Source organism: Aythya marila (genome assembly GCF_965140915.1).
Source record: "Aythya marila genome assembly, chromosome: Z".
NCBI classification, from domain to species: domain Eukaryota; kingdom Metazoa; phylum Chordata; class Aves; order Anseriformes; family Anatidae; genus Aythya; species Aythya marila.
The window spans coordinates 27,752,627-27,896,805 of NC_139080.1; the positions used below are offsets into that span (position 1 = coordinate 27,752,627).

Consider the following 144,179-nt stretch of genomic DNA (forward strand, 5'->3'; position numbering starts at 1 on the left):
TCAGGGCACTATATGGAGCTGGAAGCCTACTTCAGACTGTGTTTAAAACTGCTTATAAGGAGTTCTAGCCCAGGGAATTAGCACTTGCACAGGCACTCAGATGCGCCTGTAAAAATGCTTCCCTGTAAGGAAGTTAGAAATTTCCAACTTCACTAGCGCTTCTCTGCTCCACTTTTAAGATCAGTAGAGAAACATGTACAATCACTTCAGCAAACACCAAGGAGCCTCATTCTGCAGTGCAGTTTCCTTTTATATTCTGGGCACTCTTTCATGTTTTTTTTTGACCTAATTCCATTCTTCCCTCAGCTGCGTACACAATCCCATGCCCCGTTCTTCAGATTGGTAATAACAATGTAGCTGTTCACATAGAGCACAAGAAAACAACAAGAGAGAAAGGGTCTTGGGGTGCATCAGCATCTATCTGTGCTTACATTCCCTGTTGCCTCAGAATCTGATCAGGAAATGATCTTCTGCTGCTCCTGGCAGGGCAAGATTCTTAAAAACAGGGAGACGCTAATAACAGCCCTTCTGTATCGCAGCTTGTTATGGCAACAGTGGTGTCTCACTGTTCTTTACTACAACATCTGATAAGTATTTCCAATTTTAACATGCACCTGTCTAGCCTTAAAGCTAGAAAACTCATCACACACTTACCGTTAGTCCAGCAAGAACATGCTGCAAATCTGTGAAGTCTACTTGTTTTAAGCGTAAGAAAGCATCTTAACTGTCATCCACCAAATACCTTTCTTATTCCCAGTGAATACACTCACAAAGGGATTGCTGTTTCACATCCAAGAAAATGACAGTAAGGTCCTTCACCCCATATTGGAAACAAGTCCTCTGTTTTCTCCCATGGTACAGTCTCCAGGTAAGGGGATGATTTTGTGACCTGACTAAACCAGCAGTGGCCTTTCCCAGGCAAATTTTCTCTATCAAGTTTCTTGAAGTTTTTTTGTGTTTTTTTTTTTTTTTTCCTCTCTCTTGCCTTCTGATTGTCAGACGGCCTTAAGGGAAAGCAGGAGGCCAAACACACTCGTAAGAACAATTTCATTAAAAGTGTGGCTTCAGAGCCATTTCTAGTCTAGGCACAGTAGACTGAAGTGTCCCTCCCCTGCCTATGTATTTCAGTTTTTCAGTGTCAGAAGAGGGTTTGTACATCCAAATGTTCACAATTGCTGCTACATCCTCCAATTTCTTTTGCCAACTTCTTGCTACAGGCACTGCTACTCCCTTCTGGGATCTCTTCCACACGACCTCAGTTTGAAGACCCTCTGTGCTGCCACATTGCCTCCAGACATCTCAGCTGTTGATCCTGTGCTGATGAGGCACTATTTGGCTAGGGCACAGTGGGCACTGCCACATTTCTCCATTCTCATTAGCATCTGTTTCTTGGCAGCACGAGGAGCATGCTTCTGGCCCCACCTCCGCCCTCCCTCACCCTGCTCAGTGGATATGCCAGACTGCTAATGCTAATTGAGCTACAGCAAGCTGCTGGCTGCTGCATCCCCCGCTCCCTTGCAGAGCATGCTTTGCTTCCCTCACAACTAACCCCCCCTTACCATTTATTTAGATTTAACTGCTATAGCAACAGGAAAAAAAATAAAATACTCCTCCTAAGCTCTGAGTAACCTGGTAATTAATATTACAGGCTGCCTGCTTTTTTCACTCTAAGTGCCCTGTAGGTTTGAATGCTTTCAGCACAGCCTGAAGCCAAGGCTCTTCAACTGTAGATACAGCCTTTCATCCAGGCATGAGCTTTAAACAAATTGGACAGCAACAGTTCTGTGCCACATTGTTCTTCAGGAAAGACCTTTCTGCACTGTGGGTAAACCAGATATTCTGCACTGGAGCTGAATCTGCTCCTGTCTGTGCTCTACCCTTGGGAGAGGGGAGTTTCCTTGCTAAATGCTTTGCCGGCAGCAGAGGAGGAGGTTGCTGCAGCCAGACAAAGGTTGCCAAACCCAAGATCCATGGCAGTGAGTGTAGACCATTTGTAGCTTAAGGAACCAGATGTTTTGCCTCCTCATATCTGTTCCCTCAGTATCACCCCGAGCAAGAAACCACTCCTGACACTTCTACCAGCCTCACACCAGAGCTACATGTATTCTTCCTTCCCCCTGCATTTCTACCCTCCCCAGATATTTCTCTACAGTCCAAAAGTCTCCGTCTTCCCTGCTTCTCCCCATCCCAGGTCTTGCCACCATCTCACCACAAACTAGTTTCTGCCAAATCGATGTTTTCTCACCAAGCAAATCACAGAATCACAGAATTTCTAGGTTGGAAGAGACCTCAAGATCATTGAGTCCAACCTCTGACCTAACACTAACAGTCCCCACTAAACCATATCCCTAACCTCTACATCTAGAGTACATTTAGTTACAAGAGATGAGGAAAAGGCGGAGGTGCTTAATACCTTCTTCGTCTCAGTCTTTAGCGGCAATACCGGATGTTCTCTGGATACCCAGTACCCTGAGCTGGTGGAAGGGGATGGGGAGCAGGATGTGGCCCTCACTATCCACGAAGAACTGGTTGGTGACCTGCTACGGCACTTAGATGTGCACAAGTCGATGGGGCCGGATGGGATCCACCCAAGGGTACTGAGAGAACTGGCAGAGGAGCTGGCCAAGCCACTGTCCATCATTTATCAGCAGTCCTGGCTATCGGGGGAGGTCCCAGTTGACTGGCAGCTAGCAAACGTGACGCCCATCTACAAGGGCCGGAGGGCAGACCCGGGAAGCTACAGGCCTGTCAGTTTGACCTCAGTACCAGGGAAGCTCATGGAGCAGATCCTCTTGAGAGTCATCATGCAGCACTTGCAGGGCAAGTAGACGATCAGGCCCAGTCAGCATGGGTTTATGAAAGGCAGATCCTGCTTGACGAACCTGATCTCCTTCTATGACAAAGTGACGCGCTGGGTGGATGAGGGAAAGGCTGTGGATGTGGTATACCTTGACTTCAGCAAGGCTTTTGACACCGTCTCACACAGCATTCTCCTCAAGAAACTGGCTGCTCTTGGCTTGGACTGGCGCACGCTTCGTTGGGTTAGAAACTGGCTGGATAGCCGGGCCCAAAGAGTCGTGGTGAATGGAGTCAAGTCCAGTTGAAGGCCAGTCACTAGTGGCGTTCCCCAGGGCTCAGTGCTGGGGCCGGTCCTCTTTGATATCTTCATCGATGATCTGGACGAGGGCATTGAGTGCACCCTCAGTAAGTTTGCAGATGACACCAAGCTATGCGCGTGTGTCGATCTGCTTGAGGGAAGGAAGGCTCTGCAGGAGGACGTTTAGATGTAGAGCTTAGGGATATGGTTTAGTGGGGACTGTTAGCGTTAGGTCAGAGGTTGGACTCGATGATCTTGAGGTCTCTTCCAACCTAGAAATTCTGTGATTCTGTGATCTAAACGTCTTTTAAAGACTTCCAGGGATGGTGACTCCACCACTTCCCTGGGCAGCCTGTTCCAATGCCTCACAACCCTTTTGGTAAAGAAGTTCTTCCTAAGATCCAACCTAAAACTCCCCTGGTGCAACTTTAGCCCATTCCCCCTCGTCCTGTCACCAGGCACATGGGAGAAAACACCAACCCCCACCTCGCTACTGCCTCCTTTAAGGTATCTCTAACTAGCAATAAGGTCACCCCTGAGCCTCCTTTTCTCCAGGCTGAACAAGCCCAGCTCCCTCAGCCGCTCCTCGTAGGACTTGTTCTCCAGGCCCCTCACCAGCTTCGTCGCCCTTCTCTGCACCCGCTCAAGCACCTCGATGTCCTTCTTGTAGCGAGGGGCCCAAAACTGAACACAGTACTCGAGGTGCGGCCTCACCAGAGCCGAGTACAGGGGGACGATCACCTCCCTAGCCCCCCTAGTCACACTGTTTCTTATGCAAGCCAGGATGCCGTTGGCCTTCTTGGCCACCTGAGCACACTGCTGGCTCATATTCAGCCGACTATCCACCATCACTCCCAGGTCCTTCTCTGCCTGGCAGCTCTCCAACCATTCCTCTCCCAGCCTGTAGCTCTGCTTGGGGTTATTGCGCCCCAGGTGCAGGACCCGGCACTTGGCCTTGTTGAACTTCATGCAGTTGACCTCAGCCCATCGGTGCAGCCTCTCCAGATCCTCCTGCAGAGCCTTCCTACCCTCGAGCAGATCGACACACGCACCTAACTTGGTGTCATCTGCGAACTTACTGAGGGTGCACTTGATGCCCTCGTCCAGATCATCGATGAAGATATTAAAGAGGACCGGCCCCAGCACCGAGCCCTGGGGAATGCCACTAGTGACTGGCCTCCAACTGGACTTGACTCCATTGACCACGACTCTTTGGGCCCATCTATCCAGCCAGTTTCTAACCCAACGAAGCATGCGTCAGTCCAAGTCAAGAGCAGCCAGTTTCTTGAGGAGAATGCTGTGGGAGGTGGTGTCAAAAGCCTTGCTGAAATCAAGGTAGACCATATCCACAGCCTTTCCCTCATCCACCCAGCACGTTACTTTGTCATAGAAGGAGATCAGGTTCGCCAAGCAGGACCTACCTTTCATAAACCCATGCTGACTGGGCCTGATCGTCTACTTGCCCTGCAAGTGCTGCATGATGACTCTCAAGAGGATCTGCTCCATGAGCTTCCCTGGTACTGAGGTCAAACTGACAGGCCTGTAGTTTCCCGGGTCTGCCCTCTGGCCCTTCTTGTAGATGGGCATCACGTTTGCTAGCCGCCAGTCAACTGGGACCTCCCCTGATAGCCAGGACTGCTGATAAATGATGGAAAGCAGTTTAGCCAGCTCCTCTGCCAGTTCTCTCAGTACCCTTGGGTGGATCCCATCCGGCCCCATTTTCCACATTTTCCACTAACCTACCTTTACTGAATTGAATTTGCCTTTTGCCAGTTTTGTCAGCTTTCCCTGCTTCCCTGCTTCCCTTCTGATCTCGCCCGTGATCCTCTGCATGCTCCTCCCATGCATCATCTCTTGTCTGTTTATTCCCCAGCAGACCTCTTGTTGTCTGCCCTGTCTCAGACAGCACTGCACCCTGGGCTCTGTAGGCTGCAGCCCAGGACACCCAATTCTCAGGCACATTTTTCAGGCCCCTGCTCACACTCGGGAAGCTGGAAACAAAGATTAGCTGATTCTTGGGAGGGGGAGGAACTCCCAGTTTTCATGGTCTCTCTTGCCTGGTAACTTTAAGCCAGGTGAATAGTGAAGCAGGCAAATTGTGAGACAAGGGCACTCAGAGACCATTTGGGATGAGTGCTCTGCAGGCACCTGCTCAGCTTCACAAGGGAGATAACACCACAAATGCAACAGCATGAGAAATGAACAGAATAGCAACTGAGCTTGCCTTGCCTACTTTTCTGCTTCCCACTGCAGGAAAAGTAGTATAGAATTGGCTTCCTCCCCCAGCTCCACTTCATAAATCACATTGCACACACACCTGTTTTTCAGCTGCTTCCTAGGGTAAGCTTAACAAGGAGACTGAATAATTCTGTCCAGTTCTGTCAGAAAAGTGACTCAGGACATTCTGCAATCTCAGATCTCAGTCCGTCTCAGCTCACCCCAAACTGGAAAGTTGCTTTTGTTTTTGTCTGTTTTCATAAACCAGTAGCATTCATCTTTCCTTTTGCCTTTATTCTCAACAACGATTAAGAATTAACAATAGCACTGCTAACAGTAAATGCAGTCTTAACAATATTATGATTAATGTCAAGTGTATTTTATTTATCTTGAACCATCTTTTTTTTTTTTTTTTTTTTTTTTTTTTTTTTAGTCTAATTTTTAACAGATTCTTGATTTCTTCTGTTCTGGCAAGTTTCACATGAGAATGATATATCTAAGTGTTTTGCCCTATTACAAATACTGCAGAAAAGAAAGTTAACAACACCAAAAAGAGCCTTTCCCACCTTGGGCTTAACTGGCTTTTCCTTTCATGTGCTTTCACCTGCATGTAATCTGCTGGTTCACAGAGGTGCATTTTCCCTCCTGACAGCACTGGTTGCTGTAGCTGAGCTTGGTGTTGGGAGGGTTTTATCTTCTTCTGGAGCTCCACCGCACTGAGCTAACCTTTCATCCCCATCCAACAAGCTGGTCTTTGTGGCAGTGTAAGCATTCAGAACCTGCAGATTTCTCCCAAATGATACCTCAGCTGGTGTTAACACTCTCTGGTTTGGCCTCTGTCTTCTGTGCATTGAAGTGACTGGTGAGGCATCTGGCCATATCAGACTGGGTTCTGCACAAATTTTAGACACGGAACGGTTCAGGCCCTGTTTCATTCTTTCAGTTTTTCCTAACAATTACGTGTGGTAGGGTTATGCAGTTGTTGGGTGATAGCTGATGTTTCGTGTAAGCTTTTTGAAACCTGGGCTGTGAAATGGCTGCCCTGCTCGGAGTCGATGTTGTCTGGAGCTCCAGACCCGGTCACCACATCTTTTAATGGGAGCTTGACTGCCTGCCATCTGCACTGCCAGCTGGAAGAGTCTGCTCTTCACTGTGCGCTGCTGGATGCATCACGCTTTTTTGGGAGGTCTTTTCTGGGAGGCTGATAGCTTCTAACAAATCCTTGATCTGCTCAGCATTTGCTCTCCAGCCACTGCTGGAGCTCTGGAGGTCACAAACTGCCCTTGTTTCCACAACTGTCCTGTCCTGTAGCGTGGCGGATGGGTACAAGAGCATACTTCAGGTCCCTGTAGCTATTCACTTTGTTCCCTTGTGCTTCCCTGCAGGCTTCTGCCAGGGCTACCAACTCGGCTGCTGGAGCATCGTGTCTGGGAGAAACAGGCTCTGCCATTAATAAGCACCTTGTGCTGAGTCAGGAGGGCGGCATACCCTGTTACTTCTGATCCCAAGGTGATCGGCCTACAAAAGCCTGGAGTTGGCAGGGCATGTCTGTAAGGTCTGCTCTTACCTCTTCTCAATTTTGGGTGACCTCTGTGCAGTCACAATGTGGTTCCCCATCACCCAGGTTCAAGGTGTTGCTTCTCTGCTGTCAGCAACAGCAATTCGTACTGCTGGAGTCTCTGAAAACTCAACATGTGACGATTTAGTGATCCTCAGTTTGACATCACGTGGGGTGTTTACAGTCAGTGGGTGTGCTAACACAATCTTCCCCTATTTTTCTGCCATCAGTCTTCTGAGGCTATTGTTTATATGTTTATGGAATCAGACAAAAACAAAAGCAACTCTCCAGTTTGGTATTAGCAGAGATGGACTGTAAGAACAAATACAGAATAATGATTGGGTTAGGCAAAAAAAAATTTAAAAAATAAAAAAAAATCCCATCCTATTATTCTGCAATCAAGAGATTAAAAAACACTGTGTAAAAAACTGTTTGAAAAACAAGGAAATAAAGTTTGAAACTGTTCATTAATCAAGCCATTTTTACAAAGCACTACTATAATATCTTTAAGAAATATTCACCCAAAGCCATTGTGATGTTATATTTATCAACACATCCTGTTGTAACTCTGTTAATTTTGTTGAATTTAATGACCCTGCTGTTTCTGTGTGCTGCTTGTTCACACGTGAAAATGCAGCACCCCTTTTCAAAGAAGTGCTCATGCATCAGTATTGAAGAAGATACAGGCCTGGAGCTTCCCCCACAAGAGAAGTGGGGACTGCAGGGAGGAGGCGAACCGCTCTGCTCTGCCCTGCTCTGTGTGAATTGCTCTGCAGGGAAGAGCGGCCTGTTTCACCTGGAGTTTGGCACCGCTTGCTTTGTCTCTGCCAGTGCCACAAATGGAGGTGAGCTGTGGGGCTGGGGCAGTGGTGCGATTGCATGGGCTGTGGGGCGTCAGGATAGGGATCAGACGTAAGGCACCGCAAGTTTTAACTGGGCTGAGGGGGCTCTCCCTCCCGTCTCCCCAATGGAGGAGGGGTGCCATGATCATGGCTAAACCTATTTTTGTGTTCTCTACAAATGCAAAAGCTTCTGAGTTCTTCCAGTCTCTCACCCTGGTACTCATTAGATGCGAGCTTACAAACCAATTAGCACTTCTGCACTGGGAGACATTTTTTTTGAAATGTTGCTGCTCCTTGCTGCAGCACTTCAGGCAGCTGCCTAGACATTTCATGTCTAGACACACATGGATGGGACTGTCAAAATATTCCCTGGAGGAGAGAGACCACAATCTTTCTTGGTAGTAACACTATGTCCTTTGTATCAATCTCCTCTTCTGGAAATGTTCCTTCACATCCTGTTTTCTTTTGTAATTACAGATGTGATTTGAATTAAAGCTATTGAAGTTGCTCCCTTGTAAGTATATTTTAAAATCATTGGAGTACATCTTCCTTTATAAAAGTTTTTGAATAATTTCCCTGCTCATTATCCTGTTTCATTTTATATAACTGAAGGCACAGGAAAAGTTCTCAGTACTGAAAGTAATGCATTTACATGCACAATCACAAAGTTGTGCATGCAAACGTGGTGACTACCAGCCTAAATAACACCTGCCAGCACTGTCACCCATGGTACAGGACTGTCAGGATTGCACATGCTAGGCAGTGCTAACAGCTCCCCCTGCTTCCCCAGGTGTGGGAGAGAGCCTTCTCTCCACAGCAGTAGCCAGAAGAAACAAAACAGTGCAAAAGCAAAGCCTGTTTGATGCGTTGGCATGAATGTATTTGCTATTGGGAGAAACACTAGCACTTTAAAGGTTAAATCTCTCCCTTAGAATCCAAAAAACAGCTTCCCAATTCAAATCCATGGCAGACAGCAAATACGCTGCTGATTAGGTAAGCAAATATGTTTATATGACACTTCCTCCCACAAGTGTCACTGGCAGAGCACTTCCAGCAAAGCACTGAAGGTCATTATGCATTATTCACAAGAGGAAAATTACATATTTATTCCCTTGCAGCTCAAATAAATGTTGCCTGAAGCCTTACACAGATGGGCTCTATTTACAGTAACACCCGATCATGTCAAAATAAGGTTACTAGATGCATGTGGGGCTGGCCACACGCTGCTCTGTGCACAGTGCTGGTACTGACCCCCTCCCTAAAGTTGTGGACCTACTCCCAGCTGCAGAGGAGGGCTGGCTGGTACGAGGCTGGTTTCTGACCCCATCTGTTCATCGCTGTGCCACCGACACAGGCAGAAGACATCCTGAGGCACAGGTTAGCAAATGTCCTGCTTTCCCCCACCTCCTCAGAAAGCTGGAGTCATATTTACAAAAAGAAGTTGCACTGTTGACTTTGGGTGATGCAAGTTCTGGTTTGCAGAATGCCATCTGATCCTGCAAGTGCTGCTGCTGTTTTTTTGCTGGAGGTATTTATGCAGAAACTACAATTTAACTTCACAAAAGGGTCTAGCAAGTGCTTGAGGACATTTGTGGAAAGTAAAGTTAAATTTAACTTCCTAGAAATGTAATCATAGGAAATGTTAATATCAGGACATGTCTGATGGAGATAATCTACTGCTGCAGAAGTGACAAATGACTTTAAGTTGGGACAGTGATTCCTTCAGAACAAAACTTTTGAGAATGAATCGTAGGCCAAGAATTAGTCACAAAACGTCAGTTCAAGAGAACAGGTAGTAAATGTGTTGCTATCTACTCTGGGTCAGTCTCCTTATGGAAATACAGCTTTCAGTAGTTACAAAGCTTGGCTCAGTCAGCAACCACCATAGTACTGACTCTGTTATTGCTCCTAAACTTTTCTGATACATCAAGACCAACTCAATGTAAATTGCAGATATCCCAGGCACAGAAATAGCACTGCAGCCCCATTACACTTTAGATTAGCAGGATAAAATTCAGCTTCCAAAATACCTTGTTTATTGCAAATCCTGACAATTCTTCCCCTAAACGAACTGGGAGAGAAACTATCAAGTCTATCCCACTCTAACACACAATGTAGCTGCTGCTATAATTATATCTGTGGAAACTGCAAACTCTTTCTGGAAATACTGAGTTGCAGTCCAGGGGGTTCACATTAAGTATTGAAGTGGCTCAGTGGTTTAGCTTACTGTAAACTGTTCAAGCTCAGTAATGTGGCTGGGCTGGGATAATGTGAGGTTCACTCAGCAGGGCTTTCTGCACCTTCACAGGTACACAGGATGTAACCACAGTTTATATAGAAACTGCTAGCTTTGCTTATGTCAGGATATACGTTCCACCTACTTTGTTTGTCTTCTCTGTGTAATTCACAACCACGGGTGACAGGCAGAGCAGTGGTGCGATGTGTGAATTGTGGTGTATGCAGCTGTTTTGGCAGTGAAGCTGGCAGCAGATGCACAGTCACACTCTGCCTCCTCCTTGCCAGCTGTTCACACTGGGGACAGTACTGCTGGAGTCGCAAGGGGGAGAAGCAGCTACATCAAGTGGTAAGGGTCTGTGAAAAACAGCGCACCAAGCTCAGGCAGCCTGCAGAGCCTGCTGATTTAGCTCTTTAGTTCTCCTCAACATTTAGGGGAATAAAAATACTTTAATTTCTGGTGGGAAAGGTGCTGAGCATGCAGTCAAAAGCCAGTAAATCCCCTGGTAAGTGCTGGGTAGTTTGGCTTTGCTCTGCCTCTACAGGGTTGGGGCTGAATATGAGGAAAACACACACAGCAGAACAGAGGACAATGCTCTGTGGGAGCATTCATGCTAGCCTGGACTAGTCATATCTGTTGGAGGTGGAGGTAAGGAGCTCAGCAGTGGAAGACTCTTTGCTGGGTGAAGGCCATGTGCAATGCTCATGTAGCAGAATCACCGTGAGACCAGAGACACCCCCTAGGAAGTCAAAGAGCTTCACTGTAACCCTGGGAATGAGCTGGATGTGCCACCATGGATATTACTCAAGGGACCCTTACACACCCTTTTTCATCCCATTCTAGGAACCAGGAATAGCTACAATTTCCTCCCAACCGTAAAGAACTAAAAATTAATATTAAACAGCCTACAGGTCTGGGGTGCCACCAAGCAGATTCTTCATTTTAGAGAGACCCAAGAGACCCGAGGGAGCATCATTTGCCTGTGTCTTCCATAGTACTTCACAAGCTGACTGAATTTGTTCATTAATAACACTAGTGGAAATAAAAAATCTCCTTGTAATCAAGTGCTTTGAAGATGAGTTTTCATGTGGCCCCTTGAACCAGCAAACCAATGCTAGAGACCAAGCTGGTCTATCCTTTTGACAGGTACTAGGGGTGGTCCCACCAGTGTTAAGCCTTACACTGCAAGTATAGATGAATAATTGGGATTGAAACCTGACCTGGCCTATTCTACATGTTCATTCTAATATATTTTAAGGAACATATATAATATTTAATATATCTTAAGGCATTTTTTGAGCACAGCAGCTCAAAAAAACTTGACATAAACATACTTGAGGTATAAGATTCATAGCATTCGTTCCCCTCATCTGGTCTTCATTTTCCTCTGCTTAGCTGCAGTCAGCCCAATTCAAGCCAAGCACAACATTTTTTATTAATATAATTGGAAGTTATAAATGAAACCGTAGAAGTCAGAGACAGAGAGGGGTGCACAAGCAGGACTGCTGTCTGAGGAGGAAGGAAACCACTCTGTGCCACAGCTTCTCTGGGGAGCCAGCACCCCCTGCTCCCCGCCACCCTAGCCTTGACCTGCTGATGGCTATCACCCACTGGCTCGCTGCTCACCAAGGAGAAAAAACGGGAAGGAGCAATTCAGTCTTGTTAAACTGCAACAACTCTCTGGTTTGGAAAAGATCTCTTTTCAAACCAGGGTGGGCTCAGTTTGATGTAGCTTTATTGGGTATCATCTCTGACACAGCCACTTGAATGTGTACTTACTGAAAATGAGGTGTTTTCTCATGCTGCTGGGGAATACAGAAATGAGAACAAAAAGAAGCCACATCATGGTACATCATGGTAATGTTTTACACCACGAGAGATAAAAGTAATCTTCATTTATTTTCAAATTTCTAAATAGAGATTGGTTCTAATCTAATACTTAAATAATCACTGATATTTTGAGCTAAACCCCATATAATAGGCAACCATGATTGAAGGAAAGAGGAAACTTACAAATACGTACACACACAAAGACAAGAAACATGTCAACACCACTTTACCACTTTTGTATTTTATTGTGGAACTGAGTTTGTTTCCTTTACATCAAATATCCTCAATGGAAGAGGGGATATTGCACACAAATATCATAAAAGCACTACATATTACTTTCACTGGAAACTAATTTTCTACATTAGATATGACTGGATAGAATAGAAGTGATGCAGGATTATAAGACATAATACCATACACAGCTGCAGACTGACACAAACACCATTCAGAACAAGAGAGAGGAGGTGTGTGAGGTGCTTCTCAGCCAGCAACAAGACTGTTTCTTTCCATGGTTTGGAAGATAATGGCTGCATGCAAATGCGTGAAAGCATATTTCAGATTTGCTCTTTTACAATTGTGATTACAGCCCAGTCTTGAAGAGGTAGCTCCTGCCATTTGGAGCTCCTAGCAAGTCTAGTGCAGAGAAGCTTTGTATTATTTTTCTCCCTTTTTCTTTTTCTCTCCTTTCAATATTTTTATGCAATTGTTTTATTTAGTTATTTAATTTTCAGATTTTTTTTTGTAAAGTCACAACAAACAGACTATTTTTTCTTTTTTTTTCCTTTTATTTTAAATAGCAAACATTTTTAAACCGGGTGAATAGTATACTTGCATTCTAAGAAATGCTTACCCTTAGTTGGTTTTAGTGTTTTGTTCAATTATTAAGTGAAAAGATGAAAGCTTACAGTTTCTTTCAAGTGTAAGTATTATACTTTTTCCTTTTCTAATAAATCCAGACCAACAAAATTACTATTTCTCTCAAAACATCATTACTGAGCAAGAACCTCTGGCGACAGATGAACAGAGAGAAGCATATGACATAAATGTTCAAAATGCACGGTAAGCGCTCTTTGGAGCTGACTTGCTTGTGGCGGGAGGGATTGAAAATTCAATTAACAAATCAATTAAATCTTACTAAAATGAGTACTGGAACTCTCCTAAATAGTGTAAGCTATTGCAGACAATAAAGAAAAAGAAAAAAAAAAAAAAACATTCATATGTACGGTTAGCTCCATTCACCACAGCGTGTAAGGTAATTAAAAAAAATCAAAAGTGAATTTTTGAAAGATGGGGTGAAAAGTAAAGGTCAATGAAGTCAGGCCCACCACAGGACTTTGAAAAGGCATGCAAGAGAGGCCCTGTCTAAGTTCAGGAGTGGGAGGTGATCTCTAAAGTTAATTCTTCATTGAAATTTTATTAAGCAGTATACTTAGTAGCATAAAGATCATGACTGGGATGCTATTATGGATAACACCATCATTTAAATGGAGTGTCCTTTACACTCAGACACTGAATCTTTATAATTAGAGTAATCAATAACAAACCATGCTCCTAGAAATCTATGCCGATCAACAGCACTCATCATTAATGTACATGGTACATTTTGATGACTGTTCTAAGCTAATTGTGTAGTATTATAACTAGCACAGTTAGATTAGTTCCACAGGCAGGAAAGACATTAAGGGCAAGAGGAGCTAATGGAGGAGGGAGTTCATCGCTGTGTTGCACCCAGGGGTGGTTGCCAGTTAAAAGGGAATGGATGGAACAGGCATTACAAAACCTCGGAAGAGCCAGGCTGGGCTTTTAATATTATTGTAAAAGAAAAAAAATAAAAAATAAAATAAAAAGATGCACGTTTTAAGGTCAGCTGTAACTACATTATTATTTTTTTTTTAAGTAGAACTAATGCTTGAGCCATCACAAACTTGCTTGGGGAGATTTAAGGCTTAATTCTAATTTAATTTACAGTAGGATTGAATGACTGTAACTTCCCTGATTGTAGTGAAATTGATCTTGACTCTCAGTGGTGTGGGATTTATCTCAGGACCACTTCTGTACTTAAAACAGATTTTCTTCCAAAGCAGAGGTACAAACTGTTTCAGATTTTGTCATAAAATCAGAAAATCTGTTAATCTGTTCCCACTCAAAATGTTTGAGATCTTACCTATATAAGAAAGTAGACAAAGCAGAAAGAATTGTAGAAACAATACAACTATTCTGCCAAATATTTTGCCTATAACTTTGAAAACTATGTATTACTAACATAATTTTAAGTAAATGATTATGAGCCCAGCAAACATGCTTGCTTTCACAATACATTTCCACCTGCCTTTTGTGCCATAGTCATTCTGAGTTATTCTTAACAACTTAAAAGGTATAGCAATAAATAAAACAGCATTGCTAGAGATACCTAAAAAAAGAAGACATTAAAAATAAATCAAAAACCCCAACAATTGACAAACAGTAATTCACAGCATTAAATGGGCCTCAGGAGCCCATATTTAAAGGGCCCTAAAGCAGGATTAAAAAAATCATAAAAATTAGGAGTGCAAACTTATACCTAACAAAAATATCCTAACTATGTAAATTTGAAATAAATTAGAAGTAAAGAAAATAAAATGAGGTCATAGTTCACTACATTGTGAAACTTAATATCAGCCATAACAGTGAATCATACAGACCAGCACATATCTCCATTTCGGAGGCCTTTATACCTTCTTTAAATTCTGATTTGCAAACCTTCTACAAAGTATTTTTTTTTTTTCATTGGGGTAAAACTTCTGAGACTAAAAAATCCAAACTGTCTTAAATCATGGAACTGTTCTACATGCTGTTCCTCTGCAGGCAGTCTAGAGAAGGAAAGAAAGGGGAAAAGAAGGGAGAAAGGAAAGGAAAGGAAAGGAAAGGAAAGGAAAGGAAAGGAAAGGAAAGGAAAGGAAAGGAAAGGAAAGGAAAGGAAAGGAAAGGAAAGGAAAGGAAAGGAAAGGAAAGGAAAGGAAAGGAAAGGAAAGGAAAGGAAAGGAAAGGAAAGGAAAGGAAAGGATTTATTTTAGCTTATTGCTTATTCTATCTTTTCTCAAGATCTTGTGAGGGTTGAGAATGTAGACACTTGTAAATATTAGGCAATCAACATTTCAAATTCCATTTTCTTTCATCATCAATAGATTAATTTTATCATTAGGGTGCCCCCTCTGCACCTATCCCCAAAAAAGGTTTTGGCAGTTGACTATTTTCAATAAATTTTAGTTTAATATCCATTCTCACTAGAACCTTAAACAACATTATTCATTTATCTTACAAAACTACTAAAAAAACTGCCTTCACCTGAAAAATTTTTCTTTGCGTTTTCCTGTAAATGAAAACTTTTGTTAAAAATTCATCTATTAAAAGTTCACACATTGCTAAAAAAAGGTTTCTGTACATTTGTTCCCATATTCACTCTTAAATTAAACAAATAAAATAATGTAAGACAAAGGAAGGTTGAATACTGTACAGACTCGCAGGTAACCTTTTTATCATTCTGAAAATTTCACTAAGTTTTGCAACTCTGATACTGGACACCACTTCAATCCTGCTTCCACAGTACAAAAGAAGCTTTCAAAAGAAATGCTCGTCTTGCCTTCTTCAGCTGTCCAGGTGCACCAATGAAGTGTTCACATGACTAAGATATGTAATTCATAGCACCGAGCCATTTGACCAGTCAGATAGGTTTCTAGTACCACACATGCACACTCACACTTCTTTACTGGTGTAACTATGATCCTACACTGGTGTTTATAAATTTGCTGTCTCAACAGTAAAAAATAAGTGCATCGAGTTTCTTTGTACATTCAAGTCACTTTCTAAGGCAAATTGTCTACTGTATGTACTCCCAACTGCTTTGGTATTTTGCTTCAGTCAATCAACAGTTGACATGGGTGTTTAAGCATGTGGACTGGTCAATTCTGAGTGGAGTAAGTGGACTTTTGCTGGGAGTATGCCTTAGACCAATAATTCTGGATGTTAAAAGGAAGGTTTTAGAGTTCTGGATGGGGTTCAGACAATGTGCATATTTGGCCTATGATTGTTATGGTATGTCAGTATGCAGAGTTCAAATTAAAGTGGAAAACTGCTAATGAGAGTTTTAAGTTTTATGTCCTTTCCTAGCCACGTTCTCTTTCTTTGCATTTTCCAGCTAACTTAACTCTGTAAAGTAAGGACCCCCTTTGCGATAGCTCGGATTGATACAAATTTAAAACTTCCTTTTCATATGAGAGCATAAGCAGACTGCAGTAAGCGATACATCTATTGCCGTAAGACTAATGCAGATCTAATTATTTTTTACTTTCTCCTCCTACCCCTCTCTCTCTTTCTCTCTTGTTGTGTTTCTTTAGAGGGCAAATGCCTCTACCTGGCAGAAGTCAGTTATGGTTGCTAGTGCATGGTTTCCAAACGTTCAACGGAGATGAAACTGGATCTGTATTTTTGCAGTAATTTGAACCCTACTATAGGAATACTGTTACTTCCCTTAGCAATCAGCAAAGACTGAAAAATATTAGTGACTTGCATCACCGTGACACAGTATAGCATTTGGCAGGTATATAGTTCAGCAGTTGAAATAGATGGGTTGAATTTTTAGAAAAGGTGTTTTCAAACTGAAGAATTTCTGGAAACAAAGTTTAACGTTGTGGTGCGTGGTCTTGTTCTTACAGTTCAATCTTGCATGCGGGAAAAGATTCATCTTGCATAACAACCGTGCTGCTGCTTGCCAAAACCATGATGTTGAGGTCCTGCTGTTTCTCATGGGTCTCTTGGTACCATTCTCTCATCACTTCTGAGTCATGTGTTGGGATTAAGGTCACCTGCAACATGAAAAAGTAGAGCTTCTCAGGCATGAGCAACAGAAGAAAATCATAAGAAAAATGGGTTTGTTAAAAGTGCCAACCAACAGCTACATTTCCCTTTTGGAAAGATCAGATCTTTATGCAGTAAATAATAAGATAAATTTATGGATAAAAAGAAATTAAAAAACCTGCTTCTGTAAAGTGCTCAAATACAGCTTTTCAGAGAAGGAGCAAGGTATAGTCTGCACTGATATCCCTTCTGATTATGGCCTATTTATTTATTTACTTATCACATTGGAAAGGCACAAGGAGTTTCCAAGTGTACATGGTTGCTGTACAAACCACAGAATGTTATTTTTTTCTTTCCTACATGCAAACTGAAAGGTTAGCAAAACCAGATCATTTATGGTATAATAATAACATGAAACAGCGAAATGGCCCTGTAAATAATGCATTTCCAACCATTGTATTCTACAGGGTCAAGTCAGAAGAGCGAGGAATGGAGGTGCAGCTGACCACAGCTCCGTACTTCACTCATGTACCACAGCTCCGTACTTCACTCATGTGTCCTCTCACTGGTTTCACCACTGATGAAATGAGGTGCCCTAGCTGGGAACCTCCTGTCCAGAGCAGTGGCTGTCCACTCTACAGGTGTACTGGCTACCCATGGTTGCTTCTCAGAAAAGTTTTAATTTCCAGGCAGAAATACTAGCGAAGAGCCTACCTGCATGTTGCTCTCCCACTGGGCCTTGCCCTCCAGCAGGGAGTCCAGAACAGCCCTGCTTGGCTCCTCGGCTGCAGCATCGTTCCCACTCACCACGTAGTAGGATGACCGCACCCTCTTGAAAAACTCAACGTCAACATTCTTACTGTTGCTGTGGTTGGGAATGTACACCAGATCCAAATACACTGGAGGTCCTGGAGGCACAGCTGTAGATTTTGCTGACTTAGTAGTCCCAGGTCCTTTGGAAATCAAACAACAAAAGAATACATCCCGGGGTGGTTAAAAACATGTATTTATTAGTGACCATTAAAATCATTGAGGTGATACTCCTTAAAATAGCTACTGCTGGTTAAGTGTTACAGTTGTACTTCTGTGTCTTCTGAAACAATTATGGCATTACCCTCCTACACCTAATGACACTTTCCAGCTTTGTCAAATCCAAATACTGATTGTACTAGGAAGAAAAAATCTGAACACATGTAACTAACTATATAATACAATAAAAACTCACTGCCACATAACCAACAATTGACTGAACATTTCCCAGTAATATGCTACTATTATCCAACAATTACTACACAAATCTGTGATTACAGAATTACCATTCAATAAATGGCAGCCTTAATTTCTAAGTTAAAAAGCGCAGCTTTTTGAAAGTCTCAGATCTGCATGATGATGAAACATAGGGTCACACAGGGAGCCATGCAGATTTGAAGCTATCTTTATTTATATACAAAAATTGGCCACATCACAAAAAGCAGGGGGAAGAAACTGCAATGCATAGTGCAGTGGCAAAGAAGAGCTTCATTCGAAAGGAAGTCCAAATTTTAAACACTCAGTTACAAAAAATCTGCTTTTGCCATACACTGGATCACAGTGTGAACTGGCAATCAGGGTTCAATCAGTAATCATATTCAGATAATGGCCATTTATTGATTACTAGCCTCCTTGGGATGTTATAGAGGATGAAGTTTGGAAAACTAAATTATCTGAGCAGTATCCTTTATTTAGGGTCACATATTGAAAGGCCAGAAAAGTCCATTAGAATTGTCTAGCTTGATCTGATATTCATCAGAGGACAATATGCCAAACAAGCATCATAATATGAAAATATTTCCAGAATTAGAGCATTTTTAACTATTGGGTATATTACAAAATCTTTTACTATCTTTTATCACAAAAATAAAAATAATAATAATAATAATAATATATCAATAATACATCTTCTGGAATTTTGGACACTAACTTTGCGTACAATATTGGGCATTTTATTTTAAACCTAAATGTCAATATCAAATAAGAGTCTTGTCTTAAGCTCTAGCATAGGCCTGGGAGATATGTTTCAAGGAAAAATAATCTAATATAGAGCTAAAGTTCTAGAGAAATGTACAGCATGAGGAACTAAACTGCTGTTTTGAAAGGCATCTACTAACAGAGACATGCAAACTATGGTTTAAGAAATGAACAGTGGACTACTTCAAATGGGAGAGCTATGGACATGAATGTTGGTTTGCTTGTACTGAATCACAGACCTGCTGGGAGTAAAAAGCTTTCAAGAAATTTCAGTCCTGTTGATAACAGTAAAATCAGAGTATCCTCAAAACTCTGTAATAAGATCTGCTGGAAACAACCTATTAGCACAATGCCTTCTTCAGTAATTTAATTTGTATTTTATTACTACTTAGAAGGCACAACAGTCATTCAAAATGACATTAACTTTCCACATGTTGAGTCATCATTGATGGCATAAGACTTTAACCGGATTATGTGATATACATGCTTAGCTTACTGAAAGTGCTCTCACTACTGTTATAATTTTTTAAAATACACTTTTTAAAAATAATCCAGCAAAGTAATAAAAGCATCCAATGTCCTACAGCACCTCGCCTCTTACAACATTAAACTGTGTTAGTTTATGTTAAGAGCATTGTGCCTACATAATTCTGGAAATTAATAAAGTGGACCACTTCACTGCTAATTTCACTTAACCTACAAGAGCAGTACTTTTAATTCTATTAGTCAGTTAACAATTTAGACAGCTGGTACTAAGCTTTTTTATACTTGAGGTACTTGAACTAATTCTTTACATCTCTGCAAACTGACACATCAAGTTTCTCAGATTAAAAGAATTAAGTCAGAGAATTTCATTCATTTAAATGTGTCATTTACATCCTGTGTTTGTATCTAAAACATGGACTTTCTTTGGGGGTTTGCTGAAAACCACATTCTCAACTGATATAAAGGCAATCTAACTTCACTATCTTAACAACTAGAGAGCTCTTATGTGCTTTTACCTGTGGTTGCGGTCTTTGCTGACTTGGATGCTGTTGTATTTGCTGCATTCTTGGTGTCCTTATCTTTCTCTTCCACTCGGGACTTTACTTCTGGATTAGAGATATTTTTGGTTGCCTTCTCCACAGACTCCTTCTTTTTTGGAGAAGCTGTTTTGGAAGTTTTTTCCAAAGATTCTTTCACAGCTGGCTTTGGTGAAGCCACTTGTTTTGATTTACCATCACTTTTTTTAACAGGAGAAGATGACTTGGTCTTAGTACCTTGTTTTTTTGTTTTCGTCTTTTCCTTGAGGTCCTTCTTTAAAGGTTTACCCAGATTCTGGTCAACAGGCAAAGCCTCTGGATCAACCATGGAGACATCAGGGTGCCTAGGGGAAGGGCTGCGATCCTGCATCGGGACTGGCGGTGGGTCAATGTGTTTGTATGTAATTGTCTTGTCTGTTGGAATGGTTTCCGACTCATCTTCTGAGTCAATGTTAGCATCTGCAGTGATGGAAGGGCATTCCTCAGTCTCAGGGGGAACATCTGAATCCGTCTGAGATGGGGCAGACTCGCTCACTGAAGTGGGAGGTGTTTCATCACACTGCCGTCCCTGCTGCTTTCCCCCGGAGGGTGGCTGGGCTCCCCCAGACTGAGTTAATGGCTTTTCTTGATCTTGAGACTGCTCTTCACTTGCAAACCACTCAAGGGGATTAGGGTTGATAAATGAAGGTGAAAGTTCAGTTTTAGGATGCTTATATTCGCAGGAGGACACAAGGCATAAATCAACATCTTGACGAGATTCTGCTAATGATTTTCCTGGAGTAAAATGTGCACTTGCTTCATAGGAATAGCTGGTAGGTTCAGGTGACCTGGTGGCTTGCTCAGTTGAATCAAATGAATAATCTGTGGCTTCAGGTGAGCTGGTGGATTTTCCAGTTGTCTCGTAGGAGTAAGCTGTAGCCTCTGGTGACCTGGTGGTTCTCCCAGTTGTCTCATAGCAGTAGCCCATGGCTTCTGGTGACTTAGTGGTTTTCCCTGTTGCCTCAAATGAATAATCCATAGCATCAAGTGATTTGGTAGCTTTCCCAATTCTCTCATAGGAATAATCTGTGACATCAAGTGATTTGGTGGTTTTCCCAATTATCTCATAGGAATAATCTGTGGCCTCAGGTGATCTGGTGGTTTTGCCTGTTGTCTCATAGGAATAATCTGTGTCCCCAGGTGACCTGGTGGTTTTTCCTGTCATATCATAGGAATAATCTGTTTCACCAGGTGACCTGGTGGCTTTCCCTGTCATCTCGTAGGAGTAATCTGTGGCCCCTGGTGACCTAGTGGTTTTCCCTGTCATCTCATAGGAGTAATCTGTGGCTTCAGGTGACCTAGAAGTTTTCCCTGTTGTCTCATAGGAATAATCTGTGGCTTCAGGTGATTTAGTAGATTTTCCAACTGCCTCATAGGAGTAGCTAATATCTTCTGGTGATTTAGCAGATTTTTCTGTGGCCTCATAAGAATAACTAAGTTCCTCTGGTGACCTGCTGCTTTTCTCTGAATCTTCTTTTTCTGGGCTGAATAAAGGTTCTGGGCTGTGCTTTTCTAGGGGTTCCTGTAATGTCACAGACTGGTAACCAAAGGCTTTGTCAGAGGACACTTGCAATGACAATGAAGATGCATGACTAGCTGACACTGCTTCTGTGACTGCAGGAGGTGAATCTGGAAAACTAGGAGAGTATAGAGGAGAAGATTCCCTTGGACTTAATGGAGATAGATCAGACTTTGGTGACAGCTTTTCTCCTAGGCTCTGCACCTTTTCTGAGGTAAGAGAAGAATGAAGTGACATATCTCTGGGTGGAACAGCACCTGCAAATGTTTCCTCTGGCAGTGGAGAAGTTACCTGGGAAGGAGTATGAGCTGATGAACTTGAAGATGAAGCTTCAATTTGAGAAACTGAAATAATTTCTGAAATATCCTTCTCTTGAGAGTAAGATGTCTGCTCCACAGGCGAAATCTTCCGTGCAAAAGTAGGCTCCTGTATATCTGAAGGGCTATAATCTACTTCTGTTGGTCCATTTTCAGATATATGGTGTATACTAGCGCCTACAGGAGGATATTCAGGAGATTGCCTGCTGAAATCCATTGCTAAAGACTGCTCAGGGGATTCCTGACCAAATTCTACTGACATAGTTGACTGTTCAGGAGATCTGTGATCATGCACTGGGGTTCTTGATTTTGCAGTTTTAGGTGAGAAATCTGGTGGAGAAATTGACATAGGCCTTGGGCACTCCTCCTTAGATGGAGACATTTCTGTTTCCTGAAATGTTGTTGGTGTTTGTACAACTGACACTGAAAGGGAATCGTCAACTTCTGTTGAGTGGGGAGATCCAACCTCAGCATGCAAAGAGGGGGATACATCATCAGTAGTTGGTTCTGGAAATGAACTAGTAGCAACAGATGCTGTGGAGACAGAAGCTACTCCTTCAATATGGGAATACGTGTCTTCTGCTACGACCTCATCAACAGGAGTTGCAGACTTATCAGAAACAGTGCCTTCAGAAATTGACATTTTTGTGTCCTCTTTTAAGGAACCAAACTGACTGATATCTATTTGAGTAGGTGAGAGATCACCTGTCAACTTCCGCTCATCCAAGACCAGTGAAGACTGGGAGCTGCTGGGTTCTGTATCCTCCATTCTTCTCTCTAGACTGAAGCCTTCCTTAATTACCATAAACTCCATGCTTTTTTCATCTTGTTTTTCTTGGAAAAGCCCCACTGAGCTGGCTTCAGAAGCTGGGCTCATTTGAACTGGTGATTTTTCTTTTTCAGGTTTCCCCTCAGAAGGACTTCCATAATCTCTGGTGGGAGACTTTATATCAGCACTCAAAAATGTATCATAAGTGGTCTCTGAACCTATCAGTGGTGGACTCCGCAGAGGTGAGAGAACCTTTTCAATAGGAGATTCTGAATCTGGCACAGGCTCATCCATTGGGCTTATTCTGGGTTTTGCAGACTCATCTTTGACTTCACTGAATTCAAAGCTAACTGGAGCTTCTGTTGACTTTTCACTTGTTTCAGAGGGAAGCTGACTGGATTTTTCATCAGTGGGAGACTGATAATAAGGTGTGTGGCCAGCACTACCAGCAGCAGACTGTGAGGGAGATGCTACTTCTAATGTTTTATCTTCAGGGCTTGCACAGTGCTCTTCAGCAACTTCTTGACGTACACTGGGCAATGCAGCAATGGGGGCAGGCTCAGCCAAGACCTTGATCTCATTAGGAATGAGTGAAAAGTTGACACTGCGTTCACCCAGTGGTGTTTTGGCAACTGGTGATGGAGGGGACAAACTATCAGCTGGACTCTTGGCTGGACTAAGTTTTCCAGAAACATCTTCTGGACAGGTTTCTTTGATTTCTAATTTGGCAGTGCCTTGGATTTCACTTTCTTTTTGCCGGTACACATCCTGGAACACGGATTTGCAGAATTTGTCTTCCTCTAATGAAGAAGGTGGTGAGATGGTAGAAGCTGAGGCATTATAGTCTTTACCTTCTGTGGCCTCTGTTTTGGATCCTTCTGATAATCCATTAAGAGCATCTGGAAGTGGAGAAAGTTTAGGCCTACCAAACTCTTGAGAGTATAGTGATGTCTCATACTTGGTAATATTCACATACTCCTGAGATGGTGACTCACTTTCCTCATTGTTAGTTTCATCACTCATAACATCCCGGGGTGTAGACATTTCATCCATTGGAGTCGGTTCACTAGATATTTCAATGGTAGACTGTGTATAACCCGAAGTAGCAGTGAATTCCTCAGGTTGATCTTCTCTATTTTCTTCATCAGAAACAGTGGCTTCACTTTCTGAACCACCAGGTAATGTCTCATCATGGATTGAAGAGGCTGGTTCAACTGCTGGAGACTGAGGCTCAGAGCGTTTTGTTGGTGTAATAATGAGTAGGCCATATTTATCTTCAACTTCACCAGCTTCTGCAGCTTTGTCTACCACAGCCATCACATAATCTTCTTCAGCTTCTATTTTTTCAGTCTCCTCTTCATCTCTGATGTCTTCTGCTTTGTCTTCTTCTTCTTCTTCAGTCTCTTCAGTTTCTGCCTTTTCTACTGCTTCTTCCCTGTCCTCCTCAGCCCGTTCATCTGATGCCTCATAATCTGCCTTTTCGATATATTTTTCATCTTTGATATTAGCATCTGTTTCGGCCATTATATCTTCTGCACTCTTACCCACTTTTCTTGCTTCTTCTATGTATGGTTTTGTGGTGTCAAGTGGTGTCTTTTCTTCCTCATCTTCACCTCGTTCTTCAGCTTCTTCTGTCTCTGCCTTCTCCTCATAATCTCCTGCTTCAGATGATTCTTCCAGGCCAGTTCCCTCATCTTCAAACTTTTCATTGTCATCAACCCTGTGCTTTTCCACAGGTTCCAGTTCTTCAGGTGTCTGTCCACACTCACCCTCAGCCTCTGTGGTAGTTATGCCTTCATCAGAGGACTCAGCAGGTCCTTCATTGTCTAATTTTTCCTTTTGGATATCAAAGGCCTCTTTTTGTTCTTTGCCGGAGAGCTTCAATTCATCCTCAATGAGTGCAACCTGAGGTTTTGTTGTTTTTATTGTTTCCACTTCTTCAGCTTTTAATTCTTCAAAATCCTTTGTTAAATCTTCTGGTGAAGACATAAGGGACCTCTCTGCCTCAAGTTCTTTTCCACTAGCTGTAATTTCTGCAGCTGCTACAGCAGCTACTGTTGTAGCAGCAGCTCCAACAGCTGCAAGGGCAGCTTGTGCTCCACTGACTTTGATCTCTTTCTTCACAGTCTTAATTTTTCCCTTTTCCTTTGGTTTTCCAGCAGGTACTGCTTCTTTTTTAGCAGGTTCCTCCTTCTTTTGTGGTTTAGGTTTTGCTGCTGGCTTTTTGGTTTCAGCTGAAGGAGTAGGTGTCTTCTTTGTTTCTTTAGGAACCTTTTTGATGTCCTTTTTGGCTTCTTTTTCTTCCTTCTTAACTTCTTTTTTCTCTTCTTTTTTAGCTTCTTTCTTCACTTCCTTTGGTGGAGCTTCTTTCTTCACTTCCTTCTTAATTTCCTTCTTCTCCTCCTTTTTCACCTCCTTTTTAACTTCTTTCTTGATCTCTTCTTTTTTGGGTTTTTCCTCTTTTTTGATGGGAGTTTTCTCCTCCTTTTTAGCAACCTCTTTCTTTGTTTTTTCTTTTTCCTCTTTCTTTTCTTCAGCTTTTGCTTTGACTTCCTTTTTCACTGGCTTCTCCTTTGTCACTTTTGGTTTTACATCTGTAGCTTGTTTTTCAGGAGTTTCAGATTTTAGTAATTGTTCTTCCTTACTTGTTATATCTTTTTCTGCCACTATAGGTTTGGCTTCTGGTTTTGCTGGTTTCTCTTTTTTAACTGGAACTTTTTCTTTGCTTTCTAATTTCTGAGTCTTTTCTGGTGCTGGACTAGGCTTTGCAGGCTCTGGAGTTTCTTCTTTAGATTCTTTTCTGGCAGTCTTGCTTGGTGGTGTCTTTGCAGCAGGCTTGAGACTCTCCTTGCTGTCAGTTCGCTGTTTCAACTTTGCTTGTTTCACAGCTGGACTAGCAATGTTTCCAGTTAGGTCTTTTTGTGTAACCATTGGTTGTTTAAGGAAGTCCAAGTGTTTGAGCTTTTCTAGTCCTTCTAGAATATTATATTGGGTGCTGTTTCCAGGAAACAGAACTCGAATTATTTTTTCTGCAGGATTAGCTGGATGCCACACAATCAGGGATGAAACAGAAGTGAAATAGGATAATGGAATGTCTAGTTCTTGACCATTTGGTAGCAGAAATTCAGCTTTATCTCTGTTAGTACCACTCCACTGTTGCATAAAATATTGCATCTCTTTGCTACTTTTGACAGGATTAAGCACATACATCTCAAGTTTGCCAACTCCCATTTTCTGAAATAAAATAATGGGGTCAATGGTATTTCCCACATTTCTGTAAAGAGGTTCTGGTTTCATAGACAATTTATTTAAATACTGGAGTGTAAAGCAAGCTTCTTCGACACTTCTTTTAACTCTAATGTTAGGATCCAGATTCTTCAGGTTCTCAGGTACATTAAGGAATACAACTCCTAAATCAGGTGAGATCAGATTTTTCATCCAGTCACTGTTGGTAGTAGACCCTTGAGACTGCTCCTCTTCTAATTCAGCTATTTTTCTCTGAAGCATGCTATTGATTCCTGGCAGGTTATCATCTCCGATGTGAGTGAGTAGAATAGAATCTACCCTGTCCAAATGCCGGATAAGCTTCCAAAAGCAAGATTTTCTTTCAGATCCTCCATTGATAAGCATGTTGAATCCATTCACTGCAAACAATGCAGAGTCTCCTCTTCCACCCGGGAAAATATAACAGCAGGGTTTGGAGAGTTTCAAGAAGCCTCCTGAGGTTGGAGGTTCCAAAATGTCAAAGGGTGATGGCACTTCTACCGATTCTGACAGATACTCTGTAAATTCAGAAAGTCCTTCCATTTCAGGCAATATGGAAGATGAGTTGAGTTTAATGTTAATGAAGTCTTGAAGGTTGTGTCGGTCAAGATTAGAATTTTTCCAGTCCCCTTCCTCAGGGCAGAAAAGAGTTAAGCTGGCTTTGTTGGCAGGGTGTGTGGTGCTCAATAATTCACCAATCTAGGGTTGTGAAACAAAAAGACAAGAAGATAAACATAAATTATTTTTTAATGATAATTAATGACAGAACATGATATTATCTAATCAGATAAGACTTTTGTTAGACCTTCTTCACTGGTGAGTACCCATCCTGGAAGCCAAAGGAACTTATATATACTATTAGTTTACTGCTGTATTATTATTATTACTTTTAAATACAAAGGAACTGCTTACTCCTGATCCCTTCCTCTCTGCCCAAAGGAGGAAATTACCCCAAGGTTCTCCCTTCCTTCCTTCACCCTTTACAGGAGGACGGTAGAAGCTTTTATATTTAGAGGGAATGAGAGCTATGAGTTTAAAACTGTAAGCGCTGCCACTATCTCTGCCACTGGATCATGAGCCTCTGTGCTGCTCCAATCAATCTGGAAGAGCCACGCAAATACCTATGGGAAACGGCACATCCTCTGAACAGGCTGTACTGGGCTCATTTAGCAAGGTTTTGGTAGCAGGGTGCTGCAGGGGTGACCTCCGTAAGCAGAACCCAGCAGCTTCTCCCACGTCAGATCAGAGCCAGCTCGATCTGGTTCCAAGAAGGACCCACCACTGGCCAGAGCTAACACAATGAGTGATGCTGGTTGGGCCTCTGGGAAAGCAGATTGAAGAAAGGGAATAATGGTGTGCTACAGCAGCTGGGAGAGAAAGGAGTGAGACGCAGCCCTGCAGCCCCCAGGTGAATGCAGCAGGAGGGCAGGAGGTGCTGCAGGCAGGCAGCAGCAGTTCCCCTGCAGGCTGTGCAGGGAGAGGCCCCTGGTGGAGCAGGCTGTCCCCCTGCAGCCCATGGGTCCCACATGGAGCAGATCTCCACGCTGCAGCCCCCCCATGGGTGGAGGAGCCCCCGGTGGAGCAGGTGGATGTGGCCTGGAGGAGGCTGCGGCCCATGGGGAGCCCCCACAGGAGCAGGCCCCGGGCCGGAGCTGCAGCCTGTGGAGAGGAGCCCACGCAGGAGCAAGGGGTCTGGGGGGAGCTGCCGCCCACCCGTGGGGGACCTGTGCTGGAGCAGTTTGCTCCTGGGGGATGGATGGACCCTGTGGTACAGAGCCGTGTGGCAGCAGTGCTTGGAGAGCTGCTGCCTGTGGGCAGCCCTCACAGGCTCAGCTTGTGAAGGACGGCGTCCCGTGGGAGGGACCCCACGCTGAAGTTGGGGAAGAGAGTGACCATGAAGGAACAGCAAAGATGAAGAATTATTGTAACCCCATTTCGCTATGCTGCTCAGGGGTAGGAGGTAGAAGAGATGGACGGGGCGAAGGTGTTCTTGGTTTGCTTTTAGTTCTCACTGTGCTAATCTGTTAGCAGTAGGCAATAATATTAATCTCCTTTATGCTGAGTCTGTTTTGCCCTTGACACTAATTGGTGATTGATCTCCCTGTCCTTATCTCAACCCATGAGCGTTTTTCATCATATTTTCTCCACCTGTTCTGTTGAGGAGGGGTAGTGAGAGAGCAGTGCTGAACTACCTATTGGTATTAAACCACCACATGCCATAGTATGAAAGGCTATTTTTCTGTTCCAGTCTGGTCTAAAAAACAACATTTAATTGTTCCAGACCAGTACACAAACAAACATGTAACACATTTTAAAGTATAAATGTATAACATATTTTAAACCTTCTGCCAGTTAGAAAAACACAGCCCATCTCTATCCTATATGCTCTTAACAAAGAAAACACAAAATTATGTAAAACTCTTCTTTAAAGAAGTATTTCAGATATAAAACATCAGTGTAAAATATGCCCACACAGTATCATGGAAAATACCATCATCTTCTTTACAGAGACTCAACTGTCATTTAAGCTATAAGAACAGTTCCTATTATACCACAGCTGAACAATTTGAAAGTTTTGGACCACAAACTCAATCAGCAGAAGAAACAAATATATATAAATTAAAATGATGTTTGATTGCAGTGATCCCTGTGGGTCTCTGTGTGCTTATGTCTAACTTCCTTTCTTTGTGTTACATTATTTATTTTCAGCATTTACCAAAAATAAAACTCATCAAAGATGCAGTAGCTGTTATCCAAACAAAAATAATTCAATCAGTACCTAAATAAAGCAGAAAATAAATATTTTCTATCTTTTTTTCTATCTTTTTTTTGTCAGCCTTACATAGTACCAGAACCATTTGATAGGAGTCTAAAGAAATTTCATTTGTATGTCAGACATGGTTTTGTCTGAAAAAGAACAAAGAAAAAGGCAAAATAAAAGGTGTTAAGGTGGAAGAGGATAAGTGACAAGGAAAATAGGAGATCTATTCCTGCTGTTTAGCACAGAAATAAGAGTGGCAGCAAAGACCACAACTCTGAAATGGATTTAGGATCTTTAGTATAGTCCTTATGCTGTCGCTCTAGTCAGGGTTGAAAACACATTATTAGGGAGAATTAGAAGTAGTAAAAGATCACTTCCTTTGGGCGAATAAATCAAAGCCCATGCACACAAGGTGGTAACTTGTGTACAGACTGTTTCTCATGGAGGGCCAACTTTCTGGATAGACAGAAGATCATGTAGTAAGACAGTGAGCTAATGAATATACTGTCCCAAGGTTTGCAGTTAGTCCTGTCTAGTTTATATAATACCATATTTGGATTTCTGCTTCATACCACTAAATTCAATCTCTGTTTCCTCTTAAAAGCTGGCACACATAATGCACATACTGTTAAGCTATTGGTAGCACAGGCCAATGAAGAGTTGGAAAAAAAAATTCCAGACATAGATCATATCTGTTAGGAACAGCAAGCTCAGGAATGCCCCAGTAAAAGCTTTAATGGATTTATATTTCTAACGATGACACAAAGGGCATTGACATCTTCACTGCTTACATGATTTGATAACACAAAAATGTAAATGCTTTTTCTTTCCTCTGGATTGAAGGTCAGTCTGCAAGCAAAGAAACCTATTTATGAACCTGGCCATCTTTAAAGCACTGGGATACCACTTTTGAAGAATCCTCAAGTTTTAAAGGTGTTGTAGCCATAGAAGGCAGACAGCAAGGTGGCTGCTCAAAGAGCATGCAACATTGCTTAATACCCTGGACCACAAAGGCAATAACAAAATGTTTTTCCTCTGATAGCTGTTGTTGCAGAGGTGGTGCAATAGGACATCTTCAATGCTCTGGCACAGGAGAAATTGAAAACAATGTTTTTAGGCATCGCCTGCAGAGAGGTCTTCAAGCTAGACATGGATTACTGAACTGGACTTCAAAAGAGTATCACCCTGGTGAAGGGAAATACTTCTTTATGTATTTGTAGGCACATACCATCACCATAGTTCAGGTTTGGTCCAGTGAAACAAAAGGGACGGAAACCAGAAACATGAACTTCGCATAATATTCATCAAACCTTATATGCTTATGGGTCAGGACAGCATAGAAATTCTTTCATTTAATCACTATTTGAAAAACCACTGCCCACTTTTTTTATAGCTTTTCTTTCTAACCTTGTTTCCAATTTGTAGACTCTCTGAAAATTTCCCATTGATGGCAGCATTGAAAAAATGTCACATTTGCAGGCTTCTGTATGGGAATCACGTTCTTTCTTTGGGTTTCTGAAACGTGTAGAAGCAGTGAGAACCCAAGGCTCAGGGACAACAAGCCGGGTGCTAATGCTTTAAAAGAGTCGTGCTGGCTGATGAGCATGCTGCCACTAGCAGAGATGAGCCATGGGAACCTTCTTGGGGCCAAAGGAATATATCCCACATGCCCCACAGCAATCCCACACTGGCTCTAGTGTTTTGCCAGACATCACCACTCAGCTTTCCAGCCAACTGTTGTTGGCTTATTAACTGTAACAGTAGGATTTGCCACTGGTTTTGCATGTAGTTCATGCGTTCCTACTTAGCCAGAAGCACATGGAGCTCAGTCTCACAATTCCACAGAAAAGTAACTCTGCAAACTGACTTTTAGGTGCCAGATGCACTTCAGAGAGCAGGAATCCAGTTCTGGAATTCCAGCAGGAATCCTTAACCCTACAGCCACATGCAGAACAAAGAGGCTTTGAGAACATGATCAAATAGATACAGTAAGGTCATACCAGAGTTAAGGCAAACTCTACTTTTTCAGCACTGAACTTTCAAATATCACTCCACTGAAATTCTCCTAATTACTTTTGGAAACTAAAATCCTATGGACATAGCCATATATTTTATCTAAATATATGATTTACACAGCAGCCAAATTAAGTGTGACAGCTTGTTTACTATGGACTCCTGCCCTATGGGAGCTTTCAGACACAGCACATTAAGCAGGACAGCAAAATAACAAGCCATGAAACAAACAGCATTAAATACTGGTATGTCGTATACTTGTGTTTTTGGTGTATAAAGATCACAAAATTTACAGATTTCTCTGGCTGGATTTTAAACACTACGGTAAAGAAGCCAAGCGGGTAGGTGGTGCAAAATTCTCCAGCTGTTCCAACAGACAGTCTCTATCTTATTTAATGTCACCTACTGCTCAGCTGCCAACAGGGAAGAACCTTTGTCAAATTTGCCTGCTTTGTATGTGCACCTTAGATAAACAACCTGTACACTTCAGAAGCAACACTATCTCCTTCCATTGTTAAAAAGTTCACTGTTTTCCTGTTTCTCAAAGTTAAAACTTAATTCCCCAAATTAAAATGCAATTCTTTAGATAAGCAACTCACGTTAAAAAAAAAAAAAAAAAAAAAAAAAGTAAATTAAATAGATGTTTTTAAAGAAAGCATATGTTTTTAAAGAAAGAAGAGTAAAGAGCATCAGCATCAAGCTGCCAACTCTAAATTCAACCTAACACAGAAGGCTATTTTTGGTCTTCTAGAAACCTGTGCCACCACATGACAATAAATGGAAGTTACTTTTATGAACACACCTCTTGATCTGTGAAGATCTCAATGAAGTTCTGGAAGGAGAAGGACCCTGACTGAAGAATGAGTTCTCCTGTGTTTTCAAAGCACTGTCCAGTTAGTACAAGGAGCTTGTGTCTTGCAGCATCTGTGATCATTAAACGCACCTAGAATGACAGAGAGAAACAGCAATAATGGGAGTTACCATGTGTTTCTACATTCCTATGAGAATGAGCAGTTTACCTTGCTTAATTTAAAACATATTTTGCAGCAGAGTCTCACAGTACTGGTGAAAAATCATCAAGTTATAATTCTGCTAACAAAAAGAAACAAACTAACAAAAAGAAATTCTGTAGCAAAAAGAAACAAAGGAGGCACAAGAACTGATTAGGGAGAAGGCCTGATAAATAAGTTAAAGTAAAGACATGGAAAAAAAAAATCAAGGAGCAGAAGAGAATAAAATTGGAATGACAAGAAATATTTTCAATGAACAAATATATTCCTTGTATAGCTCTTGGCAAGTTTTAATAGCAGTATATCAGGACAAATTTGGTCAACTGTGCCTCGTTTTCTAATAAGGGACAACTACACGTGTCAGACTCAGTTTTTGGAAGGCCATCCTATTTATTTATTTATTTATTTATTTCCCCTGTATACAACATAACTTGCCATTCAGTTGAAAAAATATCACTGAAAAGTAACAGTCACAAATCACAATCCTGCTTCACCAAAATCATAAACTTCACCATCAGGCACTCAGATACAGTCATATGCACCATTTACTCCTCATGATGTCACTAACTATGGGCTTTTTATAGTGTGCCTGTGAAAGATCTTATTTCATATACATTAGTAAATTATGTAGATGCCTGATGGCTTAAAGGAGCTTGCTATTCCGAAATAACTTTCTTCTGCATTTTGAAATAACTACTTTGAAGTAGATTCTCATTACTTTGCTTGACCCTCACAACAGCTACTAATAATTCCCGTTTCTACCTCAGGGAGAGATTTAATTGTATCCTAAGAAATATTCATACGTTCACTATCATTCTGTTGGCTGATAACTTAAATTGAAGAATAAGTGTAAATAAAACCTTCATAAAATTCTGTGCTGTTGAGTAAACCTTTTGCTAATATTTCAAAAAAAGTTTTGTTTTGTTTTGTTTTGTTTTGTTTTGTTTTGTTTTTCCCAGAACCAGTAAATCAACTCAGATTAAGGTAAGGCTTGCATTTCAAGTGTGGTAATTCCTCTGTTCAAGAAGAATTACGTTAAAACAGAGTAGTGATTCCAGAACAGTGCTATCCAAACTAAACTAAATGAGAAGAGTCCGTCTGGAACAACTCCACATGTAGATATTGCATCCAAACACTATCTCCATGGAGATGACATAATCACCTCAGCACTCCTAGCAAGCCATTCTTTCAAATTTATATATTGATCGTTAAGCAATCAATTGTTCTAAATAATTCCCTCTCACGCCAGGGAAGCTGAGCCAGAAAGGCTTGACCTAAATCTCTGCTGAGCTCATGTTTTCAGTACAATTAGAAAAGAGTCAGTGAAGAGCTTGTAGCTGCAAGAAGATGCCAACTCTATGACATCTTCATTGTTATTTTATTAAATAAGTGCCCTTGACTTTAAACAGCAGTAAGGTCCTTTAATTAAGCACAAAAGTAATGCTGGCTTGTCACTAATTGCACTTAGGTGATTATAAATTCAACAATATCCTTGATGGTTAGAGTCTATCTATTTCAGATAAGAATAGAGATAAATGCAGTGGTCTGTCTGATGTGTGTCTTGAAACCCCATCTGTTCCAGTGGCATTAAAACCATAAAAAAAGATGGTTTCCTCTGCTGTCTTTTCTCTCATTGCTGGCAGCAGCTCTGGGCAGTCTGCCAACTTATGTATAAACTTACTAGGTTTTCCAACAGCAAAATTATTTCCTGATTTATGAATCACTGATATGCAACTGTCACATAATTCCCCTTTAACTTATTTTATTAATCTATGGTTCTGCAGAATAAATAGATTCTGCAGAGCTAGAAAACTATGGCAGGGGAAAAAAAAGGTAAATATATGGTTGCAGATTGTAGAGGGTAACATATTATACACATGAAAGAACTTCCAGAGACACATAAATTCTGTGTCTGGCTATAATCAAAGCATTCTGAGGGACTATCAGAATTTTGTCTTCTGATTTCAAGACCACTACATCTAAGAAGAAACATTGCAAGGCGATAAATTCTGTTCAACTTTACCCTTGGTTGAAGTCCCAAATTGTTTGAAGATAGCAAACAGCAAGACTCAGCCAAAACTTGGTAACTTATTACATACACAATTGGAAGAGTATTATGGCAATGGAGTGGAGTCTTCTTAAAAACTAAGTAACTGTTAATAAGGTTTTCAGAAATTTGTTTTCTTAGGGGATATGTGGTCTGTCTCCTTTTGGACTTCTCTCTTTTGGGAAGGATTTGGCAGCTGACAGAACATGATAGGAGCTTTGGGCAGAACCATGTGCAAACTACCACAAATATGGCTGTTACCAGCCAGTTAAAAATTAATAATAATAATAATTGTTCTAACAAGTTTTGCCTTTGTTTTTCCTGAACTGATAGACTCAATTTCATCTTCTAATGAAGTCAAAGCTCCATGGTATATCACTGTCTCCTCAATTGCAACATGGGAAACTACTGATACTTGAAGCTAAGTTTTCTACTTGCCATACAAGCCACATCTCATCTAACCTCCAATTTAATTCTCCTAGTTCTTTCTTATCGTTTTTCTGGCTTTTGTCCAGTGAGGATCTTGCTTAGTCAGCCAAGGTAAAGATTAACTTCTAACTTCTGGCTGTGACCAGTTTGGCAAGATGAAAGCAAAGTAAAGATTGCCTCCCACAGCCTAGTGAAAGGAAGTTGGCAGTAACCTAGACAAACATCTTCCAGAGCCAAAGGAGTAAAGCCAGAGTTCAGAAGTCATTAATTGGCCTCAGACAATGTTCTTCCTTGTGGTCATCCATCAAAGGAAGACAAGAAACAGCAATAGAAACAGCATTTCCTTGCTTTTGGCAGTTTCTTCTGCTCTCCAGCCCCCTCACACACACTTTAAAGGTTTTGTATTTTTACTCTGAAAGCCTGAATGTATTAAAGACAACCTTAAGAGCTGCTGCCCTGCTGCCCTCCTTGTTTCTTTCCAGTCATCTCTAATGAATGCAAGAGATTTTCACAAATAGTTTTTCAGTCAATGAGCTGCTGTTAACTAAGGTGGATTAGTTATTCAAAATAAAATAAAATGAAACTTTACAAGTTTCATTTGCTTCAGTGTGTTTCTTCCTGTTGGTGTTTAATATCCTTTTGTGTTGGTAAAAATTAGATTTTTCAAATAAAGTATTGCAAGTAAAACCACTTCATTTCCCCACAGAAATTGTACCATGTCAGTGCTCCCCAGCACCAGCTAGCAATGCAATTATCCCTATTTTTTAAACCTTCAGTCTCAGTATCTAAATTTCTCAATTTTCTCTTTGAACTATGTGCTCAGTTCTTCAACTCTACTGATTTCATGAGGAACTGGTGCTTTCCAGAGTCCAGTGATTATGTTACATGTTTTTTTCGAGGACAAATCACATAGATCAAACTAGAGTCACCATCACACAGCAGTTTTCCTCAAAAACCTGAATTTTTTTTTTTTATCAGGGTACCAGTTGCTCTTCAGGCACTTTTTCATGTGTAAAATAGACATCTAGGGGTACCAACAATGGAAGAGTCAAAGAAAAGCAGATGGATGCGGTTCTATCACTGCCTCCATTTCATCAAGAAGGGAAATTGTGAATTATGAGGAAAGGATTGCTACATTCAGAGATCTGCTTCTGTTTACACTTTTGGCAGTTTACCAGGAGTCTGAGAAACTAGTAAGAAAATCAATGGATGGTTGATAATGTTGATATTTACTACTAACATATGCTTTCAGGCACAATCAGGACCTTCTCTCATTCTGTCCACTTAATAGAGCTTTAGTAATACATCCAGTGAAATATTTCTGTGTGACTTACCTCGGTGCTAACTGCTTCATCCGAGGGATTGATCAGGACTACAGTTTCTAAGATGTCACTTCTGTGGTGAAGAATTTTCTGACCTGAAACACAGAGAGGGAAAAAAAAAAAAAAAAAAAAAAGAAATTAAATCAAACCAGTTGTGCAACATGGTTTAAACCAATGCTTTCCATGAGCTAGCTATGTGTCCCACTGTGCAGCAGCTCCCTGGCTCACCACAGCTGCACACAATGGCCACAGCAGCCAATGCATTGGCTCATGTTTTCAGAAACATCAAATGCCATGAGGGTCTGTATGCCAAAAACGGGAGAAATTCAAGGTAATGGAAATAAACTGCCAATAGCTGCAAGTTCTGTGCCTTCCCTTCCTGTTACTCATATTGGTCTCACTGAGCTGGTGTGATCACGGACCAGGGTAACTGCTACCAGCTGAGCACCTGGCCCTGTATTTCTGTGGACATATCTACACCATGGATAGAGCAGAGACTACACAGTTCTCTAGTATGACCAGGTGATTTTAAATGAGCTTTCTCATATCAGCAGCTTAGCTGCAGCAGTAGGGAAGTCAGCAAGGGCTGCAAACTTCCCCTGTATAAGAAGCAAAGTGAATACTTTTGCTATACATCGGTACTGCCTGTCAAGCACGGTTTGTGAGATGGGCAGAGGAGCCCAGGGGTTGTCCCCACTCCACACCACTAGAAGCACACTCACTGTGGCAGTGTTCTAGAGCCAGGCAGCATCCCACATAGATCCCAGGTCCCCAGCCACACCAAAACAACCAGGTTAATTAAAGCTAGGACAGAAGTCCTCTTCCAGCCTTCCCCTAATATCGACTAATACCAGGACACTGTGAAAAATTCCCTTTCAGGACAGTCTGACACTTGCCCTGCTGCCCTGCCATACTGCTTCACCTCCCTCCCATTTGCAAAAACTGTAACAAGCAATGTTAGGCAACAAGAGTGAACAGACGTGCAAAATACAGCTAGCTCCTGAATGAGTAATGTCTGGGCAGTTTTGGTGCAGCCTCACAGCCTGCTGGCTTTCATACTCAGTAGTTAGTCTGTCTGTGTATTTAATAGTGATATTCATCTGACTGAGAGTGGATGCCAGAAAAACACAACAGGACTCTTGACATTTTTTTTTTCTTATGGTAATTGGCAAATGCTTATCAGCATCTCTTTCTGTGAGAACTGCAGAGAGATTAATTAGCAGCTGTATTGTCATTCAGAAATGTGGACTGGTAATTAGACCAAAACCAGAATAGCTTTCCTTTCCAAGAAAACTGCTTGGTATAATATTAATTAATTAAAATAATTAATTGTACTCAGAAGGATGTAGGGGGGAAACAAAATAAGTCACCTATTTGCCAACTTAGAAAAACTCCCCTGTAAAGAGACTTAAAATAACAAGGCCCAGAACCGTGATTGTGAAAAGAGCTCTGCATTCCTGAAAATACAAGAGCACCATCAAGGCAGTCTGAGAGGGTGGGTTGCCAGCCTTTCCCACACAGCCCCTGGCCCTGCCTTCACCCATCCTGCACCCGCCTCCTCCTCACCTCTCAATTTGATGCATCTTCTGCTGTTGCTCTGGGGAAGCTCTGCATTCATAAATGTAAGAGCTTGTAATCAAAAGATAGAAAATAAAGGAGAAGGAGAAAAACAAACTAAAAAACCTCAAGAATGCTCTCAGTTAAAATGTGAGATGAGGTTGTTGTTTGTTGTTTTGTGTGTGACAATACCTGGAGACTTGTGGATAATAATCAAATCAAGTTAAAGTTGTTTTCATAACACCTATTCTTGGTGCACTAATTTGCAAGAAGGAGAGACTGCATATGACAAAAATGGAGGACGGCAAGTCTCCCTCTGCAGCATCCAGTTCTGGCATTAGCCTCTGTAATTCAGTTTATTTTAATAGCTCTACTTCCTTGCCTAATAAGAATGCATACATGAGGTTGCATTCAGTAAAGCATCCAGATGGCTCTGTTACCACAGACTCCTTCAGAAGATGCCCTATGATCAGATATTTTAGTTATTCTGCAGGCTTCCATCAAATGAAGAGATTAAGCAGCGTATTGAATCTAGTCTTTAGTGCTGGGAAGGAAATGAAAGAAACTGTCACCCTTGAGTTGCCACGGAAATTTCTCATGTAATAGTGGGTGACACAGAACACACACTTTGCTTCAGGCCAAACTAAGCCTCATCTGTGATTAGATGTTAACACATTAAACGTAGCCATGAAGGAAATGCATTCAGCCACATGCGAAGTTAGACAAAGATGCATGGTGTCCACCCGACTCAAAGCACCAACTTTGGACCTCACTGATGCTACTTCAAGTCATCTCTGTAGCTGAGATGGATTTGACCAGATTGAGCCCCAACTCTCCCTGAGTGGCACTGATGGAGGTAATGTACAACCTACACCCCCATCGTGCAGACGTCCAGCTCCAGTGGCTGCATGGTTCCACACAACTTGAGATTGATTTCCAGAGGCAAGTGTGGTGGTCTGCACCATATACACATGCCCATTTGGAGCTGCAACTGGAGCTGTGACTGCCCTCTCTTTAGATCCTCCATGTGTATGTGTGTTACTGCTGACCACACAGGCTGGGGACCAAGCACTGGCAGGGTGCAAGACACTACAGGGGCTTCCCTCATATAAAATTCTAGAGTGGGCTCTATTGTTATTAACCATAAAATGATCCTATGCCATTGCTTGAATAATAAAAAGTACAATAAAAAGTACATCCTTTATGGATGTGACAATTTTGTAAGAGTAACACAGGATTGCTGCTGTGGTTGCTACTTAGAGATGCTTGGCTGTGATGAAGGAAAGTCTCCCAGGGAGACAGTTTTACCAAAGAGAAATTAAATGTCGCAGAGCAGGAGAAGAAAGTAGCATGACCATTTCACAGGCTGGCTAGAAACTGTGACTTCTTAGAACTATAGATGGAGTAGGAGCATTGGCGATGTGTGTAGAAGACCCGAAGTATCTCTAAATTAACTCTACTGGATTTTTACAGCCTATCTCTACACATTTAATGGAATGTTTTTATGATGCGACAGAGGAAGAAAGGAAGAAATTTCTAGGATGCACAGCAGCAATTGGGTGGCTATATTTTACCCAAATTTAGTTTCAGAAAGGCAAGTCAAAGTCTTATCTAACAACTTCAGGAAATAAATATTAAATATTAATTCTGTTTGGAAGAAATCTAAGTATTTTTTCATTCCCAATTTTATGAAGTAAAGCTTCAAATTTAAACCAGTTATGAATAGTCATGGCAGTTGTCTGATCCAGAATCAGTCCAACAGAGAGAAGTAGACTGCATGTGATAGTTGTTTAAAGGGTGATTTCCACCATCATTCCAGTTCCTACGGCCATAGGATCCCATTGACCAAACGTTGATGACAGATATCCTAGGATTATTGAGACTGGTATTGCCAGTAACATTGAAAAGTGACTGAAAATGTTTCTAACCTATGCAGTTGGTCTTTTCAGGCCAACCAAGCACCATGATCATGGGACACACTTCTAATGGTAACTATACTGCAGTTAATTTTGTGCAAGCACAAAATGTAAGTGAATGGCAAGGGAAGGCAAGCAAGCCCTGTTTTAATTTTTTTTAACCAAGAACCACTACACACTCTTTACTCTGCCTGTGCAACACCAGCCCATGGGGATGCATGCTATAGGCAACAAGATGTTCAACAGAAGAGTTTCCAGCAGCCCTTCCCTCTACCTAGTCTGAAAAACAGCACTCCCTCACTCCCCATCAATGCCATTTCCACACAAATTACATTCAGAACAGCCCATCCATAGAGGAAGCAGGAAAATATTTTCTGTCATGTTTCTGGCAGGGAGGGTGATGGGAGAGCACCTTTTCTCTGAAGATGATGACTGTTTGGCAGCTGAGCTGACATTCAAACACAACCCTTTATTAAAGTTTAACATTTTTTAACATTTTTTTTTCTATGTCACTGTATAACAAACAAACAAAAAAACAAAAACATACACACACACAAACACTAAAGTATTGTCTCTCTATCAAAAGACATTACCACCATGTTCTGCCAGTCACCATGCTGGGTGACATTAGCAGTTTGTGGGTATTACAGATGTAGTCTCCCCTTAAAAACTTTAGTGGCTTTATGCCTATGAAAAGCGAGAGCTGGACGACTGAAAAATATTACCAGCTATGGATTTCATACATGTGAGTGCACAGGGCTTGGCGGCAGTGGGATGGTCTGAACCACTGAAGGTCAAGGCACGGGCAAGACAGACACTGTTTTGTATTTAATTATTTTGATAAAACAAAATACACCTTTAGCAGAAAAAGAAGTAATAGTCTGAGGCATACAAGATGTCAGACAGAGCACAGTATGTGAGTTGCTAGGACTCCAGAAAAGTACTGGGGTACATCAGCCACTATGCTAGAAAGCAATAAGTGATGTTTAAGAATCATCACATTGGTTTCAGCTTTACCATGCCTGATGAAATTTATTGGAAAGTTATCATATCCTTTGCATGTAATCAATTTAAAATAATAAATTCCTTTTGGGCTTCTTCCCTAGCAAACAATAGTGCAATAGCCCTTACCTTTTAGATAACTTCAAACTGCTACCTGTTTCACCTTATTTTTTCAGTAGGGATTTCAAAAAGATCATGGTAACCTTGTGGTCAGCATGGTTGCTTTGTGCTACCAATAGGGTATTCTGAGTTCTGGATGACTGCTCAGCTATTTTTTAAACTAACAGAATAAATCTATTCTTTTTCTCTTTTTCTTATTTTCAACACAAAGATCATCAGTCATAAATCATCAAATAACACCATAATTGTGATCAGCCCCTAAACTTCCCCACTGTAAGTCTGGAGGCACTACATTGCAACAATTCCAGACCAAGGAGGAAGGATCAAGGTCCTCCTTTACAGCAGATTATCTGTTATCTAAAGATATCTTCATATATGACATGCAGAATTCCATCCCCTTTACCTTCTCCAATGAAATGGGGTCACCAGAGGCTTTAACTTTTTCTGGCCTGAACTGCAAACTAAATAAATAGGTAAATTTACAGCATTAAGTCAAGTAGAGGGTTTTACAGAGCTGCCAAAACAAATTCTGATGATTTAAAAATTTAGAGTTCCTTATCTACAACTGAGATTTGCAGACTTGTTAAAGAAATGGTCACATAATGTTAAGTCACTAGACAGTGGGAGAAGAACTTCAGAAAGCCCCTTCAAGACATGCTCTGAGATACCTGCAGGTGATGCAGGGTGTTGCAGAGACTGAAGAGTCAGTCTTACAACTAGCTGTCATGATGGGGTGTACATTTACACCTAACTGCATAACTGCATTTACATCAGAGAAGATAGATTCACTACCTCCAGGGCTCATTGTGACCCAATGACTTCTTACATTTTAGCTGGGTGCAAGGAAGGAATAATATCTTAAATATATATATATATATATTATTTTATTTTTTCCCAGCAAGAACTCTTATAGATATATAGGAACATCACAATACTTTACACATTTCTGAGTGAAAATAAAATGCATAGTGGCTAGGATGCTGAGTCGGCGTGACAGCTGTGAACTAAAAGTCAGCTCTACTAACATTGCTGAACCCTCTGACAGTGACAAAGATTTGGAAGAGTGACACTGACTAAAGTGTTCCTCTTTTCCTTGTAATTGCTTAAACCTGTTTGCCCTGAACATAATGGTTAGTTCAGATTCAAATCAAACACAACATACTTTCTAATAGAGAATTAGGCATCATCTCTGCAGAGTTAGATTATCTCTTGCATCTGATCTGCTGGACTATAAACTCTGCTGTGCCTTGTGAGAAGTGTAAATCCCTGCTTTACCTTCTGCTTCTGAATACAAATGGAATTCATATTCAAGTTTCATATGGTTCAGCTGCAGCCTGGTGATAGTTTAAGGTCTTTCCTACTCACACTTGCCTTGCAACTACAAGTCCTGAGAGGTGATGTCCTACAGCATATTGTATTTTAAGATATTTAAACTCATTTTTATTTAATGAAATAAGACAAGTTGGATATAATTGCATGTTAGTTCTTGGATAACTCCTTATTTATCAGGTTTAATGTGAGTTTATACTTCGAGATAGTAACAGATCCCTGAAAATATATGGCTAGACAGAAGATGATGATGCAGCCTGAAAAGAAACTGCATAATTCAGCCCCCAATTACTCTGCACAAAGCCAGTCCATTATTCTTGCTCAGTACTCTTGAGCAGCAGTCAGGGAAAGCAAGCCAACCCCTTTACATGATTATTCGTATCTGGGTTCATATCTTCTACCTGTAATGCTTGCAGACTTGAGCTGAGCTGTACTAGGAGATGCTATAAGTGCTGCCCCCCTATCAAGCAACACAGGGGGCTCCACAGTTCACATTGAAATCTGAAGTGAATTCAATGCATTAAATCACATTTTCACATACCCTGTTATCAACAGACTAATTGTATCAACTTTACACAATAAATATCAATTTCTTGCACCCTTTGCCAACTTCATGTGACATCCAATTTGCTGTCAAACTACAGCCATTCATCAAGCAGAAGCAAATTGCTGGTCTTTCTCTTCCATCTGGTACTCTCAGGAGCAAATTATTACCCTCAGCTATCATCACTCACCGTCAGAAACAGCAATTTTCACATAATTCTTCATGTTTTACAATTTCAGGGCACTAAGGATGACTGCTAAAGTGCTAAAAATTTCTTTTGAATAAAGATATATTACAAAAAGTACTCTGAAAAAACTTGAAGCAAACCAGTCTAAAGTACAACAAATAAAAGTTTATGTATTACATTTTAAATGCCTACAAACCTGGTGTTTTTTTTTTTCTTTTGTTTTGGTTTGTTTTTTGTTTTGTTTTGTTTTGTTTTGTTTTGTTTTGTTTTGACAAAAAAAAGAGATATACCTTAGAAACCAAACCAAGTCACCTAGAGTTTTCATTATTGATTTCACTGAGGCAATGGACAGGAGTGAAACTTAAGCATGGCTGAAGACCTCAATAAAATCACTGCCAAAGAGAATGAAAATACACTTCCTGTTTATATAATGCACTTGCAATTGTAATGGATTCCAATGATCCAGATAAATGGGTTCACACTTGACTTTGCTAAAGGAAAAATATAACCAGTAGTCAGTCAGTGGCACCAATCCATTCAATGAATTCACCTGCAAGTTACTGTTGTCATCATTAAAATTTGCTACCAACAGGCAAAAATACAAGCCTCTTCTTGAAGAAAGCAGCATTTCCTTGCCAATTTTAATCAACAGCTAAAGAACACCAAACTATTTTGAGAAGCAATTGAAGAAAAAGGTGTTCTGTGGGTGCGTATTGCATAAACAATTTCCAAGGTCATATAGAAACAGAAACCTGAATCTTTAGAAGTCAGGCAGAGTGCCTTAGCTACACAATCCTTTTGGTTCTGCTGGGTAGATCAGTATGTTGTGCATTATAAAATACTGAATACTTAAAAAGCTATGCATAATGGATTACTTTTTAGAAGATCTCCTTAAGTCACTGTTAACTACTGTCCATGGATGAAATTCTTCCATAAACCCTTTGCCAGGCTATTAAGATATTTAACAAATAAGACCTTCAGCACTCCAGACACTGAAACTCTAGCTACAAATGGCAACAGAAAACTGAAACCAGCACCCACTGAAGTTAGGGAGAGATTTGGCCAGGCCTATAAAGCAAATGAATTTAATCTTCTCCTCTCCTAGAATTTGTACCTCATAAACTTGATACAGGTAGGCAAATGTGAGATTCTCTGTAAGCAGTGGTCTTAAGTTACACATTTCCATTACAAGTAATAATCTTAAAATGCTGTTAACAGCTAGTGAGGAAGTTGATGGCATCCATGCTGTGGTCAGCCCTGTATAATAACATAGACTGTAATCCTTTCATTGCTTCATACTAATCTCTCTCCTTCTTTTAAATCCCAAATGCATAGAAAATGGCAAAGGCAGCTCTAAAATATGCTGCAAAATTGATCCATGGATCTGGAGTTTTAGTTGTCAGCTGCACAGTGCATTACCCTGGTACTGCATAGAAATTGGCAGCCAACACACAACGCGATGGGAGACTGCAGTGATGCAGAGCTGACTCATCAGTCCTGAAGGTCACCGGAAGTCCTCATCTGAGCCTGCATTTGGAAGCATTACTAATCAGGGAAAAGAAAAGAGAACTGTACAAAATCAGGCCTCTTCTGGAAATGATCTCTTCTGTCTACAAGGAAATTTCTTCTTCTAAAACCAGAAAATATCTTGGACCCAGAAACCAAAATAATCACAAGCAGAACAGTCCATTCCCCAGTAGAATTGCTTCTGCAATAGTCACAACAATGTGATTTTTGACTTTGCTGACTTATTCAGAAAAATAAACTCTCTTCCACATCCCAGCTTGGAGTAACTGTCAAATAAACAAACAAAATCTTGTTTGGAAGATTCTCCCCCAATATCTCTGTGTCTCATTATCTCACACTCCAGAGTTTCTCAAGCAACACCCTATATCATTATATGGGATGGTTAGAAGCATGTGCGTTCTTTTGTTATAATGAGTGCCCAGTACGCTCATAGCATTACAAGCAAAACCATTTACTGGGCTGTTAAAGACGTTAAGCAAATTCATGTGTCAAAGGGAGAATGCTTGGGACTATTTCCAAGGGCTGTTTTTTATGGAAAAGAAACATCAGATTAATTTTAACAACTTCTTCCAATAAAGAATGATTATGCCAATTTGCATTAAACAACATGGTGTCTAACACAAATACAAATGAACAAGGAAAATTGCCACTGAGCTCAATGATGACTGGAAGAGTTTCTCTAATTATAACTGTCTACTGCTAAAAATAAGACAGAAAACATCAGCATTATGTTTCACCTTAATAGAACTTAAGCAACTAGACAAGATTCTCCTATATTGAAAAAACAAAAGAAAACAAAAATTGTTACATGTATTTTACTTCCCTTCCAATGCAGCTACTGCTAAAGCCTTCTAACATCCTTTCAGTTTTACCTCCCTGTGCTGCAGTGCCTGTCTGAGTCATTCTGCCTTTACCTTTCTGACTACTGGGGAAGTTTCCCAAGAGTTTTCCTTTCCCCTGCAGCACTTTGTGCTGATGCATGCTTGCACTTCACAGCAAATTCCAGCTTTGTGTGGAAGACAGCACAGTAAACATCAGGGAAAAGCACGTAATGCAAAATGTGCAGCAAAGGGTTGAATACCGAAATGAGCATTTCAGAAAAAAAAATAATTTCAGAAATCTGCCATTTCCCTTCCCAGCCATCTCTACCCGAATGCATTTTTAGTCTCCTTTCCTTCAGTGAGAAGCCTCTGGATTTTGATAATTTCAGAAGGTCTCTGTTAATGTTACCAAATTGCTTTAGCTTACTTACTAATGGGCTTTCATCACTGTGGCAGCTGAAGCCAAACCCAAAGCTCCAATTAAAACCCTCTGGGGGATATTTCTGGTCTTAGGGTCATTACTGCAAATGCAACTTATTTTTAAGTTCATCTGCCATCTCTGAAAATCAGAAAAGTCTTAATACAACCAGTAGGGGTTTCACACATGGGGAATCCATTATCTCCCTCAAGCAGATTTTCTTTGACATATATTTATTTAAAAAAAAAAAAAAAAAAAAAAAAAAGTTTCTCAGTTCATATATAATTTCTATCCTTCCTCCACTTCAGTTCAGAGAATAATTTCATTGGTTTGGCAGTCCATGTATAATGAATGACAGATCTGTTCACAGGCACTAAGGGCTGTTGAAGCAAGCCTTGCACTCAAGATCAGACACTTAAATTTCAGCATAAAAAATTATTTATGGTTGAATCTTCCTTTAGCCTGAAAATCAATAAGTTTTCTTGGGTAACAACCAGACAAACAAACAAAAAACAATGGTTTGCAACGTACCCTTGATACTTGTAATGTAACATTTATTACATAAATTAAAGATCCCAGGCTGTTAACCAAAATACCTCCTTAAACATGATTAACCTAATGATGCACTTTGAAAGAATTTATGTTTTGGTGAAGTTGCTTCACAAGTAGCATCACAGCTTTTTTGCTGTTTCCTAAACAATTCATACAATCATAATATCTATGTTAAGCAAAAATTTGTATTTTTTAAAAACTTGCTTTTACTTTTATAACCATTAGAAACTTCTAATTTTTTCAAACATATATTGTTACTATCAACTAAATTACCAGCTGTGGAATATCTCTGAGCCTCTGCAACCACAGTAAAACCTAACAAGATACATTGTTTCTAAGCCTTTAATAAGAATTTGGTTTAGTCTTTTCCCCCAGCAACCATCCACGGGACATCTTGCCCAAAGCTATTATTTTGCTTTATATAGCAAGGAAAGAAAATCAATCGATCAATTAAACAACATCAAAACAACAAAAACGCCATGAAGATTAACAGTGCTATTAGTGTTATTAATCAGTTTCTGAACTTCAATTCACTGTCACATTTTAGCAACACAAGCTTTCTGGGTCTGAAAGCAGAGATCAACTGCTCTACACAAAGGCAGAGATCTTCCTCTTCCAGACAAGAAACTTGCTTGAAAGCCTCAAAACTCTTTCATCTGCTGTCTCTTGATTGGATGTGTGCAATTTTCTTTGGTTTTATACAAACTGCAAATGTAATATGAAATAAAGTGCCTCCAAGTACAATACAGGCAAGTGCTATTAATTAATCCCAAGATTTCATATAAAAGTAAATGAGAAAGCATATCTACCAGCAACACGTTTCAGCACAAAGTGGACCTTCTTTTTGCTTTAATTTCTGGAAACAATGCTTAAAGTAGTCTTTGTCCTTAAGTTTTCCTATGATATGTTTAAGTACAACCAATAGATTACAACAGTAATCAACAGTAGTATAAAACTGAGAAAATCAAAATTCAATCCTGTAATTAGAACGTCATAAACAAGGATGGAAGGGGAAAAAAGGCAATATATTCAATAAATACAAAACCATATCCAAATATTATCATATCCAAATAAAAGTCAGTGTCTTTTAGTACCTAAAATCTAAATTTTCACAAAGCAATTACACTAATCACTTGTGGAAACTGCGATATCAAAAGCAATATATAAACAATGATGGTAGCTCATATCCACTGATACAGTAAAAGAAAAAGATATCCATTATCAGAAGTCTAAGGGTTCAGAAATTAGAAATAAATGAACCAGCAACTGTGACAGCAAAAGCTGGCCATCTATATGACAAAAGTGGGCAGACTCCAAAGGCCAGTCAAGAGACCAACTTGGATTGTTTTTTTCCTTTCTGTCCCTGCACCTATGTAAATATGGACAAATAAAAAAAGAGAGGAAGAAAGGAAGAAGAAAGAAAGAGAGGAAGAGATCTCTTTCTGAAAACACCTACTTTAATCTTCAAGAAAGCAAGGAGCTCACCCTATCAAGAAATGAAAAAAAAATTAAATATGAGCTCTACCTTAGGTTCAGTGTTTTGCAGCTAGGTCTTCCTGCCTTTTCCTAAATCTTCTTTGTTATTTAGGAACCTCTAATCACCTTTTATGCCTCAAAAACACAAACCTCTGAAAATACTTAATAATTTCACCCAGTGGGAATAGCCATCCAATTTTGGTCTGGTTCTTTGTGAAAGTGTTAGAAACCTTTAGCATACCATGATTGCTTAAACTTTAAGGTCTATTCTTCCTTTTATGTGCATGTTTAACACCTATTAATGCCAATGAGAGTTATGTGCATACAGCAATGAAAGATTAAACTCTTCATTGTTTAAGATGTAGTGATCAGCCATGTGCTGCTTTATGAAAAACCTCAAGGATATTGCAAGTACTATGGGGAGTTAATCTCATTACACACTACTAATAGCATTTGTGGCAGTGTTTCCTTCTTAAATCAACCATAGGTGACCACCTGGTGCCCTGTAACTGGAAGACTGGTCCCTCAACACATGGACAGACCAGTCTCTGCAGAGGAGATTAATCTGTAAACTGCTACAATTCTATTCTCCTGACACTTTCTCCCCCACTGAGAACAACATGTGTTTTATTTTCAGTTTGAATATTTGTATCTAAACTACAGAGCATTGTAAATTATTTTTAACTGCAGATAATTAAAACATAAGTGTTTGTTTGTTTGTTTGTTTTGAGGTTGGTGGAGAATCATGTATTCAAATATAAAGATGTTTATTTAGGAATGAACACATTGTGATGTTTTTCAGTGCAATCTTCACACAGACTGGTCTTCCTGAGTTACCATAAGACCAGCTTCACCTAGTGCTTTCCAAAAGTAAAATCGTAAAAACAGCTGTAAAAGCAAAATGAGTACACTGAAAATCATACAAGATATCTCTTTCATTGGTCTTCACTGCCTTATGTATAGAGGCTATGTCATATTATTTTTAAGCATGTATGGAGACATTTTTAACTAGGTCAACTTTTTAACTTTTTGATTGGTGTGTATGAATTAAATCAGCAGAGTCATGCTGATTTACACCAGCTAGTGTCCTAATCCACAAATCAGTTTTCCCACAGATTTGAAAAGGAAGCCCACTAATCATTAAGTGACAATTTGCAGGCACTGACTGAGTAATTCAAGGAGGTTTCATCACACAAATTTCACCATGCTGTGAAAAATAAATAAATAAATAAAATAAAAAATATTGGTACCCTCTGTTTTTGTATCAAAAAATTTAGAAAATTCAAACTTTAGTAAGAGACATTTCCACTAGGCTCAGGATTAGAATTAATCTCTCTGTCTTGCATCCAGTTGTGATGCTTTAGGGTACAAGCAGGATGAACAGTGATCACCAACTTTTTAAACAAACTCCATCTTTCTAATTACTTTTGGCAATTAACACCAGCTAGCCTCCAGCAATGAATTTCCAAGATGAGACATTAAATATAGTTAGAGAAAAATATGCACTTACAAATGTGTCAAAAATGAAATCTGGAGATGTATTGGCAGAACATTATTAAAATATCTCCAGCGAACATGGTAACACTGAAGAAATAAATGTACAGTATTTTTATTTTGTATGTTTTAAATTATGTTTTGTATACGTATTCCATCTGGAGATTTCATGATTCACACAGATAATTTATCTAAAGTGGTAAGCTCTTAAACAGTCCCTGAGAGATCTAGAGATGTAAACGTTTTGTTGAAAAAAATGTATTTAGAAAAGTATAGATTTTTAAAGAGATCCAGCTCACTTTCTCATTATAAAGATAGTCCTTCCACTTGTCTGGTTCCTCTACTCAGCAGGCTCCAGACGTTGCCATCATCTTGCACTGATTGCCCCTGGAAACAAGCTCCATCAGTCCTCCCCTCTGGAGGCTCTAAGCAGTAGCCACAGGGGTCTTACTGTTGAATTATCTTCATGCAAAGCTTCCCCAGATAAAACAATCAGTGAATATGAGAGACAGAAAACAAACAAATAAACAAACAAACAGCACTTCAGAGTTTGGTGACAGATGGTGATATGCACACAATATAGAAAACATGAAAAAAACCTCAGCTCTCATATGGGTGAGAAGAAAGGAGAGTGGTAAATTCGGCAGACTAAGGACAGTTTTATTGACATTTTGTATATATAAATCATTTATCAATAATCAACACCTTTATTTTGATATAGCTTGTCTCAAAAATTCCTGCAGTCATCCCTTCTCTTCCTCTCCCCCCAAAACAAACAAACAAAAAACAGACAAATGAACAAACAAAATGCAGAAACAGGCACAAACAAAAGGAGGTCTATTTCAGGATCCCTTGAAGAAAACCACTGGAAAAATCACAAGACAAACATTTTCCTTATTTAGTTACAGTCGTGTAACGCTGTGTGTTGTCTAAGAATCGATAGCTACACATTAAATGAAGAAAGTGAAATTCAAACTGAATGTAGGTCTTATGCCACATCTGCCTTAGGGCCAATAGTATGCATTAGGTCTGCACACGTGGCATGAAGCAAGGCAGCATCACCTTTGCACAGTGAGGTTTCACCTTGTTCTCTTAAGAAAGAGGATTCTATACTACCTGAATTTCTGAACCTAAATGTTCTATATTACCTGAATTTCTGAACTTCTGGAGGGCGCATCTTCAAAGAAGAGCTAGTTTGCAGGATTATTTTTTTTTCACCTGATACATAAAATGAGTCTCTTATGCAACTTGCATCCCACACAATGACGCAGGATGTGCTCCGTGTCCCACACCCTCATTACCACACAGTCCAACCTTGACTGAAGAAAACCTCTCACTCAATCCTGTTAGATGTCTACCTTTCTCATCTGAACTGTCATGGCTCAGTGCTGAAATAGCCCTTGAGACTGTTTTATAAGCACCTGGAAAAAATAAATACCCGGTGATTATGAAATGAGCTGTTGGTTACAGTGGCTTTCTCCACACAAGCCAAGTAGTGTGGACCAAATCCTGTAGGCTGTTACCCAACTTTAATAGGTCATTGCCTGGGCAAAACTTTATTCATTATGCCAACCTGTATATGACTGCTGGTAAGCATGGGGTAAATAACTGTATATTTACATACGGAGACTATTTATTTTCTTCACATAGCTAAGAAAGAGAAAAAGAAAAGTATATGTGTGTAACTTTCTCCACACAGGGACTCTGCTGCTGGGAACACTCAACACTTACCCTGAGGCTGCTCCTACATATCCAGTTACAGGAGAGAAAGAGAAGAAGACCTGTGTACTGATCTGCCAGGCTTGGATGCTTTAGAAGCAAACAAAGGCCACCCTAGAGAAGAGCAGATTTCACCTGGACATGAGACCTCTCACAACCTCCCTTGTCATGATCCTAGTTTTAGGACCCATCCCTTCAGGGCTGCAGTGATGGGTACAGAGCTCATCAATCACAGAGATTTGCTGAGGTGGGTAAATCTGTACCCACATCACCTCCAGGAAAATACTTGTGGGTCAAAGCCATGCTTTCCAGTGCTTTAAGTAATGGCCAACAGTGTAGGAATAAATCAGATTTAGATTTCAAAATAATGTCTCTGGCACTCTCTCTAGGATCCCTTATTTCCCAATTTGAAGTCCTCAGAAAGAGGTTCTCAAATATTTTTCCCTTGCTCCGTTTTCCGCAAATACTGTGAGACATTGCTCACATTGCATACCCATGCTTTCATCCTTAATTTAAAAGACAACAAAACACAGGCTACTATCCAACCAACTTTTAATCACAGATATGGTCTGGTATGAATATTAGACTGTGACAATAATGTTTCATATGTTCAACAGCAAAACCCCTGTAATTACAGTTACAACTAGCTAAATATTTTCTTTTTCATACACCAAAGAATAAAAAATAAAATCAAAGAATCCCATGAAAATTGGCACATTTATTTACAAACTGTCCTTGGCTTGGTTGCTATAAAATGAAAACACAAGTTCTTTGGCACAGCTTACATAGTATACAGATTAAATCTATTTGTTGTTAGTGAATATTAAATCTTGATATGCAACTGTAAACACATCTCTGCTGTTCCCTCAGGTCAAAGCATGTGGACTTACACTTTATAGATGTACTACCAAGCCACAGCATGTTTACTGTTATTTTAATATATTTATAAAATGTCCCCTGCTGCTCTCGTCAGAATGCTATAAATTGTTTTCATGATCTGATTAGAGATATGAAAATTCAGTTGACATAGTAATATTTCATTTATGCATGAAACTCTCAGAAACACTTCATAACATTCAACAAATTCAGACCATACAATCCTTAAAAATATTAAAGGCTCATTTGTATCATCAGAGGATGGGTTGTGCTGAGTGTTGGCCTCTTCTTGCAGGTAACTAGTGGTAGAACTAGAGGGAAAGGCCTCAAGTTGTGCCAGGAGAGGTTCAGGTTGGAAATTAGCAGACATTTATTCTCAGAAAGAGCAGTCAGCCATTGGAACGGGTTGCCCAGGGAGGTGATGGAGTCACCATCCCTGGGGGTGTTCATGGAAAGGTTGGATATGGTGCTTAGGGACATGGTTTAGTGGGTGACATTGGTAGTACTGTGATAGTTGGACCAGGTGATCTTGAAGGTCTTTTCCAACCTTCAGGATTCTATGATTGTAGATTCTATGATTTTTCAAGCCTCATGAGTTGTCTACACAAACTATGTGTGGGGGAAGAATATATATTCACAGGCTTAAAATCAATAGGTCTGTATTAAAGTTTTAATTGTACTGAAACTGTTCTGAGCACCCTACATCAGAGCTTCTTTTTCCCCACTTGACATCTCCTGTATATTAACGTATCTATGAGGTGGTATTTCATTTGCATTTATTTGAAATATGAGTTATGCCCACATTTTCCCTATTCACTGCACACTTTTAATATCCAAGGAAAACATTCATTGCCCATCTTAGCATCAGGTAATATATTAAACAATATGTTCATTCCAGCGACTTAACCCTAACAGACTACAGTACATTTTCAGTTTTCATAGCCAGTAAATTCCAGATTTTCTGAATCACAGGAGATATTAATACTGGTTCTAAACAACATACTCCAGTGCTCTGTTCTTCCTTGTTTGTAAAACCATCCCTAAGGTCCGAGGTCTAAGGTCTAAATCCATCCCCACCATCAGAGGAACCAGAATCATTCATGCTTTCTGGTGGTTTACAACCTGTCTTCCTTGGCCAGACCTCTTCTCCTCTTGTTCCTTGTCTCCCCTCTTCCTGAATTGTAATTTTCAGAGCAAAAGCTTTCCTGAGAAGTAGGTGAACCAACACAAACGTGCAATAAAAACATGAAATGCATGAGCAGCATGAACCCAGCATGCACCAACTGAGTCAAAGTGATTTCTTAGTGCACCCAGGACACCCTCTGGTTGTAGCACCCTGGCAAGTGAAAATGGGCAGAATCAATAGCACATCAGACCACAGCGTCCCTGCCTTGGCTATGCAGACCTTCCTCTCTCACTCCTCTTCCTGAATAAACAGGGGAAAAAGAAGACATTGTATGAATATCTTCAATAATGCTAGTTGTGCAATGCTTTTTAAATGAACTGAAATTTTACACCATGTTCAACTTGGAAATTGTGGGGGCAGTGAAAGGAAGACAAGATAGGACACATTCAGCTTGTATCTCAAAAAGTCCTCGTTTAAAAAAAAAAAAAAAGTCACTTTAACAGAATATAAATTTTGTTTAAAGGGAATTTTCAATTAAAATATGCTTAGCTTAAATCTTTGGCAAGCTCCACTATCTTTATTTTTAGTGATCAAATTTGAAATTCTCCTTTTGGTTTCCTTTCAGCACTCCTTCCAGTTCACTTCCCTAGCTCTTGGGAGCACTTGCTTGCTTTATTCCAGACACACACCCCCAGGCCCCAGGGCTGGTGGGTTTCTCTCTGTGTGCTGCATTTACATTTGGCATGAGTGCCATGTTTCACAGCAGCAGCTGTTGGCCTACCCCTTTTTTTTGGCCATTATTTGCATTTCAAATAGAATCAATGGGAGCAATGAACTAAAAACTAAATTGAAGTTCTTCATAGAAGTTCTTTTATTAATATGACTCAGCTGCTGAAGTCCTGAAACAAGAAAAACTTAGTAAGATTACACAGTCCCTAATTCCAAGTACCTTGTCAGGTGAGATCAAGAGTAACTACATGTCAAAAACTTTAAGTTAAAATGGAAAGCTTTTCTACAGCTGATAGTAACCTAGTTTCAATAAGTAATCACTTCTGTTGCCCGGTTTAAACACATTGCAATACGATTCCGAAAGTAGTGTAATAGAAAATAAATTGATGTTTTCTAATCCTTCCTCTTTTCTTCTCCTGAGTACCTTCACTGTAAAAGTTTGTATTTCCTAGCTCGAATTTGCAATTCATAGAATCACAGAATATCCACATTGGAAGGGACCCACAAGGACCATCAAGTCCAGATCCTTGGTTCCCAAAGGACTACCCAGAAAGTTAGACCATGTGTCTGAGAGGGTTGTTCAAATGTTTCTTTAACTCCGGCAGGCTCAGTGCCATGACAACTTCCCTAAGGAGCTTGTCTCAGTGCTATTCAGAAATCATTACCTATCTTGGCCCTATTCTCATATCCTTTAGGTAGTTTCTCACTTGCACTTGTGAGAAAAATCTCAAATAATTTTCTTCAGACAGGATCTTCGGTGAAGCTATTTTATTTTCGATTACAATGGCAGGCGACCTGCCAATTAGGAGCATATTTTAGTAAACAAATCATAACGTTTTATTCCCTGTTACCCAACACCTGATCACCTCCCCTGTTTCCTCATTGCCTGAGTACTGCAGGTTCACAAGCTACTTGACACTCTTCTATACCATATATGTATGATTTTTTTTTTTTCTTTCAACCCTTTTATTTCTCTTTTTTTTTTTTTTTTTTTTTTTTTTCCCCCTTTCTTGTTTTTTTGTGATCCTGTGATCTTTTACTATTCCCACACTGCTCATCCTGCTTTTTAGATAACTGCCCGCTTATCTACTTAGCATTTCTCATTATTATGACTACCCAACTACCTTGGAATACAGAAAAGTAGTTCTCTACTACAAAAACACAACTTAGTTTCTCACACACTGATCCAGCATTTGGAGATGTATTTGGAGGATAGTGCCAGATATAACTGAGTAAGTGAAGACAGTGTAATAAATTGAGAATTTAAAAGAAAATAAGGGAGAAAAGCCAGAGAGGAACTCCAGCATTCCCATATAAACTCCAGTCAAGTTTTCTACAACAATGGTTGAACACAGCCCCAGTTTATACATTTCTCTGAGACACAGCAGCATGTCTTCAAGGTGTTCCTGCTGTGCTAGCATGACTGCAAGTGGGCAGATCTTTTGCAGGGAGCTGAATGGGGGCATATTCTCCCATCCTTACAGACACTAAGTGCGCCTGCCACTCCTGCTGTAAAGACAGCTTTCAGTCAAGCTTCTAATAAAAGCCATGAGTGTAATTTAATCCCATTTGTTTCCCTCTGCTTCCAAACAGCACTGTCATCCATGCCCTGCTGTACCTCCAAAGGATATACATCATTGCCTCCAAATACCAAAGAACATTACTGGCAAAAAACAGCATATACCCTGGGGGAAAGGGCAGGAGGGGAGCACTGGGATTAGAAATGGCCATACTGAGCCCCTGGCTATGACATCAGACCTCTTAAACTGATGGCTGGGACACTAATAACAAGAGTACTTTGTTTCTTAATGGACCTCTGGGATCCCCAGTGTACCTTCAGTGTGAATAATTAGGCATTAGTCCTCCCCCAGCTCATTTCCCTTTTTATTTTCCCCTCTTCAGAGTTGAGATATGCCTAGACAAACCATCTCTGAAAAGCAGTGGCAGAATCAGGGTCACTATTCTGCATTCTGAACTTCTTTCAGTTCAAGACAGGAAAAGGTCAAAGGGTGGCTAGATCCTGCAGGGATTCATCTCGTCCCATCTGAATATCAAGACACACTTGCAGCTGCGGTGGCTTAAATACACACAAAACCAAGGTCCTGTCCACAAAGCATCTCCTGGCACCTTGCAGAATAGTTTGTGTCTCACAACCCAATACCCACCTAGAGGTAGTTTGTATTCTACCTACTAGTATCTCCCTGGCTAATACACTTACCAGTTTTTGTGATAATTTTTTTGTGTGCTTGCTCCACCACTGCACTTCAGATAAATCTGTTTACTGTGTGTATTTCTGTTTATAAGATTGTTTAATGAACATTTTGGAAATACTTGGATTTTATAAATTGCTGTGCATGAGATCTACATTCTGGTTATAGCTACTGTACATTTGTAGTAACAGAAATCCTAGGAAGTATAAGTTATTTCTCATGCAACATCTATCATAAATGCTGGAAACAAATAAACAAAAAATCCTAATTTACACAGGACTGATCCAACTGGTATTCAGACAGCAGAACTTTTTCCACTGACTTCAGTAGGGGTTGGATAAAACCACTGGAGACAGATTCATTGAAAATAACTGTCTAGAAAATATGATTTACAAGATAAAAAGTACAGGATTTCACACTGCCAAAAATATTTTAACTTGCTAATTAGCAATCCCCAAGAACATTGATGGTGACAGATTTTCAACGAATTAATACATTCACCATGCACCACAACCTGAATTTTCCCATGGCTTCAAGAATAAGCTAATTGTGGATTTATTCTATAATATTGTGAACTCAGTCATAAATTATTCATCATCTCTCATATAGCTCTATATCCAATCTGCAAGTTAGATGGAAATTACCCCCTGGCTCAGATTCCAACTAATGTAAATTGGCATAGCAACAGTGAATTCACAGTTATTCTGTCTTGAGCAAGCACTTAGCAATAAGCTGAAGAAATTCTACTTGATAGTATCTTTAAGAACTGAGCAGACTCTGTGGATGGCAATTTGAGATATGTGGGTGCAGCAGCAATACTGGAATAAACTCTAATCTATCAGAAGACTAACAGCTGCTCCAAATTTTATGAAGAAAAGACAGTATTTCAGTATAATGCTTAGTTGCTTAGTCCTTTATTATTATTACTATTTTTATTATTATTATTAATTAATTAAAGGATGGATTTTGTTTTAGCAATGTAGGTCTAACCATCTGCATTTTATCATCCCATTCAAGCTTTTTGTATTGATATCAGACAAAAGAGACATACCAGAAGACAAAGGGAAAGTTAAAAACAAACAAACAAAAAACAACACAACACAATTCAAAGTGCTGTTTGTTTGTTTAATCTAAATCATTATACTAAAACATAAATAAGTGCTTAAATCTTTAAAGGATAGGATCCAGCCAAATCCAAAAGTCTGCTGAATGAGTAACCTAAGTTCAGAAGTATGCCCAACCAAGCAGTATAGCTATTGCAATACGAAGGCTGTTCTAAACATTGCAGAAGACAGTCTCTTGCTTTCTTACTTATTCATCCTACATATTAGCTTTTTATTGTGTCTTACTATGTTTAAAATATATTTTTAAGAAACATATTTGTGAATCATCCATTTTAAATCATTATCTTTTAACATTCATAGGTACTTATCTCTTCACGTATCCATGGAAGTCACCACCCAAATTGCCACCCTCTGTTGGTCCACAAAGAACCAGAACCTTCTAGTTGCTGTTGAAGACAAGTCCTATCATATTAGATAGGACAACGACAACTTAAGGACAAGTGAAAGATAAAAAAGGTTTCGCTTCTCTCTCTTATCCGCTAGCATGTCTGATTTTATTCTGCCTGTCTTTTGTGGTCTCCTCTTGTACAGCACATAGCTTATCAACTGACACAAAAATGAATGCATAATAAATATTCTACGACAGCAGAAAGAGATGTGCTAAATATAAACTGCCTGGTCAGACTTCTACCCTCGTCCCTAAGGGTAGGTACAGTTGTCTTCTGACATCCTTCAACTTCTTGCAGTGCTATCTCAAATGCTACTAGCAACTAGTAATTAGTTTGTTTCTCAGGTGCCTTGAGTAACTGGGTGATTCCTCCAGTTTCAACAGGAAAAAAAAAAAAAAAAAAAGCAACATTTTCTACACAGAGTTATTTTAAAATCAACAACTTCAGCTATTGCATTTAATAAATTATTTATAATGTTCTAATATACTTAACATGTTTATAACATTTTAATAAGCAATTGCTCCAGGCATGGCAGAAAGTTGGCCAGGCAAAAGCCTCAAGGTTCTCATATGCAGTATCAGTTCAAGTTGGAGGCATGAGGATCAAAAAATGTCTGTGAACGAAGGAGATGTCCAACTCCAGTGGAAAAAAAAAAAAAAAAAAAAAAAAAACAACTGTAAATGGGTATTAGCATTCTTTTCATCCCATTAAAACACTCCATGAATACTGACTAGTTAAAAAGTCCCCAGTTTCAACTCTTAAGTGTTTTTTTCTTACCCTAATAATGATCAAAGGGCACCTGTCTTTGCCCTAGGGCATGGGAGAAACACTAGAAGGAAAAAAGTTGAGTTGAAGAATTCAAGACATTTTGTCATATCAGCTTTTTGTGTGTTTTCCTATTTCTTGCTTTCTTTTTCCATCTGGCCTTAACAAATATGAAAAGAAGAGGTTCTCTTCTGTCTGGCTGTTAGTAAGAGGTGAAATCTGATTTACAAAGAGGCAAATTCAGCATATTTTGCAAACGGTTGACATAACAAAAATACATCCAATATCCTTCTGAAGGCTTTCCTTTCAGTTTATGTATTTGCACCTTGTAATAAAGCACACAGTGATTCAAGTCCTTGGATGGTGATGTTAGCTATATTACTGGAATGGAATCAGTTTAAAGGTATCATTTTCCAAATAACTGTTTGAAATTGTAACACCAATTTTTGCCGATTAGCATATAGTTAGCTTATATTACATTGAAACAAACTTCATTTTTCTAAAGTTAAACAAGAGACATTTAGATTTCTTACAGAAATCATATGCTGGATTAGGAATTTACTCATATGCATTATTCTAAGTGGGATGAAATCACTGGGAATGTTACTTTTTTTTTTTTTTTTTTTTTTTTTTTTAAGAAAACATAACCTCAGTTTTTATTCTGTGATTTTCCTATTTTATCTATCTTTTTTAATCATTATGAAAATGTTATCTGCACTGCTGATTCTGCACTGCTGATTAATCTTATTTAAAAATAAATAAATAAAATAAAATAAAATAAAATAAAATAAAATAAAATAAAATAAAATAAAATAAAATAAAATAAAATAAAATAAAATAAAATAAAATAAAAAAACACACACTTTAGAAAACACCTTGTAAGACTGCTTTAGGAAAATGCAGTCTAGGGACTTGGTGTAGGCAAACAGCTCTTCTCATATACCATTGTATTTTGAACATTATGACTTAAAGCCTAAAACGAAGTCAGCACTTTTCTAGTCTAGGATGGATTTAAGAATTCTTTTAGTGTTCCCTTGATAAAAGGCTTGAGTTTCTCATGTTTTTTTTCTTATGTTCACTGTGCATTTTACTATTGCATGATTAGTCTAAAAAATCCTGGTAACCTTTTATAATAATACATTGAATACTAGGACCAACAGATAGACCTTTCATCAGCTGCCCTCTCTACTCTCTGTGTGGAGTAGAGAATAAGTGTATGATGATGTCTGGATCCATGAAAGTCTCTGTGAAGTCATCCAATCTGGCAAAGGAATTTCACAGAACCAGATACAACCATAATGTAATTTCCTGACAAAAACTTGTTTATTGCATTTCCTCCAGGGATATAGGTATATTTCTATTAAGAAGAAATCTGACAGTGTAAGATCCTTTGTAGTATATCTGTCAAGGCTAGATTGTAACCTCATAACAGGAATGGCCCAGCAGTGTAGCTACAAATAAGACATTGTCAGCACTTTTTTCACAAACTGCTTGTAGTGAATGGTTATAACTTGACTATTGTAAATTGCTTCCCTTCAAAAAACACATGGGAAGAAATAGGTCGATTGTACTGTTTTTAAACAAGTAATGAAAGTTCACAAAAACATTGGGATTTCATTACATTTCCAGTACTGAAGCTGTTTTTATTTCTTTTATAAACAAAGACAAAAATAAACTCTCTTTTAAAATGATCTCCCTCAGCTTAAATTTTCCCTGTGAATCATCCAGTTTCAGCTTTTATAATAATTTGGTGGTCTTCTCTTTTATGAAAATATTAGGGTTTCCTATGCTGACAACCTTAGAGTCTAAATAGATGAGAAACCCACAAAGGAAGTGGAGTAGGATAAGAAACATATGAGTCCAAAGAAGCATTTAAAAATGGTATTGCAGAGAGTATCCCTCTGCACTGAAGGAGAGGATGATGAGGATCTCTCTCCACTGAAGAGAAACTGGGCTGGCAGCCACCTGGAGAAGGACTTAGCAGGCCTTGGAGTATCAAGGGTTTCTGATAGGACAAGCATACACCATGGGCACCTGGGGTCCTAGGATCATGCATCCAGAACAAGGGCACACTTGGATTCTCAGTGCAGGAATCAACTCTCCCATACGCTTTCATTTCTGTTAGCTTGCACCATGCTGTTTTCCACGTAGGTATGTGGTCCATAAGACCCATGTAACATCTGCATAGCAGAGCTTCTGTAGTTATAATGGCTTTTTATAGCACTAACTTGTCATGCATAATAGTACAAGGACCAGACTGAGTCCTTCTGATATTAATGACAATTTTTCTCAGCCTTCATCTTTGTCCAGAATGGAAATCTGTTTAAACACGGCACAAAGGGAAGGCTTGGCTTCCCATCTCTTGTTTCATTAAAGCAGAAGGGAAAGCAAAATTAACACTAAAACCATTTCTCAAAATGTCTTGTGTCAGCTTTGGTTTATGCAAATTATACATACACATATAAACAGCTAACAGTTTATGCAGAGTAAGCATTTCTTTGCAAGATCAGTAGCAGCATGCATGGTTTCCCAGTTGGGGACTTATTCCCTGTTTCTGCATTTTATTACTTTGTTAACAAATGCAGATTTCTTTGTAATTAAACCAACCATTTAAAGTTCTGAAGTATGTGACCACATCAAGATTTGCTGCAATTTCTTGCTAATTATCACATTAGTAGAGTGGAAGGGGTCTATTAGCAAAGGAATGGGATGATAACAATAATAAAAAAAAGACACCACACCACCACCAACACAATACTGAACTATCTTTTCACTTGAATGTTACTACACTGAGAAGTGCTCTGAACAGCTTGTCTGGCTATTGAAAAGCCACTCACCTAGTAATATTTTGAAAGGCCTAAGTTTAGTTAGAATTCTCCTTTAGTACTGATTAATCTGAAAATAGTGTTTGAATGGCAACATAAAACATGGAGTATGTACCTCACTGATTTTTTTTTTTTTTTTTTCTTCTTAAGAACACAAAAGCAATTTCCAGGTATGAATGTCACTGTAGGACATTCAGGAAAGAGAAGAGGGAAGAACTATATTGCTTTGAAAATATCAAGATTTCCCTTGGACTACTATATGAAAAATAAGACTCTTTTTAAGGTCTATATTCAACAGATTTTCTTTATGGTTTTCTATAGTTTTCAACAATAAATTGAAGACCATACTAGTTACATTGCAGTTTGATGTAACCAACAAACATTTCTCCTGGAAAGAAACAAATCCCACTCAGTGTGTCTCCTAGTAATACCCAGAAAGAGAAAGTTACCTCTAGTCTTTCCCATCACCACCTTCTCCTATTCTTCTCAGCACTAGCCTAATTTTCTTCTAGGTTTGGTACAGGATGGAGAACATGACAAGCCCAGTGTTCTGGTGACCTTGTTTGAAAAACTCTCAGAACAAAGTTGGCACAAGAAACAAACCCAGCTCTTCCCTAAAAAATCCAGACTGATTCTGGGGCTCTTTTCTCTCAGCTTTGCCCGGACCTTGCTCAATCATATATGCAGTAGACAAACTTGGCTGATCTACTCATCATCTGGCAGAGAACACTCTCACAGACAATTCTATCACCAATATCCATTTCAAAGATGAAGTACATCTTTTACATGACTGGTTTCCAACCACAGGAAAGTAAAATGTTGCACTGGACACCTCTTTTTTGACAGTGGAAAACCTTGACCCAGTGCAAATTGTGTTTCTCACCCATTTTCTTTCAGTCAGTTGGGTTGTCAGAGATTTTGCCTAAAGAATATCTCATAGTCTTTGGCCATAAGTACTGTCCTTTGATTGAACTAGGAGAACTAGTAGCAAATATCCAGCTTCCCAGATATGGAAACAAACAAACAAACAAACAACAACAACAACAAAAACACAACACACCTTACAATAAAAACACACAGGTGTTTAACTATCTATCTAAAATATTGATCTGGCTTTGAAATCTGAAGCTGCATATTAGGAGATGAATCTTTCAGAATTAGGTAGAGAATATCCTGGAAGGACCCTTGCAAGTTATTGGAGCTCTGTGATTAACTTTACATTACTACTGTTGTTTAAATGAGAAAAGTAATGCAGTGAAAATTAAGTGAACAAATTTAATGTGGATGCCTCTGGGCATTATTAAGATTTGTAGTGCTAAGTGTCATGCTGCTTCATAAGAAATTGATCTGAACAAGGTAGTAAATGCCTACTCCTTTTAAAATGGAGAAATATTTTTCATTACCAGTGTTTCTGAAACAGAATGGCTGAACTGATTTTTCCATAAATACAAAGCCATAGGTTAAATACGTCAGCATTTTCCAGTGGCATCACCCATCCTCCTACACTTCAGCAGTAAGCAAAATAACCCTGATTAAACTGATCAGTGTCTTCAGCTACTGTGTGTGCTCATTATCTACCCTCTAACAGTGTATGTTCTGAAGATTTCTTTAAGTGCAGTAATTGTAGGCATTGGTTCATTAGCAAGTATGATCAACATGGATTATCAAAAATATTTTTTTTTCATGCATAACAAATACAGCAAGTTACTAAAACAATAAAAGAAGTATCTATGATCTACAGTAGTTTGATCTACATGATGCAATACTTTATCAACATAATTAGAAGCAAATTTTAAAATCTTAATTTTCCACCTTCTTTTGTCTAAAGGAGACCAGAGATACTTTGTTGTTTCCTGTAGAAAACTTGTGCCCTGGCTGGCAAAATGTCAGGTGAAATTGGACTGTGTAATGCAGAAAATGTTATTTTAGATATGATACACCCCTTTTAAAAATCTTGCTGATTACATGCAAGCTGTGAAATTACAGACATTCATAAATTATACTCCATTAGAACATGACAAAGTGTCAGCACTGGTGAGACATTTAACACACCTAATATTAAATGACTATAACTCAGATATACTTCAGGATAATGATCAGTTGAAAAATCAGTGCAGGAGTACATGATATCACTTTGTACTATCACAGGTACTTTAAGGTACATGGTATCACTGTGGTTCATTTAGTATCCCAGAAATTAAAATAATTCAGTATTGTATTTTCTCATCTTTAATGTGTTCACTCACCCTGTGAATTTTAAAATTTTATCTTGAGAAAGAAATCTAAAGGTTGACATTAGATTTCCAATGGAAGCTTTCACTGCATTGTATTATAGGCTTTATTTTATTTTATTTTATTTTATTTTATTTTATTTTATTTTATTTTATTTTATTTTACTTTCATATGAAGCACAATTCATGCTGTCTGACACACTTCATTTTCTAAGGAGAACTCTTCTTAGATGTTAACCAACTCACCCACACCTGGTGATAACTTGAAATAGTATAAATGCACAAGAATATTCTTAATTTGAGAGAAAAAAAAATTACTTGCCCTTGGAGAACAGGAATAATAAACAATGTTGGGATAGATCCTGCATGTATTGGAATTAGTAGGAAAAATCTGACTGATTTCCAATAGAAAAAATTTCAGGTACAAGATTTTTCTTGCTAAAAAGGCTTCCTAAACTACAAATTCAATTTATATGTGAAGATTTCAGCAAAGTTAAGGTCCTTTATGCTGCACTTGTCAAATTAGCCATATTTGCCAGTTTAGGCATACATTTAAACTTGGTGATTATGGTCCTTACTGCGTATTTTATAGACTGATACATTTCTACAAAGTTATGTTACTGAGTAGTTCATAATATGTTAACATGAAAAGTGCAATTTATAATAAGAATAATAAGAATATGTATAACATACTTTTTTATAAATACGAACAAAATAAATGACCTGAACATGCAGTCTCTCCTCATGTAACGTCTACTAGATGGCACCATAATGATGGCTGTTCATGTGAATATTTAGAAGACTGGACCACTTACACCTGCCTTGCACTTCCAATTTGGATAACCATGACAAGTGCATGGAATTGAGCTATCCAACATTCTTCTCAGCATACTGGTTGTATATTCCTCTACAGCTCTGTGTTTCTGTTTGGGATTGATCATTTTTAGCCAACATCCCATTTTTTCTGGGATGGCCCATTTTTCTTCCCCCATTACACTTATGCTGCTGCAGGGAGTGGGAAGCTGTTGCTGAACACAACCTCTTCTATCAAGCCTAAATATCAGATTAGAAGAGCAAGAAATGGGAACGTAGTTTAAACTAGCAAGAAGCCTTGCCCTGTCGGTGTTAATCCTTTTTAATATTCCACTTCACACCAGAGAGGATTTAGTTGTTTCTCAAATGTCTCTAGGGCCCTTGAATGAGCAAACCTGTCTTAAGAGAACAGACATTTATTTGAAAGAATCTTTGTAATAAATATTGATCTATTGTATCAGTAGATCATTCTGGAAATGCAGCAATCTCTCCTTGCCTAATTAAACTGTACTAATACAAAAATGTGGGCCAAGCCCATAAGGCACAACAGATCTGCAGGAGTGTGAAAATGCCTGGAAGTCATGGGCCTCTTGGAAGATATGTGCTCAAGCTCTGTCTGCATGCTAATGAACTTCACCAGATAGAAATCCACACAGATGGAATTCAAATTATCTTCCACAACTCCAGCCTCAAAGTCTTCTCATTAACCCTCTGCCATGAGATAAGCAGCTGTGTGGAGGTGGGGATGGTTTCGCAGAGGTTACAAAAGGCATGGATCCCTCCTTGCCACTTCTCTTCCCCCAGGATTTGAAGGTTGTGTCAGTCACTAAGCTAGGCTCGGAGGGGTAATCAAAATGTCATTTATTTCATCCTCCCATGACATTTTTACTTTACCTGGATTTAGGACTGGTAAGAACATCTCAGTAACCACAGAGCACATATTTCCATGGACACATGGCACTGCTTAAAAGCATTTCACTTCCACTTCACATAAGCTTTGTTAGAGATGGCAGACTACTTCACCAGCTTGGATTATGCTTCACACAAGCATTCAGCTTCCTGCAGCAGTTTAAGTCTAATGGAAGTTAGCTGATTTATAGCCAGCCCCAGCAGTGCCCGAACTAGCAAGGATTTTAAGTTGCTGTGCTGTCACAGCAACTCAGTGGTGCTGCCTTTCATTTTATGTGCACCCCTGTTACAAACTCAAAGTAAGTTCTTCACTACCAATTCCCTCAAACCATCTATAGATAGGCTCTACAAATATCAACTCTTCAAAAACACTCCAATGTTGTCCTAATAAATGGCTTGATTAATCTAGAGGGACCCTTCTGCTGTCAGTAAAATTACTCAGAATTTACACTTCTTAAAAGAAGAATTTGTCAAAATGATATAGTTATCACAATTTAAGATAAACATCTGGCTGTGTTTGTTTATTATTATTATTAGTAGTAGTAGTAGTAATAGTAGTAGTAAATGATGACACCTGCTCCCTTTAAGAGTCCAGAACCCTGGTACATTGTCTGCAGATAAATCAGCTAAATGGACAAGTATATGAATGTCAATTTACTAGTATTTTCCTAAGTTGAAAGGTTTTGCTGATGCAGATGTATGCAGGTGTTCAGTCTCATAAAATGTCCTTCACTTTTTTTTTTTTTCTTTCTTTCTCTTTATTATTTTATTTTTTTTTTAATACAATGAAGAAATCTGAAAGAGTTAAATTGGTGAATGGCTAATCTCAGCTTTTCATCTTTTGCGTTATTCTCAAGCCAAGTTGAGTGATTGCTGGAGTGATTATTTTCAAACATCTGTCTGGTAGCTTATTTGAAGAGAGATGGTGGCCTCATTTTGAATTCTAATGAAGACCACACTGCATAAATCACTGACATTAGATTCCCTACTGGCACAGTTGGCAGAGCAGTCAGTCCTTGGTAGAAAACTGAAGCAAGACAAAAAGAATTGTTATTAAATCCCTGCAACTGAACAAACCAGATCAAGGTTTGTCCACAGCATCTGAGTGACAGTCTCAGACAGTCTTTATACAGTACAAAGTTAAGAACTAAGTTCCATATCTCTTAATTTGGGATATATCATGTTCTACAGTCACTTAGAAGGACGTGTTTTGTTTTGTTATGTTTTGTTTTTCTTCCATCCTTAAGGAAGTCAAAAGGCTACACAGGGATTTAACTTGTATGAACAAGTATTTTTAGATAGACAATACTGAAATGCTTTGTCTAAGTACATGCTGCTGTGGTGCTCTACTCCTAACAGACAGTCATACCACAGACTGAGACAGCGGAAAAAAAAAAAGAGATGTACTAAACTTGACAAGTGAGTCAGAGTCTACTTGCTTAGGTCTTAGGTCTTCTATTTCATGCCATGCTCTGAATTCAGCACCAGAGAGGAAGCACTACTTCATGTCTTGGTGTAGTTATATGCCAGCTTCAAAACAGGAAGAAGCTCAGGTCTGTTAGAGGCAACTTAACAATACACAGAATACATCATCTGTAAGGCTAACGTAACAAACATTTCCTCAGATACACATACAGCAATCACTAATTTATGCACAAATACAACCATTTGTATGATGGTCTTTCTTTTTTCCTTATTGGCTCTGCAGAGTTCATTTAATATTAAGCATTTTTGTCATGATCACTACCTGTGGTTTTCAAGCTGTAACAGCTATTGCCCTGTATAAGCAGTACTCTCCTTCTAAATCTAAAGTTTGCTGAGCTTTTTTCACATTGAGGAATTTGTCCTTCACAGTCAACAGATCTCAATTGTGTGAAATCTGAACTCCAAGCAAGATCTCAGAGCAAAGTAGAAACATATGTATCATACTAAGTACTATGACCTAAAAGCTGTAGAGAAGTATTCATACTGGGCTTGGTACATGCCAGTTTGCTGCATTGCAAGAAGTATGGGCATTGAGAATGCCATCTACTGGCAAAAAAAGCATGAGTGAGCATTAATTTCACAGCAGCTATTTCCAAAAAAGGGAAAGGGTAAGAAAACCTGATGTTTTCTTACCTATATATTTTTTTTAATTGCTCTTGTCAAGTCTTAAAATTTATAGTTTTGACTATGTGATATGATGCTGAATTTTATGTACAAAATTTGGTTGGAAAGAGTTTTGCATCTGAGGGTTATTATTATAAATTAATTATGTACCAGAAAAAGGTAATGTTTGAAAATAGTAACAATTTAAACGATATGAGAGATAATCATAAAATATGAATAGAACTGAAAGATTGAGATTTCTTTTACTTTTCTACCATTCTTCTTATTTCACAGGCTTTCAAAAAACAAGTCTTGAAAGTCCTTAAAATATTTGGTGAGAATATTCAGAGTCTAAGCCTTTGACACTAAAATCTGTAACAGTGTCAAACTCAGCAGTGAAATTGTTATTACACTCTCAGCTACATCAACCCCAATTTCAAACTTTACCCAGCCAGTTTGTGGTTTGATCACAAACAATCATCTTGGTGGAGAATATCTGACCTATTAATTACACTCACAAAGCAATAATTATTGTTCTAGTACTACATCAAGGCAGATCCACTTAAGCTTCACCTCTGCTGCTCTGCTTTTTTTTTTTTTTTTTTTGGTTACTGATGGGATCTTCATTGTGTCCAGTCCACACCTAGTCAATGACCTAGAACAGCTAATGAAAAACAGACAGTCTAATATTGAGCCATTTCTGTCAGAGTTTCCTACCTTTGCAAGTAAGTAACAGGTATGGAATAGTATTTGCTGAGGTTGAGAAAGGACTTTGGTCTAAATCTGATCTGATCACTGTCCAGACTAAGATAACAATCACTGACAGACATAGCAATCTCCTCAAAAGGAACATCAAAAAAAGAAGTTGGAAGTGCTTGAAGAAGCCTCTAACATATTTAGTAGCAGAGGAAAGGTAGACGTAGAAAGAGGAAGAATTACAAAATATTATTTGTGATCTGAGACATTCCTGACCACAGCTTTTAAAACTCATATCTTTAAAAATTAAAAAGTTAATTTGTTGTTAGCTGTGGTGTGGCTCCAAGAGAGGGAGCAAGCCTGGAAGTCCCAGTACTAGCAATGTGCCATTTTCATTTTACCACCATATCACCTTGATGTACTGTGACATATAGGAAGATTTTAAGAGGAACGGCAGCAGGGAAAGGAAGAATAGTAAGTGTGATCCATATTAGCTCCTCTGTCACCTTGAAAACATCTGCTAACATCCAAACTCAACATTTCACACATTTTAGGAAAGCAGAAGAGAACAGGATATAATTTTTAAAATAACATGATGAAATAACAAAGCAAAACAGAAAAATGGGGAAAAAAATTTAGATGTGAATGTCATCAAAGAAAGTCTGTCATCTATAGTTAGTCCAAGCAAAAGCTGCCTTTGCAGAGACACCTGGTCTCTGAAACATGGTAGTAGAGCTGTGCCAAAACAGTGTTGTAGCAATGCTAAATGCTTATGTTATGAGCAGGATGAAGGTCCTCTGAAGGTCTTCTGAGAGGTCCCATCTGTAAATGATGGGATAATTCTGCTCCGCAGGATGAAGACTGAGGCTGCACCTCCATGGAGCTGCAGTGTCCTGGGCTGAAGTAACAGCTCATTAGAACTTGGTAGGGTAACTTCATGTACGGCTGTCTGCATCACTGCTCTTTTACTTCTGACAGTGAAAGAAAGGTATTGGAATGGGCCCTCCTTCTGAATTCAGCTCTGCTTATTTCGTGACCACAAGGCAAGACAGCAAGGGAGAAAGTGTTACTGTGCCTGACTGAACATTGCCCTGGGTTGAACACAGCACCGCCCTTGAAAGCAGAAGGCACTATGTTAAAAACTTGACTCTCAGAGTATTCAGGAAGGCCTGACAACATTGCAGGAGGCAGGTAAATTCATAGATGCCCAGCTGTCTCCAACACCAGCAAGAAAAAAGAGTCAAGTTAGAAATGGACTGAAAGTTAAAAAAAAAAAATAATAAAAAAATAAAAAAAAGCATCAGTTCTACAAATCTATAACATGTAAGAAATGCATTCCTTGACTTGGAATCTGTTTTCAGTTTAAACCAATTTAATTGCAAAGGGAGCACACAGGCCAATAAACAATATAAAGGATGAAACTATATCTTTTTTGGTAAGTACAGCTATAATGTGTGATTGTATTACAGTGTTCAATGGAATGAAGAGTAAGCCTATACTGTTCAAGGAAATGGGAATGTTTTGTGTCTCCTCTTTCCTGTGGTTATTGTCAATAAATGGTTGCAGAGGACCCACACCCAATAGTATATCCCAGTAAATGGGTTTCTTCTCCACTGTAGAAAGGCAATGGCTCCTACCAACAAATTAATACAATCAGATCTTCCTGTTTAACATGAAATATGAATGTCGCAAAGTTCTCCCTCCTTCCACATGGTAATCCCCTACTTGACATGAAATGAAGTTATCCCACCAAAGCTGGAGACAAATTACAATTCTTGTAATTACAGGCTTTAGTTGGTACATAAGGTTGTTTGTTGCAGTGCAACTATTCCCACCAGGGACTCTCCAGGAATACAATTGGTACAGCCAAACTATTTATGCAGCTGAGACAGTGCTGCAATCAAATGGTCCCATCCTTATTTCTAAGGAGTCACCTAAACAATACACCATTTCCGTTTGGATTTCTTTTTGGTGACTTCCATGTGTTCAGTTGAACAGTGGTTTGTTTTTCATTTGACCCAGCAACTCACATTGAAGGACACAATTAAATATATATATATAGCAAATATAATATATATTTATATATTATATTTATAATTTATAATATTATATATATTATATATAATTTATAATATTATATATATTATATATAATATATTTATATAACAATATAAATATATATATATAGCATATATATATATGTATATATATATTATTTCAAGCTTTTGCATGGATAGTGGATTGAAGTGTAAGAAGAGTGGTTTTCTGTAATACAATTACTGAAAAAGTAGACAGAAAGATTAAAACTTACTAATTTGTCAGGAAATGTTAAATGTACAAAATCCTAATTAGCATTGAAAAATATTTAAATCTTCCAAGCTTAATGAACTTTCAGAATCTAAGCTTTGCAGCTAGAAATGATAAGTTTAAAAAAAAAAATCAATAGCATGAGACAAATAATTATGACTAATGCCATTAAATTAGTAACTTGCTACAGGCATTAAATCCTACTGGAGATATTCTTAGAGGCATTGCCTTCTATATCTAAAGTCCTGTTCGTATAGAAAATAATTTTCCATTCACTTTTTCAGTTTGTCTAAGCTCCATGCAGGTCTTAGAAGGCTGAAAACTTCTAGACAGAGCCTGAGGCTATGAAAGCATGCTGGATTGCTAAAACACCCATGTCAGGAGGTGTCCTGGTAAGAACTCTTTAGCTGGACTCTTTTTTTAAGGGACCATCAGATGGCATCATGTATTTGTATCCCAGAAGTCCAACAATGGTGCCAACAAAAGCATGACTCAAACTCAAAACAGATAAAAGTATTGTTTGCCCTTTCCCTATTTTAATACTTTTCTCATCTGTCATGTCTGTCCAGTGCTGTCAGGACAGATTTCATGATGTTGATTTCCTCACACTAAAAGTGATCCAGGAAGCACCGGTCCTTTTCTGACAGTCTTTTGAAAGGACTCATACACAACTGAATATCAGGAGGTAACCCACCTTAGGAGAGTGTACAGGCTGTGGCTGGGATGGACTTAACTTTCTTCACAGCAACTTGTATGGTTTTTGTTTTGGATTTGTGCCTGAAACAGTGTTGATAGCACACCAATGTTCCAGCTGAACAGCATATGCACAGTGTCAAGACTTTCTGTTTCCCAGTCTGCCCCCAGAAGGCAGGGGGTTGCCAAGAACTTTGGAGGAGAGAGAAACACCACATAACTCATGCTCTGCAATAAAAGATAGGGTCAAGGAAAAAGAAGGGGAGTTGTTTTGTTGTTGTTGTTGTTTCCAAAGTGGCCATTCTTTAGAGACCAGATGGCAATTGGCTTGCCTATGTGAGATGGTGATTTCCTTTGCTTTGATTTTTTTTTCCCCTCCTCCTCTCTCCTTGACCTATCTAACTGTCCTAATTTTGACCCATGAATTTTCTTGCTTTTCCTCTTTCCAATCTCCCCTGGGATGTGGGAAAGTAAGCGCACATCTGTGTGGGTGCTTAGCTGCTGGCCGGGCTCAACCTACCACAAAGAGCTTTAAAGAGCTAGTAGAGCCTATTTGTGTCTTGAGACTGGAGAGCTGGAGCTGAAGCCTTTTTTTCAGAGGAGTTACAGAGTTGCCATTACACTGGAACAGCTTCCTAAATCTACCTAGCTTGGCATGGGGGAGTTGACTTCCAGCTGATGGTCTCTGTAGCACATTAGAGTCACTCAGACATTATACAGCCTGAGATTATACCACAAGGACATAGTCTGCCTCCTTGGATGGATTTCTGTTTTGTTTGCTGTTGTTTTGTTTTGTTTTTAAATAACACCCTAAGCTTCTCACATACAGTTATACAGAAGACAGACACATGTCGATGACTCATCTCACCATTACAGAGAAGCCCTCAACTTCAACTCAATCACAAATATACTGAAATTCACACAAATTCATTTCTGAATGCACTGCTTGATTTATTATTATTATTATTATTATTTATTTATTTATTTATTTATTTATTAACTTAATTTTGCCTTGTATCGGCAACTAGGTTTGAGCCACAAACAGCCTAATTCCAACCAGTAGGAAAGCCAGGAACCAGAAGAGTCATGTCCTTAACGCTTATGGGTCTATGTTGCACATAACCCCCACACACAGACAGCATACAATCCCAGGTCATCAGGAATAGAGACTTTTCTGCTTGACTCTAGGAATAGTTTGTAACCAGTAAATATAAGCCAAATGAACCCATCATGTCTTTTTGAAGGAACCAACAGGAAGTTTGATGTAAATACATGGGTGTCTGCTACAAAAATACCCACCTTCCTATTTGTGACTAACATCAACTAAAGCATGTAGTTTCTCTACTTACATGCCTGGTGAGGTACTAAGGGGTACTCCCAGCAGACTACAGACAGGAGCACCTGGATCTGTGGCCAGCACTAACACATCTCTTGCTATGCTTTCTGCATTTGTCTCTACAAGGTGCACCAGGGCTGGGTCTCTCCGTGCTGTTGTGAGGTTGATGGAAGCAGTCATAGTGGCATTTCTCATGCAACACTGTGAAAGAGGGAATAACATGCTCCTCATTCCACTCAGTCTACAAACAAGTAGAGTCTAAACTATTCTTCCCAGTGCAGGCTGGGTTTGGTCCTACTGAAGAACACAACAGTAGGCAATTCACTGCAAATAAAGCACTGTTTTGGATCAGACAAGAAGTGGAAGTTTAAATTTGCCTTTTCTATGTTTTTACAACATACAATTTTGTCCTTACTTAACCTTAAAAATACTAAGATCAATTATTTTTTCTCTCCATGATAAAGTCCAATTACAAATATTTAATATTTCTCTCTAGTGATTGATAAACAGAAATAAACAGAAAATTCAGGCAATTAAACAAAGATAAATCTTAACAAAATCAAGAAAAATGGAGATCTAAGAAAAAAGTTACCCATTACAAACAAACAAACAAACAAAAAATAAGTGATGCTGTGGTTACAGATTTATTTTGAATCCATGATGGAGAAGATGAGAGGCAGTTCATCTATAAATGATACTAAGCAAGGGCCAAAAAAAAACCCAACAGTTGAAGTCTTCAGTTTCAGACATCCTAAATAGAAAAAACGCTAGCTAAGAGAGATTGAGGGGTCTTGTAAAGGATGAATTAAGTATAATTCTGTAAACATTTGTAAAATAACCCATGACAAAATAACCCTTGTGAATATACTATTAGGTATGCTTAATTATCCAAATAATAAAGAGGAATGGGGATAAAAATTTCATAATGGTGTTAAAATTCTATCATTATTCATAATTAACTTAATCCCATGCCTCTGTTAGCCATCTCACATAGGTCAAAAAACTGTTCCTGTAAAACATGGTTGAGTCTAACACAACTGAACTCATTGTATGTACTTGTGATGCAAGGCATTTAAAAATTAACTCCTAGCTGTTTTGCTGATTCATGTTAGCAGCTTAGCATCAGCAGGTACTGGAGTTGTGGCAGTAATGTAAATTCATGCTAATTTTCTATGAGATCATTCCTAAAAAAGCAGGAGTGGAAGTCAGCGCCAAAATGATTGTCACATAAGTTCAAGAATTAATTCACTGAAAAAAAAAATAAAAAATAGCTTATTAGCCCATCTCTGGTGTTTTGATTAGTACTAAAATAGGAAGGCTATGTCAGTTCATGTACCCAGGCGTGTAGGCAGTTACACTGTAATCCTCTCCCAAGCCACCAAAACCCTAGCAGTGCACACAAAAAGAGCTCATGAGCAGACAAGGGCACTGTGTGTGCTGCCCCTTCTGGTTGCCCCTGTGCTCCCAGTGCTGCCAGTAGCATCACTGCTGCACCTTTGCACCATGGACAGCATCATCCTGTGGGGACACTAGCCACTGCCGCAGCAGCGTGAGTCAGCTCAATTCCCTATTCAAGTCCCATTCCACCTCCATTTTCTTTCTTCCAAGACGCAAATACTCTAAAACACAAAACAAGTTTAGTAGCCAGCTAAAATTAACCTCTCCAAACATATAATGAGCTAAAATGACTCTACTCGATAGCTATTCCAGCTATCACAGCCTATAATAGCTGTAGAATCATATTTATAGATTGTCCCTAAATGTGCATACCAAACTACTTGACTTTTTAGTCTGAATTAATTCCTGGGCACTTGGTGACAGTGCTGAGATACCATCTGAGTCCACCCCTTTCTCTTACCCACACAAGACTACATCATCTTCTAGACAGATCTCGCAGCAGAAGTGGGCAAAGAGCCAGGCTGGTGACTGCTGTCTCTCAGTGATTTAGGTAGGAGTAAGCAAAACAGAAATTTGAATTCTTAGCTTTAAAAAAAAAAAAAAAAAAGTAAGACAGCACAAAATTCTTGCACTTTTGGATTTCATCAGCAACTCCACAAGCTCATATTACAAGCTATTAGGTGTGATATTAACTGGATGCAGATCTGCTTTGACAACGGTAATGAGAAACTCCATGCTACAAGTGTTGAAAACCAAAGCCCCTCCCAACCCAGTATCTCTCCAAAGAACTCTAATAATCCTTAATTGTAACTTATGAAATGGTACTGTTCAGATTTAAGGGTGTTAGGCTTTTGGGGGGCAATGGCAATCAGAGAACAAGAGCCTTCCCTAGGAAACCTGAAGAAGGCAAATCCATAAACCCCTTGCATTTTGACAAGTTTCTCCTAGCCACAGGCAGGCTGGTGAAAATAATCTTGTGCAGAAAGGACTCACTTAAGCCAGTGCAATCACCAGCTGCTGACTGGTGGGCAACAAGAGACCTTCTGGTTCTGCTTAGGCAGGAAATGCATTTTCCACAGATGCACGCTCTTCATGAAATGTGGTTGAAGGATAAAGTAGCCACTGAACAATGTTTGAGCAGCTGTTCTTCACAGAGACCAAGAAGGTTAGAGGTGACTATGTACTGATCTGCTATCTAAATAAAATTGATTTTATCTAGACAAGGGCTTGAATAGACACCAATACAACATTTAAGTGTCCACAGGTGGAAGCAGAAGGACAAAATGGCAGGTGTGGAAGTCTTGCAGGGAATGACGCTCAGCTGTTCCACCTCCATGCAAAATCCACTTACTTGGCCTTTTGTGAAGCAGGATACTCAGCTTTATGCAGTTGAAACATATATACATATACATATACATATATATATTTATTTATTTTAATTGAGAAAAGATTGCTAGCTACAGCTGCAATTTCAACCACCTCCATTTGCTTTGCCTCACTACCAGACACACAGTTCCTTTTCCAGTATATACATTATAACTCACTGTTTGAATTTTTTGTCCTTGTGAAGCTAACCATAAGATGGAAGTCATCATCAGTAGGTGACAGAGAAAACAGAAGCAAACACCCATTTTAAGTCATGTTGCCTGTTGTCTTGGCAACCATTTAATAAGCTCTGTTACTCATTTTTCACCAGCACCTGATAACAACATTCCTGCAAGATTTGATATTATTAAGGAGTCTGCTAACTCAGCTGCTTTACAAGGTATCAGAAAAGATCTGCTACCATTTCCATTCAGAATCCTATTTTTCAGGGAATCATAAATCATCCACAAATTGTCATGCAATTGAGTATAGGATGTGCAAATACCATTGTGGCAAACCTTTCCCTTGGTAAGAGCATAAAAAGAGTGTTGGGACCCGGTCATGCTCCCTTCAAATTCAATATGTACATGGCTATTCACTACAAACAAAAGGATTACACCTCAAATTCCTCAAGTGAAAACATATGAATGCTCTGACAGACATCTTCTCTCACATGTCTGTCCTTCAACACTGCAGGCATATGGCATGGGGACAGGGTTGGCCCAATTTCCTGCAAGCTTCCTCCTGGAGAACTAGTCATACCATTCGCATTACTGCTGTGTGTATCCTCGAGCTGCTTTGAGAAGCATACAAGCATGTACTGAGCCAGCACAGCAATTATCATAATTAAACATGATAATCAAACAGGCTTCAGTCAGTATTCAGACCTCACTGTACCAAGGGCTGTGCAGACTCGCTAAGAGTCTATCCTTCCTCAAGAGTAAACTGTCCCTGTCCCTGTGTTTGAGTTGCACAAAGAGTTCAGAGTCTCAAAAAAGACTGAAAAAAAGGCTGTTTAATTACACCCTATCTGACATGCCACACACTATCCCATCACCTTGGATGAGTACTTTCCTTGGACAACAGCTCACCTAGTTACACAAATTCCACAGAGTTTGAGTCCATAAAGGAGTATGTCCTTACAATCTCTTCAGTATGTTTAGTACGAGCTGCCAGTTTCACATTCACTGAAATTCAACATTTGTCCATTGTAACAGAAAACAAATATTCTGTAACTTCATGGCCACAGAGCAAAACAAAAACAAAAAACCACCACCCTTCCTTGTTCTCAAATAGTTGAGAAGACAAAGGAGCCTGAGGCAGATTCAGCATCAAAGAACCACAGAGACTCAAATCTTGTCTTTTGATATGTGCTATGGGACTGAAAAGGAGCCAATGGGTTTCCACACAAAATCTGAGAGAAGAGAAAATGGTCAAAAGGGCTAGTTTTATTCCTGGGTGTTCATTTTTTTTTTCTAGGTTTTAGTCTCTTTCAACATGGATTTTGGCAGCTTATTGTACAAAGATTGAGCAGTGCTGAAAAACACATTCATTACTGCTTGTCATAGAGATGCTGATGAATTCCAGTCACATGCAATTAAGCTGTAATTCAACACAATGACAGACTAAATAGGCAAGTCTAGTCAAATAAATAAATAAATAAATAAATAAATAAATAAATAATACACAATTTCTAGAGAAGGGTTCCTAGAGAATTCTATAATCGTTGTTGAAATTGAATCAAAATTTGAATTTTTAAAAAAGAGGTGCATAATCTTCCTTCATTTATCATATGAAACCAGAGTATTTGCTTTATTTTAAGTCATGCAATGCTATCAAGAGCAATGCTATCAAATGCTCATCTTAATGAGATAACAAACATATTAAACTGACTGGAACATTTGTGCTGAAGGAGAAGCACAGGTTTCTTTTTTTTTTTTTTTTTTTTCTCTGCGTTTCTAAACTAAAGACACATATGTTAAAGATATATTCTACTTTACAGTACACTTCTTGAAAATATGTTATGCTAATTTCATTTATTAGAATAACTTCTCTGTAAAATGAAGTGATTGGTGTCACTGAGATAAATTTCCTTCTGGACATTTAAAATGAAGATTTGTATTCTAGCCATGAGTTTAATCCCATGTAATTCAGCCCCAAGTATTCCTGTACCAGTTCTGTTGTTTTTTAAATCAGGTGAAAAATCATAAAGGTACATCTTTTTCTTAAATCCAGTGAAATCTCTATAGATATGGGAACACGATAGCAATACCTGCTATAACCAATCCTGGAATTAGTTACACAAGATCTTTTAGTGCATTCTTCAAGACCAGCAGGTCAGTGCTATCATGCTAGCAAGATATCAGGATCTCTTTGTCAACAGCATGTAACAACTGACCCTTAGGAATGTGATGGTATGATATATTTCATATCCTTTTTCACCATGTTTAAGAGATGTCCCTGAAACCAGAATTTATAGTATTTGTCAATTCTTGGTTGTACTAGTCAATATGTACACTGCCACAATATGTTCACCATGGAAAGCAAGCTATACTGCTGTGCAAAGGTTATATATTTTTACATGAAAGCCAAAATTAACCTCATACATGCTTACTCAGTGTTTGCATTAAAAAAAAAAAAAAAAAAAAAAAAAAAGACCAAATATTTTGATTCCCATGCAACCAGAAAAAAAATCAAATTTTATACTTAAAAACTTTTTTTTTTCTTTTTTAAATTGTATGAATCTTCTAAAGGAAGGAAGGACAAGCTTGAAAAGGCAGCAGAAGAAATGATTGAGTCTCATAAGTCCTCTAAAGCAGTAATTTCTTCATAAAAGCCAATGAAAGTTCCTGTGAGTCAAGACAGACCCTCCACCTCTCTGCTTTTTATACCGAGAAAAAGTACCAAGCTCTCTAGGGAGAAACACAAAGCTTGAGCCACACTTGCACAACAGCCATGACACCATTTCTGGCTCTATTGAACTGTGGAGCTAACCTTCAGGTTATTTTTTGTATGTGTTTTGCCTACCACAGTAAGGAGTAGCTTTGGTCTCTCGAATCACCAGATTGTGCTACAAATTGTCCAGTCAAAAGGTAAGCTTCACTTAACTTTAATGGGGACCCAACATTAATATCTATTACCAAAGTAATCATGGTGATATACATCAAACTAACCTAAACATCTGATTAGTTTAACATTTCAGGCATTTTGTTTTGTCAGAAGGCTAAAAATAGATATATAATTTTCAAGGTATGTATTAAAAATACAGAAAAAAAGTATTCGTTGTGAAGAACAACCAATGAAAATGGGCCATGTAATACCCAAGTGTATTTATGAATTCTGTTCTTAAAAACAAGCAAAACAAAGCTTTCTCTAACATGTCCAAAAGCTCACCTCGAACATCAGGAGAGAATCGAGCTGAATGGCGAGATACAAAAAGTTTCAGTTCTTGATCCAAGTTGCATTCAATCAAGTTTGTGTCCCATGATCGGATTCCTAAAATTCAAAACACAAAAAGACATCTAGCTAGATATATCAGCATATATATACTGTTCCTCAGTTTACGCTCACGTTATTTGCATATTTATAAATTCCAAAACCAGCCTCTCTTCTTGGCAGCCATCTTTTGCAAAGTGTGGAGTGCTCAGAAGAAGCACTCTGGACAGGGATCAGCCAGAAGAAAGAGGAAATCTGGCTTTCCAAATGGTGGCAATCCTTAAAGCCCCTGGTTTGTGACTGCTGGTCCTACAACCTAGCAGCTACATTGTGAGAAGCCATCCATGTCCCTGCACCGACTTTAAAATAGCAGTACACTTATTTACAAAACTGAAAGAGAAGGACAATGTTACCTCACATGTTGCAAATTAATATTTAAACAAATATTTATTAAATAAATATTTAAATATTATATTGCTGACTTCTTCATTCTAAAGCTTTGAAGTGTCCCACATTTTAAATTAAAATTTAAGTGATCTTTTATTTATAAAGTATCAAAATTCTACTTTTGAGATTTAGAAATGCTACACTTGATCTTTTTTTATTTTAATAAACATCACATCTCTATTTCCTCCTCAGCTACTAAGGAAATGATACAGTTGACACATATGACCATAAAAATATATTTCGGAATCAAATATTTTAAGGTCTGACATTTGACCAGGGAAAAACAAGATCCCTGTAGCTAAAACACAAGTTTAGTTTCCTACCATGATGTTTTGATGACAACATCAAAAAAAAAAAATAATCCTATTAACAGGATAATATGTTTTAGTATTTTTCTGGTTTTGTTGTTAAGTTTTCAAAAACAATGAGTAGGCTGCTGTAGTACAGGTAAGTCTAGACACTGCTGTGATTTTAAGCACCAACATCATAGTGATGGATTGATTGATTGATTGATTGATTTTTCTTAAGGGAATGTCACTAGACTTATACAAATTAGCTGGCAAATGCAGAAGAGACTGCACCTAAGAAAGTGCCTGTTGTCCCCTTCCCACAAACTCGGCCATGTCTTTGCATGAAGTTGTTGAGTTAAATCCCTTTGGGGTTTGCTACCTTTGGGTTGGAGGAGAACCCTGAAGAGATGTGTGGCCAACCTCTCATACTGTGCAACCAGTGGTGGCACTTCTTGTAACTGTCAGGATTTCAGACTGCTAGCTTTCCTGTCAATGCTGACTCCTATGCTTTCTCAGAAACATCAAGCCTCCCTCTGGCCGAGGCCATGTTGTAGGGCTGAAGGATGAGGGGGAGAAAGAGCAGAGAAACCAGATCTGCACTGCTGGTCTCCCATTGCAGCTCTGAGGAGGTTCTCCATGCAAATATGGGTATCTGCATTTCAGGAGCCTGAAGCCTCTGCAGAGATAATTCATCAAGTGCTTTTTCTTTGTCAGCAGTCCAGTCAAAGTATGAGCACACTTCTTACTGGGATATGCTACCAGTTATTAAATTGTTGCAATATTAAACTCTAGAGAGATTTGAAAATACAGTATCATCTGTATGTTTCATAACCACTCCAGAGAAAAATAACTGAACTATAATCAACCACCTCCACTTCCTGACTTATGCATCATTGTTCAGAGGCATAGGCAGTGACTGTCTTCTGCAAGTCTCTTTATTTTCATTTCTCAAAAATCTCTTGGCCATATGGTACATTTTTGGGGCGTAGTTTTGGCAGGCAACCACAGCTCAGCAAGCTTTAATATTTTCCAGGTGTTGGAATATTTGAGATCAAGAAAGTAAATATGATAAAATACCACGCATGTACTGTGCATATGAAAAGTATATGAGAAGTAATGTGATGCTGATCATGAAGCTGAAGTGTGTCGAATAAGTGAGTGCTGGACCTGAAGAAGAGACAAGATAACAGCTTGGTGGCCTCTGACAGCAAGCTTGTGTGGGAAGACTGCGAAGCTTTCTGGAGGTCAGTTAAGCAATAAGGACTATGATTCAGCAATGCTGCTAATGACAGAGCCTGTCCACCATTCCTAACCACTTTTGTTGTGGATGCAGATTTGTGGTAAGGGAAAGATCCTGGTTAGGCATAGTCAGACCACTGAGCCAGTCAGTGTCCAAAATATAGTACTCAATGAAAAATAAATAACTGAAAACAAACAAAAAACAGCTTAGACATACTATGCACACAGAAGGTGAAGTTTGGATTCAGCTAGAATATACCAGATTTGCAGCTGCATGATTCAGCACTCTGGATGAAAGAAAAAAAATAAAATTATACATGCACATTATAACAGAGTATGATGTATTATGTACATTATAAAATCAAATTAGGTTTGAATACAATGGAAGTAAATCTAGAACTAAAATCCAAGGTCAATCCAATGATGTATATCATTAACAGTATGGAAGTAATGACTGGGAGGATGACTGAGCTGGGGTTCTCTCTTTCTTTCTGCAGTCTTGGGAGAGCAATGCCACTAGACACAGGGATGATCAGACAGCAGACAGGGCACACCCAGTAGCATCTGCCAAATCAGTGGAAAGATCTTGAAGCTTTCTCCTCACTCCCCTCTTCTTCTTTGTTGGACGGTGGGTTGGAGGATTGCCCCCTCAGCAAAATAACATCCCAAATGTAATTACTGAAAATGCAGGTTGCCAAGCCATTCCCACTTCATGATATATTAAGAAATGACTCGGCATTCCACTGGGTTGCGTAGCATCACGCCACTGATGTCTTATCAGCAGATGTTTTCTTTGACACGTTGCTCTGCAGTTCAGTGCATGAATCCACACTTTTCTGTGGTGGTACTTTGGAGACGTACCAGAGAAGACATTGAGGCAGAATGATCAAGAACCCTACATGCATTTAAGGTTCTGGTGAGCACAAAGGATGAAAGAAGACAGTTTGTCCAGACTACAGTGTACTTTCCAAAGAGAAAGATTAGTGAAGCCCATATTTGCCTCACTCAGAGAGGGCTTCAAACTCACAGTGTGCTCATCCAGAACAATGCACCTCAAATTTTCATCAAGCTTTTCTTTTTTTTCCTAGCAGGCAAAATCCCAGTCAGATAGCCTGATACCAGTAGCAGTGAGGTGACTTCTAATCCAAAATGATGAATAAAAAGGCCAAAGCATTTCCTCTGAACATCTAAAACTGCAAGTGGGTGTTATGCTTACTGGCAAGAGGTAGCAGCAACAGAGCTATGCAGCAGCAACTGTACAATAGAAGCTTCAAGAAGAGGCTGAAGAGCTTTTCTTCAGAGGAAGGATGACATCAGATGTCTTGAGGGGAGAAGTTTTATCCTTTTGCTCAATAAATAGTATTAATTTAAATGAAATGCAGCCAATTCACTTCTGACACAATCAAAAATTAGACAGAATTGGGAAAGTGCAGTGCTGAAGAGGCTCTGAATGACAAAGCATCTGCCTCAGTAGTTCTCCCTAGAAGACAATAGTCGCAAGAAAGATGAACAGGTCACGGTGAAGCTGGTTAGCTGTGATGAGGCAGCCCTTTACCACAAACAGCCATGAAAAAGAATCAAGATTAATCGCCAACTACAGCAACAACGGTTGGGAAAACAACAATAGAGACAAGCGAAGTCCTAGCTGGAGTGCTGAACCACACCTACACGGCAAGGCTGCTACCAAATCCCTCTTTTTCAGGGTCTCTTTCTCCTCTCTAACAAAAGCAGGGTTCTGATATCTCTGCTTTCATCAGCCCAGAACAAGATATAGGTTAAAAAAAAACACATATCAGTAGAGTTTAGCGAACTAGAGGGTCCGGCAACAATTTCCTTTGTGCTTCACACCACCGTTACGGCCGCGGGGCTTTCTGCCTCTCCGCGTACACTGCCATCCCTTTGACTGGGAACCGCATCGAGAACTTAACAAAACTCGCTCCTTTCACTTGCGATGCCTTCGTGCATCGCCCTCTTAAGGGAAGGGCAAACAGGCAGCGAGTTGCGGCAGCCCGAGCTGGACAACAGCGATGCTGGCCGCTCGGACACCAGCCCCGCCACCCGCGTCTCGTTTTATTATTCTCGCTACCGTGTCATTAACCACGGGTGCGTGCGTCTGCAGAGCTCGGGCGCCCAAAGTTGGGCACAATGCGCAGAGGAGCCGCATCCCCGCCCCGGGGGAAAACGCCCGCCGAGCGCCGGGGAAGGGGGGCAGCCGCAGGAGCCGCCCCGCAGCCACCCCCCGGTGCCCGGCCCCGGCCCCGGCCCGAGCCCCGGCGGCGGGGCGGGCGCCCTTTGTCCGCGGCGGGCAGCCCCGGGGACCGCAGTGCGGAGCGGGCCGCGCCACGCCCACCCCGCGGCGGCTCCGGGACGGCGGCCGGCAGCCGCAGCCCCCACAATAGCGCGGCGGGGGCGGCGGGGGGCGAGGGGCTTTGTGCACGGCGGGAGGGAGGGGCTCGGACCACCACCAGCACCCCATCAGCACCAGCACCCCATCACCACCACCTGCACCCCATCACCACCACCAGCACCACCCCATCATCACCACCAGCACCACCCCATCATCACCACCACCCCATCATCACCATCACGCTATCATCACCATCACCCCATCATCTTCATCACCTCCACCCCACCACCATCACCCCAGCACCATCCTCACCAGCACCATCCTCACTCCCTCCCCACCACCACCCCATCACCACCACCTCTCCTCCATCACCACCGCCCCACCACCACCCCATCACCATCACCACCACCCCACCACCGCCCTATGGCCACCGTTTGAGGGACACTGGACGTCTCGCCCCCCGCACCCCACCTCGCTCGATGTTGGCGATGGCCCGCCGCAGGTGCTCCTCGGTCACCAGCTCGCCGATGACCACCAGCAGGTAAAACTTGCTGTCCAGGAAGCGGTGCGAGAGGCTGGGCGAGGGGGAGGTGGGGTTGGGGATACTGCAGGAGGGCTCCGAGTCCACTTCCACCACCACGGTGGCCATCGCGGTCCCCCACTCCGCCCCGCGGCTCCGGGGCGATGAGGGGAGAAGGGCCGCTCGGCGGCGGCTCCGCAGGCGGCAGGGAGTGAGGGCGGGCGGGGAGGCGGCGGCGCTTTTATACGGAGACGGTGCAGGGCTGGGACCTGGCGACGAGGAGGAGGAGGAGGAGGAGGAGGAGGAGGAGGAGAAGGAGGAGGAAGGGGGGGAGCCGGCGCATCCCCGCCGCCGCTTTTCCAGCATCCACGGCTGATGTCATCTGCAGCAAATCCTCCCCGCGGCGGCCCCCGGAAGCAGGAAGGACGCGGGGTGCGAACAACGCCCCGGGGGCACGGGGCCGAGCCCCCCCAGCGCCGCCGGGCAGCCCGGGAGCCCCGCGCCCCCCGCCCCCCGCAGCCCCGGGGGCGGAGGGCAGCGGCAGCCCCGCCGCTCGGGGACGGCAGCCCGCGCCTCGCCGAAGCACTGCAGCAAAATCTGAGCCGTCCTTTGCATTTTTTCTCCTTATTTTTTTTTTCTTTTCCCACCTTGCGTTTGTCAGTCTAAATATTTTTCTCACCTCAAGTTGTTTTTTTTGTTTGTTTTTTTTTTTTTTCTTTTGTTTGGCTTTGTTGTTGTTTGTTTGTTTGAAAGCAGTTTGCTTCATGAGATGCTTCAGACCCAGGCTTTCTGCCTGTATTCAAGGCCCGTGGTTGTATGACTCACCCCAGAGCTTTTGCACAAGCTGTTTCTGGATAAGCTTCTAAAACCCCATAGCCTTAAGGCTCCAGAATTTCAAAGGGTTTCAGGTAACTGGTTCGGACCATGCTCGAGCAACTCTAGGGAGCAGTGGCATCAGAAAACATCTTCAATTACAAATGCAAAGGATGGGATCCTCTGGATTTCCATATAAACTTAGACAGCTGCTCTGGATACTGACAAAGAGAGATAAATCCAATTACCTCCTAAAAGTGTTTTATCCTCCCCTAAAATGAGATGAGATAAATCAGCCTCCCTGGGATGTTCCTCTCACTTTACTGACAGAAGCCAGGCACTGGTTTACACTAAGCATCTCCTTTATGTGGCTGAAGTGATGCGGGAGATATCTCACCATGACCCAGGAAAGGATATAAACTTTTATAGCCTGGTTTATAAGGTAACCTCTGGTCCCTCACAAAGGAGACATTCTTCCCTTGGTGTGCAGTTCTTTCCAGTACTGACTGCTCACATTCTCTGCCTGCTCCTCAGTAACACGGAGTGCTTGCCTGGGTGAACGTGTACCTCAGGTCTGCTTTCCTAGAATATATACTTTGCTTTGAGTGCAACACACTCATTCTAATTAATGTGCATTTCAGATGGTATTTGCATGCAGTCACCCACAAGGACTGAAATCCCATTGTTCTCGGTGCTGGTCCATAGCATTATCTCTGCTTACAGCACCTAGGGTTTTTAATATGAATAGCTCTTCTACATAAATTCAGCACTGAAATCCTTGGCTAACACAGTGTGTTGTGCTGGGATGTTGCATCTAAAGCAGACTGTTTTTCTGGTCTGCTGCTACATGGAAGGTTGTAGACTGCGGGCAAGCCTTTTTACAGCCTTCGTCAGGTGGCTGAGATGTCTCGGTGATAAAGAGCAACAGCCCTCTTTCTAAGCCAGAGCTGACGCTGCCGATGGAACAAATGCAATCACATAGATGCTGAGGAAGTAGTAACAGCTCGTCTGAGCCCAGCTATGACTTTGGTGTTTCCTTGCTGAGCCTGGCAATTTCCATGAGACAAAGGACACAGGCCCATATTAATATAGGTTCAGATATCTACCTAGCAATAATGCCCACTTCCCTGGGCCGTGTCCTGTGTGACACCCACCTTCATAGTCTATATTCTAATTATAGATGTCCTCAACACTTGCCTCATGATGCCTGTTGGAGGAAGCCAGCTTCTGGCTTCTCCCACTGCAATGTGTAGCTTTGAGGTATGTCTTCATTTCAATCACCAGCAAGAGCATCTGGTCTCTGGAGTGTGGAAGGGACTTTTTAAGGGGTCTTGCTCACTGGTTGCAAAACAGAGTGATAATGGTTCCCAGACATAAAGGTAAAATGATGTCTCACAAGCTTCACAAGCACAGCAGGTTAAAAGCATTGCCCTGAGAAATGCATGCCAGTATACAAAAGGCATTATACCTGCTTTTTATTTCTTCTTTATTTTAAGAAAAAAAAAAAAGAAAAAAAAAAAGAAAAAAAAAAAAAGATATATCTAGAAAAATGCTTGTGTATTTGAAGAGTAAAAGGCAAAATGAATATACTGCATCAATGAAGAAAATGCTTACATGCAAGTAGGTAATACAGCTATGCTTGAAATAGCCTGCTGAGACAGTCCTCTATTTTATACTGTGCTGTAAAAGAATGTGCAACTAGAACATCATGTGGGAACAGGTGAACAGTTACAGCCAAAATCTGTGGTGATGGGAGATGTAAAACCCTAAGGACCAGGGGCTGCCTTTGGAAGAAAATGGTTTTGTGCCTCTTCAAGGGACACAGACTTCTGCCCTCATATATTCACAAGATTATGCCACTCCATCTGATATGAAAGTCAGACAACAGATGATGCTTTAACCTCATAGATGTGTCTCCAAGAAAGCTGCAGGTTCCCAGCTCTGTGCTCAGGCTGTATCTGGCCATGCTGGAACCCCACTCCAGTAGCTCTGTTGTTGTCTTTATGCTTGTGGAAACACACTGGCAGGCTGCAGGACAGGGCATATCAACAGATCCACTGCTGGGTGAAATGTGGAGAAGTGCTGTATAAAGCTGACTCAGTGTCATGTGACCCTCAGTGTTTGGAAGGGAGACCAATTTTCTAGCTGCAGCAAAATTACATAGATGGGCCTCTCCAGTGGAAGAAACAGCAAAATCCATGTGGACTATGGAATATGTCTTGCTCTGTTATAGAGATGATGACTGATATCCAGTGCTCCATCTTTCTGTTTGCTTTGTTTTGTTTTGGTTTGGTTTCTTTAGTGCATTTAATACCAAATTGGTATCCCACAATTGAATATAGTCAAACATTGCACATAAAGCTGTATTTTTCTTGTGGATATGGTGTTTTTTAAAGTAAACAGTCAGTTTTAAATAAAGCACTTGGAGTCTAAAACTAGAACATACTTTTTGGTGGTGCATGCCATTTGTTACCCACTAATATCCAGGTTTTGTTCAAGTCCTGTCTTCAAGTTTTAAATGAGGTTTCAGTGATGCACAAACCCTTAGGCTGGCCCTTTGTCCGAGGTCAGATGTCGACACTAGCATAAGAGAAATACTTATCCATGCACGCTACTTCAGACCAATTTAAGCTCTTAATGAAAGTAAAGTGGTTCAGAAGGCTCTTACATAGTCTCTCTTCACTGAGAAATGTCAATCTGAAGACTGAAGATGTCGTGGAGTGGGTTCACGAAGAGTGTGCCTGTGTCCACACAGTGAAAAAGGGTTTCCCATTGCATGATGAAGTCAAGCATATTCCACCAACATTATAGCAAATATTAGCCATCATATCTCATACCTCATCTGATGCCTTCCCAGTGTTACCCACTGTTACTCCCAATGTGCACACTCCCAGATATGAGACCCTACACTCCTCATTTCCTAAAAGCAGCAATGCCCACATGGTCCATCATGCCCACACGGTCCAGCTTTCACCCCCCAGGCTCTCTTTTGTGTGCTGCTCCTTCACAGTAGCTCAGCAGAGCACAGGCACAGAGGGACACTACAAGTCATGGTGACCCCAGTAGAGCAGATGTGTCATTCTGCGGCCACTGAGATTAGTGGCACAACAAGATTAGTCATGGGGCCTGCATGTCTCTGCAAGAACCAGGCTGTGTGGTTCATAAAAACAGCTCCTGTTGTCTTCCCCCTTTTTGTTGGGCAGGGAGGCATCCCTAACAAACATCCTCAGACTGGAAGGGCTGAAGGAGCTGCTGCAGCAGCAGGCTGGTGGCACCAAGAGAGCTGTGCCTGGGACAGCAGCAAAGGGCTTGGACTCAGGGAAAGATATTCTGAGAGGGGAAGTACTTAATTTGATGCTGAAATTTATGTTTAATTACATAGTAGATAAAAATTACTTGGCTGCCATACATTTCAAGTGTTTTAAATTATATTACTTCAATTTTAATTACTATTCTCTAAACACCAAATGCAAGAGAGTTTTTGTTTTCTTCTGGTGGTTTTCCTGCTGTTTCCCTCTCCTCCCACTTTCCCTGTGGAAAAGTGGGAGTTAAATATTATAAAAAAAAAAAAAAGTGAGGAAAAGCAACACTATTGCTTTTAAAAATAACATTTTCTCTCACTTTCAACTTTGTCAAAGTGAGAGAAAAATAACACCAAGCAACATTCTGCTTTAGTTTCCAATGGCATATATATATATATATATATATATATATATATATATATTGCCAATTCCCCCTCCCCCTTTTTTTTTCAGTGGAGAAAGGCGAAGTTAGAACTCAAAAAGGATGGAAATGAAGATATACTTTATTTCACTAGTGAGAATGAAATGAAAAAACTGAATTTCCTCTTGACTATTAAAAAAGGACAAACAAGAAATCATTTATTTTGAATAAAATTATCCTCAATTTTTGAATGAAAAACACATAGCTTTGCATGAAAAACAATGATTTCTTCTCTACAGTCAGAGAGAAAATAAAGCAGGTTTAAGCAATTGGACCCTGAAATAATTAGGATGATGCTTAAAATTCAGTGATAGATGATAATAGGGACATCCATTGTACCACAAAGCTGGAATTATAATTAAAACATAGTCAACAAAACTAATGGTGAGAGAATGTAAATCAGCATGACAGAGTAGATTTTTAGTTTCATTTAAGCAGTTCTGATCCCTCCTGAACAAGGGAGGGATCTGTTCGTATGGGGCATAGCTTGGATTTAAGGGAGTGAGTTCTATTGTTTTTTAAATTCCTGTCAAAGGAATTCAAATTACAGAATTGTATCTGGCTCCTAAGAGCAAAATATGATTTTTCTCCTATGACACCAACCTGAGGAGTGTTGCAGTCCAGAGACCTAGCATATGCTGCCTTTCAAGTCACTTTTAGAGCCTGTTCTTGACTTAAGAGGGAGGAGAATCAAGCCATGGGTACTGAATGGCGACATTTACACTATCATCTGCTTAATTTGGGGGCTGGCTGGAAGCTGAGAACTCCTGCAAGGTGATGTTGGCCACCACACAGCCTACATTCAGCCTGGGTATGTGCTCGTAACCCATCTGCCCCCACAGCACATCCTACCAGCGGCATGCTGGGGGGCCCTCAGCAGTCTTCTGTGTCAGACATTAGTCATGTTAGTCACTGCAAGCACAGGGGGAAAAATGCCAGTGGGCTGTCAGTCCCAGCTACACAGATGACAAAAGCATGTGGAGGTGCTGTAGAGCACAGGACTTTTTTTGGTTTTCCTTCCAGTTAGAATCATCTAAAACTCTCTCTGGGGACCCAAGAGCAAGCAGATATTTTACACGATATTCTCATCTAGCCTCAAGTCCTGCTTTAAAATACTTTTCAGAGGTAGGCTAGCTCTACTAGTTCTGCAATATTTAAAATGAATATTACTCTTTTACAAGTATCTATTCCCATATTCTCTCGAGCATGCTACAATAGAAATGCCATATTGCTCCTGTACAGAGAGGAATAGATGGCAAGAAATCCATGTAAGCATTTCTTCATGCAGTGCACTGTCATGTTTGTAAACACAGAAACTGGGGAACTGCTGGATCTGCATGCTGCACCAGTCCAGCAGATCATGGTTCTGCACTGGGAACATGCCAGATCTTTAAGGTCTCTGCAGTTTTCATGTAACTCACAGCTGCAGCCAGGGTAGTGCACTGTTCTGAACGCTGGTATACGGTTTATTATGGACACAGATTATGTTCCTACAAGGGTCCCGATGTGGCCTTTCATTCTCATTCTCTTTCAAGGTCTCTGGATTTCACTTAAAGATGTGTAAAGTTGCAATGAAATCTGGTGTATTCCTATCCAAATAATTTGGGATTCTGCCTAAACAGGTTTTAACCTTTTTACTAAACCGCCCTTTAGTCTTTCTACCATAATAATCCAGTCCTTTGACTGTTGCAGTTGCAAGAAAAACTTTTTTTTTTTTTTTTTTTTTCCCAAAGAATTGATACGCTTACTGAAAAAAACAGAAGGAATGGTTAACTTCATTTTACATGTCTCTGGAAACAAAACACCAGAGTTGTTTATTTGGACCACCTACAAGACTAACCATCTGCTTCCTTCCCATCTCCTTGCACTTTCTGTTGTGGCTTAATAACAACATTACTATCAATACATTTTTGCAGCATCATTTTGGCTAGTTTTTGTCTTTTTTTTTTTTTTTTTTTTTTTTTTATTTTCTACTATTTCTTTTCTACTATTTATCTCTCTGTTCCATGTATTCCCAGTGGGCTGATACAAAGTGAAGGTTATGTAAGGATGATTTTCCTCTGATCTTTCCTTTCTTTCTACTTTATCTGCTGTTTAATTTAGTAAGTCATTCCTAGCATTTTGTAGTGGGTTGAGATTTGCTTACTAAGAGTCACACTGCAGAATTCAGTCAATGTCCTGAGAATGCAGAGAGAGCAGCAAGCAGAGCATTTTGCTCAAGGAACCCTAATATGGGAGTAGTTAGAGACCACCACCACCATGTGCTGTGATGTAGAGGGGAGGATCACAGCCACTGTCTGCCTTTGTACCTCTGGGAGTCTCTGCTGGTCCTGGCACTGCTGTGCCCAAACAGCCCTTCTGGAACTGGAACCATGCATGGGGGAGGACAAAGACTCCCCATGATTTCTCCCTAAGAATTGTCCCATTTTTTTCTGGCACCTGTGTTTGACAAATGTCATATATTAACTTATTTGGGTAGTGCTAGAATGCTGCTGTCATATTGCTGAAATGCCAAAAAAAAATTCTTCATTATTTGCAAATTTAGTATAGTGGCAATGTTAGAGCTGTTGCTGAAACTATGATTTGCAATACATTAATATAGCTTTGCTACCAAGCAAATTTCGTAATGCAGAAAAGGAGTATTAAGGAGTATTATTTTGTTGATGTTTTCCAATTATTTTTTTTCTCTTTCATTTGCTGTTCATGTTTATTCTAACTTAGTTTAATCTTCAAAACTCAAGGAAGGCAAGATTTATATTAGCCGTATCTGATATATTATACTGCAACCACCCTGCACTATTTTACCATGGCCACTATTATACTGTCATTATGTGGCACAATAGTATATTTTTAAATGCCATCTGTTATATGTAAAGCTTCTTTATCCACCCGTTAGTTCTGCAAATATAAAACTGTACATATAGGAATGATTTTGTCCAGCACTGAAATGCTGCTATTTCTGGGATGAAACACAGCATGCTGCAGTTGCACGCAGTTTTGTGAAGGGATGTGAAAGCATATATCCCTTCCAAGCAAAGTCACGGAATTACATTGCACAGGTAGAATGTAATCCACATTTCTGGGTAATAGAAAAGCTCTGTATTCTAGCAACAAGTGGTCAGAGCTCTGTTTTCACATTTCACTGAGAAAATCACAGTTTTGCAAACCATAATATGTCAACTCTCTATCAGGATATAGTTTACTAATAAATTAAGAGAATGGGGCTGTTAGTTTGGACATGCGTACCACAAGGACTGCATATTTTCTTTGAGGATTTGCACTAGGTGTGTGTGAAGCTTTTGTCATCATAGAGAAAATGTATCATATGTCCTAGTAGCCATAATCACTGTTATATATATATCCGCATTCACACATTCTATTTTTAACAGCATTAAAATAATTGTAGAAAAATTATTCAATGAAAAGTTTTGTTTGTCTCCAGAAGAGTCTCTGATTATTTTTTTTTTTTAATTTGGAACATCTCAAAGTGCCAAGGACAACTTCCAGTTTGACCACAACATTTTCCTTGGGTTCAATTAGTATCTCAATCTTGTTTGATATTAACAAACTCAGGGGGGAGTATTATGCAGCTGCCCGTGGTCACTGCTATCAAAAACTAAATTAAGACTGTGGTGGAAAGACCAGTAGAACTATATATAGAAGGAAGCTGTTAAAACCAGTTTACAGAGCAAAGTACTGAGAGGTGTCACGAATAGAAAAGGAAAAGACTGGGCCACAAAATACAAAGGAAATTGTGAAATTACTTCAATTGGCGAAATTATAGCAAATCGGCCAAAGAGCTATTTTCTACTTTAGAAATGTTCTCTGAAGTCTGGATTTTTGCTCTCATGTTCCAAGCATGATCAGGGCAGATAAACTTTTCAGAAAGTCGAGTTACTGAGCTAGCATGCTGTTCTGCCCTGAAAGGCATTGCTGATGGCAACACCCATCTTCTGTCAGCACAGAAGCAGGGTAAGCACCAAGGATTGTGAAATATCATTAAAACGAAAAGTTTCTGACTGAGAACAACACTTAATTAAGTCTAGCTTGACTGAGAAAGATGTCCAGACAGTGTTCAACTTTCTGTGATAACAGTGATTAATGCCTGCACGCAGACAGTGGGCTCTGGGGAAAAAGCAAAGGGGGAAGAGGTGAGTAGCAAGAGGGCAGTGGCATTGTCAACTGAATTTGGAAAGTAAACGCATAAGTAAAGGATGAGCAGCTGAAGCATGAAATTTGGACAGACGTTGTAGGAATCCAAACACTGAATCTGATCACTTCTCTTCCCATGCTCTCTCCTCAGGCAAGTCAGTGTCCCAGATGTGGGATAGGAATTCATCATGTGGGGGAAAAAATAGAGGGAGAATGTTGATTCTAGCATGATTCCCTTTCTGCTTCAACACAGCAAAACCCAGGGGACTGCACCAAGGTTAAAACAAGGTGAGCACTGGCCAAAGGAATTGCCTCATCCCCTCGGACTTGCCAAATGACTTCTTGCAGCAGTGGTCGTCTGCCTTCCCCATGGAGAGGAGCACCAGCCACAGGCAGCACCTCTGCAACCTCCTGGCTGCCAGGATCCCTGTAACATTTCTCATTTTCTCCTCTGGGGACTTGGAAAAGTGACCGCTACTGATTGCGCTCATTAACTACCTCCAGCATTTTAAGACTGATCAAACAGCTCCCCGTGATTTTAATCCAATTCCAGACTTTATCAGATGTGCAGACTGTCCTGTGGAGGTGCAGATTAACACACAGAATTTAAACTATTGACAACAGACTACATTTTCTGATTTGCTTTGCACAGTCCCTAAGAAGGCTCCTGCAGATTCCAATGGGCCTGCAGACCACAGCGAAAAACCCTGCTGCAATCAACAGGACTGTTTGTCCAAAGCAGGACCACAGCATCACATTGTGGGATTGCTATACAGCATGCTGCTCTTCAGATTCTTTTCAAGCAATGCCAATGTGCTCACGCTCCAAGTCCGAATGCTAATGGAATGCTCTTGTGAGTAAGCATTTTCCAGACTGAACTTATTGTGATATCTCTGAACTCCTCTCCTTTGGGGAGATGGTTCTTAGGGTTGCTTACAGACCCCTGCCTCCCTCTACCTCTTCACCATGCCGCTGATAGCTTGGCCTGTCCACCCACTACTGCACTAAAAATGACTGCACAAGCACTGATCAGATGGATCTCCAGCTTGGCATTGCCTTGCTCTCTGATTAGAAGTAACCACTAAAACTTTCATTTCATGTGAGTTGTTTTCTAGTGGCTTCAAGGGCACATTTTCATTTAAAAGCTTTTTTAGGGGTTGGTTCTCTTTGCATTGTCTTTGTTTTGTTTTGTTTTCCTGAACATGAGGAGAAAAACATACTGGTGAATCTAATAAATACTGAAAGTCAAGCTGGGTTATTTTGGGTTTATGCATCTACAGTGATATTTTGTACAGATAATTTAATTAACATTTCTTTTGATGGTAAATAAACTAGAATAAAATCCTTCTCATCTTCCAAGAGCTGATTTTTTTCTTTACTGCTAATAGCAGTAAAAAATAGTAAAATCTTGTTTTAGTGGGTAAAGTAAGCTTAGGTAATTCTGAAAGAATGAGAGGAGACACTCTGCCAAGGGAAACGATATATTTCATATTTGTCACATAAATGCATTTATGGTAAATCACATCTTTAACCTTCATTAGTCTCCTGTTTTCCCATTTATAAAATGCAGATAGGAACACTTGTTCAGCTTTGGAAAGCTGCTTGAAATATGGGGCAGAAAAGGTAGATATAACAAGGAAAAAAACATTTTTCAAATGTTAGGCCACATTTAGCCATATCCTGCCAGAAGGTACTCAGTTCTTGGAGAACAGCAAAGCCAGAGGTGTGTCTTCTCAGGATATTTCTGTTTACATTTGTTTTCCTCTATTCAGTTTCCTACCTGTATATTTTACTTCTAAGTAATTTTCTCCTAGTGTTACAGAATTGTTTCCTTTACCTTAAGCTTTTATTTTTTGATGTCACTGATATATATATGTATTTTTTTTCCTTTAAAGGAAGATGCTGTCTCTATGCAAATGAGGGAAGTTGAGATTTTGTAGCATGAAAGAATGATCATTCTCCTTTTGCTTTCCTTTTTGCTGTCTCTTAGCCTGAGGGATCTGCTCATATACTCTCCAGAGGCACTTTTAGCTTGCTGTGGTAATATTAACAAATGGAGTTTACCATATCTCAGGGAATTTAAAATCCAGGCACACTGGAAAAAAAGTCTACTATAAACAGGTTTTATTTCTAGTCAAAATATAAGAGATTTAAAAGTTTACTATGTTGGGGCAATAATATATACAGTACAATACAGTATAGTTCTCTTTGTATTTGGAATACAATGCCTCTGGCTTAGTATAACCTCATTTTGCAGTATGTCGAGTTTACTGAAGTTCTGGAGGCTGATAGCAATAATTAAGCAATAAGGCATGACAAGTAGTATTTCATTATGCACTCCCAGAATGCTTAGGTGAATTGTTAGGCACACAGCCAATTGCTTTGAACCACCTGGAAGAATTATTTTTATACATAATGTGGATAGAGATGATCTGATTTGCTTGCAGCTATGCAGTTATCACATCTTAACCACTTCGATAAAAGCTCATCTGCTTAGTAACTAGACTGATATTGACTTTAGTAACAATGACCAGGGGTGAGCATTGCTGCTGGTTTAATGACTGACAGGTATAAACACATGGCCCAAGGCACAGCAATAAGCCATCAGTCCCCAGACGGAGCCCCGAAATGCAGCTGTGGGCATTATTATAAACTGAGACTGATGGCAGGTATTTCAGGTTTGGATGATGGGCCAGAATAAGGCATAAGCAACCTTGGGTATGCCAAGGGAACAAAGTGTGCATGAGCCATATAGTTTAAATGCATGTTCAACATTTCATAGGGGTTCTGAAATGTGGAAGTGGCCCCAGAGAGCTTCAAGTCTTCATTTTGGAAAACTTAATATGCTTGTATTAAATTGGCTTAACCTGTCCTGAAAGGTTACATGTCCAGAAAAGTGGATATCCTTAACATTTACACTTTGTCCTCTTATGTCCAGTTTATTCAATTATTGTCTGGCTTTTCTAATTTGCTTGTGCATCTCTCCAAGCCTTAGCTCACATTGGGTCTAATCTGTGTCTTAATGAAGCCACTGCAAAAATCTCACTTGTTCAAATGGGAAGAGAATTGAGGTCTGGTGGTTCTGCAGCTTCATCACTTCTCTAGTCTACACCACAATAACTGCATCTCTTGTCTTCATAGCAGCCATAATGATGAAACAGTCTGTCCTTGTGCATTGCTACTTATGCTGCATGTGTGTGCATTAAGGTGATGATTAGTTTTGCATTTCCCAAAAATGACAACTACTAGTTACATTTCAAAAATGTGCTGCGAATATTGGCTACAGCCATTTCCCCTAAGCAAGATGCCAAACTTGAGTGTCCAGGTTGGGAAGGAAGACTGTTCAGCTCCCTGTGTCACCAGGAGAGGATGAGATGGTGCTCAGAGCTGTGACAGCACCCAGGGGCTGCACTCCTTTTCCTCTACTCATTGCCATGGGAAGTGAGGGAGGTGAACCTTTGAATTCATGCCACTAGATTAAATGCCTGAAAAAATAACTGTGGTAACCAGAGCTTATAATGGTAATATTTTATATTGTATATGGAAAGTAACTGAGTAATGTAATTTTGGGTTCTCAGCTGATGGCAAGTCAAAAGGGCATTGGTTATTAGAAGATACTGCATGTCCATTAGTGTTAGCTTGCAAAAGTGGAATGTGAAGTCCTGCAAAAGTAAATGGACACTTTACTGCTAGTTCAGCAGACTCATTGCTGTGTTTCATCTAAACTGTCCAAGTAGAATGGTAGCTAAAGATATAACTGGAGATGAACCTCTTGATTTTACTTCTTGAAATATTCATCGACTTCCAGGATGCCCAGAGGAAACAAAATTGATGTATGCTTTAGATGAAAGAAAGCTCATTTACTTTGCCTCTGCCTCCATGTTATATTGGTAGATGCTGACCTGCAACCTCATCCTACAGTATTGATTTGCATTTGTTCTTGGTGAATATCACCTGGTTCCCTAGCAGCACAGATGTCACAACCATTTTGTAATGCAGATCATTTTACAAAAGGTTTGTTTTCTATCAAATAAAATTCACTGGTATTAAAACTTAAATTTAATGAAATACATGAATGTACCTCAAATGTGCAAACAGTGACTGAAATATTCATTAATGAATAAAGGTCTCTTCAATATAAATTCTTACTGTCAGAAACATCAGCTCTGTAATTTAGTTCTTCCTGTTTTCCAAGTGGGATATGCACCACCACTCTCATTTTCATGGTGCAGAAGACAACTGGAGTAGCAGGAAAGGTTACTTAAATCTTATTTTTAGTTGGGGCAGTCAGAGAAATGAACTGAACTCTGCAAGTGTTCACCTGCTTTCTGCTGTGTTGACTTTAATGGAAAATGAAAAAGAGAAGCCTTCCAGCTGGGGTCCCTGATATAAATGCCTGCAGTGGGGTACTGTGAACCTGTTCTGAGCAATATACAAATTGCGCTGGACTTCTAAAATGCTTGTCTTCAAGCATAGAAGGCAAAGTCCCAGAAGAGGAGGAGATTGTGCCATGCATTCTTGCTTTCTGAGTGAAAAAAAGCTTGGTGGGACTTTGCTAAGCATTCAGCTCTCTCCAGACATAAACAACAAACCAGTGAGTCACTATACAGAATCATTAATAACTTTCATTATTCAGATGCTTTCAAGTACTTTTGAATAAGGTGTTCTGTTCTTAAATATGTCAAGGGCCTACAAGCAGTTTTGCCCTGTGTTGTCTCTGGAGCATCGTTTCATGCTGCTTTCTCTATGCCTTAGCATGCAAATTGAGCAAATGCATTAACAAAAAATTCTATGGGCCAGTTACAATCAATCAGTTACAATTGAGGTTTATTTTCTTTAAAAATATTTCCAACTAAAATTGACGTGGAGATATTTTGTAAATTAACAGTGTTCATGGAGAGGCAAACAGCTGCAACTCAGCTTCTTCTCCAGTCCACAGTTTTATCCCTTCATGCTGTTTTCCCATTTTTATGCTAAGTGCTAAATGAGAGCACTGATCACCCTTACCCAAGAGGCCTGACTGGGTCCAGTATTGACGTTAGTCCCTTTGTGAGCTTGTGACTGATGGTGAATATGGTAGGTTCTTTAAAACAATGTATTGATCAACTTGATGATAGGAGCAAAGCAGGCTGTAAGAGAAAGGCAAAGCCTCTAGACAAGCTCTCTAATTCCTGAAACAGCATGCAAAAAAAAGAATACTTGCAAATTTGACACTTTTTGCCTAGCAAGGCTTTACCTTGGCCACTTCCTTCTCCTTAACATGTTGCTCACCACCTATTTGCTAAACGTCACAGAAGGTCAGACCAAACCCTTTGGATCAGCTATCCACCAAACTCTAAAGTTCCCAAGAATTTGCAGGAAGGTCTTTTAGTCCCATGGCATCATTTTCCTTCATTCTTTCTTCCCTGAGAGTTCTGCTGGCTTGTGCTAATATAGTTAAATATTCCAAGGTCACAAAATGTTCCAAAGTCACAAAACATTAATTAATTTCAGAATACATGTACCAAGGCTAAACCCTTCCCACTCTCAGGCTAATGGGACTGTAGTCAGGCACAGCCACAAACAACCTATTTCACATGCTCATTATAATGTTTGGGAACCCCAGTGTCAGATGGGGCTGGCCTGGCTGATCTGACTGCCCAAGTGGTTTTACTGCACTCACATCAATATTGGTAAAAAGGACAATGTTTTCTGAAGGTATTGCTATGAACTGATGCAAATTATATGGTCCAGACTCTGGAGGCATGAGAGCAAACATTTTAAAGGGTGAACTCTTAAACTGAGAGACTCTTATCTGTATTTACAGCACAATCTAACTGGAGTTTCATTGCTGGATTTCTATAGGCAAAGAAATCTTATTGTAGACACCTATAAAAGAAAAAAAATATATATATAGTATATCCCAACGCCCACACAGTTGTGTCTTTGCATTATATTCTCCAATCTTTTGTGTCCTTGGAGACTTGTAAGTCTGTTTTTCAGGTTTAAATTAAAACAACAGTAAGTAATTGATCAATTATAGATATGCCATCCACAGAGAAATGTATAGTAAATCAAAGTAATTTTCAAACAAAATGTAGAGAAATATAAATCCAACCTCCAAACATTACATACTACAGTGCAACTGGGATGCAGAAAAACTTTTCAACTATTTTAACTCCCAATACTTTCTGGTTTAAATATGCACCAGAGCATATTGTCCTCCATTTGGTGTACACCCTCCCTGATGTTTAACCCATCAAGTAATAACATACCAAAGTAGATAGCTGCTGACTGAAGCCCTTGTTTTCTTACATATTCTCTGTATGGTTAACTTTCTATGTGATCACTGAGGCTCAATTGAAAAACCCTACACGTGGTATGGACACTGGCAAACCTGTGTGGGGCAATGGCCATGAAGGAAGGCTAACAGGAATTACTCAGGCACAGCCACAAACAACCTATTTCACATGCTCAGTGAGCAATGAAGGAACAGGTTTCTGTCAATGGGTTTTATGCACCTGCAGTGCTTTTGGAATCTGACTCAGATGCCTTCAAGATGTTAGTAAAAACTTCACAGCTCAACTGTACTGTCAGCAGAGATAATGAGTAGTATATTTGGTTCTTGCTGGCAGCAATGCTTTTCTTATGATTTTATTGCTTAGTTTGATGTGGTTGTCTAAATTTGAATTGCCTTATAAATTTTCTTCTTCTAGTAAAAAAAAAAAAGTAGCAAAAAACAGAGGAAATACCACTGGAAAAAATATATCTTAAATATGAAAATATAAAAGCTAAAAGGAAAATACATTTTTTTTTTTTTTCCCACTGCTTCTAAACACATACAAATATATGTACTTTGTTTTTATCCATGGTGGTTCTCTAGTTCTAAGCTTATATATAAACTATACACAATACATACCCTTTTTGGTGTCTTCAGTCTTGATATAACACACTATGATACCTGGGAAAGCTTTTAAAATTTGTAACTTAAATACAGCCCACGTGTAAGAAAAATATTGATCTCAAACTTGAAGTTAAATGAAGATTAAATACAGTAATTTATTTATTTTTTTTCTAGCTTTAGAGTCTAAATTGTTCTTCTCTTTGCTTATTATTACATCTATACGTACTATTTGGTAACCACAAGCATTATACCAATATTTTGCGTGTAAGGCTATTGACTTGCTTTCCCACCAACTCATTAAACTGATTTTTTCTGGGAGAGAAACACATTGTCTGAAAACCAAGCTCACTTATTGCTTTAAATTTTCTCTTCCATATAATCAGATCCTGGGCTATCAATTATTCTACTTGTAGAGCAGCTCACAGGTTTGCAGAATTCAGCTCATAGAAGTCACTGGGCAAGCAGCTTGATTGCAGATGTATTACCATACTGCAGAACATTTGATAAAGTTCCTTTCTTATGAAGTTAGAGCAAGTGTATTGCATTAAGAATAAATTGTCTTCCTAACCCAGATCATGTTTTTCTTCTTTTTTTTTTTCTTTTTTTTTTTTAATATGAGATTAATATTTTTTTTTAATTATTATTTTCTTTTTGAAACTCATGGGTCTTGCTTCAAAGCTTTAATCAAAAGCCTGCAAGCTAGAAACTGTTGTATAAAAGCAGTTTGACATTCACAGAATTCCAGGAACAAGCATTTTCTTTAAAAAAATATTAAATATCTAAGAAGGGTGATTTCAGTAACTTTATTAAAGGAATTGCTAAATCTCTTTGTTTAGATTCTGCTGCAGTAAGTCCAGCTTTCCTCCCTATGTTTTCCGTGGTACCACCGCATGCATACGCATACTAAATTGGCCAAGCATCACACACAGCTCAACAGGACATGACTGCTGGCTAGCCATGGATTACTGCCAAATCATGTACTAATCACATTCTACTGCATTCTCTGAAACAGTGGTGCTAATTTCTCTCCCTTTGCCCTGCCTCTAGTGCTCATAATATATGCAAGAACTTAATTGTATTTGTGACATTGTATGCTTTTTCAGACTTGTTTGAAATCTGTCTACAAATTCAGAAGTCACAGAGGAGAAGGAAGGAAGCTGACAGACAGACAGACAGTGTGATCATGCAAATCCCACTCTCTTTGAAACCCAGCTGGAAGCACAGATTGAATTCCACAAGTCTCTGCAATTTAGTGTAAAACAGAAAGTAATTTGTAACATGTGATGGTAATTTTGGTTGCCCAGCTCAGCAGCAGGCCAGTTTAGGTGGCCATCTAATAACAGCTTGTTCTTGCTTTGTTGGAGGGACCAGATGGGGACAGAGAATGACATTTGATTTCTTACCTGTGACCAGTTGTCTGTTAGTTTTCTTGTTATCAATGTAGCATTTAGTAAAATAACTATGTGAGGGAAGCAAAACAAAAACAAAAACAAAACCCATTAACAAATAACAAATCGATATAAGTATGATCAATAATTAGGCTGTAGAAAAACCAGCTAAGTGCTACAGGCAGCGAGTTGTGTGCCCATACATAGGTTGGGGGAGCATAGTGTTAACCTGTCATTTAAATCAATCCTGTGAAGGAAAGAATTCAAGCAGAGTTGACATGCTGTTTTGAGAAACCAGGAACCTGCATGATTTCTACGTAAAGATTAATAAGGAGAGTGTCTGACTGCATATTTGCATGTCATGCAAGACCTCCATCTTGGAGAAAACACTTAACAGAAGTCTTCTGGCAGAGTTTATTCATGCAAGGTGCTGACTGCAGTAAAACGGCAAGTGGCACTGGGCATTGTCTCTATAGTAACACAGTCACCAGAGGCTTCTGCTCCGTGTTTCCAAAAGCTGAGCTACACCAGATAAATGGAGCTATCACTGTGTTCCTCAGCTCTGCCCTGAACAGCTACACTGCCTCTTGCTTGCTTCCCTGGCAGCTTAGAAGATACTGGGTCTGTGACTATGCTGCTGCCAGCCCAACACAGCTTCTGCAGCTTGCTATCAAAATGTTCAGTATGCCCTGTGTTGCTGGGAGAGCACAGGCACAGCAAACGTTGCTGTAAGACATAGTCTGCTGCTGCAAGCCCAATATGAATGCCATCCATGGAGTTTTCCATAAAACATAAACAGAAAAAGGAGTGGAAAAAAAAAAAAAAAAAAAAAAAAAAAAAAAAAAAGCCAAGTGAAGATTTTTTTTTTTTCACTGCGTTACTCTCCTTGGTGCTCAAAAGCTGGTTTAAAACCTGAGCTCTGCAGGTGGCTGCTAAAGACAAGTGCAAACTGTACCACTAGACTATGAAGAAATTTCCAGTTTGACTGCTCAGAAGCAAGCTACCCTGAAGGGTGCTACACCATCAGCAACTGCTGCCAAGTGTGCTCCTTCTCCGGAAGCTTCAGGCTTTTAGCTCTAGGATCCAGTCCAACTGGAGGCTCAGCAGTGATGATAAAGCAAAGCCTACAATCAGCTGAGCTACACAGAGGTTGATCTCTTAAATACAGGCAGGGAAGGTTGCTCCTCTCAAACAATAGCACTTAAGGTTTTCTCTGTTTTGTTGGTTGTTTTTTTTGTTTTGTTTTGTTTTGTTTTGTTTTGTTTTGTTGTTTTTTCTTTTCTTTTCTCACATTTTTTTTTTCCAGTAAATGGAAGACCTCAAGGCTTATCACATATATCTTGCTTTGAAAATAGGTTAGCATTTCATCTCAGCATCATCAGTCTCATGCAAAGCAAAGGGTTATGTATTACAGTATTACAGTATATCACCTTCTAAAATACTACAATATTTTCAGCTCTTTCTGCTGCCTTCAGTCCTCATTCTTCATAAGTCCTCACTCCTATCTGAAAGCAATGCTGCAGGATGGCTGAACGCCCTCACAAAGCACAAGGAGTTGTGCCAGAACAGATTGCAAGAGAGTGATGCAGCACAACTCTATTCCGTCTTTCCCTTCTCAAGATAGAAACTGTATTTTGGAAAAAGCAAGCTTCCACACCAGGCATGCTCAGAAGCCACCCACTGTCTACTAATTACTGTCAGCCTCCATTTATGGCCTGAAAGGTGAAAAAGGAAGTCAAGCTTCAGTCTTTCTCTGGGGTACAATAGAGTGAATCACTGTTTTCGTAGTCTTGAAAAATAGAAATAGTTGATAAACTGACGACTACCATTCTCTCCTTGCCCCTTTATCCACACTATATTTATCTTGCAGGAATCAATCTAAAATCCACCTCCATACAAAGATTATTTATCTGCCCCTGTGAAATGAGTTGTTAAAGTAAATGTGTTTGAGTGAAACCGAGGTGATAATTAAATTCCCAATATCCTGTACTTTGAATGAAAAATGCTTTGCTGTGAGTTGTATACTCTCTCCTCCAAGACCCAATTTCAGCAGTCCTTTCTCCTATCTTTTTCAAATGTCATCATTTTAAGTGTTAGTAGTTTAATTCATTGTTGTTAAAAATCTCTGTGAAGTGTTACAACAGTGGTAAATTTTGTCACCTCCACCAAAGTGCTGGAGGATCTGAGGGTGGACAGGTAGCTCCCAGGTTACTCCTGAACACAGCAGAGTGTCAAGCAGAGAAAACAGAGGCAAGGGTAACTGTGAAAACAAGGTCACCAGTGTCCTGCTTTCAGCTGAGATAGAGTTATTTTTCCTCCTGGTAGCTGGTATGGTGTTTTGTTTTGCATTTAGTATATTTTTTTCCTCTTCTGTATTAAACATCTGTGTGATGCTGAGCTGCCTGCTGGATTAAACCACAACAACCAACATATGACAACATTCAGAGCAATGCAGAAATCTTAAGGCAACTAATTAGCTGAAACTTTGAGGATACACTTAAGATTGACATATGTATATATATATATATATTCTATTTTTTTTTAATTCATTGTAATTGTCCAAAGCAGAATTTGATCAAAGGACATTTATTATAAGGCTTATTCAAGAAGCTTGTAGCTCCCTCGTACTCACTAACAGACAGGATTTTTTCCATTTATTTCAACACATGAGAGAAATAAAAGCAATCCTGACATCAGGGTCACTGTAAAAAGAGGCTTGTCTGGTCATTCAATCTATGCACTTGCTGACAAAGAGCATTCACAGAGCCTGATAGGAAAGTTTGTTCCTCATTTGCTCTACAGCAAGAACAATTCTCATGGTTTATTGTACTCCTTCACTGAAAACAGTTTTTTTTTCTTCTCTAAATTTCACAAGTCCCTAGTTGCATTAGAAATTCCCATCCAACACTGTTATGTTACTCCATGAAACCCAGTGTTATTGCATCTTCACAGCTCACACATGCCTGTAGCCTGAATGGCTTTGTTTAGATTACTGCAGCTAGCACAGGAAGAAAGGGTCATTATAACATCTCCTTGATGAGGCATACAGCATCTGCAGCTCGCAGTGTAATATCATCTCTCTTGAGCTGTTTTACAATCAATACCTCAAAGATGGTATGTGAACCTCATTTTATACCTATGGAGGCAGTACACTGCTTGGAATTTACATAGCTTCATGTGTTACTAAGCAGCAATATACATTATTCTAGCCAAAGTCATGGGTTACCCCAACAGGCTAAACAGTCTCAAATTTATGCACTACAAAAATAAATACATAAATTCCAAATCCCATCACTTAGGAATATCCTAGCTGTTTTGGGACAAATATCTGTTTGTTTGTTTGTTTGTTTGTTTGTTTGTTTTTTCTTATTATTGGCCCTTTAATTCCCAAGATGGAAGGAATAATACCTTTAACTCTGATCTTTGATTGTTTCAGTAACTGGGTCTTATGTTCTTCTAATCAAAGCACAGCAACCAATTTAATGAGTCAACATTTGGCTAAGAATCAACTTTACTCAAATAATAGCTTTGAGTTTCTGAAACACAGTTCTTGTAGGCTTGGGTAAGTACAAGTACAGATGAGGACCAGGCTTATCCCCAGGTCCATTAGTGAAAACAAGAGCAATGCCATGGCAATCAATGGAATTATTTTGATTCAGATGACAGTGGTTTGGCCAGGGCATTGTAAAGGGACATTAACTTAAATGTTTCATATGGGACAAATGATTAGAATGGTTTCTGTATTTTTTTTTTAAATGCATGCTTTTTCACTTCTATTTTCGAGTGTAATACCCAGTAGATATGTCTCTAATTACTTGCCTGAACATAGTTTCTGGTAACCAGAACAAGTTATATCAAAATAAGTGATTCAGTAGTCTGCCTCTCACTGCTGGCACCAGAAACTGGAAAGCACTGTAGTAATATAAATACAGAGGAAATATTCTATTCCTTCTTCTGCCAACACTGCATTTACCAAACAACAGGTACATGCTACTTGTATCATTTTGCCCTCACTTAAGCTTGTCTTATTCATTCTTCTCTTCCTTCCTCTGATAGAAACAAAAAATATTAATGAGATATGCCAGTGATAGCTGAGCTAAGATATAGCTTAAGGTTGTCCGCACCTTTGATAAGTGTGCAAAACAACATTCAACATTTTTTAAAAAACGAAGGTGACATGAAGTTTGCTTTGTGTGAAGATAGGCCTTTAACAAAAACCAGTGGTCTAAGGTTCCATAAGATTTTTTATTTATTTATTTATTTATTTTTGACAATTCCCCTTTAATTTGCAGCCTCAGTGATGCTGGGGTCATTGGATGGATATCATCAATATGACCCTGGAAATGACTATCCAGACCATTTTGATCTTGTCCTCAATCAGTTTAATGATATCCCAGGAGGCTGATGATGGGATTTCTTCTGATTGTGGCACATCACTCCCTGCAATTTTGACTTATATACCCTGCAGTCATAAGCTTATGATCTAGGGTCCTGTAAAGGAACTCCTGCTTTTATAGGTCCAGCTTTTTTTCTTTCCTTTTAAGATAGAATCATGCTCTTTCTGTAGTCATTTCACATGCATTTTTTGCATGTTATTTAACAGTTTGTTGCATACATGTGCTGGAAAAAGAAACTACAAAGGCACAGAGCTTTCTTTCAAAGCACAGAAGCATATGCTTTGTATCACAGTAGTGACACAGTGATTCACAGCAGATACAGCTTCTGTGCCGTGCTTCTGGACTAAAGTAATAGAAAATAAATATAGTGATGTGGTTCCAAAATATTGCCCAGATCTTCTATTCATTAATTTTTCTACATAAAAAAAAAAAAAAAAAATGCTTTTCAGTGGATGCTGGAGAAGACTAGTGAGCATTTGCATACACCATAATGAAATACCAGGAGCAGAATTACAGAGCAGCCTTTCTTCTGTCAGAAAAAAAAAAAAAAAAAATTTCCACTGTCTTATTGTCCAGATCCAGTCACATCAGTGTGAGACTGGGCACTGCTTTTAAATGGCATTGCACCAATCTATACTGATTTATTAATTCCATTGCTTGAGCAGGCATTATTTAATTGCACACACAGGCAAAGTTTACTAGCAGTTGGGACAGAATATTCATGGAGGAATCATGATGACTGGATTTGTTCCTAATATTTACATCTCTTGTCAAATTCTTATTCAAGAAATAAGAAACAGCACAGAGTTTCCACTTTGCAATGCTGTTCTGAGACTGTATTGAGCTGGTTCAGCAAGGTTTAGTGTATGAGGCAGAGAAAATCCAGCTGCCAGAATTTTAAAAAAGGGGTCCTGAGGGCTCTGCAGTAACTTAGAAATTTTTGAAGAGATGACTCATCCCTGTTCTTCAGAATGTAAAGGTTTCAGACAAGAAGGTGTGTTTTTTTTTTCCTTTTTTTTTCTTTTTTCTTTTTTTTTTTTTTTTCTTCTGAACCATCAGGCAAGATAACATATATATAGCTGTCTGCTGTGTTAAAATCTCTTCTGCTTTGGTAAGAAGCCTTTTCTGCTCAGTGCCTCCCATCAGCCCAGTAGTCTGAAGGCTGCCCTAGAGCTTTTGCTCCGATGATAATTGCCCAGCCCACACTGGGCAGGACTGCTCTGGGCAGTTCAAGAAGCCTCATAGAGGTAGAGCAACTCATTTTGGCATGCCACATGGTGCATGTAAAATAAGAAAATAAACAGGGTGGTAGGGGCATACAACCAACAAGTCATAGGTGGCAGCTGGTGAATGAATGAGAGCGCTGTGCTGTCAGGTTCTTGTTGCCATGCATTGACATCAAAGGCTGTGGAGTTATTCTGGATTCATACCGATAGAAATAAGAACAGCATCCTGCCTGCTGTATAAAAAGCTGCTGCAACTGGAGAATGGGGCGGCATATTAAAGTGAAATATGTGCCAGCCTTTTATATACATCTTGATTTACTTCAAAGCTCTTTCAACAACATATACACCATTTCATTAACAAAAACAACCAACCAACCAACCAAAGAAACAACAGAGAAGTGCACTCACTTTGACTGGATCTTATATGTAGTGTACTAACTTAAAATAGTCACAGTATGGCTCTAAAGATAAGAAAAATGGCATAAGAAGAAATTCCTAACAGTTTTTTTGTTTGTTTGTTTGTTTGTTTGTTTGTTTTCCCAGTGCACACTGATCTTCTGCACTAAACATGTTTTATTCTGCAGCCTTGAAAGTATATCTTATATTCCCCCATCCTTGAAGAAGTTATATGCCTGGAGCCACACATACTTCATTCTACAGCATGAGGAGGAGTGTGTCCTGTGCCACCACCACACAGACATACACACTGTCTCATATGTGTCCTTGTGCATGTGAGACCCCTGTATCCATGCAGCCCCCTGCCCACTCCCCTGGTATTGATCATGCAATTGCAGCCAGGTTGGATGACAACCTTTCTTCCCCCCCACATCCCTGCTCAAGCTCCATCAGTGAAAGAAATTAGTGTCTGGCAGAGCCTTGGTAGTGCCTTAGTGTATTGCGGGGTCCCTGGATGCATACTGGGGGCACAGAGGAAGTCTGGAAAAACACCTCCTCACTGTGCTTTCCTGGGTTTTGTTTTTGACTAATTGAGGCTGCACCCAGGCCCAGCTCCCAGACTAACATGTGTGGGACATGGGATGGCTCCCCAGCCTTCAAGAAAGTCTGCCAGGATAAAGATGTATATCTCTAATTAAGAAAAAAACACATTGTGCTGTAAAGAGCAAAAAAGACACACTCATACAGAAGCCACAGGCCCTCACTCTGCCTTGCTAGATGTATAAGATTTTTTGTGGATTTTTTTTTTTTTTAATAACGAATTATTTAGTTTTGCTTCACCTACACATGGCAGCACCATATCATTATTAATTTGTATCACATCATCACCCACTAACCCAAATCCAAGGTGAGTAATTTGGTGCTGAGTGCTGCAGATATCTGAAAGAAAATAATAGTAACTGTTCCAGACAAATGAAAACATCCTTCCCTGGCTCTTACTACAAGAGCACTTCACAGTGTTCAAGGACAATATTTTCCCACCAAAACCAGAAATAAACAATTGCCTGAAACAGATGCATGAGAAGGAGGATAAAGCAAGGATAACAAGAGTGTGTGTTTGCATAGATTAGACGTTCACACAGTTTAACCCACCATCTGCCTCCTCACTACCTGCATGTTCAAGATAGCATTGGGTTTCACAAAGGAGCAAGAATTTGCCTGATGCATTTGGCTGAAATTGTTGTTTCCTGCACAATGGTTTGCTAATAGTCCTCCTCCTTCCACCCCATAATGATGGCTGCATTTCAGCCATGCTAAAAATATACAACACATCTCTGCAGTACTGTGGTTCTTTATATACATGTATATATAACGTATACACAATGTAGGGGAATTAATCTGTTTATCCACATGCATGTGCTACCTCTACATTAATACACAAATATACATGCACACACGCATCTCATCCTAAAGAACTCTAAGTTGCACATGCACGTAGAGAACAGTCTTTTGAAGTTACACTAAAAGTGTATACCCAGCCATACTTGACAGAAAGCCAACAGTAGAAATTCAAACTCTGCTTTCAGCACATTAATTATTTATTACTATAATAAACATCTTGTCTATAGGGAAAATTCTCTTTTTTCAGGATCAGTGGAAAATTAACAAGTCTTGATATATTTCCTGTATGAGTTGCTTATTCAGCTTTGTATGAGAAGGAAACAAACATATTGACCAACCCTTCTTAAAATTACATTTGTAAGTAACCATTTAAAATAAGGCAATGGCTAAAAATATAACCAATGATGTCAGTTTCACTTTTATGGCTGCATCTCCTATTGGCAGTCTTCTGATCTGGACTGATGTATGCTCTCTGGTGGGGATGAGCCTTGTGTTGCTGGGCTGTAGGGAAAGCTGCATTTCCAACCTCAAAGAGCCCCCTCTCCCATCTGCACATCTCCTTTGCTTCCCACTGAGCTGATGTAAAGACTATTTTCTTCCAAGTGTAGCAAAGAGCCTTCACAGTGCTGAAGCAGAATTGAGCAGGAAGGGCCATGGGCACATGAGGGTCTCCCAACCCTGCAAATACCATCATCCCAGATTTGCTTCCAATGGCACAGATTGGCCAGCACTGAAAGCAAACTGACTTCAAGAGCCCATGATATCCCAGATCTCCTCTCTCACTCCAGCAGTTTTATATTTTCTCTAAGTAAACATGATGATCTCCTATCAGTTTTGAAGGCAAAACATAGAGCTGAGTAATTCAGGCCCGAATAGTCAATCATTACCCTTTAGAATCAGTCCCATCTCTAATTTACACTCTGTGGGATGAGGAAAGCATTAACCATTCTGCAGGGGAAGAGCTGGCTGTTTTGCCTGGATTTCAGCAAGGTGATAAACAATACCAAGGTCTGAAAGATTACCATATCCCCTCAGAGGTCTGTGAGGATTTCAGGCAAGTTGTGGGAGCTGGGCTCCTGCTCATCACTTAACAGCAGGAAGGGAGCAGCGTTCATTGCTTGCATATAGATACACAGACAAACAGGGGAATCTTAAAACTTAAGATGAAGTCCTTCCTCCAGTCTCTCTCACAGAGACCTGAAAAATGATAGCAGTATGGCCTGAACCCCAAAATAACCATTTCTTGATAACAAAATTTTCTGGTTCTCCATTTCTAATATTTTTTTGGGACAGTGCCACCTTCCTCAGCGCCCTTGGCCATTTGCCATCACCCTGAAAGGGGAAATGCCAGAAAAGTAAATGGGAGATTAGCATAACACTCAGTGACAGGTTTGGCATGTTGCATCTCTAATACTGAATTTGCTTCAAGGGTCACAAGATTTAATCACTACTCATATCAGTCCCTTTTGGCCATGTAATAGTATATCTCACAATGGATGAGGCCTTAAGAACTTGAAATTCATTACTCAGTGAACAACCAATAGCAATGTTGCTATTGACTACCCTTATGCAAGTCAACTTTGGTACTGTGGACACTGCTTCTTGGCAGCTCTGGTGTTTGTTATAGGCATCATATCGAATTGTCTGCAGCCTCTAGCCATTCTCCCTGTTTTAAAGTTCTATCTTCAGTAACAATTTTTGAACTCCTGCCTCTAAGGCTGTAACTGAAGCTGATGTAAGACATGTCTTTTTGCATGCAAATGGGTGTTCATTCATTCAAATTCATACATTCATTGTTAGATGCTTATTAGTTGGCCTTTGCACACATACACAAATGCTAATTCTGAAAGCAGAAATAAATGAAAGTTCAGCATATGTACATGTGACCTCAAATTGCAGTTTGAATCTCACTGGCATTTTGACCTTTACCACTTACCAGCTAAAATTCAGAGGCAGAAATGTGCAAAAATGAGAAGAGTGGGACGCTCTGAATTGATCCAAACATGAGCAGAAAGTGATTCTGCTGAAGTTGGGCCATCATTTTAGCACCAGGAGAGACTGCAGACATTTCAGACTTCTTCTGGATGAAAGAACAAAGTGTTATTAATCCCAGCTGAAACACAGCATCATTTGGAGAGAGACAAATGGAAACTCACTAGTATTTTTAAACATACAAAGAACTACCAATAATTCTACACTGAACTTGTAGCTGAGACCAAAGACTCACAAAGTAGTGCTTACTCCTCTACTTTATGCAGTAAATAATCTAGACCAAACTTTATATAAACTCTAAACATGGCAAGTAAGCATCTTCAATGAAAAAAGGGGGGATTTAACCCATGGGAATATACCTCTGCCACAAAGCAGCAACAAATGAAAGCAGGTCTGTTTTTGCATGGCAAGGTCTGCAAACAGGTTTGCAGCTCACGACCTATTATCCCACATAATTTCACTCCTTACTTTCAGAGAAGTCCTTGCTACACCTTCCCTTCTGATTTGCCTCCATTGTTCAAAGTGCCCATAGAAAAACATGCATGTGATGCCTTTCACAGTCCCTGGCAGCATGGAGCTGAAAGACGGCCTTTCTAAGCAAGGACCCCTGCTGCTACAATTTCAAACCATAAGGGCAAAACAGAGGCTGACAGGCTTAAAACTCCCATAGTTTCTGTTCATCTTTCTGAGTTGTGCTAGCTGAAATGATGTTTTTCCAGCTTTGTTGCTGGGCTTGCATCCAATGTTTACATTGCATTACCAATATCTGCTTTATATTGTTTCTGTCAGTGTTTCAGATAGCATACGTTTTCATTTTATAGCTCTCCTGCTTCCCTTTAACTTACGACCTTTATTGAAAATGAATGCATTTGTCTGCAGACTGTCAGGCAAGAGGGCTGAATCACAGGGGCTTTGCAATCCACTGCAGATGTATTCAGAAAGCAGTGATGGAAAACCATAAACTGGCTGAGATTAGAAGTTTATTCTGGAGGACCCTACATTTCCTTTGGAAGGCAAAGCACTTCGCAAACCCTCATCAAAACAGAAACAAAGGCCTGCTGGGAATGGACATTTTGATACTTTCCTAACATGTCTCTTTTCTGACTTTTTATTCTCTTAAAAGCATTTCTCTCTTTTTTGTCATACTGTTACTGTTCATGCAATTCACAGTACTCTTTAACAGATCCTAGGTACTTGCATGAAGCATTTCATAAGCTGAAGGGGAACTGGGTGAATTCCAGCATTCAGCAGCATTTGGCAGTGGGGACCCGACAGCAGTGCTTGGGCATTGTGTGTTACAAAACAGAGGCAAGAAGCTATTTTGCTTTTATTTCAACAACCCATTCAAACCCAACCACTCAACTGGTTACAACATCAGCATTGTTTCCCAGGAAGCTAAAGGACACTCTCTGTTCAAAAACAAAAACAAAAACAAAAACAAAACAAACAAACAAACAAAAAACAAACAAAAACAAACAAACAAAAAACTTTTATTATTATTATTATTTTTTATTATTATTATTTATTTTTTTTTTATTTTCTGCATTCATCTTATATTCACAAAAGTGTTGCTGTGAGATCTGCAACAGTGCACCTGACAAGGAGAAACACTTGCTATAAGGAGGATTGGGTGGGTGTGGGTTCACAGCCAGATGAGTCTGGCTTCACAGCCAGATTTGGAGCTAAGCAAGCTATAACTGAGAGCACCATTTAAGTAATTTATGGAGATCAACAACAGGTAAAGTCAATCTTCTGTCTAATGTCTTCCACTCCCCTAGTAATGTTCTGGAAGTGTGTGTTCACCAGGCCATCTGCAGTTGGTGGCATTATGGCCCACAGCTGGGTATCTTCCATTCTTGACTCTTCAGTCTCTGAGAAGTCTCTCAGAAGAGCAGAAACCCCTTGGTAGCTTCCCCAAATGGGCACATTTCAAGGTGGCAAGGGCTGAAATATGAAAACAGACAACAAGGTCAGTGGAACAGGCCTTCTCTTATTTACTTGGCTACTGAGCTGGTGCTTGTGTTCTGCTGTTAGCTAAATGCCAAGTATTGACAACTCATGCACGTTTTAATGGCTTTGGCACTGGCCAGAAAAAAAACAGAATCTTCACCAAACTGAAGGTTTGGAGTTGAAGGGCTTCGAGATTTTGGGATAGGTATGTCTGGGATATGCTTCTGGAAAACAAAAAACAAACAAACAAAAAAAAATTAAATCAACAACCAGAGTAAAAAAGTTATCAGGAGCATGTAAGTGTGGTCCATACAAATGAGAGTTAAGGTTACATCTCAGTAAAGCACATAATTCATGCTTGCCAGAGTTTATTAGAGAGTCAGAGGAACACTGTTTCATCAAGGTGAAGCTGGGACAGGGAAAAAAGGAGTAGGGGAGGGGTGTCACTTGATTTGACACCAGGGTAAGAGATGTACAAAACTCAGATGACAATCATCGTAGTCATCACAGGTAGAAGAAAAAAATATATATATATTTAAAGAGAATCGCTTATCCATTTGTTGGCCACACACCACTACTCAGGCAACTGTATCTGTTATGATATACCATGGAGGGCTACTATTTGTAATCACTGTTCCTATATTTGAGTATTCCCTTATTGTGATATTTTTTTTCCTACATCTTCAATATTACCCTTTTTGAAAGAAAATAACTAAAAAATATATGGAGCCCTTAGGAATCTCCTGTCTTTTCATCTGAGTACTCATTTGCCTCAGGAGGTTATCTCAGAAAAAGGCCTAATCTAAAAACAAAAATAAACAAACACTAAAAGAACACTAAACCACTAAAACTCCATAATAAACAATTATAATTAATCTGCCTTACCTATGTTCTTACCTCTGAGATCCTTAGATGCAACCTCGAGGGAGAAGGGCAGCCTAGTAGACACCAAGACAAATCACCCAGCCTGGCCCACTAGCAAAGAAGGACTGACATTGCAGTATTAGACTGGATTTCTGAAATGTGTAAGCTGTACGTTGATGTGGAAAAGTCATCCACAGAACTCAGCTACTCTGTTAGGGGCAGTGACAGTTTTCCATTGGAAAACTGTATTTTATTTTATTTCTTCCTTCTGGCACTGCATGAAAGAGAAGGGATGCTTTCATTCTCTTTGCTTAATTTTATCTTGTTTTTATTAGTGTGCTATTTCTATGGTATCCTTGCTCAAAATTTTTGTTTTCAATTGAACAAGATTACTTGTCAGCTGTGGCATATTTTGTTATCTCTTGTTGGAATTTCAAAGAGCTGGATCACCTTGTAGGGAAATTAACCTGCAAAGCATAATTGTTCCTTGCTATGTAGCTGAAATATCTGACCTTGATCTCTCTCTCCCCCCACTTTTTTTTTTTTTTTTTTTTGGTCACTGCATAAACAATGTGCTTCTGGGATGGCTCGTATTGATCTAAAAAGCCACCATAAATTTTCAAGGTTCAGATTCAAGTTGCATTAGCTGGAAAAGGCAGATCACTATAAAATGTAATATTCTCAAGAATCAATAAATCTTCCTTTTGGAACTGGAGAGGGTTTTCACTGCTGCCCCCTCAAGCCCCCCTGCTCAGAGGGAAGCAGGAAATCATGCAGTGCAGGAATGGTCACAAGCCGAGAGCTCACAGCTGCATCAGTGTTGCTTCTTCCCACAGCAGCAACATCCACACTCTGGCTCCTAGACCTAGTGTCATTGCAGGAGCAGAATGGCTGGGGCTGGCAAGTTAATTCAAGGAGCACTGACAGAGCATTTCAGGCTTACCGGTCATATCACTACCTTAATAGAATTGAGATGTGCCAGGCCTACATCAATCACTTGTCCAATTTCCTTTAGTATGACCCTTTTTTATTATGGTCAAGTGTTAAAATTTAATGATGCATTTCAGTGTTTTCTAATTACATTTCTACAAAGGATTTTTTTTTTGTCTTCCTTTGGAATATGCTTCAGACACCAAGAATAAGAGTTTTTTGTTTTGTTTTGTTTTTTCATCCTCTTCTTGTATATATTTCATTATAAAATGGTTAGCATGGACATCTAGTCACAAAACACTTTGATGTGTTAGACTTGTTGCTGGCTGTTTTGCCAGGGACAGCTTGTCATGGAAGTGTCATATTGTGCAGCATTTATTTGAGGTCATGGAGCTATTCCCAACAAGTGGACATGATGTTCTGCTACAGTTGCTACAGCTACTGCTTTCCTGGTGCTTTTCACCAAGCAGAAGATTCATGTAAAGTCATTCGTCTTGTGGCCACCATAGCCAAAGTGTCCTGGAAAACTGAGACATGATAAAAGAACTGGTGATCATTCAGAGAGATTTGTCAGGATGAATTCAGCAGTACAAGTTCTTGAACTCTACTGTCTTGTTTCTGGGTAGGATTTTAATCAAAACTGTCAAAGCCACTTGACTTTTATTCTTAACACAACAAAATGAGATATCTCATGTTCTACCAGTGCCATCGACAAGAGAAGGCAGTTGTTTACGTCCTGTTCCTTTGGTCCCAGTGAGCTCAGATGTGGCTGTGCGAGCATGTGCCTCTCTAACAATCAAGATAATTGCTTAGAAATCTTACTCCATTAATTTCATTGCAAACCCTATAATCAGCACCTGCCCCTGAAGAATGGTACATATCTGTTGACAACAGAGAGCTCTGAATTAAAAGCAGTGTCTGATATTATTCTCCATTATATATTTTTATATTTTATTATTCATTATTACTAAGACTAAGGTCTGGAAGAGAGGGGTTTCATCAAACACCAAGAGAGCACCAAGTGACAGAGCGAGTGGGCCTCCAGCTGGAAGATGGGCTCAGCCAGCAGCAGTTGTGTCAGGGACCAGTGGCCTCCAGCAGCACCAGCCTCCACTTCTGGCCCTGCTTCTGAGGCATGAATGAAGGCTGCGGGCAGGGAGCTCCATGAGATGTCACTGGTCTAAAGGGGAGCATCGTCTTCTTTTTACTTTCAGCTTCACCAGACTGGTCTGCCTCATTTTCCCTTGACTTTGAATACTCTGACATGTTTCTCAAGGGATAAATAAAATTACTTCATTTTTTGAAGGTTTTACTTTAACCTGCTGTGTTCAGCATTAGTTTTCCAACTAGTTCCTATATATTTTAAGTTTAAAATACTATTTGTCCCTTTTTCAATTGCCTATTTCATTAATAGTTGTTCATTAAAAACAAGTGACAGATTGTCCTATCAAATCTATTTCTGTCAAAAAAAAAAAAAAGATAAGAAAAAACAAACCAACAAACAAACAAACAACAAATAATCAAAGACAATCACAACAGCAGCTTTAGAATTAGGACAAATGACTCAAAAGATCAAGGAGGCTTGCTGGTCTCTACACGGATTATCCAGTCCCACTCCCTGCTCCAGCAGGGTCAGAGACAGCAGGTTGCCTAGGATGGTGTCGATTTGGGTTTTGAATATCTCCAGTGATACAGAATAATACTGTTTCATTACTATGGAATTAAAAGTCTCTACAGAGAGCCAGAGTCAGCTATAAAACTTTGTTGCTAATTCACTGTGTAAAGTAGATTTGGAAGTATGATAGACTGCCCAAATAAGTTCTCATCAACAATTTGAGAATTCCCTCTTTTAATACGAAAGTATTTTCAGGTACTGCATCTTTCTGCCTAATCCAAGAGAAATAGTTCTGCTTTCTGGTTTGGGACAGAACAGTTTTCCAATGCTATACATTCTCTTTCTGTGGACAGAGGATTTTAACAACCTGCATGTTGTACATGCAAGTACCTCAGAGGGCACCAATGTTCACCTGTGGCTCAGGGAAGTGCTCTTTTAGCAAACCTTCCTCCCACCCACCAGACATATATCAGTCAAGGCTGTGCATAAAACATTCACTTGCCCTTGCCTGAAGCAAGCGCTGCCTGTTTTGCATCCCACCTGACCAACCTGTAAGGTCTCTGAAACCTTATTACTGGCATATCTGCACTGGGCAATGTCCAAAGATGCATCTAGTAAGGTGAAAAACTCTTCTTTTTTTTTTTTTTTTTTTCTTCTCAATTGACCTTGTGACTAAGCCTTGTTAGTGGTTCAAACCACAGCTCTGAAGAAGTGTTTTTTGTATTTGCAAAGTAAAGCACACATGTGGAAATACAATGAGAGAAGCATTATCTCAGGCAGAAAGAAGCAGACTCCAGACCTAGGAAGATGGAAGTGTTTAAATTCACCAGAACTCCTCCCCTATACATTAGAAATGTGTGCATCCATTTGTCATTAGCACTGCCAGGCCCAAATAGCAAGAGGAAAGCCAGCTTAGTCCATTGCTTGCCTGGGCACAGGTGGGTGATAGAGCACCCCTGGGAAACCCAAATCTATACCAGCACAGAAAATACTGAAGCAACAGCTCGATCCCAGGTAGTGTCACAGCAGCAAGGCCTGTCACTGCTCGCCTCCTGCAGAGACCTGACATGCATCAGAAAGGTGATTTCCAACACAACTTTTGTTTCATACAAAAGCCTGTTTGTGCATCCTGTAAAAAAGCAAGGTTTCTCTAAACTCTTCTCCATTCTGCCTCTTAAATTCGCAAATATGCCTGTGTTCAAGTAAAATCAACTGAGGTGAAAAATGTTTTGATAAATCATATGTCTGATTTCTTCTTTAGCATGCCCATTTGCAATTTGTAAACAATCCCTGGCAGGTAGTAAACCAACAAACTTCAGTATGAAATTACTTACATAAATTATCTGAATGCCATTACAACGGTGATATAGAAATCATTGAAATGGTGGGGATATTATTTTCTGTTCCCATTGCAACCAGACCAGTTAGTTCTGAAATGACATTGCAGGGCTCGTTTTCCAAAACCATCTTGCACTACCTTGACTCTGATCCCACTGAGCTCACTGAAGAAAACTAGGTCAGTCCTAGGAACTACTGAAAATCCCAGCCATGAATGCTACTGCTTATACCAATAAAGCAGATACCCCTCTAAGGAGGTGATAAACCATTCTAGCATAAAGCACCGTATGCTGGCACAGCTTTGGACCTAGCCCTGTGGGCTGCAGCTCACAGCATGCCCAGACTGCTTCTTGTTGACCAGCTTTCAATGGCTTGTGCATGGTCACAGAGGAAGTCTGTGGCAGACTCAGGGATTAAAATCAGCTCTTCTAATTTCTGGAATGTTTCTGCAACCACTATATCAACCAGCCTGTCACCCTTTCTATGGTATTTATATATGGACACCATATTAATTTATCATGCTTCTTTCTGAAAGTACATCTACAGCAGCTGGACTTATCACAGAGGCTGAAGCAAAACAATACATCAGACTGAAGTGGAGTACCTGAGATCACAATCACATATACAAGTCAGTCTCATCTGGTCGATCTAGAGAAAGTTAAGGTCTACTTTAATAGAATACCTATTTTATTTTATTTTATTTTATTTTATTTTATTTTATTTTATTTTATTTTATTTTATTTTATTTTATTTTATTTTATTTTAATTTTATTTCTATTAAAACATTATCTAAGTGCATTGTATGTTAAGAACAACAACAATTTTGGTAATGTTTCTCTTGCCAAAAACCAACCCTGCCATACCCTTTTGTCTCTGCTGTGTTTTAGAATATTAATAAATCAAAAACATTGAATTGTCCTTCCAAACACAAAATCACAGCATAATTGTACTCTATTTTAACACCATAACATCATTTAGCAGCAGTAAAGCTAATTACCACAAGAACAGTTCATGGTCAATGTACCATCTTGTCTTTTAAATGGCCACTAGTAAAGGTATACACACGTTTTTCAGACTATTCGTTGAAATATAATCTTTCTTTTGAAATAATCATTTCCCATGATTATTGGTGCAAGTTCATTTTATTCCTATGACTTCTGCAGAAGCAAATTTAAAATTCATAGGTTTGATACCCAAAACACTACTCTATGAACAGGAACATCTCCCAGTCTTTTGATCACAAGCTATATCCATCCAGAAAGGGTAAGAAATCTGAAACACAACAAAGCAACTCCACGTGATTGATGCTTCTAGTTAATGTGCCTCCACTCTTAAGCACTGAATTCTCACTGCAGAACATTTTCCTTAAATCCAGAGTTAAGAAAGAAAGAGGAAATTCAACTAAGAAACTCAATAATAGGAAATTAGGATTGGCTCAATGCTATTCTGTAAGAGAGCTGAAATGAATCAAGTAAATCATACACTGCTGAATTATTTACTCAGAACTAGCCAGGACATATCTGGAGCAGTATTTCTTTAGAGGTGAGGCTAAACTCAATGTTACTGCAGCTTCCACTGTCAGGTGAGTCATACTTCTACGAACACTGAGCGGTGTTTGTTGTTGTTGCTTTTCTCTTTTTTTCCCCATGACTAAAGTGCTTATATTCCCTTTTGCAATCAGCTGCTGGGGATAGTCTGGCAGCTCCTGAAGCACTGAGTGACAACGTCAAGGGGGAAACTACTAATATAGAAGGAGCAGCTGCAAGGGGAAAAAACAAAACAAAACAAAACAAAACAAAACAAAACAAAAAAAAAAAACAAAACAAACAAAAAAACAAAACAAAACAAAACAAAACAAAACAAAACAAAAAAACAAAATAAAAAACACCCAAAAAAACCACTTATCTGGAGCCTACCTCTTATTCTTCATTCTCTGGGAATTAGTGTTCTACAAGACATTCATAAGAATCAGCTGAAAACTTACAGTAGGAATCAAGCAAGCCATGTGATTTCCCTCAGTGCGCTGCCATAAAGCACACAAGGCAAAAAAGTGTTGCTGTTAACCCCCTATCAAATAAAAGTAGGGCAAAGATGTTGGAGGAGAACAAAAGGCTTCCAGAAATAAAGGCAGCTCTTCTTTTCTTTTTCCTTGAAGTTAACAGCATGCATCTTTCTCCCAAGGTCTGTAACCATGCTCTGCCTGACCCTGCAGCACTGCCCAGAGGTTTTCAGGAGGCTCAAGTACAACAGCCCTCTGCTTCTGGTGATTTTTTTTCTTAGCATTATTCTGCTTCATGATTCACCTTCAAGGACAGAGAGGCTGAGATGGCTGCAATGCCCTGGAGGCACAGAGGAGGTGCCGTGGGGAGCAGTCCCACCGAGGGTCCCGCTGGAGCCAGCCAGGTGCCAGACCACAGCCAGTAGAAAGACGAACAATTTTCTGTTCTCCACGACACTGCTGGGATCTCTCTGGAGCCTCCCCCCTCCTTTCCAGCATGCAACAAAGGCTCTTTCACAGGGAGGGGCATTCCCAATTCACAAGCAGAAAATCTGTGTATTCAGTGTTTGGAGGAGGGGGGAAAAATAATCACACTACACCTCAGCCAGTTGCTCCGGGTTTTGTCTGACTGCTTAGTGAGCTTTCAAATGAAAGCAAGTAGTCACTATAGAAACTGCCACATCATACGCTTATTTATGCTGCCTCTGAGATACGGAATATCTTTTTTAAGGAGGCATTTGTATTTTCTGCAGCTTTTAGGAAACACTCCACAGTAAGTAGCTGTCATTTTCCGGTTGGTTGGTTGTGTTTGCCTTTTAAAAATTATTATTTATTCGGTATCTTTTTTTTTTTTTTTCTCCTTTCCACTGAATGGGGGATGATACATAAGCCTTTGTTTGGAAACTCCTTTTCTTTTGTACTGCATCCATTGGTGATAAATAAACAATCATAGCAATAGGAAATCTTTATTTTAATGGCCACAAAAGTTCTTGACAGTTCTTGACAGTCAGAACTCTAATTACAGGATAGGAAACTTAAATCAAAATAAATAAATAAATAAATAAGACAAAAATAAGTGTATTTAAACTGTCAATCCACATCTCATTGAGAAGAAGAGGTGGAAAGGTCAAACACACAAAAATCCAGCAGGTCCAAGTCTGATGGACAGTAATTTTAAGTTAAAAGTCTACAGAGGAAGAAGACCTAACTGTTTGTGTTGACTTTACAGATTATTGAGCTATTATGTAAAAGATAAGACCTCACAAAAAGAACTGATACATGTAAAATGCCTACAGTCAATGAAGCTTTCAATACATAGCAGATGTAGCCTCCCAGTGACCACTCACCTTTAAACTGTTGTCACCTATTGATATTTTACTACCTTCACCACAATAAAGCTGAGAACTTTATATAATTACCTGATGGCACAGGAGCTTACAGGAGTGATGACCACAAATCCTTTGTTCAAAGGCTCACCTCCTAATAACCAGGTCTAGCTTTTCTTTTATTTCCCCATCACTGAAAAGATGGAATATTTATGGCTGAAGCACGTGCTGCCTGGACTTTCTTCTCTCGAGCAGTGAATACCCTTTTTTTGTCAGGTGTTTCCTGGGCCTTATTTGCATGAATAAATGTGTTACATATTCTGAGGTGCAGAAATCATTCATGAAATGCTCTGGATGTTCCCCACTCCTCCAGCACAGCCTCTCACTCCATGCAACCTTTTGCACCAGCCGCTGAGCCTGTTTGGTCAGCCTCATGTCCTCCTGCTCCCCCACACAGCCTCAAGCACCCTTGATGCTGTTCTCCCCCTTCACTACCTGTTCATTTTTCTGTCTCTCCCAACCCTGAAACTCTCCAACATACCATCTGTTCTTGCCTCAAAGCAGGCTTTCACCTGCTTAGCTCTGACAGAGATACTGATCCTTTAATTTCAGCAAAAAAATAAAGGCCTCACACACCCTCTGTGCATGGAGCAGGGAGCAGCAGGCAGAGGCAGAAACACACCTTGGGGCAGGACAAGAGCTTCGTGCCCACATTGTGGGGCTGCGGTATAAAACTAACCCTGGTGACAACAGTCCTGGGAGCTAGACAAGGAGCTCCAAGCAGTAGGTATAAAAAGACAATCACCACAAAACCGGCAACTACTAGCCTAATGAAATATAACCCGATTTGTGTCTCTGGCCTGCACACAGCCTAGCATGGTGGCATTTCTATGTTCAGGGCTATGTAGAGTCTCCACAGTTCTCACTCTGCTGTTGGAAGGACTCCTATGAGACAATGCAGGAGGAGTATTTGTTGTTGTTGTTGTTTGTTTGTTTGTTTGTTCTTATATTTTTGCTTTATTTATTTATTTATTTATTTATTTATTTATTTTGGCTTATTTGTTTGCTTGTTTGGCTGGCTGTTTGGTTTCGGTTTTGTTGTCTTCTGTTTATATGTTTGTTTTTTTCTTACCATTAACATTACTTCAGCGGAGTTTTCAGTCCAGTTTTGAGTCAGACAGTGGATAAACTCTACCCACCCAGTATCAAGCTGGCCAGAAGATACCTTCATGCATCAGCTTGGCAGACCCACACTCATATATCTGCCTGCTGTTGGATCTCAAAGTTACAAAGATAGACAATAAATAGAGGCATTTCTGGTGGGCCAAAGGAGCCAGTTCAAAGTCCAGTGCCATTTGATATGTTTTAAACTAGATACTGACAAACATGTAGCTAGAAAATTTGGAAGCTGAGACAAAATTTTTGGAATGGTATATCACATTGGTAAGACAACTTCTTGTCGACAAGGTGTTGAATTATTCTTCTATTATTATTGCTCTATTCCATTCTCATTATGCCTACAAATATGTACGTAGGAGTGAAAGCTACAGGACAAACAAATGCAGTCGTGAGTTGGAAAGCAAGGATTCAAAAAGATTCGGGGTCAAGCAGATTAACCTGCTGACACTGCCCTGAGAGTGTACCTAACAAAATGTTAATAAATACAGGACTGCTGCTAGAAGAAGTAGAGAGGTGTCGTCTTGCAGCTATATGTGGTATTTATTCAGCCACCATGGAATCCCATGCCTCTGTTTGGAGCCCACGGCATTGAAAAGAGCTCAGAGGAAAACAAGGAGAATGATAGGAGGACCAGGAAAAGCAATTTACCAAAGAAGCACAGTCTAGTCAGTTAGCCAAGGAAAGGTTAAGAGGTGACTTACTCCCTGTCTAGAAGCAGCTGCCTGTGAAGGCTATTACTGCTAGCAGAGAGCCCTTTAGCAGACAGAGACTTAATAAGATCAAATGGATAGAAGCAGAAGACAGATGAATTCACAGTCAAAAAATGGCCATTTGAAAAACAACCACCACCACCACAACAACAAAAAATCAGTAAATATAATTAACCAACAGAGCAGCTTTCTAGGCTAATTCTCTCACCTGAATGTTTTAAATCAACATCCCCTGTTTTTCTCTAAAGATGTGCCTGGAGTTAAGATCTAGAGGTAGGAATAGTTCAGTTAATACCTAGGGCCTAGTTACAAAATGGTAACAGCAGCTGCTCCAGGCATGACTTAGAGGTCCATGTAATCCATCTCTCTCCAAGAGCTAAGAGAGGGGCCAGTTGCAGTGCAGTGCTTTTACAGGACAGGATCCCCCATCCCTGTGGTTTGCAACTCCAGGACCAGCCTGAAGAAAGCTTCACAACCCCTGAGGCATATCATGAGCACTAAAAGAAAAGGTGTGGTGATCAACTTGCTAAAGAGCAGCACAGACCACAAACATTATATGTACCAGGTGGCAAATCAAACCAGCAAGCTTAGGAAAGGCATCCAATGACAGTGAGAAGTCTGGGAACAAGCACCTGCCTGCCTTATTCTGACTCCTTTCTGGGGCCTCAGGCTCCTGCCCAAGGGTGTTGCACAGCTCAGCTGCTTCCCTGTTCCTCTGAAGTCACCTGCACCTCCATGGCCAGCGGCTGCTGTTGTTGTCCTCTGTGTCCTGCTTGTCTACTGGCAGCACACACATCATTTCAATTTTCCAGCTGCTGCAAAGACACTAGGCCACCTTCAGATGCTTCATTCATGCTCTAATGCTACCAGGTGTTACCACCTTCTTCAGGCCTCCACCTGCCTCATGTCACTGTCCTTCATTTTCTTCCCAGTTAGCCTTTCCTTTCCTGAGCTCCTTTTCTTCACATCTCTTAGAGGGATGTAGTGAAATGAAGATTCCAGCATACAAATTCTGAAGCTCAGCTTGTGCATCCTGAGAGGCCCCCAGCAGCAGCATGTGGATGTCAGCTGGACAAAGACATGTTCCTTCAAGGAGCTGGACTGTTTCCCAGGGTAGTGTTCCCAGATAGGACTTCTGGCAAGGTGGGAGCTTCTCAACACCTAATGTAACAAATACAGTGCAAATACATTAAAAAAAAAAAAATAGGAGAGGAGAGGAGAGGAGAGGAGAGGAGAGGAGAGGAGAGGAGAGGAGAGGAGAGGAGAGGAGAGGAGAGGAGAGGAGAGGAGAGGAGAGGAGAGGAGAGGAGAGGAGAGGAGAGGAGAGGAGAGGAGAGGAGAGGAGAGGAGAGGAGAGGAGAGGAGAGGAGAGGAGAGGAGAGGAGCCTGAGTTTCCAAGCAAGTACTTATGTGCAGAAAAACAAACAAACAAAAAAAATAAGCAAGGTTAAATGGACTAAAAATGAGGGAAACAAAGACTTACAGTGAAAGTGAAAATGGGTGTTGTAGATAACCAGAAGACTGCACCAATACCAGCAGTTACTAAGACTATGAGTAGGAACTAATACCTGGTCTCATAGCATATCCAGGATATGGAACATACATGTCTCTGTGTCCCGTTGCAGCAAAGGCAACACATGTAAGCTAAGTGTTAGTGTAAGTGTATGTACTGTCCATATATACACCTATCAGGTCTTCAGGGCAAAGACTACCTGTATGTAAACATGAAACACTTTTGGGACTCAAAAATCAATCAAACAACAAAATGTTCTATGCAGCTCCTGAAACAGCAGATAACTGCATCAGAGAGTTGGCTAGAAAAACCCTGCTCACACATTTTTATTTCATGTGAAATGTTATTAGAAAAAAAAAATCCACTTCCATTAGAAAGCTGGGCATTTCTCCTTCATTTTGCATTTGGCAGTGTATTGTCCCTTGTTTCAGAAGTGCATTAAAAAGTGCATCTTTTGCATACAAAAGATGATAGGTCTCTGTGACCAGACCACAACCTACTGCTTGTCTGGACTTCTGGCTGGGAGCCTTCTCAGTAGCAATGTATCCTGCCACCCTCCACCAAGATTTTCATCACTGATTCTCACATTGAAGCCCAGGTGCTGTTTGCAGAAGACTCTTCACTGGACAACCTCACTGCAGTAGATCTACGAGGAGCGGCTGAGGGAGCTGGGCTTGTTCAGCCTGGAGAAGAGGAGGCTCAGGGGTGACCTTATCGCTCTTTTTAGGTACCTCAAGGGAGGCTGTAGCGAGGTGGGGGTTGGCCTGTTCTCCCACGTGCCTGGTGACAGGACGAGGGGGAATGGGCTTAAGTTGAGCCAGGGGAGTTTTAGGTTAGATGTTAGGAAGAACTTCTTCACTGAAAGGGTTGTGAGGCATTGGAACAGGCTGCCCAGGGAAGTGGTGGAGTCACCATCCCTGGAAGTCTTCAAAAGACGCTTAGATGTAGAGCTTAGGGATATGGTTTAGTGGAGGGCTGTTAGCGTTAGGTTGGAGGTTGGACTCGATGACCTTGAGGTCTCTTCCAACCTAGAAAATTCTGTGATTCTGTGATTCTGTGATCCCATTGGGTTTGTTAGCCATGATTTGTGCCTGATCAAGCGACCCCTGTTACCAGTCATCATGGGACAAATGCCCACCAGAGAAACAACTGGAACTCCACTGTTTGCATCCCTGCAGATCAAAGCCATGCAATATCCCTCAGCAAATAGAAAACTGGTAGCCCGGTCTCATGTAATCTGTGAAAGCAAGATGCTCTCTATAGATGGATGACAGGAGGCAGTTAATAGTGCAATTTGTTCCCCTTCACTAGTCACAGAGGCTTTTAATTGCAGGCTGCACTCTGTAGGGATGGGGCCTTGCCCATCCCCTTGGCGGGCAGGTGCTGTTTACATTGCCAGCCTTCCCTTGGGATTTTTCCTAAAACAAAATAGCTCTGTAGCAGCCTCAATTGAATAAATCCAGTAGGAAATACACTGATGAGCATATGAACAGGTGGTCCTGCCTCTGTCTTCTCTTTTATCAGTTTGGAGATGTTTAGCTAAAACTAGTACATTAGAACTACCTCTGACAGGCTTTGCTAAAATTCAGTTCACCTTGACCTTCAGTTCACCATGCGCTCCGCTGCAGATGTAGTCTGACATGGGTTTATAATGCTGAACCCCTGGTAGCTTAATTAATGTTCTTCATAGTAAACTCTCTTCACCCCACTGAAACAGCAATTAGTTTCTTACTTCCTTTGTGCATACTGTATTTTATTTTATTTTATTTTATTTTATTTTATTTTATTTTATTTTATTTTATTTTATTTTATTTTATTTTATTTTATTTTATTTTATTTTATTTTATTTTCATTCTACAGGGAGAACAGAATTACATGTTTTGTCAGATTAGCATCTTTTCCCTTCTACAGTCACTCAGAAAAAAATCTTGGCTGGGAGTCCCATATGCTCACCCATTCAAGAAGAATATAAACCTTGTATTCTTCTGTTTATTCAAGTTTTGTTTTAATTCTTGGTATTTTTTATATTCATATGTATCAGGAGCAGTTCAGCTAGTGTTAGTTCAATGTAGAAAAGACTATATGAACCATAAAAACAGAGACTTTTAAAAAGATCTCTTTTTCTTTTTACAATTTCCCATTGAAGCAAGTTCTAGTTCTTTGGGAAGAAAGCACTTTTTATTTTATTTTATTTTATTTTTTTTAACGAAAAAAGTGTTCCATTTTAAATAGAATTTCTAAACATTAGTGTTTAGAAACCCCAACATACCTTACTGAGCTGTCACAGTACCTCATACATGTATAGCTCTGCTCAGACAAATTTCAGAGTATCTTCCTGACATTGAGGAAAAATGTGCAGAGAGAAGATTTCCTTCAACACTAATGGTTAGGACTTGCATTTTATCCTGTTCAAAAGCAGCAGATAAGACCAGCTCAGACATTTTCAGAAACTCAAAAGAGTGTGCTCTGGGTCAAGCAAAGATTTTTGCTTTCTTAATTTCAAAAGCTTCATTCAGATACCAGCTATTATTTGAGTTTTGTTTTTGTCCTTTGAGACTGGCTTGCACTTTGAAACAAAAACTTTCTCTCTGAAAACATACACTTTCTGCTGAGGAAGCATCCAGATAAAGCAGGTTAGGCATTTTGAAAAGGTATTGCATAAGCAGTGTTGCACTAGGTCAAACCAAAATTTTATCTCTTTTGTGTCCTACCACTGGCAGCTGTCAACAGCCAATGTGCAGGGAAAGGCAGAGCAAGAATGCAGCGAAGCCGTCCTGAATAGTGCCCCAGCAGCCAGGAGCCCAGGAAGGTGGGTGTGTATTTAGCATCTCCCTGCCTTTTGCTCTGATGTGCCCTTTTTGCTCTGATGTGCCCTTTATTCCACTGAAGATTTTAACCACAAGGAATTCCGTGGCTCTGCCACAGGTCATGCAAAGACCCATGCCCCTGCATCATGGCATGTGGTGGAGAACGCATTGAGCTCTTGTTCCTCTCCCTGTGTGCCCCAGCTTCCAGGGCTCTGCAGGACCCCCTCACCTCCACTGCTTGTCAGCTCTTCTCCAAGGTAATCAAAAAAATATAAAAATTCTCAGGAAGAAGATGTGCTTTATATCTGATCACCTCTGCCCTTTGCTGGGCTTTTCTGACTACTGGTCTATTCTCTCTGAGGTGGAAAAGCAGAGTTGCACAAACCATCCAGCTCCTGTGCACACAAAGGATTTAGCAACATCAGAATTGTGTTTTCTTCTCCCTATCCCTTTTGTGGGCATGGCATTAGTTTCTTTGGTCCATGAATCAAATGAAAATGCCCCCACACGTCATTATTGTTTGGATAATTCATTAGAAATTCATAAAAATTTGATGTTTTGCTGGAAAATAAATAAATAAATAAATAAATAAATTTCCAGCTAGTTCAGGGAAGGAGTCCCTACCTTTTGCAGGCATCAGGCTAAACTACAAGGCTCACTCTCATCTTTCACAGCACCTAATTCTAACCTGAGTAAAGCTAGGTGAAAAGGTTGTGTTCTTCCAAATACCACTGAGCAAAATTTGTTGCTTCTGCAAGGACACAGGTGCCATCTTTCCCATCATGCCATCACTAGCAGTGTGCTTGTACAATATATATTCATGACACTTACTAGCCCACACCATGATTAACCAGGTCAGACAGATCAGCACATTGTAAAATTGAGCTCTAGAGGCTGATAAACTCTAATATTTGAGTTAGCCTTTAATTAAAATCTTTATAAGCATGGGACATCCTGTCTCCAGAAACTGCACCAGACAAGACACAGAAAACAAATTTGCCTAGTAAAAGCTAAAGATTAAAAGCCATGCTAAACAAAAGCAAGGAAAGCAGGTGTTGTTTTTATGTTAGCCTGCCCTTAGTTTACAGCCAGGAGACATCAAGAGGGATGTTGCAGTGTTGCCAGAAGTCAGTCACTTTTGCTGTAAAAGGTGAAAACAGTAACTACAGTTCAGCCAGTAGGCCAAGAGAAAACAAATATGTTTGAATGGGTAAGTGAAAAAAGTAACATGAAGCATTTCTAAAAATACTACCAACATTAATAGAAAGACATGAGCTAGCAGTTTAGCAACATACAGGGGAGTCAGCGGCTCTTCATTTCCAGCCCCAGCATCCTTTGTGGGCTTCACAAACCAAGGTTGGTATTGATCTGAGGCATTTATAAGATTCTGCTACTTTACTGATTTCCACATAAATCAACAAGTATTAACAAAGTCCCTCACTGACTTTTGGGAGCTTCTGGCACATCTTCTTTTCATGTAAAAATAGCATACTTCTTCAAAGAGCATTTGTGTGTGTGTGTGGTTTTTTTTTTTGGTTTGTTTTTGGTTTTGTTTTTTTTTTTCCTTTCGGTTTTTATAATGAGCAACTTTGTTATTTCCTTGTGTGTTTTTGTTGTTGTTGTTGTTGTTGTTGTTGTTGGTTTGTTTTGTTTTTTAATATTAAAGAAACAAAAAGGAAATGAACAGAGCTGTCATTCTAGGAGACTCTATCATACTCACGAGATAATACTACTCACTACTTTGCCAAACAAATGCTTATGAAAACTCTGCATCTTTCTATTTATCTTTCTAAACTAGAAAGAATAGAATAGAATAGAATAGAATAGAATAGAATAGAATAGAATAGAATAGAATAGAATAGAATAGAATAGAATAGAACAGAACAGAACAGAACAGAACAGTTTAATTTGGAAGGGCCTTAAGATCATCGTATCCAACTATAAAAATGACAAATAAGTTCAAATCCTTTTGTTTGACCTTTGTTGTAATGGAGATGTCATAGGATGAGAGACAAGTGCTGCTCTTGTGCACCCCTTATGCTTTCCAATAGTTTGTGCAGGGCCAGGCTGACAAGGGTGGGCTGAGCATTCTTGTTCTGTTGGAGCTCACCAGCTGGGCTGTCATGACAGATCTCTTTGCCCTCACCTTTATGCTACCTTTGGCTGGAAGCTGGTAGCTGTACTTTTTTCAAAAGACTCAGGTCAGCTACTCAGACAAACAATTTGGAGCAAAGAGCATGTGGCTCATCAGTGGCTATCTATCACCCAGCTGCACATTCTTACCTCTTGCTGTAAGTGCAAGGTGGCTTATATCTACCACAGGGCAAGCCATTACATGTATCTGCAACCACTAAAATCTCTCTGAGACTGTATTCATTTCTCCAGGCATCTATTTATAGCTGAAAAATAATCTCCATATTTTTAGAGATGCATTTGGTTGGCCCTTTTAGTGACAGCAGTCAGAGCTAAAATAGCCATCCACTTAAAAAGACAGGGAGGTTTTTCCATACCCTTCAACAGAGGCAGTATGCTCTGCACATATTGAAATTCCATCTCAAGAGTACAGGCTATGCAGGAGCTGCAGGTGGCTCATTTCAATCACATCCCTGTGAAAAGAGTGTGCCAACTCCTGCTCTGAAGGTAGCCGTGGACAAGAAGTGTAATCAAAGGCTGGAGAGGAAAATATCTGATAAGTAAGGAGTGACTTAAGGTAAAAACAAGGTTAAACATGAGGTGTCTTCACAGTCACTTTTGTATTACTTCTTATTTTGTAATGTGATGCTGCAGTAAACTTTATAGGAAAAGCCTGGTTCTGTGAATTCACATATGTTAGCTCACAAAAGATGGTGGGACAATTTTTTGGAGAAAGGTGTAAGTTCTAAGCAGAAGTCTAAAATTTTCTAACACGTCATGTCAGAGCTGGTTAGAAGGATCAAAAATGAAAAAGAAATATCTGATTATATCAGTAGAGATCTAGCATGGGAAAAAATATTTTTTTTCCTTCTGTAGTTTCCTGTAGAATTGGCTAAAATTTACAATGGTAGGTGCTTAAATGCAGATTGAGTTGCAAAAGTTCATATGCTTTATAGATAGAAAAAAATCTTTGCAAGATTTTAATCATGGTGGGGTACTGTTGCCTTCCGTTGTGAGACACTGTGGATTTTACGGTTAAATCCTAGAAAAAGGTTACTGGATTTGAATGTGCTTCTCCTGGAAAGGATGGAAGTCAACAGGATTACTTTGATTAATTTATGTTTATTAACAAATATGAAGAAAAAAATACAATAAGGAGGAGATAGACTGGAAACACTGGCAAACAACAATGGCAGCAATCAACCACATCAGTTTAGAAGGTAACTGAAAAGCAGCACCAAAAATAGAAAACAAGATGGGACATTCTTAAGTGGTTATGAATGACCTTAGAAGGCTACACTGTGACAGTCTTAAAGGTAAGGCAGCCTCAAATACTAGTTTGAAGTGATATTTTTCACCTCCAGTGTTTTTTTTGTTTGTTTGTTTGTTTTTGTTTTTGTTTTTGTTTTTTAATCTCTTCTTCTCTCTCACCAGTGCTGTGCTAATAAGAGATTATCTCCGTCACTTAGTTCCTGTCACCGACACTGACCCCTATTCTTGCATGCCATATATTTAATGTAATTGAATTAATCCCTTTTTACACCAGGAGCTGAAATATTGCCCATTGGGGATTACTTTCACTTTTCCTCTCTGGTTGTAAGCCTAGCTAACATGCCTTCACAGAGGACTTTCTCATGACAAAAGAGCCATAAAAATTATGAAAGCAAATGAACAAACGCCTGGGTGGAGGGGCTCACATGCAGATCACTGCCACTTCATTAAGAGCTTCATGTCAGTCTCAGCTGCAAAAGCTGGTTGGCTGAAGTGAGAGTGATTGTAGCAGCCAATGGGCGGCTATTAGGTGGGCTGATTTCAGACGTAATTCAAATGTTACTGTGACAGTACTGTTGTTAGATGATTAACAGATAAACAGACAGACACAAAAAAGGCATGCAATATTTTTTCTATGCATACACTTGAGGTATATATCTGTGGGTTGGTGTGATCTTTGTTTATGACTTCCTCTTTACTGGGAAAAACAAGCTTTGGAACAAACAAGTTTTGCAAAGTCAAAGAGAGACAGAAAGTATACTACATTCTTCTCCACCATTTCACAGTATCTTCTTTGCTTTTTCTCTTTGGGAAATCCTCTTCACTAGTGCACATGAAAGATTCATTCCTTTTACAGAAACACTGTCCTGTTGCTCTTGTCCCCCAGCCACATTAACTCTCAGATTGAGATTTGAATTTTGCTGCAGGGACATCCTCTCAAGGCATTGCAGACAAATTACTGCTCTGAAGCAAAAATTGCACCTACTCTGCAACAATGATTTGTTTTCAATATTAAATCTAACTCCACAACAACAACCTGGCAGATCAGAGACAAGGTGATCCTTACACAGCCATCAAGGAAGGAAGCCTCTCCATCAAGGCCATTGATTTGAGCACATCAAGTCCTGGCAAGGGCAGAAGGATCAGTATGTTTACATCCCTGAGGACAGCAAAGCAACAAGAAAATACATGTGAATTTAACTTTTAAGTAAGGAGGGGAGATGTTATGGATTTAAGATCTGAAGCTCAGTGCCATCATGGCTTATGGGACCCGAGGAAGGCTGACCGTAGCTGACCCTACCCTGGGGTGCATCAGGCCCAGCACTGCCAGCTGGTGGGGGAAGGGATTGTCCTGCTCTGCTCTGCACTGGGTGGCCTCACCGCGAGCACTGTGCCCAGTTTGGGGTGCCACAGTATAAGAAGGACATAAAACTATTAGAGAGGGCAACAAAGGTGGTGAAGGGTCTAGAGGGCAAGATGTATGAGGAGCAGCTGAGGCCCCTTGGTTTGCTCAGTCCCGAGCAGAGCAGGCTGAGGGGAGGCCTCATGGCGGCCTGCAGCTCCCTCACGAGGGGAGCGGAGGGGCAGGCGCTGAGCTCTGCTCTCTGGGGACAGCGACAGGACCCGAGGGAACAGCATGGAGCTGGGACAGGGGAGGGTCAGGCTGGGGGTTAGGGAAAGTCTCTGCACCCAGAGGGTGGTTGGGCACTGGGACAGGCTCCCCAGGGCAGTGGTCATGGCACCTAGCCTGTTGGAGTTCAAGAAGTATTTGGACAATGCTCTCAGACAAATGGTCTGAGTTTTTGGGTGGTCCTCTGGAGGCCCAGGACTTGGACTCAATGATCTTTCTGGGTTCCTTCCAGCTTGGGATATTCTATGATTCTAAGAGCTGAATTAAAGTACCACATACAACTGTTTTGAAAGATTTTGTATGGAAAAGACATACTTCTCTGGTGAACAACCCCTAACTGGTGAATTACTTCAATCATTTAGGCTAGGGACTTTGATGAAGAACATGGGATGCTTGGAAAGCACTCTTTGAAACACTTGGTGCCAGGGCTGCTGTAAGTGAAGCAGGTTGTTCTACTCAAATGCAGAGCTAGGCTATCTCATTCATACATTGACACTGAACAGGCTTACAACAACTTTGCAAAATCTCAGCATCTCTCCAAATAATAAAAAAGACCACAATATTTTGTTATCACTAACAAGAGCTTATGAAGCTTTCTATGGTAATTATGTCATTCCAGTGTGTTGCTGATTGATCTTCATAGTCGCCTGATAGGAAACAGAAGCACAGATTGATATACAAATGTTATTCAAATGATATGTAATCACAGTATTGTGTGTTTCTAAAAGACCTCAGCATGAACAGTAAGTTATAAGAGACTCAGTAGTATTCTTCAGGTGTACACTCATGCTAGGTGTTGTGGATTATGTGTACAATCCCACTGGAAGAAAATCTCATCAAAAATCATTTTATAAAGACAGAAGAAATCACTTCCTTAATTCTTCATTCCAGCAGAATGTGATGTCAACTGTCTGCATCCACGTGTCAAATATAAGCATGTCACAGTTACTCTGTATTGAGTCTGATACTACCAGTCTGAAATGAAAGGCTCATGGGTGATCATTTGAGCAAGTGTGTGTGCATGTATGTACATTTATGAACATGCACTAGATGCAAACACATGTGGAATTTATCAGTCCACAGAAATGTTTTCAGGGCAGAAATAAAGGTGTTTCCCTTAAAATTGTCAGCTTCAAACATTTGCAAATTTTCTGGATTAAATTTAATATTCAGGATGATTGTTTCACGTTCAGTCTCTTTTTTCCCAGACATGTCAGTAAGATTTCACACAATTCAGAAAATGAGTTTTTCACTATGCGACCAGCTTTTCAGAGGATTTTTTTTTCCTGTTAATTTTGACTAAATTTATGTTGTGACTTCCTTTCTAAAATGCCAATGTACCTTGGCCACTGAAGTTAAGTGAAGGTGTATCAGTGTTTCTACAGGTCAGAACTACAACACCCTTGAGAAACATATTCCTTAAAAACAGTGCTTATTAAAGAAATCCATTTGTTCATAAGAAAAGGACATTGAAAAGCATAAGAAAATGGGGTCACCAATGAGGAAGGGATGCCCACAATTCATGGCCAGTTCTCAGGGGCTTCCACAGTCACCCATGATGGGAATTATTAAAATATCTGACAATACCAAGGGTTTACATTACTAGTGGGCACACCAAGAGCTGCTTGTGAATGAATCGCTTGAATGAAGTACGCATTTACTGAAGAGTAGTATGTCTTGAAGCTCTCAAAAATAGTTTTAGGCTGGTGTTTGTATGACTCAAGGGAAATACAAAAGTGTGTTTCAAATTCTGTTATTCTGTTGTGGTGAAAAAATAAATAAATAAAGTCATGCTACTTTCACTAAAAGAGAGTTTTACATAGGCGTTCAATATCTTTGTAAAACCTTCATCCTTAATTCACAGGATTTTCATGTGAGATGCAATGTGCTAATGCAAAGGAAGTTGTTACTCATTCTGTCATCAGCTTTATTTATGTATCAGACATGGACTCTATACCAAGCTGGTTACCTCTCAGAAATAGTGGTTTTACCAATATATAAGGATAACCATGATCTTTTAACTCCTATGACAGTTATCATGCTGTCAGGCCAGGGAGCAACTTGCTGATGGACTTGTGAAAGATCAATAGTGTATAATGTCTCACACAGCAATAGCAACCAGCCTCCCCTATGCATTGCCAAGCATTAATAGCATTTACAATGTCTTTATCTACTCATGGATGATTAGAAGTGAAACAAAGATGGAAGGAAATCCCTGTTAAACACCCAAGATTTCTATCTCCTAGGTAGGTCAATTAAAGAGTTTTGCAGCCATATCTCAAATGTTTATTCTACAAGCTTGTACAGTTGGTCAGGAGAAGAGTCAAACTGTCCAGAATTGATGGCATCATTCAGAAAGTAAAATGCTGCTGTGTGCTCTGAAGTTGCAATTTAAGCTGATAGAATGTAGACTGGAAACAGTTAAATAGGAGATTTAAATACATATTAGATTTAAGCTACAAATAAGATTTCAGTTTTCTTTTACTAGTACTCTTTTGTTGTAAGACATCTAACTAGAGGCTTGAACCTTTATTTTATCAAAAAAAGAGCACACACTCCCACCTGGGGGTCCTGGAGAAAGGTGTACTAAGGAGGAAGAGGCACATTTAGGGCACACTGCTTCTGTGAGGACAGCAAGCCACATGATCCCTGCAATATTTTTGTGGGTGAAATGTCTGAGAGTGGGAGTGGGAATACCTGCAGATGCTGGTTTTCAGACAGGTTTTCTCCCTGAAAATTTTCCACCGTGCTAGAATAAAATGGCCAAGAGACATGCCATGACACCAGGCAAGAAGTGAAACATCACATCTGGACTCTGTTGTCTCTGTAATGAATAAAATATTCTTCCCGGTCTAGTCTAAACATATGCATAAGTATAACAGTAAAACACATATGATTAAAGTGGGTATAATCTACTTAAGGCAAATTAGATATACCCTTCTCTGGGCAATATCAAACATTGCTGGTATACTGCTGTTGTGTAGGGTGGAGGAGAGAGAGAGAGAGAGAGAAAGCATGTGAGAGCTATCAGTGAAAAAAAAGCAGACATTTTGTCATGGTCCAAGAAACCATAGCACAACTTATTAGAATGAGATATGTTCAAAAAGATATCAGAGTACTTAAAAATAAAACATCAGATAAATAGTACAATGTTTCACATGGACAAAGATTTTATAAACCTTGTTTTCTTTTTATAATAAAGGGTATTTCTGAATAACACCCTCTTAGCTGCGTGCTGTCCCTATGCACACTCAGACGAGTGATCGTGAAGCTATTTTCCCAGCAGGTGACTTTTCAGTGAGTCCTGTCTGTGTGAAATCTCACTTGTAAATGAGGAACTGGATCTATATGACCATAAATTTGATGGGAGACAAATTGCTGGTGGTGTTATTCCAGTGGTTGCTCTCTCCACATGGCCCCAGTATGAGACAAAGCATGACACATTGCTTATAGATTCAGTGCAATAAAGTGTAAATAATTGAAAGCTTTTTGATATTATCCTGTCTTCTTTTAGCATGTCTTCAATAATTAATTCATTTGTATCTTAAAAGTGTCTTGCTCCATATCTTCAGTCATTTCCACAGTTTTGCTTATTAACCTTCAGAGATCACTATCTGTTTTGTACGTGCTTTTTCCCTATTGTGTTGCTGTGTTTATGCTGTGGGAATTTTCCTCTCTTGTGCTCATCATTTTCCACATCCCATTTGATTCACCAAGTGCACTGCCTCCAATAACTGTAGCTAACAATAACAGCTAACGTGATTATAGCATACTGTATTTTAATTGGGATTAAAATTTAAGACATCCAGATTGCTCTTTCTTCTTCTTAAATGGGCAGCTTGGTTTCCGTGGAGAATTCATGTGTCAGAGTGTCACAGCCCCAATGCCCAGGTGACATCTGACCCAGGTAACATCCTTCACGAGGCCGGACTATCCCCTGATTCATTAACCTCACTTAATATTCTACAGCCTATTAAAAACCTTTTAAAAAGGTTTATTACTCTCCTTACCAAGTGTTTTCACTTTTTTTTTTTTTTTTTAATAAACATTTTATGGGAAAGCTTTTCCAAGCTTGAATGTTTATTTCTAACCAAAAATTTCCAACGAAAAATTTTTCACCTACAATTTTTTATCTACATATTTTCCTCATTCAGCTATCACAAATTGATTTTCAGGGCCTTCTCCTGTTCCTATTTCTGTCACCAGAACCTGCTGCCTAACTAAAGAAGGATGGACTCTATCCCTGGAAGTTTATTTTAAACCTCTTTCTTTACCAGGCTATTTTTGTCAAGTTTTTCACTTGACATTGATTGATTCGGTTGTGTGTTTCTTCAAACAGAAATGTTACACTGTCTTACTATTTAGCAATACCCGTTCTCTGAATGGATGTCTTTTGCTGAAAGTTTCTAGTTCATAAAGACTGTTTCCAAAAAAACATGGAGAAGTAATATTGAAGAGAGTAAATTGTAGAGGTAGAAGACAGGAGAGTTAGACTAAAACTGATTTCAGAATGTCTAGTATTAAGAAAATGATTGTTCATCACACTTTGTAATTAGCCATTTGCTAACCTCTGGGAAAAAACAGACCCAGAGCAAGGGCAGCATTCATCTTCCACAGGCAGAAATAGAAGGCATTAATAATTTTCCTAAAATGTCTCATTTACATTTTTATTTTGTTCCATATTGTGCACTGGACATTTCTCCAAATATCTGCCAGTGTGTTCATTCTAACATATTACACCCTACTACATTGCTGTGTGTGTACATGGATGTATATTACTATTACCCCATTTACACAGGTGCTTTAACATGCCTAAACACATGCCTTGAGTATATCATAACAAATACATAATATATGGTTTGTTAAGCACATATCACATAGACAATATAAAAATTCTGTCTATTCTTATATATCTAGTATTTTTCTAGCACATATTTGTTCTAATTTGACACCTTTTTCCAAGTCAATCTGTGGGAGCAGACAGCAATAACTTTTTTTTTCATGAGCTGTGTGGAGCTGAAAAGATTGATTTTTAATGTTTATTCCATAAATGGTAATGTTTAATATATAATTCACCCATTTTTATCGGTAGAAAAGCAAATCTACTCACCATTACAAAATTTCTCCCAGATTAGTGCCTTATTTAAAAAATCTGGACTGAAATTAAGGATTGCTTTTCAGTGAGATCACCCTGATTATAGATTTTAAGAATTTTTGAAATGCAGACATTTGTAATGCTAGCTGGTTTGCCTGTACTGGTGGGTATTCAGCACGCACAGGTACTTCTACATGGCTGAACGCATTCATGAAACGTACCAGCTCAGACATTAAATATACACTCTGCTAAATGCATGCCTCTCATGCAGACTGTAGGTTCTACCATTTCTCATTAACTGTGTCGTTTCTAATTGAGCCTTAGTCATGGTGCAGCTGGACACCACATGGCACTTTCTCTGTGAATGCACTGAAGGCAGAACAAACAGCCTGTGTAGAGAAACCTTCCTGGCTGGGAGGAGAGCCCATGCTGACGGGACAGCATGGAAAAATGTGGCTGCACCAGAGGCAGCCTTGCCGCTGGCTGTAGAGATTTGCCCAGCTCAGTCTTCTCTGCCAGCACTCCTCTGCTAAGCTTTCAAGTCTCTGCCTACTGCATTTAATTTGTTTTTTCACTTTCACTGTCCTGGCTGTCAGCTTCTTGGTCAATCAGCTGTGTACTTTGTGCCGTAAAAATTCCTCTTATGCAGAAACTCCTTCCCTGGTTGCAGTTGCCTCCCTTGCAGGGGATATCCTCCTGTAATCATACTACTGCCCAATGTCATGGACTTGACTTCTTTTTTCTGGCAGCTTTTCTGTGTCAGAGATGTCTCCTGTTAGATGTCTGGAAACTCCTGCTCTTTCTGGAATACCATAAAGTATATGGCCAATATCACTAACTAAAACACTCCCTGAAGTACATCATTGAAGCAAGCAAGCAAACAAACAAACAAAACAAAACAAAAAAAAACAAACAAAAACAGTATGTTGAAGCAGCAATAGCGAACCTATAAGGGTGAAGAAAACCAATGCATGTCAACACTGAAGCAGGGCCTGAGACACGGACACTTTTGTAAAATGTAGCTTCATCTTGGACCCAGAAGATATTGCTCACACATCATATAATCCTCTACAGAGTCAAGATGAACTGCAATAAAGGCTTTGAAGTGGTACATTTTTTAACACATCACCTGAAATATTTGTATTGGTCACACAGCCACCATGATCCTGTCTTAAAAGAGGGAAGCGATGTTCACATCCGATGAAGTCAGGTAATTCATCCCCTTTGTCTCAGCATCACATGGGGGAGGGAAGAAAAGTTATTGATTTTGTTGCTTTTGTAGACAATTACAGTGACTGGTAGCATAACATGAGCAAGAAAGATTGCTATCAGCCTCACCTATTGAACACCCAGAATAAAGCAGTTAATTTTGAAGAGAAGTCATCAAAAGGAGAAAAGAGAAAGCTATTGTGATAGCAACACAATACACTCCCCAGAATATTAAGGTCATTACAGCCTACATCATAGTGTTGATTTTGAGTTTATACCATTTTGGTTAAGGTTACTAAAGTGTGCCATCACTGGTCCAAGCTTTGCAGTAGTGCTGCTACACAGATTTGTTTGTGGCAGAAGGTCTGCAGGCTTGGTGGTTGGGGGAGAGATTTTTGCCTCACAGGTGGTAAAGCTTGCAGTCAAGGTGCTTTTGAGATGCTCCAGGAATGGTTTTCCACATTGGAGAAAAGTGTTTCAACAAAAAGTTTGTTACTATGTATATCCAATGTGCTGTGACAGGGTCCCAGAAGCCCGCCAAAAGGTGAGCACCATGCATGCAGTAGCAACCCAAACCCACCCTCAATTACTTCATGTTAAATCTTTGTGTGAAGCTTGTGTCAGTATGAATCCTATGGAGTTCATAAAAGAAAAAATTAAATTTACAGATCTGTCACCAGATGAAGGTGAAAGGAGAAGACGAGGAGTAATAAGAGACAAAAGAAAAGCAACAGATGGGGTAAGTAAGCCAAAAGACATGAAGCAGAAATGATGCAGTCTTCTGTCCCAGCACAACCATTTCCTCCCTGGGAAGGAAAATGGGAATGAGAAATACCATCATGAGAAAAGGCGGATGGTTTGAAGAGATGTTGTGCTACCCCAGGCTATGCCAGCCCCCCAGATCTCCTTGGGCAGGGAGCCTTAGTGGCCAGCCATCTGTAGGTGAGGCAGTGGGAAAAACCCTTCTTGGTATACACAGTCCTGAAGAAGCACCCAGCTTTCATACCTGTTTCTGTTTTATGACGTATGCCAGCATACATTTTGATGCTTCTTGATAGAAAGCAACAAGCTCAGTTATTTCTTTCCCTTTTTTTTTTTTTTTTCCTCTGACTCCCTTTCATTCCCAAGTCACCAAACACCAACCTGCTAGGCCATGGCTGTAGGATGATGGATGGCAGCAAACTCCAGAAACATAGGGAGACCTGCTTTACATTGCTAATAGTCTCCAGGACTTAAAAGCAAAATCAAGAGACACACATGACAGAATGCAATTGTTAAAAAGCCCACAGCCCTGTACTACACACAGGACATCTAAAATACAGTGTGTGACAGGCAATTTCCATGCATACAGAGTGCAGGAGGGACTGTGGGTGTGTAAAGCAGGCTCACTGCCCTCCTGGGCACTCTCCACAGGGCTGCAGCTCTGTGCTGGGGTGTGCACCTTCCGGACAGTTTCTGATGTAACCTCGAGCAATTAACTTAATTCCTCGGTGCCTCAGCTTTGTGCTCCAAATTTGGAGCCCAGCTCCAAATTTAAACTCTCCTAAGTCCTTTGCTGGCCTTGTTCACCTACATTGTAAATGTATCAGAACACACACTATTATGGCTATATGTTTGTGCAGCAGGTAGCAGAGAGCCTGACTTTGGCTAGAGATCACAGGTGAGCCACCGTGCTGCGTGCAACAAGGAGCTGCAGAGTGTATCTCATGAAGATGAATATATATATATATATACATATATATACACCATTTCTCTCTCTGCTGTCTCATAGACACACTTCTACATGCATGTATTCAAAGCAGTGAATTCAAAACAGCATGTCAGATATGCATGGACAGCATATGTCTGTGAAATTCTGCATTTACCTCTAAGATGAAGAATGGAAGACTGGCTTTGACTTCTCCAGCACATGGAGATATTTATTACAATGAATTCAGTCTCAACAGCAGCTTTGATTTGGCATGAATCCTCTATTGCATGACTTGCCTCAGTTCAAAGATCTGTAAAGCACTTGTACTCCAGGTCCTTGTACTAAATTTAGAGGGGATATTCAGCATTGTAGTGTTGTTATCTTGTCAGAGACAGCAAAACAAGATCCCCATATAAAGCAAAATATTACCACACCTGTGTCTGTTAGCCCAAGGCAGGCTGAAGGCAAACTTCTGGCAGAAGATATGAGTGGGTCAGCTCCAGAAAAGCAAGCCACAGCCTGTGCAGACACATGCAGACAGCATAGTTCGTGTATTTCCCACCAAGAGGTCACAGCACTGAAATCCTCAGTGCTGGCAGGAAACCCTTTCTGTACTGCAGAGCAAAGGGTCATTCAGGCAGCATGTCCTGAGCTAGGTCCTGCTCCTCCTTGCTCTTATAGATACCCAACTTCATTGGGCCAGAGAGAGCTCTGCTCCCCATAACTGTGTTGCTCACATCTCTGATAACACTATGCATAAACCTAGAATTACACCGTCTCTCATTTCTTATAGAATTTTAGCAATTATTTTCTCTAAAGACATTTTTAATTACTTGTAAATGCCACACAAATTCTGTCTTCAAAGCAGCCTAGGTAGGTCTCAAACTTGGAGCAGCCAGTGTTAGACTCTACAGGGAGGCCAAAGCCCTCAACTTTCTTCTACAGCAAGTAACATCACCCTGCTGAGACCCAGGACTGTATAGCAGAAGCAGGGCCTGGTACAGAGATGCTCAGGAAACAGCTTTGTATCAGGTGCAATAAAGATTAATTCAGCCCTGATACTATAGAAGTGGCAGGGAAATGCTGTAGAGGCTAGATGGCAAAGAATAAATAGAGCTCTGCAGAATAAAAAGTAACTCTGAAAAAACTTCAGCAGCAGTGTATCTGAGTTCACTGGGGGCAGCTATTGAAATTTCCATGCCTTAGGTTTTGGGGCATGTAACCTGAGACATGCAAAGCAACACTGTTGGAGATGGTGAGCATTTTCAATGCACTTAGTGACTGCCAGCAGCGTTTACCATCCGCTTCCCACAGTAACAGCTGATCCTTCTTTCTCCCTTCATCAGCAGAGAGCTGAGCTTTGCAGTCACAATGATAATTCCTCTCCTTTCTGGAACAGTGAATGAGAAAAAAAAAAAAAAAAAAAAAAAAAAAAAAAAAAAAAAAAGCACACACACCCTTCCTAAGTAGTCCAGTCCTGCAGAAAAGACGTGCTTGCTGTAAGCAGCCATCTCAGCATCCTCTCCAGTGAGGGGGCCCTGCACTTGACTGGGTACCACAAGGTGAGCCTCATGCCACAGGACAACCCAAGGCCCATGGTCCATGCTGGCAGAGGCTTTCTTCACTGCCACTGACTGGAAATACAGCAAAACACAGCCAGGGCAGCAATGGGAGGTTGCATTCCCATGCCAGCAGATGTGCAACACCATCATGCACTGCATGGTTCTGAAGCCCTTCCTCTCCTCTCTCACAGTGCCTCAGTCACCTGCTGTCCCTGCAGGTGGGAGTAGATGGTGTGTGCAAGCAAATCATGGGGCTGAAGGGCAAGTGTGCTGCTGGGCTGAGCTTTGATCACCACAGGGAAGGCAGCCACCTACAAATCAGGGACTGCTGTAACGTGTTGGCAGCGTTTCTCACAGATGACCTCAGCATTTCCTCAGTCTGACATCACTGTCAGGAGCAATGTAAATCAGGCGGGTGTCCTGTGAAATGCTCCCTGGGCAAATTTACAAGAGAAATAAAGGCATGTGCCCTACTGGACAAGAAGCCACAATGTACGTATCTTTTCAAGCTGTCTCTGAATATTGAGGAGGGTTTGAAATGCTTCCTTCTGGTAGTCAAAAGATTCACTGGTGATCATTTCCAATGCATTAAAAAATGAGGGACCACACCCAGAGGCCTTCATGTAGGTTTTTTTTGTTTGTTTGTTTGTTTTGGTTTGGTTTTTGTTTTTTGTTTTGTTTTGTTTTGAGCAAATTCTGAAGCAGAGCTCTTCAAGTAGACTCAGATCAGCTTCCATCTTGTGCAGAATTACAAGTTGCTTCTTCAACACTTGCTACACTAAACAAATGTTGGTTGAAAAAAAAGATAGAAATGGCTTCAGAAAAGTCAACACCTGCTCCCTCTGAAATGAAAGGGAGTGACCTGATCTCCACATCTCTCTTTAAGTCCCAATAGTAGCCCAAGTAGTCTTGCCCCTTTTGGAGAAAGGCCGTCTCCTTAGAAAAATGTCCAGCTTTGTCCAAGCAAATGTTATATCATTAAAAAATAAAATGAAAAATACTTCAGAAGCTGCACCAAACTAATTCTTACTGTTTGGCAAACATATTGTGTGAACATGTGCTAGTTAGTAGAAGATTTACATCTATGCTATTAATAGGAACTGTCAGGCAGATTTTGATATCAAGTATGGCACTGTACCTGTGTTTCAGGCAATGTGGGATCTTTTTCAAAGGTTGCAGTTCAATCTCATTCAGTTTGGTCCCAAGGACTGCATCCTCACTGTACCTCTGTGAGAGTCAAGGGAGCTGTGCCAATTTGTGCCAGTGGCAGACTGCAGTCACATTTGCTTCATAGCGAGCAGAACGCTACATGCATAGCTACTTGCAGAAGTGAATGGGGAAAGGAGTTTAAGGTATGTTAGAACACCTCTGCTACTACTATTTTATGTCCAGCTGTAACAAGAAAATGCTAATAATTGAGACAAAGATCTCTCCAGCCACCACCTTTTGTGCTACATGCCATGGTACAACTTGCTCAGGAGAAGTCTCAGTTCCTGTTATGGGAAGAGTCTCCTCCTGTTTATTGATCCAACTTCAAGATGTGTTTTCTCCACAGTTGGCTCTAAATTCCAATAAAAATGTACAGTCAACTAAAGCACAGCATGTGAGAAAAATCTCAAATAATTTTCTTCAGACAGGATCTTCTGTAAAGCTATTTTATTCGCAATTGCAATGGTGGGCATCCTGACAATTAGGAGTGCATTATAGTAAACAAATCATAACCTTTTATTCCCTAATACCCAACACCTGATCACCTCTCCGGCTGAGTACAACATTGGCTGAGTACTACAGGTTCACAAGCTACTTGACACTCCTTTATACCATATATGTACATTTTTCCTTTTTCCTTTCAACCCTTTAATTTCTCCCTTCTACTGTCCACATATCTACTTAGCATTTCTCCTTATTATGACTACACAACTACCTTGGAATACAGAAAAGTAATTCTCTACTGCAAAAATACAACTTTTAAGTTCTCACATAGCAGAAAATGTCTTTGGTCAAAGACATTCTCAATGTCTTTGATTCTCATTTTGGTCAAAATTCTCATTTTGGTCAAAGACCCTTCTCAAAGGTGCAGAAAACACAGGACCACCATTAAATTAGATGACTGAATGTGACACTAGGGGTAGGAAATGCACAGAGATCTAAAACCTCAGTAGTCTTTCAGGCTTTTTTGCAGGCTTACAAAGATTTGCAATGCTACCCAAAGTTACTTACAACACTACTCTAATTTTCAGTCTTTATACACTTAAGCAAAGTATACTACAGAGGCCTACAATGTGATTTCTTTAATCTTGCTTTTATATATTGACTATCCTATAGTGCTACAGTTACTGCAAGGCGGAAAAAAAAAATCCATTCAGATTATACTGGCTGCAAAACTGTACAATTGTCATCATTTCCATAGTGCAATGGGGCAATTTTCTTAATAGGGGACCTCAGTCCACATGTGTACTCTGCTTAGATGTCTGTGATCCAAAAGGAAAACGCTTCTACTCCTATACACCACACACTCTAAACCTATTTGCTATTCAGTATAATGGACAAAAAATAAAAATAAATAAAAATTCAAAGATGAGACTTTCTGAAAATGATCAGCTGAAGCAGCCTATGCATTTTGCTGATGCCTCATTATTGCTATGAGTAGAATGACTGTGCAGTGCTACACTGCTGTTAAAAAATGAGAGCTAGAGACTCCCTATATTTTTTTTTGGCTTAAGTCAGTGTAAGAGAAGTTTGAAATGAAGTGTGTACTTGGACAAATAATACTATTCCACCAGGGGGTCTGGGGAAGTGTGACATGATTCTTGCTTTGCACAGACCACAAGGAGCCTAGTATGACCCTAGGGGATAAATGCAAAGCTCTTGCCTACCTTTCACCTGCTTGTTCACACCACAGTGGAGCACAGATCTGAGATTGACCCCAGTGACAAAATAAGTTGTGAGAGAGGTTTTAGGGTAGGGAAAAGCACAGATAGATTTGTTTAACAGCCACTTGTTTTGCTAGTGTCAGATAAAGTGCAGTCAAAATCCACTTCCAACACTTCTGCCAAGCATGGGAACAGCTTGGTTTTGTATTGTTTTCATGTAACACAAATCTTGCCACCCATGGTAACCCAGAAATAAAAAAGGCAGAATCATAATCAGTTTCTCCTGCCTCCTGTAAAAGGTAGCCATGGGGGTACCTCCTATCAAATGTGGCTTTAGATGTATCAAAATGCAAGGAGATTTGGACCCTGCTCTGAGGTGCAGTGGAAGCAAGAAAGCACAACATAGCACCTGTTCCCTGGCTGCAAGCTTGCATTGGTGCTGAACAGCACATAGCAGAAAGCAAGGGCATGCTTGCAGGGCACTCTGCACTGCTTCTCCATCCTATTTGCTGGAGTATGAGGTACTAGACATGGTACACCATGTGATTTTGGCACCATCTCTGCTCCTAGGTGGATGGAGTTTTCAGCACCCTTTGAGGTGCTGAAGAGTTTTCCAAGACAAAAATTAAAATTTCACATTTCTACAAACTGGAACTCCAGAATTAATCCAGGTAAACTGAAACATTTTCAGTTTCAATCTCTGAACATATTTTCCATATATTTTTCAGATATTCTGTATGTTTTACTTCCTTTACCTCAATTAGTGTTGCTGTTCAAATGAGAAGACATTTCAAAACAAGAAGAGCACGTAATCATTTTCACTTGAAGATGCCAAAGCAAAGTACGGGGTGAAAATATTATGAGAGCCAGCATTCTTCTACCAGAAAAATAAATAAATAAATAAAATAAAATACAGTTTTAATGAAAAGTATTTAATTCATAATTTCCAGAACAGCTTTAAGTGCTGGCACAGGAAATGTCAGTATATGAGTGCTAGAAGTGAGAAGGTTTAAGATACTGTTTCTAAAGGAGACAGCAGCCTGGAGGTCTCTCTCTTGCTTCTAACACAGCAGCAGTGACCACCAAGAATAACTGCTGCTAGAGCAAAGAGAGCTATGGTATTCACACAGTTTTTGCATCTCTTCCAGGAAGTAAATCCTGAGGTCCTACAGTGTCCCCCTGCTTGTGGTACAAACTGTTCCTTCAGTGGTGAGCCCAAAGGTGAGATAACTGTGCAGAGCATGCAGAGATTAGGCCCATTCCCACACCTACATTCATGCTGCCTGCTCCTTTTTAACCACACTCCCGGCACTGTTGATTTGAATGGTTCATACCCCTGTGGCAGCTCTGGCACTGCAGACAAGAAGAAAAAGAAAGCTCCTTTCTTCTTCCCCTCTCTGTTTAAAGGATGGGCCAAATCTGTGAGAAATTACATATTACATGTTTTATTTATGTACAAGCATATATACAAATTCATGTCAAAGCAGATGCATGCTCTGATAATACTGACAAACTTGCACCTGCAAATCTCCTCAATAAAGGCAGGGCAGTGCTTTCCTTTTGAGATCTGTTTCTTCACTGCAAGCCATACTGCAAACCTTCTGCTGTCTGAGACCTTCCCGGGGAGTTGTAAGTTGAACCTCCAGCAGCTCAGGATGTGTTTTGCTTCAGCAGGGTCATTAGTTGGGAAGCATAGCATGTGCCCATCTCTCATTTAACAGTAGTTGTGCATCATCCATTTCCCTGCGTGGTGTTGGTGTTTGGGGGAGGGGGACTATCATGCTCCTTATCTCAGACTCAGGGCATCAGGGCTCTAGGGAGACTCGGCTCCACGCTGGCATTGCAAGATCTGTCTTTGTCAAGCCATTCGTTTCCCAGGTTGTGATTGATTACTGTAGTCACAGGATCTGGCTTCATTCCCCTGCCTGAACAGCAGACTTTAGAACAGGTTATTAACTAATCATGAGCCTGGAACTGGAAGCAGGGAACATTTGGGTATGAATTTTCAAGTGGCTGTTGCTTGTGCTTGGCCTTGCAAAACTTCTCAATTCTGCAGACATGCTCATGAATACAGCATCACACAGGACTGTGCTTATTGTAACTGTACAAGTAACAGCTGAGACAAATTGTCATTCTTATCTGCCAAAAGACTTTGGGGACAT

General features: G+C 40.0%; 1 protein-coding gene across 1 annotated transcript; it reads right to left on the reverse strand.

The window, feature by feature from the left end:
- Positions 1-14,153: 14,153 nt before the first annotated feature.
- Positions 14,154-82,150, reverse strand: MAP1B (microtubule associated protein 1B). The gene is made up of 7 exons (XM_082783674.1): positions 81,904-82,150; positions 77,068-77,169; positions 35,145-35,227; positions 31,127-31,267; positions 19,622-26,249; positions 17,328-17,566; positions 14,154-16,621 (listed from the first exon to the last, which is right to left on the reverse strand). Exons 1-7 carry the CDS (start codon positions 82,079-82,081, stop codon positions 16,466-16,468), a joined length of 7,527 nt encoding a protein of 2,508 aa, XP_082639800.1. The 5' UTR covers positions 82,082-82,150; the 3' UTR covers positions 14,154-16,465.
- Between the last annotated feature and the right edge of the window lie 62,029 nt (positions 82,151-144,179).

What these genes read in the sequence shown, in the direction of transcription:
- MAP1B (XM_082783674.1), bottom strand. Translation starts at nt 82,081, where the DNA reads ATGGCCACCGTGGTGGTGGAAGTGGACTCGGAGCCCTCCTGCAGTATC. An exon ending in ATGAAGCAGTTAGCACCGAG is followed by an intron (nt 31,268 to 35,144) that starts GTAAGTCACACA and finishes CTGTCATTCTAG; the next exon opens with GTGCGTTTAATGATCACAGA. An exon ending in AGCAAAGACCGCAACCACAG is followed by an intron (nt 17,567 to 19,621) that starts GTAAAAGCACAT and finishes TGATTTCCAAAG; the next exon opens with GACCTGGGACTACTAAGTCA.